This window comes from Callospermophilus lateralis, chromosome 3 (genome assembly GCF_048772815.1).
Source record: "Callospermophilus lateralis isolate mCalLat2 chromosome 3, mCalLat2.hap1, whole genome shotgun sequence".
NCBI classification, from domain to species: domain Eukaryota; kingdom Metazoa; phylum Chordata; class Mammalia; order Rodentia; family Sciuridae; genus Callospermophilus; species Callospermophilus lateralis.
The window spans coordinates 131,291,508-131,435,686 of NC_135307.1; the positions used below are offsets into that span (position 1 = coordinate 131,291,508).

The 144,179-nt window shown below is 36.9% G+C and overlaps 2 protein-coding genes across 3 annotated transcripts; one reads left to right on the forward strand and one right to left on the reverse strand.

Annotated features, from left to right (window-relative positions):
• The first annotated feature begins 14,072 nt into the window (after window positions 1–14,072).
• Window positions 14,073–83,116, forward strand: Hdgfl3 (HDGF like 3). Of its 2 annotated transcripts, XR_013090781.1 has the most exons (7): window positions 14,073–14,275; window positions 54,433–54,509; window positions 60,701–60,839; window positions 61,227–61,385; window positions 67,146–67,292; window positions 77,234–80,103; window positions 83,066–83,116. XR_013090781.1 is itself a non-coding variant. In XM_076851281.1 (6 exons), exons 1-6 carry the CDS (start codon window positions 14,192–14,194, stop codon window positions 77,237–77,239), a joined length of 612 nt encoding a protein of 203 aa, XP_076707396.1. In that variant the 5' UTR covers window positions 14,073–14,191; the 3' UTR covers window positions 77,240–82,277. The 2 variants fall into 2 exon arrangements, 1 of the variants encoding a protein (XP_076707396.1); XM_076851281.1 differs by lacking the exon at window positions 83,066–83,116 and having other exon boundaries at window positions 77,234–82,277.
• Window positions 79,190–105,579, reverse strand: Tm6sf1 (transmembrane 6 superfamily member 1). Its single transcript, XM_076851280.1, has 10 exons — window positions 105,388–105,579; window positions 101,489–101,592; window positions 99,181–99,278; window positions 95,695–95,798; window positions 94,067–94,149; window positions 93,326–93,447; window positions 90,234–90,338; window positions 88,141–88,233; window positions 87,824–87,943; window positions 79,190–80,074 (listed from the first exon to the last, which is right to left on the reverse strand). Exons 1-10 carry the CDS (start codon window positions 105,477–105,479, stop codon window positions 79,883–79,885), a joined length of 1,113 nt encoding a protein of 370 aa, XP_076707395.1. The 5' UTR covers window positions 105,480–105,579; the 3' UTR covers window positions 79,190–79,882.
• Between the last annotated feature and the right edge of the window lie 38,600 nt (window positions 105,580–144,179).

A 144,179-nucleotide genomic window follows, 5' to 3' on the forward strand; every position in this document is an offset into this window, starting at 1 on the left:
CCTTCAATAGATGAATGGATGAAAAAAAATGTGGTATATATACACAATGAAATATTACTCATCAATAAAAGAGAATAAAATCATGGCATTTGCAGGTAAATGCACAGAGTTAGAGAAGATAATGCTAAGTGAAGTTAGCCAATCCCAAAAAAACAAATTTCAAATGTTTTCTTTGATATAAGGAGGCTGATTCATATTGGGATAGGGAGAGGGAACATGGGAGGATAGACAAACTATAGATAGGGCAGAGGAGTTGGAGGAGAAGGGAGGGGACATGGGGGTATAAATTATGGTAGAATGTGATGATCATCATTATCCAAAGTAAGGTATAAAGACATGAATTGGCGTGAATATACTTTGTATACCACCAGAGATATGAAAATTGTGCTCTATATGTGTCATAAGAATTGTAATGTATCCTGCTGTCAAATATAAATAAAATAAAATAAACATTAGCTATATCAATGTTACACCATTGCCATAAAATGCATGTTATGTAAATCTTGATTTTGCTGGCATAAAGGCAAGGAAATGTTGAGGAAAATATAAAATGATTGATTAACCATGAACACCTTTATTTTATTACTCAACCAAACATCCCTGATCAATAGAACAGCCAGGCATGCACAATAACAATTAAATTCATCATCTTTGATTTCTACCATCTTTCACTCAAATGAAGACTCTGCTTATAAATTTTTTAATTTTATCATTTTGAAGGTATGTTCATCAAAGTTTTAAGCTGATTTACAACTTTTAAATATTTTTATATGATATGCAGTTAATATGCTTAACCTAATCAGGTTTCGGTGTGCCTATGAATACCCTAAAGAACAGTTTTCCATGGAACAATTTGTTTGGGAAGGGTTAATGTGTAGGCATTTGAAGTTACAGATATAGTTTCTAATTCTGTTTGCATTTCACTTTGACTTACTGCCAACATCCTTTATTATTATTTTTCCCATCAAACCTCATTTCCTCCACAGTAATTATATAAATTGATTCATTGACTTTTCTGCCATATACTAATTACTAGCTTAAAATTCATTTGTTTCTATGGTGTGTTCCTAAGCAAACAATGCTCTTCATTCAGGACTCTGCATCATCAGCCAAAATCCCAAGGTTGTAAAATCTATAAGCCCCACGTGGCTAGTGTTTATTGCATGTGCTGCCATTTCCCTTTGGTACCCAGGGACATTGCTAATTAATAACAATTTTTCCCACTTATGCTGGATTCAATTTCAGAATTCATTCTCTACATGGTGTTCTAGGAAGTTTGGATCTGGCACAACTGGTAAAAAATTATTTGCCTCCTCTCACTTAAAACAGAGTCAGGTAGAGGCTAGACATACATGTGAATGAAATTTTTGAGAAGTTCAAATGTTATTGTTAAGTACTTTTAATGACCTGGATAAGATTCTGAATGTCTTCTAAGAATTATCTGCCATTCTTGAAGTCACTTTGAAATCTATAAATCCCCTTTATCCTTTAGGAAATTGTTTAAGAAAAGAAACATTAAACATAGATGTACTTAAGATTTTTTTTTTTTTTTTTGGTACCAGAGATTTAACCCAGGGGTGCTTAACCATTGAGCCACATCCCCATCCTTTTTTAAATTTTTTTTTAAAAAAATTTAGTCAGGGTCTCTAAATTCCTTAGGTCCTTGCTAAATTGCTGAACCTGGCCTTGAACTTGCAGTCTTCCTGCCTCACCCACCAGAGTCACTGAAATTACAGGCATGTAACACTGTTCCTGGCTCCCTTGAGAATTTTTAAGTCACATCCAAAACCCAATATTTTCATTTGGAAATAAACTTTATTAAAGAGCAATTATAAAGAAGTAGAAAATCTTATGTACATCTTGTTGAATTATCATAAAATACATGTACTTGTATAACCCCCACCCCAGAAAGAACATTATTATCACCTGAAAGTACCCTGTACCCTTTCCAATTTCATCTTCCTTTCTGAAAGTAACCACTATTCTGACTTCTATACCATAGATAAGTATTGAACTTGGTGTAAACAGAATCATACAGGATTTATTCTTTAATGTGCCTGGTTTCCTTTGCTTAGCATTATATTTATAATAATAATTCATGTATTATCTCACAATTTACCCATTCTAGTGTCAATGGACACCTGGATTGTTTTCAGGTCTTGATTATTATGAATAATTCTTCTAATAAAACTGTTGTGCATGACTTTTGTTTCACGTGTTCACATTTGTTAACCTAATAAACAAATCACCTTATTTTCAACTCTAGTGAATAATGTCTTCAGTTTTAGTAAATACTGACAAATTGCTCTGGATTTGTTTTTTGTTTTTGTTTTTTTTAAGAGAGAGAGAGAGAGAGGAGAGAGAATTTTAATATTTATTTTTTAGTTTTCAGCGGACACAACATCTTTGTTTGTATGTTGTGCTGAGGATTGAACCTGGGCCACACGCATGCCAGGCGAGCGCGCTACCGCTTGAGCCACATCCCCTGCCCTCTGGATTTGATTTTGCAGTAGTCGTTTCTTATCTGTGATTTTACTTTCTGAAATTTTAGTTTCCTATGGTCAACTGTGGTCTGAAAATATGAAATTGGAGATTCCTGAAATAAATAATTCATGAGTTTTAAACAACTTTTATTAAGTATATTGTTACAAATATTCTATTATTAATTATTGTTGTTAATCCCTCACTTACCTAATTTACAAATTAAACTTTATCACTGATATGTATATATAGTAAAAAACAGTATATGTAGCATTTGGTGTTTTCTGCAATTTTAGATATTCATTGGAGGTTTTGGACTGTATGCTCTGAGGATAAGAGGTTCCTTCTGTACCAATTTATTTTTCTGCCAGCAGCATTTGAAAGTTTCAGTAGCTTCCCATCCTTACCAACTCTTTGTATTATTAGTGCTTTTAATTTTAGCCATTCTAGAAAAGTGTAGTAGTACTTTATTATGATTCTAATAATAATGATCTCAGAACCTTTCCAGTTGTTTCCTTGCCTTATGTTTAATATCTGTTGTAAAGTACCTGTTCAAATTCTTTATACATCTTTCTTTGGGGTTGATGCTTTTTTCTTAATGATCTGTAGGAATTCTTTGTATAGTCTGCATATAAACCCTTGTTGTTTATATATCTTAAGATATTTTCTCATACTTTGTGGTGTGTCTTTTTACTTTCTATCTAAATTTTTAAATTTTAATGTACTTTATCCTCCTTTCCTTTATGGTTAGTGGGTTTTTATTTCAATGGGGAGGGAAATATCCTATTTTTAAAAGTTTGCCTTCCTTAAGCTCATTTATTTGTTCTGCTTTTCACATTTAAAATCATAATCTAGGAGCTGGAGTTGTAGCTCAGCGATGGAGCTCTTGCCTTGCACATGTGAGGCCCTAGGTTCAATCCTCAACACCACATAAAAATAAACAATTAAAAATAAAGATATTGGGGCTGGGGATGTGGCTCAAGCAGTAGCGCTCTCGCCTGGCATGTGTGCGGCCTGGGTTCGATCCTCAGCACCACATACAAACAAAGATGTTATGTCCGCCGAAAACTAAAAAATAAATATCAAAAATTCTCTCTCTCTCTCTCTCTCTCTCTCTCTCTCTCTCTCTCTCTCTCTCATAAATAAATAAATAAAATAAAGATATTATGTCCATCTATACCTAAAAAAATACTTAAAAAATAAAACACAATCTAACTGAAATTGACTTTTGTATATATGATGATATAAAATTCAAGATTTGACACTGGACGTGGAGACACAGGCCTGTAATCCCAATGATTTAGGAAGCTGAGGCAGGAGGATCATGAATTCAAAGCCAGCCTCAGCAACTTAGTGAGATATAGTCTCTAACTAAAAAATTTAAAAGGTCTAGGGATGTGGTTCAGTGGTTAAGCACTCCTGGGTTCAATCAAAGGTAACACACACACACCAAAAAAAAAAAAAAAAAATCAAGATTTGACAGGGAACATATGGATACCTTATTGACCCAAAGACATTTATTTTTAAAATGGTACTTTTCCCAAAGTGCCTACTTTGTCAGAAGTCAAATATTCATATATGTGTGATTGCTCTTCAAAATTGCTTTTGCAATTTTTTCTCATTGCTTATTCATTTATCTTCATGTTAAAACATACTGTCTTAATCATTGTACCATCTATAAATATTGATACCTGATAAAGATAATTCTCCACTTTTGTTTTTCTATAATATTATCTTTTTTAACTTATTTTTTAGTTGTAGTTGGACACAATACATTTATTTTATTCATTTATTTTTATGTGGTGCTGAGGATGGAACCCACGATCATGCATGTGCAAAGTGAGCGCTCTACCCCTGAGCCACAATCCTAGTCCTATAATATTATCTTATCTGTTCTTGGTCCTTTACATTTCATGTAAGTTTTAGAATCAGCTTATTAATTTCTACACCCCCAAAAAAAGACACTGGAATTTTAATGTGGTCTAATTGGAGTCCATAGATCAGTTTTGGGAAGGATAACACATTTACAATATTGAATCTTCCAAGCTATGTAAATGGTACAGCTCTCCCTATATTTAGGTCATCTTTAATTTCTCTAAATAATACCTTATATTTTCCTGTGTAAAGTCCTTACAATCTTCCATTAGACTTATTCTTGGATATTATTAATAATATTGCAAAATGTTAACAATGCTAAAAGTTCATTTACTAATTGTTTGTTGCTGTTATACAGGAATAGAATTGATTTTTCTTATATTGACATTTTTACTTATAACCTTATAGAATTAACTTGTTAATTCTAATAGTTTATCTATAGATTTTAAGAATTTGCTGCATACATAATCATGTTATCAGCAAATAACAATGTATTTATTATTTTCCAATTCTATACTTTTTTCTTAATTTATTTCATTTCATAGGCTAAGAATGCTAGTACAGTCTTGAATAGAATTAATAATAGACATCCCTGTCTTATTTACAATTCTAGGGAAATTTCTCAATATTTCACCATTAAGTATGATGTTTTAGGTGGAGCACGGTGGTCCATGCCTATAATCCCAGAAACTCAGGAAACTGAGACAGAAGGATGTAAGTTTGAAGCCAGTCTTAGCTACTTAGTGAGGCTCTGCCTCAAAATAAAAAATAAAAAAGGGCTGGGGATGTGGTTTCTTGGTTAAGCATCCCTGAGTTCAAATCCCAGTACCAAAAAAAAAAAAAAAAAAAAGTATGATGTTTTATAAGGGTTTTTTTTCTGGGGTTTTTTAGATGTATGCTAAATTTAATCAAACAGTTTCCCTCCATTTTTTGAGAAGATCATGTGATTTTCCCCTTTCATCTATTGATGTAATGATATGTTGCCTTTCAAATGTTAACCTGCATTCTTGATTATATTCAAATTTGTTGTGGTATACTATTATATATACCATATATATACCACTGATATTTTGGTTGAGATTTTCTTCATCTATGTTATGAGAGAAACTGGTATAGCTTTCTTTTCTTGTGTAGTATGTTTCAGGTCTTTGGCATTAATATTTATTGTGCTCCCTTAGAAAACAAGTGGGAGAACTGTTCCCTCTTTTTCTCTTCTCTGAATTTATGATATCGGCACTATTTCTTCTTAAAGATGTTTGGTACTACTCACCAGTGAAGCCATCTGGGATAGAATTTTCTTTAGTGAAAGATTTTTAATTATAGGTAAAATGTATTTCTCTACTGACATAGGGTTATGTTATATTTATATTATATAACATATATTATATTATATTATATATGTTATATTTCCCTTCCTTCTTGTGTCAATTTTAGTAAGATGTGTTTTTCTGGAATATTTTCCATTTCATCTAGATTTTCAGATGTATTGGCATAAAGTTGTCCACAATGTTCATTCCATTATTTTAAATATCTGTAGCATTTGAAAAGATGTTCACTTTTTCATCCCTTGTATTTTTATTTGTGCTTTCTATATTTCTTTTGATCAGATTTGAAAAAGGCTTATCCATTTTTATTAGTCTTTTTTAAAACAACTTTGGCTTTGTTAATCCTATGGTATATTTGTATAATTTATTAATTTCTGTTTTTTATTTATGTCCTTCCTTCTCTTTTAGGGATTTGATTTTCCATTCTTTTTCTAACTCTTAAGATAGATGCATAGATCACTGCTTTTTATGCTCTTTCCTTATAATATATGCATTTAAGACTATGTGAACAACTTTAACTTCAACTCACAAGTCTAGTATATCATGTTTCCAATGTTATTCAGTTCAAAATGTAGTTTAATTTCCATTGTTATTTCTTCCTTCAAAATTAGAAATAAAAATATTAATTTCCAAATATTTGGAAATTTTTATTTTCTTTTTTAAAATATTTTTTAGTTGTAGATGGACACAATACCTTTATTTATTTATTTATTTTTATGTGGTGCTAAAGATCAGACCCTACCTCATACATGCGAGGCAAGCACTCTGCTACTGAGCCACAATCCCAGCCCTTTAGTTTTCTTTTTGGTATTGATTTCTAGCTTGATTTCTCTGTAGTCAGAGTATAGAGCAAGTTAAATTTTAATCCTTTGGAAGCTCTTGAAACTTGGCTTACAGCAGAATTCTCTTGTTAATTCTAATATTTTATCTATAGATTTTTAAAAACTTATTACATACATAATTATGTTATCAGCAAATAACAGTGTAGTTATTATTTTCCAATCCTATTATTTTTTTTAAACCTTATTTCACCTCATTTCACAGGTCAAGATGCCTGATTAGAAGTGATAGCAGATATCCTTACTGGTCAATTTTGTTAAATGTTCCATATTTGAAAATAATGTATACTCTATAAATGTTTGGTATAGTTCTAAATAGATCAGTAAGATAATTTGTGTTATTTGAGTCATCTGTATTCTTACTGATTTCTTTATTCACTTATTCTATCACTTCCTAAGGGAATTATAGTGAAATCTTCCACTATAATTGTGAATTTATCTAGTCTATTTTGTTTATTTTCAGATTTGTCAATATTTTTGCTTTATATATTTTGAGGTTATGTTATTAGTATATAAAAATTAAGCTTTTTATTTATTTCCTGTGAATGGATGCTTTATTTTTATATATCTATAGCAGCATTTTTCATCAGTGTACTATTGACATTTTGGGCTGGATAATTTTTTGTTGAGTGGGAGGTACTGTCCTGTGCATTGTAGAATATTTTACAGCATCCTTGTCCTCTACCCACTAGATGGAGTGGTATCTTCACCTTCAGTTGTGACAAAAATACCCCTAGACCTTATCAAATGTCCACTGGGTAAGGGGCAAAATCACTTCCAGCTTAAAGTCACTGATTTATAATAATGCTTCGAGCTTTTTGTCTGTATCAGCAGAGCCACTTCCTATTTGTACTTGCAAATTTCTCTTTTTTCTATCATTTTACTTTTAACTTTATATATATATGTATATATATATATATATATTCATATTTTACATATAAACATATATACTGGCTTATATGTATTATACACAATATCTCTTTTTTTCACAATATCTCTTGTAAGCAGTATAAAGTTGTCTTTTTGATTCAGTCAACAATCTTTTAATTGTAATTGGAGTACTTGTTCCTTTTATTTTAATGTGGTCTTATTATATGTTCTTTATCTTTTCTTGCCATTTTAGATTGTGTATTATTTTACTATTTTGTTATCACCCATTAATTTAACCTAAATTGACATCCTAGAATTCACAACTAATGTCCTTAACTTATTAAAATGTACTATTAGCACTTTTGTCACTTCTGTATTATCCTAAGAATTTAGACTTCTTTACTTTATTTACCCCAAATCTTTTTGTGATTTTTTAAAATTGGTACATAAAAATTGCACATATTATACCATATGATATTTCAATACATTTATACAGTGTGTGCCTTTTGCAAATTTCTAAATCACCATATATAACCCAATTAAGTGGTCACTACCTCATTTTACACTGTCAATTTTTACTTTTATTTAGATTTACTCAAATATTTATTTTTTCAGGTCTGGGGCTGGGGCTCAGTGATAGAGCACTCACCTAGCACGTATGAGGCACTGGGTTTGACCCTCAGCACCCCATAAAACTAAATAAATAAAAGATATTGTGTCTAACTACAACTAAAAAAGTTTTTTTAATATTCTTTCAATTGTTCTTCTTTTCTTCCTGCATCTTTTTCTTTCCATTTGGATCATTTTATTTTTGCCTGACAAGCTCTATTCAGCATTTCATTTAGTGAAAGTTAGCTGTTCATAAGTTTGTCTACAATTTGACTTTATTTCTATTTTTTGCTTACATATTTTTATTTGTCTAAAATTTGACTCTATTTCTCCTTTATTTGAAAGATAGTTTATTTGATTTAGAATTTTAGGTTGATGGTATTTTTCTTCCTGTTGATAAATCAGCTCTCCTTTTTGTTTGTTTGAAAATGATGTGTTTTGAGTCATCTATATTCTTACTGATTTTTTACTTCTTTTCATGTTTCCTTTGTTTATGGTTTCACTAATTTTACCATAATGTTCTTAAGTGTGATTTTCTTTGTATTTATCATGTGTGGTATTCAAAATACTTTTTAATCTAGGGTTTGATATCTGTCTGTTAATTCTGGCTGCTGTAACAAAAAATACCATAGACTAAGAGGTTTAAATATTTATTTTCACAATTCTGGAGGCTGAAAAGTTCAAAACCTATGCACCAGCAAATCCAGAGTCTGGTGAGTGTCCTCTTCCTGGTTTGCAGATGCCATCTTTTCATTGTATCTCTCATATGATGGAAAAAAAGAGGAAGTAAGTTCTCTTGCATTTCTCCCATCATGAGGATAGTCTTCCAGAGTTCCCATCTCCAAATCCCCATCAAACTTAAGATTAAGGTTTCAACATATGCATTTGGGGAGGGAGGACATAAACATTTAATCCATAATAATATCTTCCATCTGTTTGGGAAATTCTTGGCCATCATTGTTTCAAATACTGCTTCTACCCTATTCTCTTTTTTTCCTCATCATTTGGGACTCCATATTTTATGGTTTGGATATGCAGTATCCCCCAAAAGCTCCAATGTTAATACAGGAAGTGAAATGATTAGATTGTGAGAGCCATAATCCAAACAATGAATTGGTCCCTTTAATGGCTTAATAATTTGAAAGGATTACTGTATTGGCTAATAACTGTAGAAAGATAGGGGGTGGCTAGAAAGTTGGTTACTGACATGCCTCTGGGATTTATATTTGTCCCAGAACCTTGCTTTTTCTCTCTGCTTCCTGGTTGCCAAGAGTAGAATAGCTTTCCTTCTCCACGCTCTTCCACCATGATGATCTCCCTAATCCTGGGCCCACAGCAATGGAGTGAGCTGACCATAGATCAAACCTCTGAAACCACAAGCCCAAAATGAAACTTTTCCTCCTCTAAATTGTTCTTGTTGGGTATTTTGTTCACAACAATGAAAAGCTGACTAATGTACCATAGTAGACTTTTTAAAAAATCATATTGCATAGGTTAAAAAAAAAACCCTTACAAATACTAAGCAAAAGAATGCTGATATATGGGGCTGTAGCTGTAGCTCAGTGGTAGAGCACTTGCCAAGCATGTGTGAGGCACTGGGTTTGATTCTCGGCACCACAGATAAATAAAATGAAAGTCCATCAACAACTTTAAAAAAAAAGAAAACTTAAAAAAGAAAAGAATGCTGATATGACTATACTATTCTCCGCACTCCTCCCACTCTTATCTGGGTCAGAATTATTTTCCTTCTGATTTTTCAGGTCACTAGCTCTCTTTAGCTGTATCTAATCTGCTATTAAATCCTGTTTTTGTTCTCTTTTGCTATATTACCATCTACCCCAAAATTTTGTGTCCTAAAATAACTGCCACTATTTCCTTGTTCAAGATTCTGTAATTTGGGTAAGGTTCAGTGGGAATAGATTGCCTCTACTCCATATGGCATTGTCTAGGGTAATTGAACTAGAATTAAAGAATCCAACATGGCTTCATTCATTTGTCTGGCATCTCAACTAAAGGGATTGAAAGAGTTGGGAACCATCTGGGCCTCTCCCTTTTCACTTTCTCTCTCCAGTATTTCTTTTTCCAGGAACTGTCTCTCTGCATGTGCCCCACTCCCTCGCCATAGCAGCAAGTGGCGAAAGTAATAGAAATGGATTCTGATGCAAAGTCTAGATAGCTCTCTTATAACATGCTGTGTGCATGTGCTTGGTCAACATCAGCTTTTCCTGACTCCCTCTCCACAATTCTTTATATCTCACCATGTTTACAACAAAGATAACAATCCTGACATTTAAAAAAATATTTATTTTTTTAGTTGTAGTTGGACACAATACCTTTATTTTATTTATTTATATGTGGTGTTGAGGATCAAACCCAGGGCCTCACATGTACTAGGCAAGCATTCTACTGCTGAACCATGACCCCAGCCCACATAATACTGACATATTTGATGAGTGCTCTTCTAAGGGCTCTATATGTATCATTACATACATAATTCCGGGCAAAGGAATAGATTTTTGGCAATTGAAACATCACAGAATGGGTGAATTTGGGGGTAGGATTTGAAGGAACTATTAAGTCATTAAGTCAAGATATGAAAAGAGAAGGTGAAAATAGGACCAGATCAGCAATATATGTGGATATGTATGAGCAAGAAGAGGATGGCAAAAAAAAAAAAAGATCAAGGAGCCAAAATCAGAGAGAAGTATTAGCTCACAAGGATCAAGTGATCAAAGGTAGTTGATATTATTTCCATTTGTAAATGGATTTTCATCTAAGTTTCAGGAATATAGTTAACTTTTTCTATTTTGATACCAGCAAATAGACCAGTTCCTGGGGCCACACTGACTAAACTAAAACATATCAGGCTCTTTTAACAATCCTAATAATATCTCTAAGGGGTTAAACATTATCTGCTAAATATTTGAATAGAGGATTGTTCTGGAATAGCCACAGCATCAGTCTTTTGCAGAAAGCACAGAAACCAGTCTGAAAGCTCTATCCACAGTGAAAGCCACAGGACAATGCTTCATCCTCAGCAGCAATGTGTTGACAAGGTGGTCTGCATCCAACCTGGCTGCAGAGATAGATGGGCTTTTAACCAGGCTCATTAGAAGATTCCTGATAATCAGCCAAAGGGTACCCATGAGGGGATCTGAAGTGATTGTGTAAAGTCTGACTTGGTTAGGGCATGGGAGTCAGGCAAATGATATGTGCTGAGCAGTCAGACAAGGCTCAACTGAAAACATGAATCCAAAGCAAAAATTGGGAGAAATTTCTGCCTTCCTAAAATAACCAAACTCTTCACAATTACCCCATTTTTAGCCTCTTTCTTCAACCACTCTACAGGCTCCTTCTCCTCATTAAAAACTCAAATTTCTCCTATCTTCAAAAACCAATCACCACAGAACAATTCCCACTTCACGCTTTCTTACTACTCTTTATGCACTGTTGGGAATGAGCTGTCTATACTTCTTGCCTCCACATTTTTGCCTCTCACATCTCAAGTCACCAAGTCTCTGGTTTCTTTCCACTACTGTTTAGTTAAACAGTTCCTGGTAAGGTCACCAATGACTTCTCAATCACTATATTCAATGGATTCATCTTTGTAGCGTGTTACTTGACCTCCCTGTGGTATCTACCTAGATATTTCCTTCCTTCTAGAAATTCTTTAACTCCTAGGCTCTGATAACATTCCCTTCTCCTGTCTAACACTAAAATGTTGGAGTTACTTTTGGACTTATTCTACAGTCTCCTGAGCATCCTCTGTCAAGGTTTCAATCACCACTTGTATACTGACATCACTCAAATCTCTACCTTCTGCCTTGACCCCTTTCTCTAAGCTACATATTCAGCAACTCACTAAATATCTTCCTTAGTGTCCCATGGAAATCTCAACACATCCAAAATACAGTCATGTTCTCCAAACATATCCATTCTTCATGGATTTCCTTGCCTTGGTGAATATCAAAACTAATAATCCTGTTGCTTAAGCCAGAAATCAGGGAGTTATAATTGATTCGGTATTCTTCCTATCCACCTACCACCCAATGAGTCAGCAAACAGTCTCAATCCTTGACTTCTCTCTTCTGATGAAGGCCCTCAATTGGGATCCTGCCTCCAGTCTCTCACCCTCAAATCCACCTCCACACTGTCCACCAGAGTGATTTGTCTAAACCTGAACTATGATCATGCCACTCCCGGGTTCCAACCACCACAGCTTCCAAACTAACCATATTTTCCCTTTCAGTTCCTTGATCTGACCACTTAGATTGGACAGCTAGGACTTTGGCAGCTGGTCAGAGGGGTTTGGCTTTGATATAAAATATAGGAACCACCCTACCAGTTCATATGGAGATTGTGACACAACAGCTACACAAGGCAGGTTCTAGAAGTGAAAGACACATTAGCAGACCATCATAGGAGGCAAAAGGACCAAGAACAATCTTCCACAGTGAGAAGAAAGGAAAAAGTGAAGCTGTGGGACAGGCAGAGAAGGGTAACTGCCTAAAAAGGGCAAATCTTAAAGAGAAAATAGTAAGGACATGCATTAAAGTACTGCCCAACCACAGTTAACAAAATAAACAATCCACAGGTTGTCTAAAACATTACAGCTCATTATTGGAAGCCCAGCACCAAGAGCAAGGGTAAAACACAATTCTACAGGGCAAGGGAGGGAGATGAATGCTGGGGGAAAATTTATCTTCTGTAAGAGACAGCACCGGCAAGAAAGTCTAGAAGAGGGTAGTTTACAAACCAGAATTGTCCTTGTGACAAAGTGAAGGTCACAAAAAGTCAGCTGCACTCAGGAGCAGTACCAGGCGACCTCTTAAAGAAAGTGGGCTTTGGGATGATGAAAGAAGCAGAATTCATTCACTGAGCAGACTCAAAAAATTTCCTTGAATTATTTTATTTACTTCTTACAAAGAGAAGTGTTAATGAAGAGTCTTGCTCCCAAAATGACTTTGAAGGCAGTTATGGTGTTCACAGTAAAATAACGGTAAGGCACATGCTGTTCTAGACCTAATTAACTGCATACAGAAATTACCAGAACCAGATGCCAGTTAAAAAAAGAAGAAGAAAGAAAACCAAAATAAAACATTGTCCAAAATGTTGCCAGTGTTGAAAACTAGTGATCTCTCTTAAGTCCTTTTCACAGAAACTGCTGGCCTATGAAACCCACACAGGGAAGCATAACCATATGGACTTTGACTCCTGAAGGTCCACGTTCGAAACCCGACTATGCCCATTTGGTGAAGGAGAAAACCTCCCAAGGCTTGGGAAACAGCTTGCCCTGAGTGGCCCATACTGCATTGTTAAGAGCAGACCCGCAGCAAGAACCTTACAAGGTCGCCAACTCGCAACCGGTGCTCCCTTTCCTACAGCTTGAAGCCCAGACTGGGTGCTCAAACCTCCTGGAGCGCCTTTGTCCCCATCTTCAGCGAGCCCCGCGGAGGTGGCCAGTCGGGCTGAGCAGCCGAAGGCGGGCGGGGGCGGAGGCGGGGCGCTGGCGCCCCGAGCCGCGGAACAACGGGGAGGGGGCGGCGGGTGGCGATTGGCTGGGCTGCTGCAGGCCGCTCAGGGCCGAGAACAAAAGAGAGCTGGCGGCGGGCGTCCGTGGAGTAGTGCTCCCGCCCGCCAGCACGGCTTCGTGCTGGGAGGACGCGCCCACCGCCCGCGCGCCCGCCGAGCACCGGGCCGGCGCGCTCGGTTTCTCCGCAGAAGCCGGCCGTGCACCTAGGAATTAACCGGTGGCGCGGGCGGGAGGGAGCGGAGCGGGCGGGGGGGATGCTGAGCGCGCGCGAGAACAATAATAAGATCGTGTTTGCGGTCGCTGCCCGAGGAAGAATTCGGAGGCGGCGCGAGGCCCGGCGCTCGCGCGGCGCCCGGGAACCGGGAGGCAGGCCGGCGGCGGCATGAGGCTAGCGGCGCGGCGCCTGTGAGCAGCGCGCGGCGGCGGCGGGCGAGCACCAAGCGGCCGGGGCTCCCCTCCCCCGCTGCCGGGCGGTGATTTGCGGGCCCGCTGAGCCCCCCGCCCACTCGCCTCGGCCGCCGCCTCGCGCTTCCCCTCGTCGGCGCGGCCGCCCGCCCGGCTCGAGGCCCGCGGGAGCGCGGCGCAGCCCTCGGCCCGCGGGGGCGGCCTCCTGGCATCTTCGCGGCTACCAAGGACGACCCGGGAGGGGAGCCTCCGGGATGGCGCGTCCGCGGCCTCGCGAGTACAAAGCAGGCGACCTAGTCTTTGCCAAGATGAAGGGCTACCCGCACTGGCCGGCGCGGGTAAGTACTGTGACCGCGGCCCGCCGCCCACCATTTTCCCTTCATGATGGCGCGCCCGCCCCTTCCATCTCTCAGCCTGAGCTGCTGGTCAGGGCCGGCCGCGGCGGCAGCAAAGGCAGGCGGCGCTGCTCGAGGAAGACGAGACCGAGGCGAGGACTCCCGGCCGCGCCCGCCTGCCGCCATCCCTCCGCCCGCTTCGAAGGCGGGTCCGGTCCCCAGGCCCGGCGCGGCAGCCCTCCCGGAAAGCCGCGGGACTGGGGAGAGGGCCCGGAGAGGCGGCGGCCTCCGCAAGTGCTATTGGCAACGCCGGGGTCCGGGCGGACGTCGGGCGGGCAGGGAAACGTAGAGCAAGTGGCCGTCCACCAGCCAGCAAGCGCGGCAGCGAATCCTGGAAAGGGGTAGTGGTCATCCAGAGGCTAGCAGGGCCTTTTGGCAGGCGTTCATGCATCTTGGTGCATCCTGCGCTTTCCAGACTTGTTGAGTTTCCCCTGAGCGCGATTGGGTGCCCGCCTGCCCTGGCATTGTCCCGGGATGCGTGCCTCCCTGGAACCTACCGTTCTCTTGAACTGACATCAAATAGAGGAGAGCTTGCAGTCTTTCATTGACTGGTGGCTCCTTGTGCCATTTCACCTCCATATTTGTTTTAGGTCGGATGCCAAACCTTATTCTTGGCCTCCGCTATAATCCATAATAGCTCTCTTCCTGTGTAACAAGGTTGCCTCTGGGCTTTCTCTAGAAAGCATCTACATGTATTACATAGAATTAAACATTTTTTAATTAGGCCCTTTGAGGAAGAAGGACAACAATTTTGTGAGAGTTGGCAACTGAATACTTGAGATAAGAAATACAGTGAGAAGGAGAAGCAAGACATTTTGGAGACTGTATTGGTATTCTTGAGGAAGAAGGAAAAAACGACCTAATTCTAGAGTGTGAGCACTAGAATGTTGTTTTGTAGTTAAGTAAAGAAAACAAGACCAAGCTGGGGAAAATACACCCATTCACAAAAGGAAGTGACATCATGGGTAGCCACACTGAAATGTAGTGAAGTTGAGGCAGTAGTTGGACATAACCACTTTTTTTAAACATTTGGTTTGGCATGATTGTAAATGGAAAAAAACACTGGGCCAGGAATTGGGGGACCTAGTATCTGGCTCAGGCTCTGTTATGTATTAATCATTTCAACTGTCTGCATATCCATTTCTGCAAGTATAAAATGATCATCTCTAGGATTCCTTCCAACAACCCTGGAAATCAGGAGGATAAAACAATCATATTCAGGTTCCATTAGACTCTGGATATAACTTATCCATGTTTGAACTGTGGGTTCTTAAATAAGGCAAAGTTTTCAATGTAGAGCTATTTGGATTTTAAAATATTGTTCAGTACTATATTGCTAGAAGGAGCAAGATTTGTGGCTTTAGGAGTACTTTAGGAAATCCCTGAATAAATCTGTCAAAGAAGAAATATACAGCTTTAAGATGTTATATGATTGTACGTATTCAAAAGTGAACTAAAGGTTGTCATCATCAGTTGGCCATTCCTTGTAGTTCAATGGTTTTCTTTAATCTTATCTTTGAAAAAATATCTTCTGAGGGTCAAAAAGAAAATAGAGCTAAAATTTTCATTAACATGCTGCTTGCACAGGTTGGCCACCTGTAGTAATTTATGAAACAGAAAAGAGCTATAGGAAGTGCTCCTAACTGTAAATCTGATAGTACATGAGATTCCCAAAAGTTATAATTCCAAATCAAGGCAAAGTGGGGAACCAAAATCCATCAGGTTTTGGAGTGTTGTAGTTCTTATTTTGAGACAGGGTCAAGTTAAGTTACTGAGGGCCTTGCTAAGTTGCTGAGGTTGGCTTCGAACTTTTGATCCTTGGAGTCACTGGGATTAGTCTTGCACCACCAGATCTGGTTCCAATTCTTAGATAAAATAAAATAGATACAAAGGGAAAAAAAATCTGTCTATTCACATTTGCCATGACCATCTCAAGAACCTAAGACTTTTAAAAAGTATTTTATAATGAGTGGCATGTTAAAATTTTCAAAGAAAGGATGCTTCATAATGTTCTCATCTTATTTTCATCTCAATACTATGAGGCATTATCCCCATTTTACACTTAGTTTTATCTTTGTAAATGAGTCTATAAAATACTAACTGGAAAGAAATCCTGTGTTTTCAAATTTCAAATACTCTCACTTGATGTGGTCAGTCGTGTTGGAATCAGATTCTCTATGGCCCCTAGGAATCAAACCTGGAAGGAAAAGCATGGGGAGACAGATTTCAGTTCATGCTGTAAGGAAGAGCTTTCTAACAGAGCTGGTCCATGCAGGAATAAAAAAGCAACTTCCTTGATGTAAGGAAGATGTTTGGTTCCGGGCAGCCCCTTGTGAGGCACATAGGTCAAGAGGATTCAGAATTTAGGCAAATTTAATTCAGTCTTTGGCTGGGCCTCACACTTTTGTGACCCTGGGCACAAATATTCTGTAATCATTTCTGAGTTTCAGTTTACTAGTCTAAAATGAGAATAATTCTCACCATACAAATAGTAAAGTAGTCCCCCCCACCCTTATCTGTGGTTTCACTTTCCACAGTGTAAGAATACAGTACTGTATCATAAAGTATTTTGAGAGATCACATTGAAATAACTTATTGCAGTGTACTGTTATAGTTGTTCTACTTTATTATTGTTGTTAACTTCTTATTGTGCCTAATTTATGAATTAGACTTTAATCATAGTTATATTTGTACAGGGAAAAAAAACAGTATAAGATTTGATACTATCCACAATTTCAGGCATCCACAGGAGGTCTTGAAACCATGTGGTTAACAGAGGACCATTATCAAAAAGCACCAAGTAATAGTGCTGGAATGTTTCTTTTTTTCCTTTTTGAATTTCTAACTTACTTTTGTATTATTACACTATTTTAAAAATATTATTATTTTCCCTACATTTTATTATGAAAATTGTAAGCATACAGAAAAGTTGAAAAATTATACAGTAAGCCCCCATGTATCTATCATTTAGATTCTGTAATTAAGGGGTTTTTTTTAAAAAAAAACAAACCATATAACTGTGAACCATTATTATTTATTTATTTATTTTGTGTGTGTGATGCTGAAGATTGAACCCATAGCCTTGGGCATACTAGGCAAGTACTCTATGACTGAGCTACATCCTCAGCTATAATTTTAACTCTCTTTGGTTTATAGCATCTATTCATATACCCATCCCTCTATTCATGCACTAGTCTATGTTTTAATACATTTTAAAGTAAGATGCATATATCTCTATAATTTACTCCTGGACACTTCAACATGCATGTCATTAACTAGAGGTTAATATTTTTTATGGGTCATTTTCTTCTGAGGTAAAATTTACGTAAAATGAAACATTCTTAAATGTACCATTCTGTGAATTTGACTGATGTACATTCTGGTGACCTTGGTATAGAGTAGTGCCAGTATTTAAGAAAGTTCCCTCATGCCTCTTTCCTGGTGAATTCTTGTTCTCCTGCCTTTTCCTCCCCCACTGTTCAAGTATGTTATTTTAACATTAAAATAAAAAGTTGACTATTTCTATGGAATATACTTTATTATGTACAGATTTTAAAATTAGATGTTTGCCTATGTCTAAGATTTTGCTAGTTTAATACTAAAATACTTAGACTAAAAATATGAATGTCTGAAATCTTGATTGTGTACCCAGTTGGTTAAAAAAAAAAAAAAGCTGAGCTTGTGTTTCTAAGATATGTAAAGTTATTTTAAAATTGTGTGTACCTGTGCTTTGTAATACTGTTACATATATTATAAAGTAGACAAAAAAAGAAACTGAAAGCAATGTATAAGTAATATTACATGTTTTAAATTTTTTTTAAATATTTTTTATTAGTTGTTCATGGATCTTTATTTTATTTACTTATTTATATGTGGTGCTGAGGATCGAACCCTGAGCCACAATCACAGCCCCATGTGTTTTAAATTTTTTATTGCCAAAAATATCACTAACAGTAATAGATTACATCCATATTCTTAAAAGTCTTAATTTTTGGAATGTTTTTTGCCTGCTTCTTGTGAGATGTGATTTAGATAGATGGTCATCACTGGGCACACACCTGTTGTCTCAGCTACTCAGGAGACTAAAACAGAGGATCACTTAAGCCCAAGAGTTCAAGGCCAGCCTGGCAACATAGTGAAACTTTGTCTCTTAAAAAACAATAAATACTTTATATGAGAACTCTCAGACATTACTACTAGGAAATTGGTATAATCACTTTAAAAATCTGGCCTAATCTACTGAAGTTAAACACATAACCTACTTTGTAACCTAATGGTTTGTTCTAGCATACACCCAAGACAAAATGAGTGTTTACATCCACCAAAAGACTTGTACAAGAATATGCATACATAGCAACTTTACCCATAATAATAGAAGACTAGAAACAATTCACATGTTCACCATCAGGAGAATGAATAAACAAATTGGTAGTATATTCATTCAATAGAATACTTCTTTGCAGCAAAAAGGAATATAATACTTATGCTTGCAAAATATAAGGTTGTGTGAAAAAAGTCAGATTCAAGAGAGTACATTTGATATGGTTCTATTTATGTGATATTCAAAAACAAGCAAAACTAACCAATGGTCATCAGTGGATAGAGAGGAGTTACTGACTGGCAGGAGGCACTAGAACTATATCTTGATCTGAATGGTGGTTGTATGGGTGTGTACATTTGTAAAACCTTATCAAGCAGCATATTTAAAAATTTGTGTACTATACTGTGTAAGTTATGCCTTAATTTTAAAAACACAAGACTAGAGGAAAGAAAGATCTAATACTGTAAGCTTCTCTGTAGGTTGGATTTCACCATTTTTATTTTCAGTGGGCTTTTTTTTTTTTTTTGCAATTTTCTCCAAATTGCATCTTCCTATCCCTTTTCACTATTTTAGAAACTTCAGTTAAGGCTGGGAATATAGCTCTACTGTTCTATACAGCTTGACGAGCTGAACTCATTGAACTTTTATTAAGCGTTTACACTAGTTGCAGTTTTTAATTTTTCCTCCAGTAGATTAAATTTGTAGTAGCTTTAAAACATGATTATAAATATTTTATACCCTTAGTTAAAATAAATATTTGTCTCTGGTTCATAGCATTTTTAGGGTTTTGTTTTTGTTCTTTGCCTTTGACAATAAGACACTAGAATATGAGACTTTATTTCTGGAGAGTAGGCCACATATTTCCAGGGAGTCACTTGGAATTTAAATTCTTTGTAATCTCACCATAAAGTAAGATGTTTAGTTTTCATTACTTTGGCCTGATTCCAAAGAAGGTCAGTCTTAAGGTAAAGTGGTATAGACTCACTCACTCAGCCCTTTCCCCAGGGACTGTGTTGATTTTTGCCAAGGAACTGCAGATTGTTTCATTTCTTTGACTTAAATTGGACCAATACACATTTTTCCAGTGCTCCCATTTTAACCAGATGAATCTATGTATATTCCCATAACATCCCCTTTGGAATGCCATAATGACTACTATTTCCCATGATTTGGAAAATATTAATTCTTCAAAATCAGGTCTCCACACAATCTCCACTATAAGACATTATTTGATTCTTTTGGAAAACTGTTTCAAATTAGTATGCTGGGCAGACTGTTACCTGTCAGTGACAAAATAGGTAAAGAAATTGAAAGTATTGAAATTTTTAAAAATCAATTTAATGAGTAACTTTGTGAATCTAATAATTAAAATTTTTGAAGCTTTTAATTTTATCTAGTAATTCACTTTTATCATATAAAAATGTCAGTCTGCAACAAAATTTTAAAAATTTTTTAAATGCCAAAATCTAGTCCTTTACTGTAAATAAAGTAGAAGTACTAACAATAAGAGGAACCTTAAAGGTCAGTAGTGGTCTTTGCACCTACACAACTGATTCATAACTGTGAATCGTTTGAAATATTTGAAAAGGGGAATGGATTGACTTTCATGTTACAAATGTTAATTATTGCACAAGTAATAATATTTGAAGAAATTACTCTCTTCACCTAGTTACAAGAAACATGAATAACCATCTGTATATGTAGGTACGTCATTTTTGTAATATGTACAATTCTACAACCTTTTCCCCATTTAAATACTATATCTTAAATGAGTTTTAATGGCAACCAATGTTTCTGTAACATCATTTGTAATAGTTATCTGGTAATTTGTGATATAGTCCTATTATAAATTATAACCCTCTTATTTTAGGATATTTAGGTTATTTCCAGTTTTTAACTATAAAATAAGACTCAGAAACATTCTTTTTGCTAACTTACAGTTAATTTCCTCAGAATAAATGTGGAAATTATATTTATGAGTCAAGGGATATATGCACATTTTATAGCCTTGGATTTATATTGCTAAATTGCCTTCCAGAAAAGTTTTGACTAGCTTATACATCTACTAATAGAATAAAAGAATACCATTTTCTCACAAACTTATTAAAGTAAATGATGCAATTTTTTTAAAAAAAATCTGTCGACTTAATAAATATAAAAACAATTTCTTTAGTTACAAGTTAGGTTGAATATATGTATCATATATGAGAATATCATATGTTGTAATATATGTCTTGATTACAAGTTAAAATAAAAATATAACACTACCATGAGGTGGATATTATCCCTAAGACATAGCTTAAGAAATTCACCCAAGGTTATACAATTAATAAGTATCTTAATCCATGACTATTAAGAATGCCACAAGAACATAACAGATGTGACATTAGATGAAAGGGCTGAGGAAGTATTTGGCAGTGTATGGAAAGACTATATGTATGTATATGTTACCTACAAGTGCTGTGAAGCTAGCAGTGTTAAGTCAGAGAACATTTCATTGTAGAAGATTGTGTTATCTTTCTCTATATCTCTCTAAAAGCCCTCTGATGCAAGGGAATGTATTTAAAAATAAGTCATTAGTTATACATTTAGAGAAAGTAGAGAACCACTACAATCAATTCTAAATTAATAGCATGGTATTGACTTAGGTATAGGTTCCAAAACCTTTATGTATCACAGAACACATACATATACTTTGAACATCAGATAGGGTAGTTAGGAGAGTTTCTGATGCAGTAGATCCTAGAAACTAAATCATAAGAATGACGATATCCTGTGTAGATTTTGTCAACTTACCACATTTCTGATCATGATAACATTTTTCAGTGTTTCATTGCCATTTGTGTAGGTAATTTTTCACTCCAACTACCACAGTTAATCTGGTAAAATACCATCTGTATGATACCACAGAAAGCCACACAGAAGTTTAAAAAAAAAAAAAAAAAAAAACTAATGATTGGTGAGCTCAAACTTTCAGAATGACATCCTGGAGATTTTTGAGGAAGCCCTGTAATGTGTAACAAGAGAACTGACCAGGGTCTAAAAAACATGTCCTCATTCCACCACTAGTTTGAATTTTTTAGGTTGGGCATCTTTTTTACAACCTTTGTAAAATAGAGAAAATGATAATTATTCTCCTTCCCTTCTTTTTAATCTAGAGATCCAATATTAAAATCCACATGAAAGAACTATTGGCTGATTAAGTACCTAATAATTCCCTCATAGGAATACCAAACTCCTAATTTACACAATTCATGGAATCTAGTAAAGTCTCCATAAATGCTTTTTGTGGCTTGGTGAGTTTGTTTTTCAGCAATTTCCTTGTGGTTTTATAATATTGAGGTTGACCCTGAGTTCTGGGAATTGTGGGGACTTACCATTATAAGATTCCCAAGTCTGGTGGGGGCTTCTCTAGAGGTTCCACATAGTTTCAGGACTTGGGAGCAAAATAAATTGGATCTCATTTGGCATACAAATGGATTTATGAATAAACCACTCTTCTTATTTAATTGCTGAGACTCAAGCTCCCTGCTGATTCTGATTATAGTCTCTAAGGCTGCCCAGAAGTGGAGGTGTCCAGTTTTCATAGGGCAGAAGAGTTAGTGTTAGCAGGAAAGTTCTCAGTAGCATGGTAACTTCTCAGTTTCTATTGCACATATAAAAATGAATTTCACAAAAGGTTAAAAAATTTTTACATAAGCAGGAATGTCAGATAATTAGCTCAGCTTTAGCTCTCTTTTTTGGACACTGAAGTAGAATCTTTGTACTAATAACATTTTTAATTTTGGAGGAAATGCACTTTTAGAGAGAGAAATATTATAAATTCTTTAAGTTTTTGAGGTTGCATATGTTGGATGAACTGAAATGAATTTTCTCTAGAACTTTCACTTTTTAAATAAAATCAACTGTTTTAAAATAATTTTTTTCTTCACTATACTGCTACATGAAGATTAAGTCAATAATTTAAAAAAATACTTGGACCTTGGAAATTAGTCATTTTTGATTTATTCTAATGCAGTCTAGTTGCTTTCAGACTATTTTGCCCATAAGTGAGGAATAAATATTCCTATCTCAGCAAACATACACCAGAAAAAAAGTTCACCAAATCATACTTACTGTGTGTGATGCATTCTGGTATTTTGTATTTCACTTTATAAAAAATCAGGTTACAACCTTCTAAGTCAATTTTTACTACATACAGTTTAAAAAGCATGATTTGGTCTAGTAGGCCAAAGGAATTTGTCTATGCATTTATATAGAACAGTTGTTGGAATTTTTCAGATGATGATGATGATTTCAACAGTCCTGGGCTTTTTATTCTATTGTAGCCACAATCATATGAGAGTTGCATGAATATAAGAAATGAAAGTGATATTGTATTAGATCATTTAGCCATCCAGGTTAGAATTTCCCTTGATCTCAAAAGTCTAAATGTACAGGTCAAACATTTTTCAATCTCATATTTCTTGTAGTCTTTAAGCTGCAAATATACACTTAACTATCTTGAAGCTATTAAAGTTTCATATATATGCCTTCTTAAGGGTAATAAGCTCCATGCATTTGCTACCTATCTAGTTATACATAATCTGACTACATAATGTTCCCTAGCAGGTATTATTGAGGTTTTTGGGGATTTCTTAAGTTTGTGGAACTAAACTGGCAGACCATCCGTAACTAAGGATAAGGAGCTTTTATGTTCAGAAAACTTAATAGTTCTATAAGGCAGGTTTATGGTACACTCTGAAGTGAATATTAAGTCTTTGGGACTATACATTTCTAATAATGTCTGTATTTCTTTTTAAATCACTTTGTGCCCAACCAAAAACATTTCCTTAGTACTATGAGATAACAGCAGTCTCAGTAGAACCTAGTATTGATAGGAAGGCATTCTTCAACTTCTGGAAAATATAGTGAATTCAATTTTGTTTCTTCTAGCTAGCCGATTGACTCACACAAAATAAATGCATTACAATTACAAAATAACTTCTCTATACTAAATGGAAATATCTTAGAACAAAATGAATAAGATTAGGTTAGTTTTTGTGTGATGCCAGGAATTCAAGAATTCTGCTTGTTCTCTAGCTCAGCCTTTTGTGATTATTGCTGTTGTTTACTGGCCCTACCTCATGCTATAGGGGTGATGAGGAGAAGACAAAACCTTTGATAAGAATTATAAAATATGGCTGGGTGCAGTGGCACACATCTATAATCCCAATGGCTCAGGAGGCTGAGCCAGGAGGATTGCGAACAAAGTCAACCTCAGCAAAAGTGAGGCACTAAGCAACTCAGTGAGACCCTGTCTCTAAATAAAATATAAAATAGGGCTGGGGATGTGACTCAGTGGCCAACTTCCCCTGAGTTCAATCCCCAGTACCAAAAAGAAAAAAAAAAGAGAATTATGAAATATGATGGTCTTCTTTCTTCATTTTTAATAAGTTTCTTATCTGGGTCAAAGATTTATTTAACTACAAAGGATCAGGTAACTCAGAACAAATGTGTTGCTTGTTTTTATAGTGTTGTAAAAACAGGTTACAAAAGTAGAGCAACTTAAGAAGAGCTCTTGGTTGGAGAGGTTTGTTGACATGAAACAGAGATGATAGTGATTGAAGACTCCTTTGCTCCACTAAAGTTGCCTCTTATTTAATATTGTAACCTACAAGTGAGCCCTTGACCTCTCCATTTTCTTTTGGTATACCAGCTCCCTCTGGCTTCACTCCTTCATATCCAGATTAAACCCCACTTGATAACTCAAATAGTTGTCACCCAGTCTCTTTTTTTTGTTTTGAAGTATTCATCATACTAACCCCTTCTTGGGTCATACTTTTGCTCCAGCACAGACATATAGACTGTGGGCTGCTTCAGAATTTAAATTCATTAGTCTTTTTGCTGGTCTGGGGTCAGTTCCTTGTACAACTTCCTCAAGTATTAATAAATATCATTATCACTCTCTTCCAGCTCATTTGCCCTCATTTTTAGCAAGTTATTTTACCTTCATACTTCATAAAAAAAAATCTATGCCAACAGATTTGAACTACAACTTCCTGTCTGCTTAGAAATTAAAGTCCTCCCATCCCTCTTTCCTCCTTCCCCCTCTTCCCCCCTATTTCTCTTTTTCTTTCTTTTGGCTATAGAGGAGCATAGTTGTGTCTCTTTTCCCTGGAGGCAGTAAGGTACAATAGAAGAGCAAACCTCTGTGGGCAGATGAAGCCATTTCTGCATATTGCCTTTACTCCTCAGTAGATCAATGACCTTGGACAGATTACCTGATCTCTTAGCCTCTGTGGACTCACAAGTAAAATACAGACAATAATGTCTTCCTTTCAGGATCATTTCAAGAATTATGAACACAAAAAGGCTGGAGTTCAACGTATGATCAAAATATGTTTCCTCCTTCCTCCTTTCTTATCCTCCATACTTAGACCCTCCTCCTATTTTATATTACTCTTTTTCTTCTTCCATTTAATTTTAAACAAATATTTTTGAATGTTTGCTATGTTCCAGGCACTCTATAAGTGCTGTGGGTAGAAAAGTGACATCAACAAATCTTTGTTCTCCTAATTTAAGTCATCAGCCTCTTCCCTTTTATTGGCTCTTTCTCTTCAGACTGGAAATATTTCATCTGTCATCTTTCACATACTGCTCTCTATGCTTCCTTTAGTAGGCAGCCTTCATTAAGAACTGGCCTTACTGATTTTTTTTTTTTCACCCTATCCTAGAGGTCACCGTGACCTGCCAATTCAAAGAACATATTTCAAGAAAGCCTTACTTTTGCCTCTGTGGAATTTTAATACTGCATCTTAAAAATTCTCTTTCCTTGGCTTCCCTCATGTTTCTTGTCGTGGAAGGTTCTTCTACTTCACCTTTGGTAACTTTGCAGATTTTTATTTAACTTTAGCCACAATTCTTTTTTTTTTTTTTTTTTTTAAGAGAGAGAGAGAATTTTAATATTTATTTATTTTTTTTTAGTTTTCGGCGGACACAGCATCTTTGTTTGTATGTGGTGCTGAGGATCGAACCCGGGCCGCACGCATGCCAGGCAAGCACGCGACCGCTTGAGCCACATCCCCAGCCCTAACCACAATTCTTCAGGATAATATCTTCTAAGCCTCTTATTTCATGCCCAGACTCACTAGCGTGAATTTTAAATCCATAAATTCATTTACATACTGGACAGCCAATTGAATGCCCTCTCAGTTACCACAAATTCATTGTCAAATCTAATCTAGTTATCTTTCTCCACCCAAGTATTCCTGTTCTAGTAAAAAATTCATCCAGTAACTCCCAAAACCAAAGACATTGAATCATCTTAGATGTTCCTTTTTCTCTATCACCCAATCTTATTGGTCACCTTATGATAAGGAAGAGCTGTACAAATGAAGGCCTGGTGGTAGTTCTTTTGGAGAAAAGTGGTATGAGCTTTGATTAATCATATATTTCAGCAGTAAGGATACTAACTCAAAAGAACCTGATATATATTCATTAATGTAAACAAGATTTTAGCAGAAATGTATACCATCAATTTGAATTTCAATGGTGTTATTATTTAATATATAGAATATATATTGGTTTTATAGTGGATCGTTATAGTGATACTATAGCATAAGGAGCTTATACCTATTGTTATATTTGGAATATTTAAAAACATTAATTATAAAATTTATGACAGATGGAGCTTCACAGGATTTTATTCCCTTTTAAAAATGACTAATCAAGGTGTAACAATTTAAGAGACCTCAGCAAACTAAAATGAATTCTTGACAGTGAGGGATATCCAGAGATTTGATTGTTCAGTCAGAAAAGAAGAGGTGTAAGGGATGTGATAGTGATCTTCAAATAGTTGAAGGACTCCTATGTGAAAAAAAGAAATACTACGTGGGGTAGCAAAAAGAGCACATGCTTTGGTATCAGAGAGGCATGGATCAAATTAAACTCTGCCACTCATTAATTACAACCCTGGGCAAAGTTTCTTTCTCTCTATTAGCCTCAGTTACCCCTTCTCTAATATAGAGATAGTATTACCTACCCTAGGTTGTTTGGAAAACTTAGTTAAACCCAAAAGAATTAACCTAGTTAAAGTTACTAAATGTATAATTGAAGTTAAACAAATAGTTTGGTCCTTTTCTTCTGTGGTAGATGTTAGATGGGTAGAACTCTATAGAGTTAAAGGATAGAAATTCATAGGAACCCATTTAAGTTGGCTTATCTTACCAAAGAGCAATTAAGAAAGTTTTAGCATTATTGAGAATTTTTGTATCAAAAATCAGCACAATAATCCTATGCTATAGATATTTTACTCTTTTTAGAAGGAAAAAACCCTGAAGTTTTAAGAGATTTTATTTATCTTCCCCAAGCTTGTCCAATTATAGTAATTGATCAACTGGAAACTATCTCCAAAGCCTATAAACTCTTAAAGTATATTGTGTGTTTTATCTCTGGTAATGAAGGTTTAAGCATCGCTAATTCAACAGCTATTTGTTGTGTACACATACACACAGATATATACATGCCTTCAGGTGATATAAATTGTTAAGGAGGAAAATATTTGGGGAATAAGGAATGCTAGCAGGAGTAGGGAATATAGAGAGGATGTTTCTATCTTATAGAATATTCAGGGAAAGCTTCTCTAATAAGATGGCATTTGAATAGAGACAGTTAGAACACTAAATCCTGAGTGAAGCTTCTTTTTTTTTTGAGAATTTTTTTTTAATATTTATTTTTTAGTTCTCGGTGGACGCAGCATCTTTGTTTGTATGTGGTGCTGAGGATCCAACCCAGGCCGCACGCATGCCAGGCGAGCGCGCTACCGCTTGAGCCACATCCCCAGCCCCATGAAGCTTCTTTTATATTTTGTTCTATTGCTTCTTTTCTACCTACAATTTTGAAGTCTTTTAATGAAAAGTTAAATGCTAGCACCTTCTGAGACATAAGATTTAAAATAACTTCCAGTGTTGTTATTTTGGAGAGGATAAGAAAATTAAAATGTGTTAATCTAGGGCTGGGGTTGTAGCTCAGCGGTACAGTGCTTGCCTAGCATATGTGAGATGCTGGGTTCAGTTTTCAACACCACATAAAAATAAATAAATTAAATAAAGGTAATGTGTCCAACTACAAATAAAAAAATAAAAATTAAAAAATACTTTAAAAATCTTTAAAAAAAGATTTTTTGTTAATCTTTTTGACCACCTAACTTGCTCAGAGTTAAGAGTGAATTAGTGGAAAGAGCCGCATTGAAATTCATTACTCTCTGTATTTACCTCCAGGAAGTGAGGAAATAAGGAACTTACACTAACCATTTTGACAATTAGATAGAAATTCTAAAATAATTTGGAAAATTAAAAAGTTCATACAAGAAAAGCCAGACTTGGAACAAATTTTTTATTCATTGTAAATTTTTTCTTAAAATTTTTAAAATTGTGGTAAAAAATATATAACATAAAATTTACCACCTTCTAAAATATTTATTCTTTAGTTGTACACAATACCTTTATTTTATTTATTTATTTTTTTTATGTGCTGAGGATTGAACCCAGGGCCTTGCACATGCTAGGCGAGCGCTCTAACCACTGAGCCACAATCCCAGCCCCAAAATTTACCATCTTAATAACAATTCCTAAGTGTACAATTAGTAATATATAACATGTAAATGTATATTTGCATTGTTTGATAACCATTACAACCATCCATCTCTGAACTGTTTTCATCTTGGGAAACTGAAACTTTGTGCCTATTAAACTCTCCATTCTCCACCTTCTAGTTCCCAGCAACTACCTTCTGTCTCTTAATGAATGTGACAACTCTAGGTACCTCATATAAGTGGAATTATGTAATATATATACTTTTGTGACTGGCTTATTTCACTTAGCGTAATGCCCTCAGGATTTCTTTGTAGTGTCTGTCAGAATTTCCTTTCGTTTTTTTTAAGACCAAATAATATTCCATGATATATATAATGGAACATTGTGATATTACCAATATTTCATAACTGTCCAAATTCATGGAATAGGACAAAAGAGAAAGTGATGAAAAGATGCTATAAAGGCTGAAGTCAGTGTTCACAACTGTGCCCAGGCATGGCCTTAAATGAGGCAATTGAGTAGGATTGAGAACAAAAGAAAATAAGAAAGGGTTCAGAAATGCCTGAGAGTGATTAAATGATTGAGTAATCAATTGTAAAATGATCAAGAAGGATTAGCTGAACCTACTACCTTTATGTGACAAAAATAGGCATGCTTATAATTTTCTTTTTTGTCTAAAATTATTCAAATTTTGGAGGGGTGAATTTCATCCCTGAGACAAACCAAAAGTGCTGTCTTGTCTCGACATTTTTGTTCCAAGAACCAAGTCTTACCCTCCATTTGAAGGGTAAGTTGTGGAAATATTACAGTTAGTTCATTGTGCTGCTGCTTATTTAATTGACAATTATATTGAACCATTAATTAACAGCTTCCTAATCAAAGTACTCAGTATTGTTCACGCCTCTATCTGTGGCATGTATTTGTATTACCTTGCTACTCTTTACTTTCCATTATTGTTTGTTTTTCAAGCTTATCAGGAATGTATGTCCATCAAAGTGTTTTTATTTTGATTTATGTTAATTTTTGGATTAAAACTTTGAAAGGCAATAGAACTATCCTTAATTTGTATCCCTAAAAAGAGAAACATTACAAGGGGATGCATTTAACAGGGTTCTAAATCCTTAGAATGTCATTAAGACAGCTGTAGATTGAATTTTTGAGGTGTTTGATGGCATTATCATACTTGTGCTTTAATTCAGTAAGTTTTGCCTTTTGTCTAATATCAATCTAGGGCATGTGTCCCTCTTTTTGGATTGTTACACCAATCCTAAATTTGAACCTATTCAGAGTATTTCTTCCTTTTAGTCTTCTGCTGTTTCTTTCCTCTTCCAAGGTCTCCAATCTTTTTGGATTGTTACACCAATCCTAAATTTGAACCTATACAGAGTATTTCTTCCTTTTAGTATTCTGCTGTTTCTTTCCTCTTCCAAGGTCTCTTTAGCCTTTTGTATTATGCCTTATGCTTGACCAAAGCCCTTGTTTATGGTATTTTCCTCACATTTGTGCTCCTCAAAATGAAGAAAAATAGATGAGAACAATGACTCTGTTAAATAAGAAAGGTCAGAGTAACAAGTATATAAACATCCCAAATAACAAGCAGAATCAGTGTTACAGAAAATAAGTTGGGGAAATAAAAGCTAGATTTTGAGGAACATAGCTAGAAAACAAAAGAAGAGGTGAGAGTCAAAAAGAAGGAGAGAAATGATAATAAAACCCCAAGTATATTTCAGAGTCAGCTTGCCAAAAACATGAACTAAAAAGACAGGGCAGTTAGTTCACAATTATCAGAAGTATAATAAAAGAAAAATTTCCAGACCTTCAAAGAGAGACTAAGGTTGGAAAAGATATTACTTAACAAATTTTATATTCTAAGTAATACTTTTGTTAAAATCTTAAACTTAAGAATTTTGTATGTTTCCAATTAAGAATTGAGGCAAACACTGTTAACTTTTTTGAGATTCACAGTGAACTCTTGGGATTTTTTGATTGGATTTGAATTATATGCATGGATTATTTAAGAATTATTGCTGTCTTATAACCTTAAGGATTTTAATCCATGAATATGGTCTGCTTCTCCATATATTTAGGCCTTCCTACATGTTATAAAATTGTTTTAAAATTTTCTATACATCTATTTTTATATGTATTCTTTAGGTACATTATACTTTTGTTGGTGTTATGAATGTTTTATGTTTTTTGTTGCTATTATTTAAAATACATATAAAAGAGCAGATGAACTAGACATAGCATTTTTGAACAAAAAGAATAAGATGATAGAATTTGTCCTTCAAGATATCAAAACATAGAATTGTTCAAGTAGTAGTAATTAGTGGTAAATTAAAATAGCATTTAGTTCAAAAAGAGATATATTAACTAGTAGAACAGAAAGTGAAGTCATAATCTAATGCCCAGGTATGTAGAATCCATGATAGGTACCCAAGGGTAACATTACAGGGGTGCTATTTTTAAATAATATTGGCATGATTTCCACATGGGTTTAATATCCATGAATTAATTACTCATAGTATTTATATAAAATTAGGTCCCTATTTCAAAATGTATACAAAAATTATATCTAAGGGCTGGGGTTGTGGCTCAGTAGTAGAGCACTTCCTAGCACATGTGAGGCACTGGATTCAATCCTAAGCACCACATAAAAATAAATAAATAAAGGTATTTTGTCCATCTACATCTAAAAAATTATTTTTAAAAATCATTTCTACATGTATATGAAAGTTCTTAGAACATGTAAGGTACATCATTATGTTCTGAGAGTAGGGAAGAATTTCATGACAATAACACAGAAAAGATTGGCCATGAAAGGAAAGATTGATAAATTTACATACTTTAAAATCAGTGCTTCTGTTCAGTTAAAAAAATTCTATAATGAAAATATAAGCTATAGACTCAGAAAGGATGCCTGCTACACATGGAATCGATAAAGCTTTGTTATACACAATGAAACAATTAGAAAGAGACATGAATAGCCATTTCATAGAATAAATACATAATGCCTATAAATATATAAAAAGGTGCCCAACTTTATTAAAAATCAGGGAAATGCAAGTTAAGATCACTATGAGTTTGTCAAAAATCAAAATGCTTTGTTTTACAGTGTATGTTGAAGAGGATATATATTAGGAGGCAGTCTTTTACACCACTGAAAGAATATATATTGTTCCATCCACTTTGGAAAACAGTTTAAATTTATGTTGTGAACTTGAATTTTGTGTGCTTTCTAACTTAACATCTCTATTTCTAGTTGTACATCCTAGAAAAACTTAACACATGTACTAGAAGATGCATACAGAAGTGTTTAGACCAGCATGAGTCATAATGTCAAAATAACATGGAAACAACCCAAGTCCTGGGATGGAGGATGAAAAATTACATTGGAGTACGTTGACATAAAAGAATATTATACAGCATAAAAAATGAATGATCTATGGCTATGTATTAGTTGCCTTTAATGTACTTAAGCTAACATTACAATGTTCATTGTCAAATGATAAGACAACATTTACTTGTTCTTTAAAAAAAATATTTAGTACTCTTTACTAGACACTGTTCTGAGAGCTAGGGATTGAAGACAATGGAAAATTTTTTTGTCCTTAAGAAACTTACATGTTAGTTTAGGGGAACTGTTTAAATAAGCAAGCAAACAAAGTTATGTGTATTTAGTGCAGCCATGAGAGCAGTGGGAAAAGATGAGACAAGGTAATAGGGTAATATATTGATCAAGGAAGGCCTTTCTAAAAACTTGACATTTCAGCAGAGTTCAGTGGTCTATGGGAGGAAGTCAACCACAACAATATGAGGGAAATGTGGGAATGAGCTTGATGTGTTCAAGGGAAAACAAGAAGACGACTGGGCTGGGGCTGGGGCTCAGCGGGAGAGCGCTCGCCTAGCACATGTGAGGCCCTGGGTTCGATCCTCAGCACCACATAAAAATAAATAAAATAAAGGTATTGTGTCCAGCTACAATTAAAAAAATAAATATTAAAAAAAAGACGAGTGATGCTAATATGGAGTCATTAGGGGAAATGGGGCACAAGATAAGTTCAGGAAGGCAGACAAAAGCCATATATAGGTAGGGTCTTATTGTTTTAGTAATGAGTTTAGTTAGTTTGTTTTAGTTGTAGGTGGACACAATACCTTTATTTCATTTATTTATATGTAATGCTGAGGCTCGAACCCAGGGCCTCACACATGCTAGGTGAGCGCTCTACCACTGAGCCACAACCCCAGCCCAAGTTTAGTGTTTTTAATGTATGCTATAGAAAGCCTTTAAAAAATTAGGCATAGGTGAATGACATGATTAGATTTATGTTTAGGGACTGAAGAATTGATTATTGGGAGTAAAGTTGGGGACGGGGCAAGGGTTGATGCAAAGGGCTCAGGAGACTTTTGTAGAAGTTTAGGCATTAGCTGATAGAGTAGAAGAGGACAGAGTTGCAGGAGAGGGAGCCAGCAGTAGATAAGGAGAGAAATTAGTTGAGTGATATATTTGGGGATAATAATTTAAAAGACTAAGTGATGGATGAGATATGTCAGTGAGGAAAAATCAGTACTGACTTCCATGTTTTTCCAGATAGGAACAACTAAATATATAGTGATGCCATTACTCACGTAGTAATTCCAAAAGATAAATAGATTAGGCCACAGGATTTTGTTTGTTTTAGAACTCTTAAATTTGAGATGCTTTTGAGATACCCCTATCTATGTGCATCTGAAGCTCAGAAGGGTCTGAAGTTTGGGGATAAAAATATGGGACTTGTTAACATACAGATGGCATTTAAAACCATGGACTTATATGAGATCACCAAGGGAGTAAGTATAGAGGAGAGGAGCTATGAAAGGAGGCTCCTAAGAGGTAGATCGTGAGATGGGGGAGGAAAATGTGTGTGTGTGTGTGTGTGTGTGTGTGTGTGTGTGTGTGTATGTGTATGTGTGTCTGTCTGTCTGTCTGTCTTGTGTGTCTGTGTGTCTGTCTAGAAACTCTTTAAGAAAATGTTTCAGTGGACATACAATACAATGGGGAAATATATGTGCAATGGAAATTAGAGATATCAGGTTAATATATTGCAGATGAATAGTAAAAAGGCAACCCTGTAGAGAAATTTTTAAATGATACGAACAGGCAATTCACTGAAGGGCATATCCAAATGGCCAATAAACCTATGAAAAGATGCTTAACCTGGCTATTAATCAGGGAAATGCAAATTTAAAAGAGCAGTCACACCTAATGCTTCCAACATTGGAATCGAGGTCATTCATACCTTGGTAGAAATGTGAATTATTACAGCCTTTTTTGAAAGCAGCCTGGTAGTATCTATTAAAATGAAAAATACCCCTAATCTGTGATTCAGTGGTCTTACTCCTAGCAATCTATCTTATGGAAATTAAAGCACCAGTGCATAAAAATATAAGTGTGTTTACTGCAACCTTTTTTTAAGGGCAAAAACACCATAAACAAGGTAAATGCCAAGCCCTCAGGGAAAGATTAAATTATATTTTATCCAATCATTGGATTATTATGCAGCCATTAAAAACAAATTAATTAGATCTATGCCAGTTGCTTTCAAGGACTTTTCATGATGCAGAGAATTTTATAAAATATAAAATGTGTATTTATGTGTGAGAGAGATAGTGGACTCTGGTCCCCCCACCCCCCAAAAATAAAACTGTGTATAAAACATTTGGTTGTGATTATGTTTGGAGAAAAAAGCATACTTGATTATGAATAGTGATTACCTGAGGTGAGCAATTCTTGGGGGAAGATAAGGAAGTGAGCCTCCACTTCTCAATTACCAAACATGTCTTTAAAAAGAAAACGGATCTCCATGGTAAAACAGCTGTAATATATCCCATTTATGTAAAAGTCTATGCATTTGTGTATGCAATGTGAAAAGATTGTCACTAAAATGATAATGTTAAAGTATAATTAATTTTCAAAAATAAAATGCTAATTTGGGATGCACTTGTTACCATTTTTTTTCTCCTTTCAATGCTGGTTCAGTTGGAGAATCTTGATGGAAGAAATTTATTTCACAGATAGAACAAAATAATTTAAAAATAAACGTACAGGATTATCATCTTATGCTCCTCATTCACTTGTATTTCCATGTTCCCTTTGCTGGCTTAGCTTTCAACCTTTAACTGACAGTTTGGGGTATAAATTAAACAATATGAGACTAAAAATAAAAAACTGTTAACAGCTTTATGGTCAAATCCACAAGCAACTAGCAGTGCTCAGTTGAGTGATAAATCCATAACAATATTTGAATAATGAATACATCTACGTGATATCTACTATTGCCACACATATTTTGCTCAGTACACATAAAGAGATTCACAAACTATTAAATTTTAGAGAGAACATGTTTAACTTATTGTATTTATTGATTTTTTAAAATTGAAATGAAAATGAACATGATAACTGTCATTAATAATGCAAACTTCTCAGAGCATCTTGGGGACATGTGGGCTTGCTAACTACCATTTACAAAATGTTAGGTCTAGCCTAGCTGATTTTCTGTTAAGTCTTTTGTTTCTTAAGTCTTTCTCCCTATAATTTAGAGAGAAAAAGCTGTGACTTCTTTCTTTCCTCATTTTACTCCTTTGTAGCTTTGTTTTGTCTCTTCTCTGTTCAAACCCATTATGTGACATTAGCTTTCTCCTGTCTCCTTGGAGACACTCTACCACTGAGCTACATCCCCAGCCCCAGGAAAGTCCTTACTTGACTAATCACTCTATGAGCTGATGTTGATTCTGTTTGGACTTAGCAACTGTTTAGAGCCGGTTCTTTTGCTCATTAATTCTTTTTGTAGTTTCTTCAAAACTACTCCAGGTTAATTATAGTATTATCTTTGTAATATTACTTGTTATAGTATTATTTTAATACATATTTAGTATATTTAGAATAACAAATTACTTCAAAACTTAGTGGCTTAAAATAACACACAGTTATTAAATTGACTGTGGTTCTGGAATCATGCAACCTGGATCCTTTGCCTCTGAATCTGTATAGGAGCACAACCATTTTAAGGCTTGATAAGAGGATGGGTCCACCTTCAAGCTTACTTAAGTAGTTGTTGGAAGGATTCAGTTCTTCATTGATTGTTGATTTCATTTCTTCATGAGCTGTTAGCCAGAGCCTGTCCTAGGTTCCTTACCTCATGGAGCAAAGAGCAACTCAAAATATGGCAGCTCACCTCCTTAGAGTAAACAAGCAAGAGTCAGCAAATAGAAGTCATGGTCTTTTGAAACCTAACCTTAGAAATGACATCCAGAGCCAGGTGTGGTGGTGTACATCTGTGATCCCAGTGGCTCGAGAGGCTGTGGCAAGAGCATCAAGAGTTAAAAACCAGCCTAAGTAACTTAGTGAAACCATCACTAAGTCTCAAAATAAAATATAAAAAAGGCTGTGGTTGGGACTCAGTGGTTAAGCACTTCTGGTTTCAATCCCTAGTACCAAAAAAGAAAAGTGACATCCAATCAACTTTTCCTTTGTTTCATTTATTAAGAGTCAGTAACTAGGTCCAACCCACACTACTAGGGAACTTTACACAAAGCTATGAATGCTAGAAATGGAGAATCATTTTAGAAATAGCTTCCCACACCCCCACAAACAACATTCTTGGGATTATCTCACCTTCACTTTTCTTGATACAGGCAAATGCATCTCTCTTCTTAGTGGTCACTTATTAACCCCCCCTCTTCCCTGGACATCTCATGGTACATTTTCAGCTCTTTTCTGCTGCAGTTGCCAGAGCTCTAGATGGCCCTCTTGGACTTAAGACAACCCCACAGTCTCTAGTTAATGCTCCATGAAGGCTCAGATTCTTTACAAGAAACTGGAAGTGCAAGCCATACTCAGGGCAGTCAACATCCATTTCACTCTGCTATCAGAGCACCTAACCAGAAAATCCTATACTCTTTCTCAACATTTCTCAGGGTTGAGTAAAACACTAGTCTTCTGTGACTTTGAAGTTCTAGAAGACATATCTTAAACTCTCCAAAGTGAAGTTTCTTTCAGTAAGTTGAGGACCTTAGGGAATGGAGGTTGAGACCCATAGCATATCAAAAATTCTCTTGATAATTCCCAACTCTTTTGTCCTCTCAAACCTGTTTGTTATGCTAAAGCTAGTTTAATAGGGTTTTAACTGAAGTATTTTCAGGTTGGCCTGGGCTTACTTCTTTGGGGAGCATATTATCTATAATTTGGGTCTTCAGCTAAAATTGACACTGGAGTAGTTCTGTATTAACATCCTGTCTCATCTGCTGCTTGCTTTCTTCCTATTCTTCATTTGAGGGCATTTGCCCTGGGCACTTTCCTAAAGTCACTGTAAGAAGAAAAGTGATTACTAACTAATTTTTTAAACCAAACAGTGCAACCTAACAAAGTAAAGATTAATAAAGAATGGAAAGCCTCTTACCTGTAATACCAGTGGCTGAGGAGGATGAGGCAGGAGGATTGAGAGTTCAAAAACCAGCCTCAACAACAGTGAGGTTAAGCAACTTAGTGAGACCCTGTCTTTAAATAAAATACTAAATAGGAATGAAGATGTGGCTCAGTGGTTGAGTGCCCCTGAGTTTAATCCCTGGTACTCTCACGCCAAAAAAAAAAAAAAAAAAAAGAATGGAAAAGGGAAGAGCAGAACAAAGGATCATATTTATTTTATTATTTTATTTATTTATTTATTTTTACATTTTAAGATCTTTATTGTTGTTGTTGTTTCTCTCAATCCATTCTGCAAAACAGAATCTACGTTCTCTTTTTTTTTTTTTTTTTGGATGGGGGGGGGTGCGGGGTCATTACCAGGGATTGAACTCAGGGGCACTCGACCACTGAGCCACATCCCCAGCCCTATTTTGTACTTTATTTAGAGACAGGGTCTCACTGAGTTGCTTAGTGCCTAGGTTTTGCTGAGGCTGGCTTTGAACTTGGGATCCTCCTGCCTCAGCCTCCTGAGCAGCTGGGATTACAGACCCACTTTCTCTTTTGAAGCACATGAGACCTCTCATTTCCAGGGTTTTGCTGCCTTCCGCTCGGTACCTGGACCCATCTTGGAATCTGAAAGTTCCCTATGCACATTGCTTGCTCTCAGCAGCCATTGCTTGCTCCCCTCAGAGAGGCAGTGTGAGACTTCTCTTCTTTCCTCATTCAGGCCTTGGCCTCCTCCTCCTCTTCCAGAAGGGTAGGTTGCAGCCCTCTCTCTTCCCCTGACCCTTTTTGGCTTCTTTAACTCTAATTCTTCATCATGTTTTGTTTGTTCCTCATCCATGAAGCTCTCTCTCCATACTTCTGAAGCTCCATCACATGCTATCTTTGGCCAAAGTACAGGAAGAAAGCTCAGAGCTCAGCGCACCCCGGTTCCCTCTCTTCCCTGAGTGCTGCGGTCCTTGCACTTGACTGTAAAGGATCATATTTAAATATCTTGATCTTCATATTGTGTAAATATTGTTTTTTAATATTTTTATTTTTATGTTTTTTTTTTTTTTTTATTTTTTAGTCTCGGCGTACACAACATCTTTGTTTGTATGTGGTGCTGAGGTCGAACCCGGGCCGCACGCATGCCAGGCGAGCCCGCTACCGCTTGAGCCACATCCCCAGCCCCATTATTTTTATGTTTTTAATATTTTATTAATATTAATATTTATTGATATTATTATTATTATTAATATTATTTTATTTAATATTTTTATTATGTTTTTTAATATTTTTATTTTATGGACACAATACAATGTCTTTATTTTTTTATGTGGTGCTGAGGATCGAAGCCGGGTCCCGCCCGTGCTAGGCGAGCACTCTACCGCTGAGCCACCATCCCAGCCCCGTAAATATTGTTTTAATAGTGTTTTTGAAATACTTAAAGTGCTTCTAGAATTTTAGATGAAACATTTGAATTATAATTTGTGGCAAAACTGTACACATGAAGAGAGAAAACAGGCAGTAAAAAGCCAGATATTTTAAATGGTTTTCATTTGAATAAACTTCAACATAATGTTTATAAGACACTGACATCGAAGAGAAAGCAAAAAATAACCTCTGATTGAAAAGATCTGTTCATCAGATTTGAATAATACAAAAACTGAGGTGGCAGTCTTTATGTAAATGGGTTGTATTTTTTTTTGTCTTTTTTTTTTTTATTTTAGTTGTAGATGGTCACAATGCCTTTATTTTATTTTTATGTGGTGCTGAGGATCGAACTCAGGGACTCGTGTGCTAGGCGAGCGCTCTACCACTGAGCCACAACCCCAGCCCATCGTGTTGTATTTTTAATGTAAAAAATAAATAGATGTGCATAAGTGTTATGAACTTGATTCACAAGTGTCAGAAATTAGCTTTACATAATCCTTTTGCTTTAAATTTTTTGGTGGGGGAGGAGGCAGGGGTTGCAAGATCTGAATAAAGCAGTAAATTCTCTCATTAAAATGTACTATGTAAATCTTGCATGTAATTAGGCAGATTTCACTGGAGGAGGGCCAGCTAGGAATCCCTACTGGGGAGATGGGAAAGTAATGGTTAAAGTTCTGTAAACAAAAGTTTCCTAGAAATTCAAACCAGATTTAGAATTGGATACTTCCAGCAAACTCTCTTTGTAAAAGGTGGGGGGAAGTGCTCTTTCTTCCCCCCAACCCACTTTTTTTTTTTTTTACATACATGACAATAGTGGAATGCATTACACTCATTATTACCCATTTGCAGCACAATTTTTCGTATCTCTGTATATAAAGTATGTTCATGCCAAATTATGCCATTACACATGTACTCTCTTTTTTTTGCATTACAATTCTTAATACACATATACCACAATTTATCATATCTCTGTTTGTATATTTAAAAATTGCTCTTTGAATCCAGTGAGACCAGATCTCATTGATTTGGTCTTTAGAGGACATGACTATTTAAAAGAAAAGTCCTCAGCAAACATAGGCAACAGGGTATAATAAAATTAGTCATTCTTTAATATGAATCCCTTTCTGCAAGTTCTTGTTTTCTGGGTTATGCCCTATTTATCTGTTTTTTTATTAGTTTACCTTTTTAAAAAATTACATTTTTAATTTCAGAAGAAAAATGTGATTTTTAACACCACCACTCCTATGCCACAGAGATAACTGGTGTTCAGTGAATCCCATTCCTTTTATTTTTTTTATGCTTATATGAACCCATACCATTTTATGGAATTACCATTTTTCAGTTTTAAGTTTGTCCTTTTCACTTGTCCTTGCTCTATCATTAACTTTCCAAGTCAGTAGAGCTTGACTATGTGGTATGCAATAGTATACAACATAATTTAGTTAACCATTCCTACACTGATGGCCCTTTAGTTATTTCTTCTTATCTTGTTTTGTTTACTTCACATACTCTTTTTTTTAATATTTTTTTAGATGTTGGTGGACCCTTATTTATTTATATGTGGTGCTAACAATCGAACCCAGGGGCTCACACATGCTAGGCAAGCGCTCTACCACTGAGCCACAACCCCAGCCCTCTTATTTTCACAAAATATTTTGTTTCCTAGAAGTGGAATTGTTAGGCCATGTGGTATGTTTTAAATTTTATAACATAAACAGTCATATCAACTTTTTAAGTATTTGTAGCAACTTATATTACCAGTAATTGTCTATATAAGCATCCATTTTCTATACCTAGTATTAGGCACATTTCTAGTTTAAGAAAATAATTCACCAAAACCACAAAATTAATACTAGGGGGAAGATATGGGAGAATTTTTTGGTAATTGTCATAACACACGACTAAACCAGTCAGGGTCACTCCAGGTGACCTGGGCTGGTACAAAATAATCACACAGAGACAAAGAAATACCTTTTTCTTTAGGTTCTGTGATGGCTCCTCTGACCCAGCTCCCACAGAGGAGGCAAAGCAGGCAAGAAAGAGAGCATGCCTTGAACCCAGGTTTTATTGGGGGAGGCTGTTCTGTGGAATATTCTATCCCAAAAAGGGCAAAGGGATAGGATTACAAAGGAACAGGGGAGTGTAACTCAACCCCACTGGGTGACACCTATTTCTGGACCAGCCTACTCCTGGAGTCACACCTTGTTATCTGAGCTTGGGTAACACCCAAGTTACTGGGACCTTGCACTACCATGCCAGACTAAATGCAATAATTATTCAGAACCAGTGTATCAGGACTTAAAGATGTCTGCATCCAGGGCAACTCCCAACAGGTAATCTTGAAATAGAAAGGGCCTTTTAAACAAGGAACAAACCCATAAGCCACAAAGGAAAAATATTAGTAGCTTTTACTACTTAAAAATAATTTCTGCTAACTAAAATAAATATAATAGGGCTGGAGCTGGGACTCAGCGGTAGAGTGCTTGCAAAGCACATGCGGAGCCCTGGGTTTGAACCTCAGCAACATGTAAAAACAAATAAATAAAATAAAGGTATTCTGTCCAACTACAACTAAAAAACATTTAAAATAAATATAACAAGACAAATGATAAATTTTGAAAAACATTTGTAACATAATAGAAGAAGGGCTAGTGTATATTTTATGTAAATATATATACATAGAGAGCACTCAACATAGGCTATATGATGTTTTAGTCAATAACTGGCCACATACACGATGATGGTCCCATATGATTATAAGGGAGCTGAAAAAGTCCTGTCCCCTAGTGATACTATGGTATAATGCATTATGTATTTGTGGTGATGCTGATATTAAAAAAAAAAAAAAACTATGGAGCTGCCAGTTGTATAAAAGTATAGCACATAGTATTAGGTATAGTACATAATATTTGATAACAGTGTTACTGGTTTAGGTATTATAATTTTATCATTAGAGTCTATTCTTATAAAAAGAAGTATACTGTTAAGAGTATGCTGTGTTACACCAACAGCAGCCTCCTACATTTCATGTTTAGCCTATTTCTTGATTGTATCATTTTTCTCTCATGCTTGATTTAATCTATTGTTTTATTTATAATGACCCTAGAAGCATTAGGTTGTACCATACACACACACACATACACCTTACAGGGTAGGGATGTAATAGACTGTACCATCTAGATTTAAGTATCTTCCAGGATACTGGAATAAAGATGAACTTACCTAAAGATGCTTTTTTCAGAACATATCTCTCATCATTACGAAATGCATAGGTAGGTGTGTGTGTGTGTGTGTGTGTGTGTATGTGTACACATACATGCATATGTACATATATAATCATCCCTTTGTGTCCATGGGTTCTGCAAAAATATTAAGCAAAAATATTCAGAAAAATAATTGCATCTATGCTGAATATGTAGACTTTTTTCCTTATTCTCCAAACAATACAGTATAAGAGCTATTGTATTAGGTATCATAAGTAACCTAGGGATGATTTAAAGTATGTAGAAAGGATGTGTTTGGGTTATATGCAAATGCTAAATCATTTTTGTAAAGGACATGAACATCCACAAATTTTTTTATATCAAAAGTGAGATCCTAGAACCAACCCCCCCATGAGTACCAAGGGACAACTGTATATATAAATAAGTAAAATGACCTTTTACAGATCAGTAACAAAATGTCAACAGAAATACCCAGAAAACTGGGCACCGGATATAAAAATGTAGCCGTGTAACATACTAATGGAAAACTGTAAATCATCTGGCCTATTTCCTACATAAAGTCTACAAGGAGTTAAAAGCACTGAGTTCTGAGTATATCAAGACCTCTCAAAATTATAGTCTTTTAAAGATAAAGATGTCAGTGTTTTTCAAGATCTTAGCAAATGAAAAAATGTCTTTATGAATTTTCTCTCAATTAATAGATGGTAGTTTTTGTATACTGAAGATAACTAGGAACTGATAGTCCAAACATTTTTGCAAAATGCCATGTTGGAAGGTGTTTCCATAGCATCATATTTGCAATTCTTTCAACAGTGTTCTTTTCAAATATTAAATTGATATTTAAACTAAACATACTTTAAAAAATATTCTTTCCCCTTTCTTTTGCACACATTTCATTTTTTCCATTGTATGCTTTTCCCTAACCCAGAATAGCTAAAGCAATCCTTAGCAAGAAGAGTGAAGCAGGGGGCATCACTATACCAGACCTTAAACTATACTCCAGAGCAATAGTAACAAAAACAGCATGATATTGGCACCAAACTAGGCTTGTAGACCAATGGTACAGAATAGAGGACACAGAGACTAGATATTGGCACCAAACTAGGCTTGTAGACCAACGGTACAGAATAGAGGACACAGAGACTAACCCATATAATTACAGTTATATTAGACAAAGGTGCCAAAAACATACATCGAAGAAAAGATAGCCTCTTCAACAAATGGTGCTGGGGAAACTGGAAGTCTATATGCAACAAAATGAAAATAAACCCCTATCTCTCTATAGTATGCTTTTTCTCCTTCTGCTCTTACACTGTTTGTTGACATATGTGCAGACTTGTTTTTATCTGAGTTCATTTTTATAATAAGATTACAAGTTTGCTGCCCTCCCTCACCCATTTGCCACACCTCATAAACTTTTTTTTTTTAATTAATTTTTATTGTAGGTTGTTCAAAACATTAGATAGTTCTTGATATATCATATTTCACACTTTGATTCAAGTGGGATATGAGCTCCCCTTTTATAGCCAAACTGTTTATTAATTATTTTAACACAGAAAATCAAATTCTAATTTTATACTAATATTTGACATTAATGGATTCAAAACTTTTCCTTTTATTTCTTATGAAAAAATCCTTTAAAACTTAGCCAGCTCTGGCAAATTTTAATATTTCATTGCATTATGCAGCTTTTATAGTCCAAACCAAATAAATTTGTCTTTCTACAAACCTATAACTTTCAGTGTTCATCTGAGTTTTGTCCTTCATTATCCTCTTTTACATTTTGGAAAAACCCGGATACTTTAAAGACAAAACTAATCTTTTCTCACTAATAAAACACCTGTCATATGGAGTACTTTATGCCACTATTATTTTTAATTTTATCTTAATCTCCATATTAATTATTGCTTTACCAAAATAACTTCCATTTCACAAAGACTTTAATAGTTGAGAAATTTTTGTCATGAAATAATAATGTCTTTTCTATACCTTCTTAAAGTGGCAAAGTAGCCAGAATTTCAGTATTCTCTCTTACTTCAAAATTATTGGAATATGAAAAGATTATTATTGATTAACTAAATTTAACATCAGAACAGGAGCTTAAAGTTAAATAGCAATATTGGAAATTATGTTTAATATACCACAGAATATAATTACTGTTGATACCAAAAAAAGCTGTCAGAATTGCAATTAATCATAAGCATTATATGAAAGTACTATTGACAGTATAAGATGTTTAAGAAGTTCAAATATAATTAGTGTCATTACAAAAAAAAATCTTATTTTAAAGCTAAAACATTTTCTTATATTGCACTGCACAATGATCAAATCTGAAGACAAGCTGTTTTTAGATCAAAATTATCAGAAGTCTGATTTGTTCAATAATTGACTTTTATTACTTGACTTTTCTTATATAAAACGTTTATGAACTATCAGTTTTCTATTAAAAGGGTTTTCTTAGTACTGGGAATTGAACCCAGGGCCTTGTTCATTATAGGCAAGTATTCTACCACTGAGCTACATCCCTAGCCCTGAGGGTATTTTTCCTAAAAGGCTTTTATATTTAGAATAATACAGTATTTCTTTAATTAAAAAAGAAAAAGAAAATTTGATATTTTTTACATTTTCTTAAAGTGTTAGGAAAACAAGCTTGTACTGATGCATTTCAGTCTCAGTACAAAAATCCTGCAGAATTAAAGGAGTCTCGTGTTAATCACAAGAAATAGAGGCAATCTATCCAAAGGAACCACAGCCAAAGGTTGAAATGTCTTGAATATTTCCTTAAAAATCACTTTAAGTTTTCTTAAAACATGGACTTTGGGGTCTAACCTCCACAGTGTCTGAGCTAATATATCTTGAGCTAGACTGAGAATTGACATTTCTAATGAATCCCAGTAACACGACAGAGAAAATCCAGGGTTGAAACTGAGAATAAGTTTTCTAAGGAAAATGAGGCTGCCTCCCTCCAGGCCTCAGTCCTTAGATTGGAGATTTGTGAACTCTAAGGGGCATAGTCTTAAGCATCTCTACAATGAGCAAAGAAATCCAACCAACAACAGCAAAAAGCTCACCACATTTAAAGTATTCAAAATTCAGTTTTTAATGTCCTGAGGATTATATTCCTTTATATCAGATTTTTGTAAATCCTGTTGGTGTCTATAAACCAATAAAAACAGAGACCCTTTATTTGTTAATATCCTTTCTAGAAGTAGGAAAATGTTTCAGACTGACGAGGAGGGGTGAAGACCTTCTCAAATACAGTCACAGAATAATTTCAGGTCTACAACAGGATGTACATATCAATCTAGATTTCAAAGAGCTTTTATTTTTTCAGGAGAAGCAAGACATATTCCTTTATAAACCATAAGACTAACAGATTCTGTCATGTCACACCCAACAAGGAATAAGCCACCATTGTGGGAATAATTTATTAACAGTGCAGAACCAGAATAAGAACACAACCAAATATAGCTGTGAACCCAAACAGAAATAAAAATACTGTATCAGGAAAATAGAAATAATAGAAAAACAAAAGCTCAATGAAGGTAATTATCTATTGCCACTGGGTATTCACTTTTGGAGCAGTGCATCCTCTAATTGGCTTAGGAAAAAGTTTCTACTTGAACATATTGGTGTACTACCAAAATTGCCAAATATTTTCAAGTAAGTTAAAAACCAGACTTATATAAAAATATAAAGTGAATGCATGTTCAAGCATTTTTAAATTTATTTTGTAAATGGACACAATACCTTTATTTATTTTCTTATTTATGTAGTGCTGAGAATGAACCCAGTGCTTCACACATGCTAGAATAGTGCTGTACCACTGAGCTACAACTCCAGCCCCAGTATCCAAACATTACTTAATTTATGAGGCACCCAGCATAATGCTAAGACCAGTTTTTTTAAATTAATATTTATTGCAAGAGGTACAAACTCAAATATTCAAAGAGGCCAGGCAAGCAGTGGAAGTAAGAAAAGAAGGCATTTACAACATTACAGAGAGTGGTAGGAAGTGTAACAAACTTGAGAACAGGTACTGTGTCTGAAGTGGGTCTACTACAGGACACTGTTGTAGAGCTCATTGTTACTGAGTCAGAAGGCCAACTTTACGTTGCTGGGTTTTCTCATGCTTTTTTCACAGAATCTATTAATCTGCATTTTAATATGAATCATCTAGTTTTTAAGTATTTGTAACTAAATTTTTTTAAAAAAAACAATGTATGAGCTAAACCCCAGTTTGCAAACTCTGCTGTCAATACTAGTTATACAACATTAAAGCAAAGAGAGAAATTAACCAGAAATTCTGTTTTTCCTTACAAGTTTTAAAAGAATTTTTATTGTTTTTAAAAAAGCTTTCACTTTTAATTTTCCCACAGGAACAAAAAAGTATATGATATGGTGGTGTTTTAGCCACTGTTAATTCAGTCAGTGCCTACCATGTAAAGAACTATATGCATTCCCATTTTAAGTTCTGTTTTTGTCCATTTAAAATATATTCCTGGATATCTGTTTTACAATAATTAAAAATATACTGAACTGTACATTTAAAAATAGTTATGGTGGTAAATTTTATGTTTTTTACAACATATATTTTATATTAATTGTACTCATTTCAAGTTGTTTTTGTGGCATGGTGTTTAATGTTACAATACCAGGTTTTTACAGAAGTTCTATAGTAAGTAACAGTAAATCTAGGAAACAAAATGTTTCAAGGTTACTCTAATGTTCTCATCAAAAGATCATGAGAACTTGATTTAGAGAAGTAAATTAAGTAATAGGAATGGTGATCACGTGGACAGACATTTCAGAAGCTAAATTGACAGGTTTCAGTGGACAACTGAATGTGGGGCTTGAGGAATTAAAAGGTTAAGCTTTCTTGGTAGTAGAGTGTGCCGATAATTAAAGCAGGAAACAAAAACAGATTAAGAGGAAATCAGTTCAGTTTTAGCCAACCCATGGAATTTCAGAACTTGAAGGAAATCTAGAGGTTACCTAGTCCAACATCTCATTTTATAGGTGTGAAAATCAAGGCCCCAAGGGGTTATGTGATACCTCTAGTATCAAAATTTAAATCAAAAGCAGGACTTATTTACAAGTTTCTAGGCCCATCTTTTCTCAGTATGCCAGAGCATCTTGCTCTGTGACACATAGTTCATTCAGTTCAAAGGTGAGTTTGTGATGACACAGTACTCCATAGGCTGTTGCTATGTGTTAGTTAAGAGGACCTGCAGATGACTTCAAAAGAAAAATACCAGACCCTTTTTCTTTCTGTGTCTCTTTTCCTATGGACCCTTCCTGAGGGTTTAAGCTGCTTACAGAACCTCCAAGTGGACATGGTTAAGTAGACATTTGAAATTTCATGCCTGGAGTTCAAAGGAAAAGTTAGGGTTGCAGATAGCAAATTGGGGAGATCATCAAAATAATGGCAAAATTGAAATTCTTTAAATAGAGGAGATTTCTTGGAAAGAAGAATGAGAGGGGATAAAACTCTTGGAATAAAACCTAAAGAAACAGAGCGGGGGCTGCAGCTCAGTGGTAAAGCACTTGCCTTGCAAGTATGTGGCACTGGATTCGATCCTCAGCTCCACATAAAAATAAAGGTACTGCGTGTCCATCTACAACTAAAAAAAAATATTTTTAAAAAACCTTAGAGGAAACATACAAAATTACTAGGAGAATAGGATAAAAATAAAAGAAACAGAATGGTGAAAGTAGTTAGAAGAGAAGTAGTCAAGAGTACTACTGTAGAGGCAAAAGAAGGAGATGATTGAGGAGGTTATTGAGAATAATAAGGGCCTATCTTAGGCTGATTGTGCTGCTATAGCAAAATACTTGAGTCTGGGTAATTTATAAAGATCATAAATTATTGTCTCATAGTTTAGGAGGCTGGGAAGTCCAATATCAAGGCACCAGCATCTATTGAGAGCCTTTCTCCTGCATCCTCTCATGGCAGGAATAATAGGGCAAAAGAGAACCAACTCTCTTCATCAAACTCCTTTATGAGGACACCTAGCCCCTTACACTCAGAAGGAGTTCTTAAGGCGTAATCACCTCTTCAAGGCCCTATATCTTAATATTATCACTATATTAACACCTAAATTTTGGCCACATCCAAAACATAGTAGGGCTGTTGAGGGAAAGAAGGTAGGGACTGGGAAGGAGAATATTATTGTGAGAATTACTTTAGTATAATGGTGGTGGTAATAGAGTTAGATTGTCATGGATGAGAAGAAAATGGGTAGTAAAGTAGAAACCATCATATCTGTACACTTATTTGCTTAAGAAATTTGGATAATGAAAAGAGAATAGTTTGATACGAAGACAAAGTCAAGGGAAGATTTTGAGGATAAGACATGAACATTTTACTTTTACATTTATTCAACCATCCTCTTAACAAATACTTGAAAGCAACCAGACCTCCTTTCAGTAATGCTTTTAAACTTTATTTATTTAACTCACATTAATTTTGATATGTATAGAAAATGTACATATTTAGTGCCTGTGGTACAACTGGTTGCTTTTTAAATTCTTCATATAATACTTTGTATTTATTATAATTGGTTATAACCTCTGTTAATTGTAAATTGGTGAGATTTTGCTCTAACTTAATGAATCTTTAAAATAGCTTATTAGAGAAAGGGTTACATAATCTTTGGGTATTGTTTTATGTAGGACTTGAACATTTTTTTCTTTACACATTTTTATTGGTGCATGATAGTTGTACATAATGATGGAATTTGTTATTACATTTTTATGCATGCAGGCAATGTAACAGTATAATTTGGCCAGTATCACTCCCAAGCAGACTTTAACAGTTTTAAGAATGATTTGCTTAGCCATCCTGAACCAAATATTTATGTTGAGTTTTAATACCAGTATCTTCAATATATCTCACACATATTGCTATAACTCTTTTATTATTTTCTAGTGATTGCTTAAGAGTTAATAATATGTATCTTAAATATGTCATTATCTATTTAGAGACACTATTTTGCCATTTTATACTTTAAACCTAATTACGTATACTTCCCTTTTGCTTCCTACTGCTCATTTCCAGGTTCACCATTGACTATGATCTGAATGTGTGTCATCACCCCAAAATTCAGAGTTGAACCCTGATCCCCATTGTGATGTCATTAAGCAATGGGGCTTTTAGGAGGTAACTAAGTCATGAAAATGGATCTTCACATATGGGATTAGAAAAGAGGTGAAAGAGGTTGTTTGCCTCTTCTACCAAGTGAGGACACAACAAAAGTTGGCAGTCTGCAACTCAGAAGAGGACCTTCACCAGAACCCAACATGCTGGCTTCCTAATCTTGGACTTCCTGGCCTCCAGAATTATGATTTTTTTAAAATAAATATTATTATAAATTACCCCATTCATGTTATTTTGTTCTAGAAGCCCAAATGGAATAAGGCAACCATGAACCCTACAATACTATAATTTCATTTGTTCACCCTCTCATCCTCTGTACTATATATCCTTTTATCTTATTATTATTTTTACTTTCAACAGTCATTTGTCTTTTCAGGAAATAACGTGAAGACCAAGCCTAATAGTTGATATTTATCTACTTAGTATTACTGATTCTCTCTTTACGTCCTGTAGATCAAAATTTCCATATAGTATCTTTTCCCCTTAACCCGAAGAGTGTTAGGAGGTCTGCTTCTAACAAATTCTTTCAACCTTTGTTTACCTGAAAATGCCGTTACCTCATATTCATTTTTTAAATGTAGGTAATTGATTCAGAGTTCGGGGTTGAGATAATTTTTTTTCTTTCAACAATTTATTTTTTTTTACAATATCTTTATTTTATTTATTTATTTTTATGTGGTGCTGAGGATCAAACCCAGGGCCTTGCACATGGTAGGCAAGTTCTCTACCACTGAGCCACAATCCCAGCCCTTCTTTCAACAATTTAAATGGTCATTTCCTTTTAGTCTCCTCTATTTCTGATAAAGAATCTGGAAATTTTTTCAACATTGCTTTTTTTTTTTCTTGATTTCTTTTTTTGCCCTAGCCACTTTCACAATTCTATTTTTTCTGGTTTTCAGTAGGTTGATTATGATGCACCTCGTTATGGTTTTCTTGGCAGTTATTCTGCTTGAAATTTGCTGGATTTTCTTTGGTGTGTAAGTCAATGTTTTTCATCAAAATTGGAGGATTTCTAGCAGGTGTTGTGGAACATGCCTGTAATCACAGTAGCTAGGGAGACTGAGGCAGGAGGATTGTGAGTTCAAAGCCAGCTCAGCAATTTAGCAAGGCACTTAGCAATTCAGAGAGACCCTGTCTCTGAATAAAATATTTAAAGGACCGGGAATGTGGCTCAGTGGTTAAGCACCCCTGGGTTCAATCCTCAGTATCCTGCCCCCACCAAAAAAAATTGGAGGATTTCTGGCCATTATTTATTCAGATGTTTTGTGCCTCATTGTATTCCCTTTCTGGAACTCCTATAATATGTACATTAGATTATTTGATAATGTCCAACAAGTTCTTGAGGCTTTCTTTAAATTTTATTTGTGTTTTTACTCTGTGGTCTTCAGATTGGAAAATTTCTGTTATCTTCAGATTCACTGACTCATTCTTCCGCGTCAAGCCCACTCTGCATTTTTTATTTCAGTTATTATACTTTCAGTTCTATACTTTTCATGTGGTTCTTTTTATTTTTGTTTTTTCTTCTCAGGTTCCCTGTTTGTCCACTCATTAAGTTCACATAGATCTGTTTTCAAGTCTTCATCTCCTAAAACATCTGTAACATCTTGGGAATCAGTTTCTATAGACTTCTTATTCTCTTAATTATAGGTTGTATTTTCCTCTTTTCTTCAGTCTAGTAATTTCTTCAGTGTAGCAATTTGCAAACAATTATTTGGATAATTTGGTGGCCATGACCTGAGCAGCCAAACCTTAGACTGGTGAGGGGCAATAGGAGATTAAGAAAGACAAACACTTAGGGCTGAGGTTATAGCTCATCAGTAGAGCACTTGCCTAGCACGTGCAAGGTCCTAGGTTCAATCCTCAGTACCACATAAAAATAAATAAAATAAGGGTATTGGGTCCAACTAAAAATAAAAAAGACAAACACTTAGAGAAAGTTGGGACCAGGTGGGACATCATATTCTGATGAAGGAATAATGACCCAGAGCTAGCTCCTCGTGTTTATTATATAGGTCATTATCATCAAAAGTGGTTTCTGTGGAAAAATTTCTTTTAGAGCAGGCAGGCTTGGAGGTCAAAGCACTTGCAAACAATTATAATTATCTAGTTACACTCATAATTCTCTATCCCTGGCAGCTGGAGTCTGAACTCAGGGCCAAGACTGATAGTTCCGTGCTTTGCACAGAACTTCCTCAGGCAGGGCATCACCATAGCAACTGGGAAATCTTGTGCTGCACCTGTGCACAGAAAGTTCCCAGATCAAAACAGTCACAACCCATAGGCAGTCAAAGACCATGATTCAGGTTACCTCTCTCATATTGGTTTTATACTTCTTTAGAGGAATATGTGGAAAGCCCAAGGTATTTCCCAAGCTCAGATAACTTGTTGGAACTCAGCCTCTCTCATCAAGGCCTCATATTAAACTGTTAAGACAGCTGTGGAGTAGGTCTCCATATATACCTTACTCTTAAGGCAAACTTAACTTGTGTCTCAGCTAGATGCCTGAGGTCTTAAAGAGGTGATTAAAAGATTTCTTTTTTTTTTTAATTTTATTTTTTTTATTGGTTATTCAAAACATTACAAAGATTGCAGAATCACATTGGTTACACATCCACATTTTTACATAATACCATAATAGTAACTGTTGTATTCTGCTACCTTTCCTATCCTCTACTATCCCCCCTCCCCTCCCCTCCCATCTTCTCTCTCTACCCCATCTACTATAATTCATTTCTCTCCTTATTTTTTCCCATTCCCCTCACAAACTCTTATATGTAATTTTGTATAACAATGAGGGTCTCCTTCCATTTCCAAGCAATTTCCCTTTTCTCTCCCTTTCCCTCCCACTTCATGACTCTGCTTAATGTTAATCTTTTCCTCCTGCTCTTCCTCCCTGCTCTGTTCTTGGTTGCTCTCATTATATCAAAGAAGACATTTGGCATTTGTTTTTTAGGGATTGGCTAGCTTCACTTAGCATAATCTGCTCTAGTGCCATCCATTTCCCTGCAAATTCCATGATTTTGTCATTTCTTAGTGCTGCGTAGTACTCCATTGTGTTGATTAAAAGATTTCTACACTATAACTGGACTTTCAAAGTCCTCTGAACTAATTGATTTATAATACCTCTATTCTAATTTCCATGACAAATATTCTTTGGTATGTGTCTTCATAAATCTACCCAGTCTCTGCTCAAAAACTCACAAGGACTCTCCACATAGACTTCTGGGATGCCTAGTTGCACAACTTCATCCTTTCCAGAGCCTATTCTGTATAGTCTAGTCAGTTCAGCTACACCAATCTCTGATTTTGCTTCCTCATCTCTTATCAGTTCTGCTTAGAATCTAGTTCCCTGGTGGCCAGGGTTGTGGCTCAGTGGTAGAGCGCTTGCCCAGTATGTTTGAGGCACTGGGTTTGATTCTCAGCAACACATAAAAATAAATTTTAAAAAGCTATTGTGGGGAAAAAGAATCTAGCTCACTATGCCACATTATAGAGATAATTATGAGTCTTCCCTTTGGAGTTTATCTTTTCCTGGGAATTATAGTCTTGTGCCACTTGTCCAAAGCCCAAAAACAGGATATTTTGACTAGTTCTGAGATTGCTAGTTTGTTACTGGTTTCAACATAGTCAGAAGCAGATATTCTGCTCACAATTTAAATTATCAGAGATATTTTGAATCAAAAAATCTTAATTACTGAAATGATCTATCTTTATCTTTAAAGTGTATTATTAATTAACAATAGGAAAGAAATACCAGAAATTTTGCATTGACAGAATGGTCATTGTAACCTTCTGATATAAAGAATTTGTTTTCCTGCAAAATTATAACTATGGCAACAAAAAAGAAATTTAAGAGAGAAAAATGTTCTACCTTAATAACCCTGACCTCACACTTGTGTTTATATTTTTCATATTCCAGTCCAGTCTCTACCTGTAAAAATATGTATATAAAATTATTAAATGTTCATTATTTTAACATTGTGTCATAAAACTTTTTCCATACTATCACTTTTTTAAATAAGTGAAATTTTTAAAGCAATGTTATGTGTCAGAAATTATGCTTGATTGTAGGTATATGAGTCAGTTTTCTAAGACTAATGAAATACCTGAGGCTAATTTGTAAAGGAAGAAGGTTTATTTAACTCATAGTTTTCGAGACCAGACAACATGGTTCCAGTTCTCACAAGGGCTGCTCTGGCTACGTCTCATCATAGCAGATGGTATCATAATGGTGGGAATGTATAAAAAGAGATTACATGGTAGACATGGAACCAGAGAGGAATTCAGGCTCTGGCTTTTATGTAACTATTTGATCTCTCAAGAACTAATGAGCCCCATGAGAACTACCTTAGTTCCTTCCAAGGGCATGCCTCTGATGGATGACCTAACACTAGCCGCCCCCCCACCCTTAAAGATCCTGCTACCTCTTCAGACCAAGCTTCCAGTGAATAAGTTTTGAGGAACACATTTAAACCATATCTAAACTATAGAAGTAGAGAGTTAGCTTTTTTGTGTTGTATTTTGGGTACTGGAGGTTGAATCAAGAGGCACTATATCACTGAGCCCTTTTATTTTTTTGAGATAGGGTCCAAGTTGTTTAGGGCCTCACTAATTTGCCTCAAACTTGTAATCCTCCTGCCTCAGCCTCCTGAGTCACTAGGATTAGGGATAGAAATTTTTTTTTAAAGAGAGAGAGAATTTTTTAATATTTATTTTTCAGTTTTCGGTGGACACAACATCTTTATTATTTTTTTTTTTAATGTGGTGCTGAGGATTGAACCCAGCGCCCCACGCATGCCATGCGAGCACATTACCCCTTGAGTCACATTCTCAGCCCAGGGATAGAATTTTTAATAAGACATGGCTCCTACATTCAAAATTTCATGGTCAGGACCTCTGTGAATGGTGGTAGTTGTAGTATTTAAGGTGGAAAGGGGAAGTCATATTAAAACTGAAAAACATTCCTGGGGCCTCACCTTTTTAAAGAGGTCTAAAAAGAAACATGCTGGCTATTTCTTGTAACTTATTTTCTTTTTGTAAATAAATACTCATTTTTATAATTGAACAGTATGTGTGTCTGAAAGATGAGAAGGTCAACTATCTGAGAAGGCTATGAAAGAAATTGTGTATTTACAAACAGTTCTGTGTATTTGCATATTGCTGAATCATGACATGGAGAAAGAGCCATATGAGTTTAGACTGATCAAAGACTATTTTTTGAAACATTTTAAGTGATAATGTATGTGTAACTATATGATATTCTAAGGAGTTTAGACTTTATCCTATGCAAGGTTCTCAGCCTCAACTGGTAGGTCTAGGGAAAGGCCAACATACTTTTTATTTTTAAAATCTCCAGAAGCAATTCAGATGTACAATTAGGAATGCTATAAGCAATAAAAAGTAATAGAAAGACTTGAAGCAAGGAAGTAACATCATATGTGCATTTTAAATGCTAATTCTAACTTAAAGGGGTGGGAAGAGAGGCTTATAGTAATCTAGGCAAGAGATGTTGTCTTCTAATGATTACATAATATTTCATCAGTTTAATTTTCTACAATTCTCCTGTCTTGCAACATGTAAGTTTATATATACACATATATATACGCACATAACATAGCATGTATATGTAATATATATACATATTCACTATGACTCCAAATATGTACATCTTTTTTTTTCTTTGTTGTTACTTTTGATTATTTCATTAGAACAGAGTCCCAGGAGTAATTTTATTGGATCAAAGGAATTTAGTAGTTTTGGCTCCTGCCTATGAATTATCATAATGACTATAATCAATTTACTGTTTTAACTTCCATGACCTTTAGAATCATTTTGTAAAGCTTAAGAAAAAAACTTGAGATTTTGATAAATTATATTCCAAAATTAGCAATAAATTATCAAAGAAATGTTTATATTGTGTTTATGATAACTATTTAATAACTAAATTTATCTTTAATAGATTGATGAACTCCCAGAGGGAGCTGTGAAGCCTCCAGCAAACAAATATCCTATCTTCTTTTTTGGCACTCATGAAACGTAAGTCAACAAAATAACTTAAAGTTTCAGTAGCTCTAATTTAGGTCTGCTAGATTACCTTATTTATAAGTGACCTATAACATTTTATATTTTATTAAAGTCATTATAATCATTTATTTAAGTTACCAGGCTTAGTAATGTACATTTCTTAAGTGAAGATTTAATTTTTTCTTTATGATAACCTATCTCCACATAATGGTTGTATTTCTGGGACAGGTAGGATTTAAAAAAAAAAAATTATCACATTACTATTGTATATACCCAAAGCAATCATTTTTAAACATTGTGTGTTTACTTTTATTCCATTAGTAAATATTTATTTTCAAGGGGCACTGGAAATAAAAATTGTCCCTGCTGAACTTGCCAACTGGGATGTGATTGGTGAATGTAACAGACTTATTCTAGGGAACAGTGTAAAGGATCGTATAGCACTCTGTTTTGTAGTATTCTAATGTAAGTCAGTGGCATCATTCTAAGACTGACTTCAGTAAAAGCAGTTCTACCAAGGATCAGTATAATATAATTCACACGTGATGGTTTTTTCGGGTTTGATCATCCAGAAGTAGATTTTAAAATATCTGAAGGAGAATGAATTGCCAAAAACTTGCCATAACATTGTTTCTGTTGAACTGTTTCTAAGAATTGGGTATCCCTGAGCCTGAGGTTATACTTGCCTTAGTAGGTACTAATATTCACCCTCTCTATAAAGGCAGAGATCATGTCAGTTTGCTTACCCTACATGACAGTGCTCACTCAGCACATTGTGTGGCCTGTGGTAGGTATTCTACAAAATAGCTATTGAATGAATTAACATTAATTAAATGAAATCAATGAGGAGGGGGAAGTATGTGAAGTAGGAGGAATTTAACAAAAGTCTGTATTCAGTTCAGCCAAGGGTTCCCCCAGGTCAGGCCAGAATTTTCCCCAAAACATGGCTTTGAATCTGGTCTAATGCCCAGCAGGTAGGTGATTGGAAATCCAAATTCTCCTCCATGTAACATAACCCTAGTAGTTTCAGTCTAGATGATTTTCAAGGTCCTAGCCAAGAAAAAAACCTCAACCTTAAAGCTCATGGCTTTCAACAATTTTGTTTTCTGCCCTGCCCTGTAAGCTTCATAAAACATACATATAACAAAGTTTACCAACTGATAGGTGAGTTGATTTGTGAAATTACCTATAATCCAGGAAAAAACAGAGTCGTGTATCAAAAATAAGAACTTGTTTTAAAATAGTTCATTTAGTGTTCCTCTTTCTGGCAACAAGTAACATGGCCAGTTGTCAAAGTCATTCCTGGGGAATATTAGTATAATAACTTATTTATTCATAAGAGAAAGCTTTCTGTTCTCTAAACAGAAAGACATGCAGCTCATAAAAACAAAGGTAGAATTAAGGAAAAAATGTAAAAATAAGAAGGCCAGAAATTAACACATCAAAAAATAATAGAGATTAGCCTTGACTCTTGTGGCATTGTTAAAGGACAGACAAGCTCTGGCTAGCACCTATAGCTGGTATGAACATTAGACAACTTAATCCACAGTTATTCCCCATATATAGTCAATGATTAGAAAAGGTCAAAAGTCAGAGTAATAATGCATGACAAATTTCTCTGAAAGTGAAGTGGTCATATTCAGTGTCCACTTCTTTCTAGTATTCACGTTTAGTTTGTCAAGTATGACTTTGACATGTTTTTAGTTAAAATACCCAATATAAACTATCTCTGAGTTCAATGATACAGAATCATGCTGACTGAGGAATTAAAGGTGAACAATCAGGAAAAGATTCAGCACTTCTTAAGAGCACTATGCCCTAGGGTCAGAAAGCTTTCATCTTCTCAACTTTCTAATCAGATGACAATGTGAAAGATCATTTCTAAGACCCAGTCAGAAAATTAAATTTACAAAACTCAACAATGAACTGTTAACGTATTGTCTGAAAGCTTTCAATGTCATTTCTTTTCTGATAATTTCTAAATTACTATCCCCAGCTCAGAATTTTCCCCTGAACTCCAGAATCATACAAATATCTATTTAACATCACATCTTTTCATGGATGTCTAACCAGGATACCAAACTCAACATTCACAACTGAGCTTTTCATCCCCAAATCTTATCCTTCAAAGAAATATTTACATTTTAATAAATGTTGACCCCATTCTTTTCATTTCGTTGTTTCAAAAACTTTGGCAATATCCTCAAGTCTGTCCTTTCTCTCACATGCCATATCCAGCTCATTAACAAATTATCTGGATCTTTCTTGATAATAGATTCAGGATCTGGCAACTTCTTACCAACTATACTATTTACATTTTGGTCCTAGTCATCATACTTATTTTAGTAGCCTTTTAATTAGTGTCCCTACTTCCACCCTAGTACCTAACCTTTCCATCTGCTTCCAGCGCAGCAGAAAAAGTGATGGCATTAAAATGTAAATTGGCCAGATGCAGTGGCACACATATAATCCAGCTACTTGGGAGGCTCAGGCAGGAGGATCACAAATTCAAGGCCACCTCAACAATCAATAAAAAAATTAAAAGGCTCAGTGATAAAGCTTTTGGGGGTTCCATCCTCGGGACTGCAAAAGAAAAAAGGGAAGGGAAAAGTCACTTCTTTTATTGAAACCTTTCATGGCTTAGCTTCCCATCTCACTGAATGTATTTATAAGGACCTCCAAGGCCCTACATATTCTGTGTCCCTACTTCTCTGAGCTCGTCGCATTGGTCTTTAGTCACTCATTTCACTTTAGTTTCTTTTCACTGTAGTCTCTTGTGTTTCTCAGCTACACTAAACTTTCTTCCACTTTTGAGCCTTTGTACTTGCTCTTGCTTCAACTTGCTTTCTCTGTTCTTTCCCAGGTAACTGCATTGATTTTCCTTCGTCTCTTATAGTTCCTTACTTAGATATTCCTTTTTGGTAAGGCTTTCTCTGATCTTTATATCTAAATTTGTGAAAATTACCCCCAGGCCTTCTTTTCCATCTTCTCTGCCTTTTTTTAAGCATATAGACTATATTTTATTTATTTTTTCTTTTATTATTCTGCCACTTGAACATATGCTTCGTGAGGCCAGAAATGTTTTCTCTTGTTCCCTGTATAATCCCTAGCACCTCTGGAATACTGCCTTACACATTATAGATATTTAATTAATATTTATTGAATGAATAAATAAATCTTAGTTTGAGGTACATCAACTGATGCATCACCCCAGATGCATCAACCAAAATGTGGGTCTCCACAGTCTCATTTATCAGGTGAGGTCATAGATACTGATGCTAAAGACTCTGTTTTTATTGTTGTTGTTGTTGTTGTTGTTGTTGTTGTTGTTGTTGTTCTTCTTCTTCTTCTTCTTCTTCTTCTTCTTCTTCTTCTTCTTCTTCTTCTTCTAATTAGTTATACATAACAACAGAATGCATTTTGATTCATTGTATACAAATGGAGCACAAATTTTTATTTCTCTGGTTATACACAATGTAGAGTCACACCGTTGGTGCAATCATACATGCACCTGGGGTAATGATACCCATCTCATTCCACCATCTTTTTTACCAGCCGCCCCCTTCTCTCCCCTCACTCCTTTCTTCTCAATCAAAAGTTCCTCTATTCTTTTCAAGCCCCACTCCCACCATTATGGATCAGCATCCACTTCTCAGAGGAAACATGCGGCCTTTGGTTTTGGGGGATTGGCTTACTTCACTTAGCATGATATTTATTCCCCAACTCCATCCCTTTACCTGCAAATGCCATAATTTTATTCTCTTTTATTGTTGAGTAATATTCCATTGTGTATATCTACCACAGTTTCTGTATCCAGTCATCTATTGAAGGGCATCTAGGTTGGTTCCAGAGTTTAGCTATTGTGAATTGAGCTGCTATAAACATTGATGTGGCTGCACCACTGTAGTATGATAATTTTAAGTTCTTTGAGTATAGACTGGGGAATGGGATAGCTGGGTCAAATGGTGGTTCCATCCAAGTTTTCTAAGGAATCTCCATACTGCTTTCCAGAGTGGTTACACCAATTTGCAGTGCCACTAGCATTGTATGAGTGTACCTTTTTCCCCAAATCCTCACTAACACATATTGTTGCTTGTACTCTTGATAATTGCCATTCTGAATGGAGTGAGATGAAATCTTAGGGTAGTTTTGATTTATATTTCTCTAATTACTAGAAATGTTGAACATTTTTCATATATTTGTTGATTGATTATATATCTTTTGTGGGAAGTGTCTGTTCAGTTCCTTAGCCCATTTATTGATTGGGTTATTTATTTTTTTGGTATTATGGTTTCTGAGTTCTTTATATATCCTGGAGATTAGTACTCTATCTGATGTGCATGTGGTAAAGGTTTTCTCCCACTCTGTAGGCTCTCTCTTCACGTTATTGTTTCCTTTTGCTAAGAAGAAGCTTTTTAGTTTGAATCCATCCCATTTAATGATTCTTGATTTTATTTCTTATGTTTTAAGAGTGTGGTTAAGGAAGTCAGGACCTAATCTGACATGATGAAGATATGAGCCTACTTTTCTTCTATTAGGCACAGAGTCTCTGGTCTAATTTATAGGTCCTTGATCCACTTTGAGTTGAGTTTTGTGCAGGGTAAAGGATAGGGGTTTAATTTCATTTTGCTGCATATGGTTTCCAGTTTTCCCAGCACCATTTGTTGAAGAGGCTATCTTTTCTCCAATGTATGTTTTTTGGTGCCTTTGTCTAATATGAAATAACTGTATTTATGTGGGTTTGTCTCTGTGTCTTCTAGTCTGTACCACATGTCTGTTTTGGTGCCAATAGCCTGCCATTCTTGTTACTCTAGCTCTATAGTATAGTTTATTGTGATACCTCCTACTTCATTCTTCTTGCTAAGGATTGCTTTGGCTATTCTGAATCTCTTATTTTTACAAATTAATTTCATGATTGCTTTTCCTATTTCTATGAAGAATGTTGTTGGGATTTTAATTGGAATTGCATTATATTTATATAAGTATAATACTTTGGGTAGTATGACTATCTATTTTATTTTTTTTTAATATTTATTTTTTAGTTTTCGGCGGACACAACATCTTTGTTTGTATGTGGTGCTGAGGACCGAACCCGGGCCGCATGCATGCCAGGCCAGCGCGCTACAGCTTGAGCCACATCCCCAGCCCCTTATTTTATCTTTTTAGTTGTTGATGGACCTTTATTTTATTCATTTATGTATATGTGGTGTTGAAAATTGAACCCAGTGCCTCACACATGCAAGGCAAGCGCTCTACCACTGAGCCACAACCCCAGCCCAGTATGACCATTTTGACAATATTAATTCTTCCTATCCAAGAACATGGGAGATCTTGCCATACTTCTACTTCTTCAGTTTCTTTTTTTAGTGTTCTATAGTTTTCCTTATAGAGGTCCTTTACCTCTTTTGTTAGATTGATTCCCAAGGGTTGTTTTTTTGTTTTTGTTTTTGTTTTTAAACTCTGTTTTGAATGTTTACATCTGTTAGCTAGCCCCAGAATTTATTCTAACTCGAATTTTTTGTTCTTTTTTTTTAGATTTTTAAAAAATATTTTTAGTTGTAGATGGACACAGTACCTTTATTTTTTTTATGTGCTGCTAATGATGTAACACAGGGCCTTACACATGCTAGACAAGCACTCTACCACTGAGCCACAACCCCAGCCCCTCTAACTCATTTTTTAATGGTTATCGTTAATTGTGGATACGGTTAAACTGAATAAGATTATTTATTTTTCTACTCCAGATTTTTTCCTTGCTTAGTGCCTCATTAAACAAATATGATTTTTTTAATTTAAAGAAATATTAGTAAATAAATTTACTAATATGGATCTGTTTTTTAATTACACTATTTATGTTTTTATTGTAAATTTCACAAAACCCATATCTTTGATAAGATTCACATAAATAAATCTTAGTTTGAGATGATGTGTACCTGAAAATCAATGTTAAAACAAAGAAGACACTAGTAATTTAAAATTAAAATCAAAGTAGCACAATCCAGGGTTGTTGAATTGTATGGTCAGAGATCCATTTTTTGTACTTTGAACTATGTGTCTAAGACATCTTGTAATATGTGCCTGACTGAAAGTTCCTATAGACTGTTAATTTGTTTACTATTATATGCTCTGACACCTGAGTTTATGTTGATAATTAATATATTATATGTGAAGGTCAGCATGTTGATTCTAATATGTATCTGTAGTGCTTTTCTAGGTCCCAAAGACCTTTTTCCATATAAGGAATACAAAGACAAGTTTGGGAAGTCAAACAAACGGAAAGGATTTAATGAAGGATTGTGGGAAATAGAAAATAACCCAGGAGTCAAGTTTACTGGATACCAGGTAATGGTTATTTAATTGTCACTTGCTTTACCTCATTTCTTTGGTTTTAATACTTTTCAAATCTTTTTAATTTACCCTCCATTTGAAGTCAGAATTCTTTTTGGCTCTAGTAGTATTTTGGATTAAATACAATTCATCCAGAGGACTACTGAAAAATTGAGTTTGACAGCCATTTATTGGTTATTTGATGGAGGCAGGGTCTCACTTTGTTGCCCAGTCTGGCCTCCAACTACTGGGTTCAAGAGATTCTCCTGGCTCTTATAGCCTTTTCTTTTGAAAATCTTATGAATAAACTGAACCCTTTCAGATTAAAATAGAGTGATTTTTGTCACAGTCTGTCTTCCTTTCTATTTTTTAAAAATGTAATTAGCTAATATTTTTCCTTAGGCAATTCAGCAACAGAGCTCTTCAGAAACTGAGGGAGAAGGAGGAAACACTGCAGATGCAAGTAGTGAGGAAGAAGGTGATAGAGTAGAAGAAGATGGAAAAGGCAAAAGAAAAAATGAAAAAGGAGGCTCAAAACGGAAAAAGTCATACACATCAAAGGTACTGACAAACTCCCCATTGTTATTGTTACATATATATTCATTAAAAAGTTTTTAGATTATTTTATATTCATTTCTTGGGCACATAGATATATATTCTAGATTCTGTAGAACCTCTCCCTTTAGAGACAATATACGTAGAGCAGAGGGACTATGACAGGTAATTTTAGAGGTTAGGCAATCTGGCTATTGACTCTTTAGGGCTCACTTGGCCCTGAAAATACCACCTTAGTTGGAGGAGAACTGTTCCTTAGTTAAGGATATAATGTATAAATAGCTATGCCTCCTACAATGACTTTGAAACAAGGTCTGAGCAATTTAAGAATATAAGACACACATTACGTTTCAATACTATATACGTAAATATAAAGATATATTCTTACTTGTCTTTCTGTTTCAGAGAATGTGCTTTGACTTTTTTATTTATTCAGTTCTTATATTTCCTGATCACCTAGTCTGTTCCAGACACTGAACTAAGTGGACAGTGGTGAGCAAATCCAACTCCATCCCTGCCCTCATGTAACTTATAATAGTAAATATAAAGTGTGAAAGGTTATGAAAGAAATGAATGGTTGCAAGGAGTGATAGAGTAGGGAAATCTACTTTAGGTCCTTCTATAAAGGTAAAGTTTATGCTGAGACCTAAAAGAAGGGTATGGGAGGAAGAAAGGAGCCATATGTGGCAGAGGGAAAGGAACAGAGCAGCAAAACTTTGAGGAAGGGAAGAATTCAGTATTCCTAAACTGAAAGAAGGCAAGTGCTATTGGAGAATCATAACTATGTAGGAAAGTGCCCACTTGTAAGCCATATTATGGAGTTTGGATTTTATTCCAATTATAATAATAATTGAAGATTTTAAACAACGGTAGCATAATAATGTATTTACAAATTCAAAGTCTAGGTTTTTTCACAGTAATTCAGAAATGCAGTTGAAAAAACCAAGACTGTGAAAACTACACATTTCAGAAACTGAAAGCAAGATAAATGGATCCTTGAAGATCCAAGATTGGTTCAGGTTTCAGTCACACAGCTAAATACTTGGAAAAATTACTTCCATTTAGATTCTTGTACTTAGGAAACTCCTTAAAACAAATGTCAAGAGGGCTGGGGTTGTGGCTCAGTGGCAGAGCACTTGCCTCACACATGTGAGGCACAGGGTTCAATCTTCAGCACCACATAAAAATAAGTAAACAAAATAAAGACGTTATGTTTATGTATAACTATAAAAATATTAAAAGAAAAAACAAGTACCAAGAGTTAATCAGACTCTTAACATTTTATTTTGACAGTCCCTAAAATCTACCCTATTGACATACAGGTAAAATTTTGTGAATTCAGCATTACTTACCGTGAACCTAGTGAAAAACATGCAGTTGCTTTGAGTGAGGGTAATGTTTTTAACTGACAACAAAATAATTAGCATTTTCCCTGTTCCTGTCAGACTATATCTTCCATTGCAGTTATTTTTAAACTGAATTTCTTTCAGCATTTTGGACTTTTTTTTTCTTATTACATTTATACAGCACAATTTTTCATATCTGGTTATATATAAAGTATGGTCACACCAATTTGTGTCTTCATACCTATACTTTGGATAATGATGTCCATCACATTACACTTTCTTTGCTAACCCCCTGCCCCCTCCATTCCCCTCCCACTCCTCTGCCCTATCTAGAGTTCGTCTATTCCTCCCATTCTCCCCGTCCCTACCCCACTATGAATCAGCCTCCTTATATCAGAGAAAACATTCAGCATTTGTTTTTTGGGGATTGGCTAACTTCATGTAACATTATCTTTTCCAACACCATTCATTTACCTGCAAATGCCATGATTTTATCCTCTTTTATTGCTGAGTAATATTTCATTTTGTATATATGCCACATTTTTTTATCCTTCCATCTACTGAAGGGCATCAGGTTAATTCCACAGTTTAGCTCTTATGAATTGTGCTGCTATAAACATTGATATGGCTGTGTCCCTGTATATGCTGTTTTTAATTCCTTTGGGCATAGAACAGGGAGAGGGATAGCTGGGTCAAATGGTGGTTCCATTCCCAGTTTTCCAAGGAATCTCCATACCGCTTTCCATATTGGCTGCACCAGTTTGTAGTCCCACCAGCAATGTATAAGTGTACCTTTTCCCCCACACTTGCCAACACTTATTATTTGTTTGTCTTCATAGTAGCTGCCATTCTGACTGGAGTAAGATGATATCTTAGAGTAGTTTTGATTTACATTTCTCCAATTGCTAGAGATGATGAACTTTTTTCATATATTTGTTGATTGATTGTATATCCTCTTCTGAGAAGTGTCTGTTCAGGTCTTTGGTCCATTTATTGATTGGCTTATTTGGTTTTTTGCTGATTAGCTTTTTGAGTTCTTTATATACTCTAGAGATTAGTGCTGTATCTGATGTGTGAATGTTAAAAATTTGCTCCCAAGATGTAGGCTCTCTATTAAACTCATAGATTGTTTTTGTTGTTGTTGTTTTGCTGAGAAGAAACTTTTTTAGTTTGAATCCATCCCATTTATTGATTCTTGGTTTTAATTCTTACACTATTAGGAGTCTTATTAATGAAGTTGAGGCCTAAATCCCACATGATGAAGATTAGGGCCTACTTTTTCTTCTATTAGACGCAGTTTCTCTGGTTTAATTTCTAGGTCCTTGATCCAGTTTGAGTTGAGTTTTGTGCATGGTGAGAGATAGGAGTTTAATTTCATTTTGTTGCTTATGGATTTCCAGTTTTCCCAGTACCACTTGTTGAAGAAGCTATTTTTTCTCCAATGCATGTTTTTGGCACCTTTGTGTAATATCAGATAATTGTAATTTTGTGGGTTAGTCTCTGTGCCCTCTATTCTGAACCATTGGTCTAGCAGTCTTTTTTGGTGCCAATACCATGCCGGTTTTGTTACTATTGCTCTGTAGTATAGTTTAAGTTCTGGTATAGGGATACCACCTGCTTTACTCTTCCTGCTAACGATTGCTTTAGCTATTCTGGGTCTCTTATTTTTCCAGATGAATTTCTTGATTGCTTTTTCTATTTCTATAAGGAGTGCCATTGGTATTCTGATAGGAATTTCATTAAATCTGTATAGTATTTAATTTCATTAAATCTGTATCTGGTAGTATGGTCATTTTGATAGAATCAGAGCAAGATAGATCTTTCCATCTTCTAAGGTCTTCTTTGACTTCTTTCTTTAGGGTTCTATAGTTTTCATTGTATAGATCTTTCACCTCTTTTATTAAGTTGATTCACAAGTTTTGTTTTTTTGTTTGTTTATTTGTTTTTTTGAGGCTGGCTCCCAAAACCCAAAGCCCAAAGTTCTAGCCCACATTGGGCTCATGAGCGCCTAAGCAGAATAACCTATCAGCACCTCTGCAGCATTTTGGACTTAAAACACCTACTTGAATTGATTTTATTTAATTTATGATTGACTGCTGAGCCTCTTTGTAATGTATTGTGACAACTCTTAGTTACCTAAGTTTGTCTAGACTTTTAACATTATGGATATGTGGCTTTTAAATTCCACTGCATAATTGCTTGTTGCAAAGACCAGAAGTAATATAAGGGCTCATCCTTGGAACACATTGACAGTTTAAAACTAGGGGTAAATACATACTTTACTTACTAAGACTAACCTGTTTTAAAGGAGCATTTAATTTGCTTTGCCTCAAGAACATGATTTCCATGATCACTTAAGAACCATGACTTTTTTTTTCCTTGTGATGCTGGGGATCTAACCCAAGGCTTCCACATGTTAAGAAGGTGGTCTACCACTAAACTACATCTCCATCCCAGAACTATTACTTTTTGGTTTGATTCTCAAATTTTCACATACATCAGAATCACGTGGAAGACTTTTAAAAATGATATTATTAGATCTTACACATCCCAGATTTCTATTACAGAAATCTAGGATAGGGACTGGAAATCAAATTTCCAGGTGAGGCTCATGCTGCTAATCTAGGAGCCATACTTAAAGAACTATTTATCTAGTATAATCCCATTTTTCTCTTTGGCTTCCCAAAGGTTTTCTTTTTGCTTAATATGGTGGGGGTTTTCCCCCCCACATTTATCTCTTAATGTTATATAGTGTTCCTTTTTAAAAACTAGTAGTTCAAAACTTTTTTTATTACATCCCAGTTAGGTATAGGAAAAGGTCCCACATCTCTGCCTCACCTAATTTCATTTGGGTTTGAGGGGAAGCTCAGTAATCATAATGAAAAGTAATAGATTTGAGGGTTTTACATATATATATCAGTAAGAATATGGATGCTTCATATTTGGGCCATAACAAAATTATAGGTCAAAAACGTTTTGCATATAAATGATTTACTGAATACATTAGGGCTTATCAACTGCAACTAAACTAATGAAGACTAAAGCACCACTAATTTTAGTTAACAAGTAAAGATAGCAGCAGTTGGACAAAAGATCAGTTCGAGACCACATTGATAAAACACATGATAAACACTGATTTAAAAAACAAATTTTCAGGAATTCTGGGGATCCAAAGAGCTTTGCTGGTTTGGCAGCCAGATTTCTTAGAACAGATTTCTGAATATTATGACTCCGTAGTAAAAGTCTAATAGACTCACTTATAAGGTTACTCATAAATATCCTCTACAAGTATTGCAGATTTCAAGGAGTTGTACATTTTTATCTGTAAGTACTGCAGGTTATTATTTGAGAATTACTGTATGAAGCAGTTACCATATTTCAACAATACTATATTTATTAAAGCAAAAAGTGTTTTATGTTTACTGTTTTTATACTTAATCCTTAAATCTAGAAGTCCACATTTGTATTATTAAATCTCCTTCCCTTAATAAAAAAATAAAAATGACCACATTTTAACTGACATTTGGATTTGGTTGGTAGTTCCAATTTAGAAAAATAGAAGCAATTTGATTATATATTTTGTCACATAACTAGAAAGCATTTTCTCTTTAGAAATTGCTTTTAAAAAAATTGATTGTGTGAGGATGCTCCAGTTTGCCAGTTCACTTCTGGAAGACCAAAAGTGATTTGGCTAAATCAGTTTTGCTAAGCTCTAATTTCAATGGGCTTGACAATTCTTAAAATCTTTTGAAGAAGAAGTGTCAGAAAAATGCTACATTTTACTGTCTTTAATAAGGCACACAATTGAAGCCAGCTTTTTATCATTTTATCCTACTAAGAAACTTGCTATAAACTGTATTTATATTTTTATTTTTGTCTACAGTTATCCTGACTTTAAATGCAAGATGACATATAAAAAGGACTGGTTCACCATTACAGCCTTGGGTTCCTAAATAACTAACCATGGTTTAAAAAATTAAAGTTTGTTTCTATCACTCATTGGTACAAATATTCTAACATGAATGTCCATATATTATTTTGAAAAGTTCACTCACTTCTCTGGACCTCATTTTCACTACTGTAAAGTGATGAGCAGAACTAGATTGCCTTTAGGGTTCCTTTAGGTTCTGTAGCCTTCCTAAAGTAGTGTCCACTCAGCAATATTTATTCATTGACTGTTGTGTGTACACAAATCCGCTTTTAATATCACACTTGTGTAAAGAACTAAGATCTTCTAGCTCACCTCTACTTCCCTTTCCAACTAGTTAATTGAGGTAAAATGACTTGTCCAGTATTATTAAGCCTGGGCACCCTACATATTGTAGCTCATACAACGCTGCTATCTTTGTGTCTTTTATGTACACTTGTGCATTTGGATTTCTGCTTTTGACTATATTTTTTAACTTGTCTAAACATTTAGAAATCCTCTAAACAATCCCGGAAATCTCCAGGAGATGAAGATGATAAAGACTGCAAAGAAGAAGAAAACAAAAGCAGCTCTGAGGGTGGAGATGCCGGCAATGACACAAGAAACACAACTTCAGACTTGCAGAAAACCAGTGAAGGGGTAAGGATGGATACACACATAATTTCTTCTTTTAACATAGAAGACATTTTGCTTCAGAATTAGTATCTCAGCATTAGTAGACATTGTGTTAGGAAATGGAGAGCTATTTTCAGCTTGCTACATACATCCTTTCACAAATCCTGAATAAATGATGGGATGCTTAGAGTCTGCGAATGAGAGTCGAGTGTGAATTACACCTGCCTGTCAGTTTGGAATTCCTTACAGATTTATTCTTTTTCAAACTAACATAGAAAATTCAGAGTCTTTTTTTTTCTCCCCCAGAGTCTTTTTAAAGTACTTAACTGAAGTTATGAAATTTGACAGTTGTATTTTTTTTTTTTACTAAATCAGTGACATGTTCAGAATAGTATATTACATATTATTGCTGCTTTGCTAGAAGCAGTAAGTAATTGAATGTACCAGTAGGGACTCTAAATATTTAAATATTCAAGCAGTATTTGAATGTTGATATTTAACTTCATCATCACAAGCAAATGCACATTTGTAAAATTGGTAATAAAAGCAGAGTTTGCACCTACATATTTTCCATGAGCATTTCTCTATGCAGACTAGTTGGACAGTATCAAATTATTTTAAAATAGTAACCCACTGAAAATATTACTCCTCTGGTTTCAGCTGAGTTCTTGCCTATTCATGTCAATCCTGTTCACCTCTCAACTTTCCTTCTTCATTCCAGTTTTCTATAGTTATTCTCAAAAGTATTGTGGTTCTAATTGTTCTCTTATTCCTTTCACCCAGCTCAGCCTTCCTCTGTTTTCTATCTGCCTTCCTTCCTTCTCTTGAAGTCTCTCTAATAAATAGTCCTATCATTACCTTTGCCTGCATCCTTTCCAGATGCATGCACCTGCCAACAATCACTGAGAATTTGAATATCTGGCTCACTTGATTTTCTTTTTATCCTACCTGCTCTTTTCATCCCAGGTAGCTTCAATATGCATGTAGCAAAAACACACAGTTTCTCTCCCGCTTTGCTTCCAAACTTATTTCTGAGTTTGATGAACTTAATGGACTTATTGTGAAAGGGGAAAGGTTCTTCTATTCCCTTACTATTCAGAGTATGGTCTCTGAACAATTAGCGTCAACATCACCTGGGAACTTATTAGAAATGTAGATTCTCCCAAACTCTGAATTAAAATCTGCATTTAAACTAAAGCTTTTCCAAGTAATTCATATACACATTAAAGTTTGAGAAACATTAATCCACACCTTTCCAGGGTCCAGAATATCATTTCTTCCTTCCTCCAAGATACTAAATTGTCCCCTTTCTCTCCTATATACTTTCATCTTCATTTCTGTTGGCTCCTTCCCCTCTGCATATAAGCAGTCTCAGGTCTCCCTTAATCTTGAAGATAGCTCCTACCAACCAAATATTGTACTTTTTTCATCTCTAAACTTCTTAAAAACAGTTCTTTTTTTCTCCCAGTCTCCATTTCATGACCTCCTACTCATGAAAACCTATTGCACTCTTGTTTCTTCTTTTTTTTTTTTTTTTCTCTCTACCAATACTAAGATTGAACACGGGTACTTTACCACAGAGCTTCATACCCAGTCCTTATTATTTTTTATTTTTAAGAGGGTTTCACTAAATTGCTGAGACTGTCATCAAACTTGGGTTGCTGACATTACAGATGTGCGCCACCACGCCTGGCTCTTGTTTCTTCTTTAACTAGTTTGTTGAAGCTGCTGTTGGAAAGGTCTCTCGTGGTTCTCTCTTTGCCAAATCTAGTATGCCCTTTAAATTAATCTTCATTTTTACTTCAGCAGCATTTAATATCATTAAGTACTTTCTACTCCTAACATTTCCTCCAGTTAACCAATCTCTTCTGCTTTCTCTCCCTCTTCCTTCTCAGTGTCTTTCTAGAGCTCCTTGCTTCAGTCTGTCTTAGCATACTTGTATACTGAAGATCTCCCATATTCATCTTACCCACTGACATGATTTCAGTTGTTGTGTTATTGATAACTTTCTGCTCTGTACCTCCTGCATTGTAGATATATTTTTCTAACTGCTGTTTCTGCTTGAATATCTTGAAAGCACCTCAGAAAATACTAGTTGCTACTTGACAGCAATAGCAGCCTATGTGCTACATGCTGTGCCAACTGCCATACTTGTATTATTTTATTTATTCCTCATACAAACCCCAGGAGGTAGGTGTGTAAGCATTGTCTTGAATTTTTTAGCTGGAGAAACTAAAGCTGAAAGAATCAGCCAAGGGTCTCATAGCTAGTAAGAACCAAAGAACATTTTATTTTTAACTCATTTTTAATAATATAGCTGTTATATAAAAGAATATGTGTGTTTGTGTCTATGTGTATATATGTATATATTACATATGTTACAAAGCATAATATTTTTATAATAAATATCAGTGACCATATCACTCAACCCAAAAACTAGAACATTAGAGTTAATTTGTATATATTTAAGTGTTCTTTCCAGTCCCATCTTCTTGTCCAGAAAGAACACTACTGTATTGATTTTTTTATTTTTAATTTTAGTCCATACCTACCATATACATACATATTTAAACAATATATTCTTTTAAAAATCAATTAATTTTGCTTGGTTTTGAATTTTTAAAAAATAAAGATACTTACCACTGTGCTTTTAAGATTCCTTCATGTTATTATATGTGGCAGGAGGTGATTCAGTTTTCATTGTTGTATAAGATTTAGTTTTGTGGTGGCTGGGGTGTGGCTCAGCAGTAAAGCGCTTGCCTCCCACATATGAGGCACTGGGTTCGATCCTCAGCACCACATTAAAAAAAGTAAATAAACAAAATAAAGACCCTGCGTCCGTGTACAACTAAAAAATATTTTTAAAAAAAGATTTAGTTTTGCGAGCACACCACAGTTTATTTATGCACTCTGGTGTTGATGGGCATTTGGGTTGTTTCCAGGTTTTTGCAGATAAGAACTATGTTGCTATAAGCATTTTTATTTTGTCTCCTAGTGAACATGTATAAGAGTTTCCTTACAGTGGGTAACTGGAACTGAAAGTACTAACTTTATGGTTTTTTAACTTTACTAGATAATACCAAATTACCTTCCCTGGGCCAATTTGTACTCCCATCAGCAGTGTATAAGAATTCACCATAATTAACTTGGCATTGTCAGTCTTTGGTTTTTGCCAATACTGTGGGTATAAAATGGTCATTATAGTGTTAATTTGTAGTTTTCTGATTAGTAATAAGATTGTGCTTATTTTCATGTTTATTGATTCACAATGTTTCCTCTATGCAGTGTTCATTTTTTTATTTTTTCCCATTTTCCCATTAGATTTTTTTCTTATTGATTTGTAGGGCTTTGCATATTCTAGATTCTAACATGAATTGTCATATACCTCGAAGATATCTTCTCCAAGTTTGTGTCTTGTCTATTCAACTTCTTTATGATCTTTTACAAAACATACTTTCTTAATTTTATTGTAGTCAACTGTATCAAACTTTCTTTAATGGGTACTATTTTTCTGTCTTGTTTAAACATGGTTAGCCATTTAAGCAAGCATCATTTATTGATGGTCCTTTTTTTTTTCCCCTCTGTGATCTATACATTGTCATCTGTCATATAGCCATGGGACTCTCTCTCTCCTCTATTCTGTTCTTTTGGTCAATACCTACTCTCTTCATTATAGTAAGAGGCCCTAATATAGTAATATTAGGGCTATTAGCCTAATATTAAATATTTTTTGAATACTTAATAGTCATGGTCTGGGATGTCAAGAGGGACTTTTTTCTAATGTAGAATTTACAGCACCTGTGCCAGAAGAATGATCAAAGTGAGGAATTACCACAAAATGTTAATGTAAGAAATAATTGTTGATGCAGTGTCCTCTATTTAGAAGGCAAAAAGACATAAGATCTAGTGCACATAGGGAGGGGTTGCCATAGGTCATCTATTGAATCAAGAGGAAAAGGCAGAGAATTTGAGCACAGATACAGGTAAGTAGATATTCAGGGTGAGAGGTCATTCAAGTTCTGATGTGATTGCTTCTATATTCTGAAGAAGCAAGGTCAGCACTTGAGAGTGAGAACAAGGAAAAGTGTTGAAAGATTCAAGAGAAAGGAAAAGGTGTAAAATAGTCACTTAGAAGAATAGGAGAGTGAATGGACTTGAGAAATGAAGTTCTGACAGACAGAAGTTAGGGCCCGCTGGAGGCTAGTGATCATGAATTTAAAGTGAGAGCAGTGATTATAATTGTGTGTTTTTCTCCAGGTGTATTCAGTTATGCACAGAACAGAGAATTGAATTTAACTAGAATTGGAATTTGCCAACAGATTAAAGTACAGGAGGTTAGAGGCCAGGGAGTTGAGGGTGTGTACAAGGGAGATTGATTATAATCATTGGATTCAAAGTATGTTGAGTGGGGAATATGGACATAAAGAAGAGATAAGATCAACAATTTTTTTTTGTATCAAAGTATTAGAGTTAGAATACCAGATAGAGGGAGTGAGCTGGAAATATAGGTGATAATAGAAGAATAAAATGTTTGAGTCAAATTATAGAAGGGTTGCAATAGTTTCTGGTGACAGTGTGGGTGCTGTTGATATTTTATGAGTGGGACAATCTATCATGTGAGCACTAACCACACCATAGAGCCCCTATAGTCTTGACTCCTATCCATTGATTGCTAGTAGGAACCCCTAAGTTCAACATGAAATGTCCCTCTATAACCTTGTTCACGAAACAGTGCTTTAATAGAATATTTATAAAAACTCCCAGTGGCTGCAAATCACTTTCTAAGAAATAACCATGGAAGTCACTGAGGTAGGGTGGAAGATGAAATCTTTGAAGGGAGGACACCAAGAAATCAAGAGACCAGAATGTTGAAGAATTATCTACATGGCCATTGAAATTATAGGAGTTATGACATTGAATGACACTGGGCCGAAGCTAAAACTTCAAGGTGAAGGATGAATAAATAATCCAGGGACTCTGTAGTAATGTATCAAAGAATTACTTATAGTCATTCAGTGGGAATGAAAGCTGGGAGGATTTTTTTTTCAGGGGAAGGCAGAACAGAAAAGAGGAAGAATGGCTTATAAACAAGAACGACACTGTCCCCATCTCCAGGGATAGTAGTAAATAACAAAGGTATGGGAAAGGAAAGAATTGCCATTTGAGAGGCTTGCAGGGAAAGAAATAGCACTGCCTTTAGGGGAAACAAGGTCTCTGAATAAGTTTGTGAGTGGAATATTTTGGAAAATTATGTTAAATACAGATTTTATAGTGGTTTACTGATTTCCAGGGGATGCCATGGAAGAAACTGAGGAATTTTGGGGTGGGAGAGAACCTCTAAGAGATGAAGACATAAAAGGATACATACATAGCTGACTAGGAATAAGAGCCCAGAAAGTGATGGATGCTCTGGAGCCCATCTGTGGGAACTGAAGTAAGTGAGGATGAAAGAGGCATATAAGGATGAAAATCCTGATGGCCTCAAGACAGGTGGTTGTTGGTGGTTATGAATTTTGGTATGGGTAAGAGAAAAGAATTTCTTACAAGGGATACCTCTTTACCCCAAAAGGTTCTCTTGACTGCCTTCTCCCTCCTGTCGGCGGAAGCATGAGTCAGAAAGGGGCAGACTCCCTTATCCAGAACACTTTAGTGCTTCCCTTCTTAACTTACTTGGATAGAAAGTAGAGGTTTCTGATCTCTGGCCAGGAGAACACCAAGCACTGATTGGTTGGCTTAGACCTGCTGTAATAGTTATCTATTGCCACCTAACAAATTACCCCCAAACCTAATGGCTTAAAGCAGCATTTATTATCTTGTCTCTTCTGTGGACTAGGAATCCAGGGAGGTGCAACTTGCTGAATCCTCTATTTGGGTATCTCTCAGAGTTTCAGTCAGGTATTAAGGGTCCAGTCATCCTAAGGTTTAACTGGGAATGGATCCTCTTTTAAATTCAAATAGTTGCTGGCAAGATTCAGTTCCTTACATTTGTTGGACTGAGGTCCCCAGTTTCTCACAAGCTGTTGACCAGAAGCCTCCCTTGATTCCTTTGCACATGGATCTCTCCATGAGGCATCTTGCAGCATGGCAACTGGCTTCCTCAGAGTAAGAATCTCTTGCTAGCAAGTGAATACTACCAAAACAAAAGTGAGAGTTTTTTAAATTCAGTCTTGGAAGTGACATCTCATCAATTTTTTTGCTCCATTCTATTCATTAGAAGCAAGTCATTAGGTTCAGCCCATATGCAAGGGTATTACACAATGGACATGAATACCAGGTGGCAGGGACAATTGAAGACCATGTCAGAAGGCTTCCCATCTCTGACCCAACTATAGATATAAGAGGATTAGTACTAGCTTAGATTGGTCAGGTTCTTTCCACCCCTGGAGAGTTTGAACCAAGTCCTGAAATCTCAAGGCTGCCATATAATTGAGGGGAGGTGCAGAGGATGGAGTAAATGTTAGGTGGACAGCCACACTATTCACCAGTGTACTTGCTTTCATTCTTCTGCCCCTGAAGCTGTGTTATTTCTACAACATTGATCAAGTATAAATTCCTTATTCTAGCATATATTGCCCTTCACAATCTGATCCCAAGTTATCCTTCCAGTCTGATCTCTCACCATTTACTCTAATTTATTCTTGGTCTCAGGACCTCTTTAATACTCTTAGAAGTTACTGAGGGCCCAAAATAGTTTTATTTATATGGGTTATATCTATTAATATTTACTTAATTAGAAATATCAGAAAATTTTTAAATACTTATTAATTCATTTTTAAATAATACCCATTATTTCCCATATAACATTTTTATTAAAAATAACAATTACTTGCTGGATGCAGTGGTGTATAGTGGTGTATACCTATAATCCCAGTGACTCAGGAGAGTGAGGCAGGAGGATCACAAATTCAAGACCAGCCTCAGCAATTTAGCAAGGCCAAAAGCAACTTTGTAAGACCCTGTCTCAAAATAGAAAATAAAATGGGCTGGGGATATAGCTCACTGGTAAAGTGCCTCTAGGTTTAATCCCCTGTACCAAAAAACAAAACAAAAAAAAAACCTCTATTATTCAAAAAATGTTTTATGATGAAGGATATCATTTTACATTTTAAAAAATCTCTTTAATGTCAGTTTTAATAAAAAAACAGCTAGATTTTCCTATATGGTTCTATATTCTGTCTTTTGTGATACATAGTTTGGGTGAAGTATATCTGAAGAAAATCAGGCTTCACATAGATATGGAATTGAAAAGTGAAAATACAAGTATTTTAATAATCTTGTCAGATAATTGTGGGTATTCTTGTTTGGCATTATAGCAATTGTATAAGTGATAATTTCTTAAAAGGTAGTTGTAATGTGGAATCTAAACTTTTCATATTCAGTTGAAATTAAGTCCATTGGACTCTCTGGCACTTTTAATAGCTTTTACCTGCTTGGAAAATACTGATTGAGTTATTTGGGCCTTCCAAATATTGACCCATTTCATAATGTTTTTAATCACATTTCACTGCCTCTTCAAAAAAGCCTTTAAATGTAGGGAAGCTGTCAATCCTGGAGGATTCAAAAGTCTTATTTTCACCTAAATGCTCACATTTTATTATTGGCAACAAATACTTTCAGTCGTTTCCTCTAAGTAAGTAATTTTTACAAAGTGCCAAATACCCATAGCCATATTGAATTATCAGTTTGTTTTTTTTTAAGAGAGAGAATTTTTTAATATTTATTTTTCAGTTTTCGGCAGACACACGTCTTTTTTTTTATTGTTATGTGGTGCTAAGGATGGAACCCAGCGCCCCATGCATGCCAGGCAAGTGCGCTACCGCTTGAGCCACATCCCCAGCCCTAATTAATAGTTTTTTCATGTAAAAAAACATGGTGCTTTGGGCTGGGGATGTGGCTCAAGCGGTATCGCGCTCGCCTGGCATGCGTGCGGCCCAGGTTCGATCCTCAGCACCACATACAAACAAAGATGTTATGTCTGCCGAAAAAACTAAAAAATCTCTCTCTCTCTCTCTCTCTCTCTCTCTCTCTCTCTCTCTCTCTCTCTCTCGCTCTTAAAAAAATGGTGCTTTGTGGAAAAAAAAGGAATCCTTATGACTTACAGTGCCTTCTAGCTTCTGTTTATTATGCTCTGAGTATCCTTTTACCTTTGCTGCCAACCTACCACCTCTCTCGGTGTACATCCCATTGAGATACCTCAAAAAAAGACTCTGATTGGATTCTCCAGCCATTACCCAAGGTCCATGGCACAAAGAGGTTCATGGCACAGAGATGGCAGCCCATGAATAAGCAATTATTTCGAGCGACTATATCAGAGACTGTAGGTCTGGCAAACACAGAGAGCACCATGTCTTAAAATATATACCATTATGAATTAGCAAGATATATTTTTCAAGGCATAGATATGAATAGAATGATCATGGTATGGAAAGTTAAGTTAAAACATCTCAGATTTCAGAATTTACTTTTACAAGCACTTCCTTGTCAGAGCCTTTTTTATAAACAAAAAAGCTGTCCTTAAAGTGTAGTCACATGCTGGTACCACCTTTATTTTGGGGTCTCAATTAAAAAAAAAAATGGGCTGCTATAGGATCTGTCCCAAAATACTCTTCAATATGAGCTGAGCAATTGCTAACTATGAATTTTCTACCAATGTAAACAAAGAATTTATCGCCTTTTACATTGACATTAATACAAAAAATTGTTAAAGGTTTCTGTGGTTGATCAACATTTTTCATTGTTCTAATGGGTGTCTTCCTCCTTCACAAGGGAGGAGAATCCTCCAGAGTATCTGTATTATTTTATATCTAGTGTTTTTATGTAATAAATTAACTCACTTGGCACTGTATTTTCCAAATCCACAGATTTTAAGTGTAGGTTTGGTAACTTGTCCTCCTTTGAGAGTCCTGTAATTACTGACATGCAATATAGGTTTTGGCTATTTTAACTGAGAACATGCCCATCTGTGCTTACAAATAAGTTCATTTCCTTAGTGAAATGAAGAACTAAAGTAGGCTGTTTTTAGAAAAAAATATGTGGGACCTGATTTCCCCTTTACATCCATCCCATGAAAATATTACTTGGGGTGGGAGATACTATATTTGGGTTAATGGTGAGGAAAACAAAAACAACATCTCTTGGAAGAAATATAACCTAACACAATTTAAAATGGAAACAAATTGAAACATGATTCTTTCACAACATAGGAAGATTTTAATCTTATCTCTGTCATACATATGACATCTAAATTTTTAAAAGAAATCTAGGCCAGCATAGGTGGCACATACCTGTAATCCCAGCGACTCAGGAAGCTAAGGTAGGAGGATCACAAGTTAAAGGCCAGCCTGAACAATCTACCAAGACCCTATCTCAAAGTGAAAAAGAACTGAAGATTTGGCTTGGTGGTAAAGTGCCCCTGGGTTCAATCCCCAGTATCAAAAAAAAAATCATCCTTTATATTTTTTTTTCCAAATGCAGGAAGTCAGAGACTATACATTTAGATTTTGTTAACTCTTGTACTTATGTGTCACAAATAATTAATTTGTGTTTTAAAGACTAATTTGTGTATACTCCAAGTGATTTTTAAATTTTAGGCAACTTATCTTTATTTCTGACACCACAATCCTTACTAAGACAAATTAACATGAGTTTCTCCATTGACTTTATATATTCCAACAATAATCATTTTTTCAAGTGGTACAAAGTACCCTTTACTACACTTCCTGCCTGGGTAGACAGTAGGAAAAGTTTATCATTTTTGCTTTTTTTAAATGAAACACTAAAATATTATATCCTTCAGCTTTGTGATAGGTATAAAACAAAACCTCAGAAGCCATTCTTGCTGAGTATTAGTGCCACAATGCAGAGTAAAGTCTCAGAAAAACCAATTATATACTCTATGGGTGTGGATGGCTTTCAATATTAGTATCCTAAATCATCTAAAGGCTTGTTTTCTTTCTTTTTTACAGACCTAACTACCGTAATGAATGCTGCATATTAAGAGAAACCACAAGAAGGTTAAATGTTTGGTTGTCTAATATTCTTGGATTTGATATGAACCAACACATAGTCCTTGTTGTCATTGACAGAACCCCAGTTTGTATGTACATTATTCACATTCCTCTCTGTTTTGTTGGGAAAAGAGACATTTTAACCTTTTTTAAAAGGTTATTGATTTAATTTCATGTTATTTGGTTGCATGAAGTTGCCCTTAACCACTAAGAATTATCAAGATTTTTGCACAGACTTATACATGTCTAGGATACTTCTACCAAGGCAGTTATGTTCATCATTTTCCTGCCTTTACCCCCCCACCACCAAACATTTGCTTACATATTAATTAGCATTATTTTAGATGACCATTCCATAATGCTTAAGGATGGAATTTCCTCTTTTTGACAGAACCCAGGAAGTACATTCCTAGATACATAATGTTGGTATATCAAAGATGAAATTAAAATTGTCCTTCAGTTTTGAGGCCCTGTGTAAAGTTTTAACCACATTGTACAATATCTATTCTGTATTAGAAATAGCTAGTTGACAGCTTATACTTCTCAAAACTCATGTTGTTATGTACACAAATTGAGTTTCTATATATGTGAAGTTAGTGAGTCTTTTTGTGTTACTCCAAAATAAAGGCAATGATTTATTTTTTCCCAATGCCAGTACAATTTGAGCTAATCACTCAAAGTGGATACTTTTACATTTTAAGGCTGGAATCACCAGCAGCCCTGTGGAAAACCAGACAAAGCATTGACTTTTAAACAGAGACTTTTAAAATGAACTGTTTTCTTTTGGAACTAGAATTAGAATAGTTAATATTCACCCATAAACCATTATTATGTGTACATTATTGTTGCTATTGTGATAATAGAAAATTTTATTTATTTTTATGCCAGCTTATATTGTGAAAACACATTTAGTCAATTTGAGTTTTATCAATCCTGTTATGCTTGTCCTTGGAACATCTTTGCGTATTCGAGGTTTGTAGTTGAAGAGTTTACTGTAAAAAAAGAAAAAAATCAAAAACAAAAAAAAAATGTATTGTTTTTACAGAATAAATTTATTGGAATGTGTACTGGGAGTAAGCTTTGAGGTTGTAAACAACTAAGGTAGTGTAATTTGGCTTCATATATGTAATGTGAGGTAGTAATGTATTCATATATTAAAGCAAAAATTGTTAATAGCAGGTTAACAGTAGAATCAAGAGTGCAGGCAAGGGTTTTCTTTTTTTTAAAAACACTCTCTGGGTCTTAGGTTATTTGAAAACACTGGGAGGTAGGGGGAGTGACAACATGATTTGTACACCTAAGAAAATATTTACCAGCTCAGTGAACTCTAAATTCACACATTTGACATTATCCATGCGTTGATCTGTATCCCATTTGCTTTCAGCTTTCTCATTTTGGTGAAGAGCTAATGAACATGAAGAGAAAAGAAAGTATAAGGAAACCTAAAAGCCCAGGGCCATTAATAAATAATAGGGGTCATGAGGTAGCTGAGGCCATAATGAAAGCACCAATTCACTTTGAATCCCAAGGCACACTGAGGAGGCAGCTATGTTTTGGGTTTATTTCTGTTTAAGAATATATCAATTGTTTCTATTGTACTCACAATTCCAAATATGAAAAGTTCATAAAAAGTAGGGATGCCAATCTGGTTCTTTTTCCTTAGGAGCTATCTTTTAATTTTGAACATTTTATTTTAAAATTAATGAAATTTAAGTAATTCACCAAAAGATCTCTTGAATGCTTGCACTAAAACACAGATAGATGACATTTTCAATTGGAACATATAAATGATATTCTAAAATAAAAAGCCAAAACTTGTCATGAAAATATATGTGTATGTATAAAATGGCTCAAATTTAACAAGATTTATCTTCATAAAACACCAAAAATAACTTTATTAAAAATACACACAGAAATACAATAGAAATATTTCCAGACACCAATAAAACAAGCGTTCATTAAGGGTAAAAATAAAGTTAATCAGTCTCACTTTAGCTATTCAGATTCACACAAAAAGTTTTAGTAAAAGCAATTTTAAAATAGCAGTAAGTAATATACTTTCCCTGAAAAACATTTTTCAAACATTTAAAAATATTCAGATAATCTGCATCTTATATTGAGGTTGATAATAAAGCATATACATCTTAAATGCAGAAGTTATTTCTCCAACCTGTGATTGCTGTTTTGAATTTTTTTATATGCATAGACCACATTCATCTCTGAAGTTACATTTTTATGCTCACTATTATAGGCACTGAATTGTAATTTTTCACACTTATTTTAGTATGTGCAAACAAAATATTGAGCTAGATGGTCAGGTTTATTCACAGATAATTTTTGTTTAAACAGATAATTTGTTTAAACAAGCTGTATCTCAACAACTTCAGTTTTCCTTCAAAAAATTTACTCACACAATATCATATAATTATAGCTCATACATACAATACAGAGCAAGAATTTGTGATAGTACCATATTACAGCTCACATGTAAACTACAGAGCAAGAATTTGTTTTCTTACATATTATGTATGAGAAAGTAATGGAACAAAATATCAGTACCAATATAGCAGTCACTAATCTAGAGAAGAAAAACATCAAGTGATATTTTTATTCCACTTTTTCATCTGCCTTTGTTTTTATGAAGAACTCTGGTTTGTAGATACAGCGATAAGCCAAGAGCTGAGGAAGAACTCCATATGCTATGTTCAATGCTAAAAAAAGGATTTTTGCTTCTTCAGGGACTCTGTAGACATAAGCGGTTCTGGCATGAAGAGAAGCACCAATGTGAGAAAACTGAGCCTGTTATATTAAAAAAAAAAAAAAAGTGGGTAAGCATGAAATTTGTGTTCAATTGGATGAATGATGAGTTCTGGATGGCTCACTTAGACCATGTTTCTCTGCCCTTGAAACCAGTCTTATTCACAGACAAAATACCTTCAAACAAACCACAGTCTTGTAATATGAGTTTTCATTAAGTTTAGGGTCATTCTTGATACTGTTCAAATAAAATATACTTTTTTTAGTGTGGTTTTTATCATGCCAATTGTGTTTTTTAACTGATTCAGTGCCCCATAATAAACATTGATTAGTGGCTCAATTCAATGAAAAAATCTGAATAAAACCTCCATCCTCCATTTCTTTCTGATTTGCATTCTGGAAATCCTACAAAGATTCAGCTATGCTTACAAATTATATTCCAATAAAAATTATATATAGATATATTTAGCATAAACTATTGAAAGAGAAGCACTGAGGACCTCAGCTTCATTTATCAGTCATCCACTTTTTGGAGCAAGAGCTCAAAGCCTTTTCATTATGTATATATAAAGTTTGTTTTTTATGCAACTTTAAAAATACGAAGGGTTGTGTTTTAAGATAAGGTTGTTAACAGCTTGGATAGGGATACGGGTATGATTGTGCTTTATAAAATGGCAAATATATGTGCAGGCAACCTTTTAAAATCAAATTGTAAGTTACTTAGAAGTGTGACTTATCAGCATAATTTGAGTTCACAAAACAGAAAGGCAAGGGCCTCCTTCTATACCTACATACTTCTTCAGAACACACATCCAGTTGGTCATTTTTAATACTTTTCATAAGCACAGAGGGAAACTATTAGAAAGGGAAATGCAGGCTGCAGCTAAATTAAAAGATCCTGAGAGAGGATTCCCTCAGGAAGTTGGTGTCATTTTAGAATACAACCCTCAAGTCTGTTATTTTCATGAACAAGGGATTGGGAATCTAAGTGTAACAAGTAGTAAATTATTAGATCAACAGGGTCAAAGTGAAATCTAAAGAAGACAAATAATTTTAAAATGACAAACTATTCAAATAATTTGCTTCAAGTACATTTAGGTTATTCATTTCCATCCATGTGAAACCAACATTCAGATAAGTGGTTAATAGATAAAAATGTTAACACCCAATTTTATCATGACAAGAAAAGGGCAAGCTTTTATAAGCAACATGTTTATGAATTTGTATCATCAGCAGATACTTTAATGGGCTATAATTTTACAAATTATTGATATATTCTGGATACCTCTGGAACATATTTGCTACTCTCTGGAAATAGTAATTTTTTTAAATTACTCTGGTATGTTGCCAAGGGCCAAGTAGATTATCGGCATTGTGACCCATGAGGCACCCAAGGGCTCTGCCCCTCAGATACATTTCCCGGGCAGATTCCCAAATCCAGCAAGTGTATTAATCCCTGGGCTACAAAGACAAAAGATCTTGAGAGTAAAGAGCCCTTTGGGTGCTGCCCTGAGGAGCTGCTGTTGTGGATATTTCTAGGAGCTCTGAACAGTGGTTCCTGTCACTAGTTTTTGCTAGCGCTTATTTTGAATAAGTGCTTTTTTTTTTTAATATATAACTTAACTTTTTCTTCTGGACTGGAGGCCAGTTTTGAACCCTGGTTTTCTCATAAATGTGGGTTTGGTAGCTCTATCTTTATAGACACTTTTACACACCACTAAGTCACCAGATTTGGAAAAAGCCAACCATACTTTGAGAGATTAAGTAATATGAGCAGTTGTGCTTACTTGCATAGGGAAGCCTGCATAAAAAGTCAGTGTTTCTGTGGGCCCTTTTCCTGCACTAATCAGTGCAGTTAATACCTCATTTTCATGATCAGCAAACCCATGGCAACATTAAAAAAATGATTCATGTCCTTAGATTAGATTGTAAGCCCTCTGGGCAGGTACCATGTCTAATGTTTTGTGTGGCACTATCGCTTTATTAGAGTTCAATAAACATTCAACAACAATGGTCTGTGACTCAAAATACAAAAAGGATCTGTAAAGCATTTCTTTAAGCCATTTGATTCAGAATTATTAAATAAGGGTGGAAGATTTTAACTTTCCTAATCAAAAGAGATGTCTGTATATGTGAAGAGAACTCTAATGCCAGCTCCTGGTTCTGCACATAATTCTAATGGGTGCATTTATGGCAACCATACCTCCAGCTGAGTGGGCATCCAACTATAGCTTCCTCTCAAGCATACTAGTGTTAAGTATCTAGAGTCAAGTTTCAGAGGAACCTCAGTCTCACCTGAGGGTTCCCCTCCTAAGCACACAGGACTCCATAGGATGGCTTGAAGAGTTCAGCCTGAGCACCTTGCAAGGGTCAGGTGAATGAATTAATTCATTGCTGCTGAGTTGACCTGGGGCCCAGGATTATGGGTATAAGATCTGGATCAAAGTGCAGTGGTGTGAGATTAAGTCCCTAATCATTTTTCTATTTCATTCTGGATTGTTTTCTAACTTACAAAGATCATTGAGATACAGTTTGTTTGTTTGTTTTTTGTATTGAGAATTGAACCTGGGGCACTTAACCACTGAGCCACATCCCCAGACCTTTTTATTTATTTATTTATTTTTATTTTGAGACAGGGTCTCTCTAAGTTGCTTAGGGCCTTGCTAACTTGTTAAAACTGATCTTGAACTTGTGTTCCTCCTGCCTCAACTTCCTAAGTCATTGTAATTACAGGCAAGTACCACCGTGCCCAGCTTACTTTGATTTTTTTTTAAGATTGGATGATTGGAATGGAAAACGAGGCAATGAAAGTAAACAAAAGGCTAAATTTTAATAGCTTTTTTTTCTTATATTCATAGATACAACCTGGAAAAGACAACTAAAAATCAGTCCTGGCTCCAGAAGGAAGAACTGAGTTTTATGTGCTCACACGAATGTTCTAGGCAAAAACTATGTGACCATTGGGACAATAGCCTGGTTATTTGGCCAATACAATATAAATAGCTAATCCGGAACCATGTTATCTTTTCTTAGGGTTTTCTGAGCAGCATAGTATAGTGATTCAGAACACTTACTCTGGAACCAGATGGCCAGAGTCAAATTCCAGCTCCACCACAAACCAGCAAGATGGCCTTGGGTGAGGTATGTAACCCTGTGGCTTCCTCATCTGTAAAAATGGGTAATAATAGAACCTACCTCATAGAGGTTCAGTGCAATGATATCTGGGACATGCTTAGGATGGTGCCAAGCACATGAGGCTGTTCTGTAGACAGATTCAAAACTCAAAATACTTTTTCATAATCTGGTGCTGTACTTTGTTGAAAATCTGGGCTCTTGTTGACCTTTTGGCTGTCATTGTCTCCATCAAAGGATAATATAAATATGTTAAACCCAAAGTCTCAATTTAATACTAAATAAAGACGTCTGGTAATGAATCATACCAAAAGCAAATGAGTAAAGTGCGATTTGCATTAATATTACAATTATCCATGGTTTTCCTAAACCTTTATTTTCATATACTTCTTAAAGGTTTCCACAAAAAACTAAATTCACTTCAGTAGAGTCAGCTCTTTATAACCAGATTGTCCACAGATAAGCCTCCAGACCCCTTTGTGAGAAAGTCCATGGCACCTGCACAGTCAGGAGTGGGAGAGGCGGAGGGCAACCAGTGGGAGGAGATTTCACCTTGTAAGAGTGAAATGAGCCTGCTTCTAAGGTTGTAGGGCAGCAGAAAGCCTGTTGTGAATCTGTCCCGTAGCTTTCACCCAGTTTCTTTGAGTTTTAGGTAATTATATGCAATACACATAGCTTGCTTAAACTGGCTACAGATTAATTAGTGTCTCAATAAAATAAGGCATTTCTCCAAACTCTTACTGGGAATTATACCAATAATAATAATAGCAACCAAGAGTTTACATAGCTTTTGTGTGGCATGAACTATTCTTAGCCCTTCAAATATATTGCCTCATTTAATCCTCACAGCAACACTATGAGAAAGGTACTGTTAATATCCTCACTTTACAGAAGAGGAAATGTGATCAGAGAGGTGATCAAGGTCATTGAGCTAATCAGTGACAGGTTGCATCTAAATCAGTCTTCTTCCAGAGCTCCTGCTCTTAACCATTAACTATTAGCTCTGAGGGGTTTTTTTCTTTTAATTTTTTCATTTTTAGTGATATTTTAATAATATAAAAATATTGTTATTTTAACAATATTTTTTAACAATATGATATTTTAACAATTATAAAGTAATCCATTTATGCTAAGGGAAATTGGTTCCAGGAAATCCGTGGATAATCAAGTCCCTTATATAAAATGATATATTTGCAGGTATAATACACACATCCTCCCATATACTTTAAACCATAGGTTTAAAATCTAGGTTACTTAATAATACCTAATAGAATATACATTTTATGTAAATAGTTATTAGGGAATAATGACAAAGAAAGTCTATATGTTTAATAGGCCTAACTTTTTGATGGTTGAATCTGCACATACAGAGCTATGTAAGTTGATAGAAAATGATGCTAGTAAACAGATTGAATCAGCCTGTAATACTTTTTAAGTTAGGCTTGCAACTTTAGTCCTATAGTAAGCATTTTGTATGAAGAAATAATTGGCTATGAATAAGTTCCAGTGGAATTATTTGGCCTAAAAGGTGTCCTTGTTTTACTTTATTCTACTTATCTCGTGAACTTTTGATTTCTGAAGTCAACAGATTTGCCAAACTCCTACATTGTCAGAAATCAAGGACTGTCTTCCATTGACCTAACAGATATAGAACTTTGCAAAGATTTTTTTTCTTATTAAATTCCATAGAGTTGGGAGTTCACTAGATCTTTTAGTAAGAGCATGTTTTGGTAATGTCAGTAGGATCATGAATGTATAAGGCTTCTAAATTAGACATGGCAATTTTAGCCAACAACAGGTACTGGTCAAGGTTACAAAGTAATTTTTATGTTGAATATATCTGATACCCTCCTAAGATGAGAGGCTATTTCATAAACAGGTATTTTCTAGGTGTAAAACAAATAACAACTAATTCAACATCCTTATCATATGCATTGTTTTGCTGCAGCATGATTTCTAACTTTTCCTTAGGCTGAACACTATGTATAATAGATACCCAAGCCCAGATAATAGCTCTAGAGTGAAACACACAATTCTTGAATTATGCCAGTCTTTGCCTGCTTAGTCAAGAGAAATGTCCTTCTGACATTTATAGGACCTGAGCCTCAGATTCTGGGTCTGGGTGCTTATCAGCAAGAGAGAAACTTCAGGCTAACTTGTCACATTGGGTAGTGATGAATAAGCCCAAGGATTCCTGGAAGTCCTAAAGTTTGGCTGAAGCTGCCACTGCTGCTTCCCTTCCTAGGATGATCATAGTAGAATCACAAGTACCCATTTGAAAGATGAGCTTCATCAACAGGTAGTGTTTTGGGTTGGTTTCACTGCTCTGGGCTCTGATATTCAGTTGCTCCCAAAGCCATGACCTTCCTAAGCCTCCTGACTCCTGGCTCGTTCCACATGACTGGGCCTTTGCTTAGGTTTTTCTGCGTAATTCTCTAGTTTCCTGAGATTTTACAGGTCCCACATCAGGCCTCCTCTGCCATCCTCCTAGCTGAGGACACTTCTAGCTGAGTGCTGCCTCAAGCTGGTGGCACAGGGAAGACCAAGGCACATGGAGTGCAGAGGAGGCCCACTAGTGAATCAAAGCACACAGGTAATGAGTAGCTGTTGGACTCTGAATAATCTAATCCTGGAAAAGTTGGACACTGTAGCACATGCCTGTAATTCCAGCAATTTGGAAGGCTAAGGCAGGAGGATCTCAAGTTCCAGGCCAGCCTCAGCAACTTAGCCAGAGCCTGTCTCAAAAAAATTAAAAGGGCTAGGGATGTAGCTCAGTGGTAAAATGCCCCTGGATTCAATTCCCAGTACAAAAAAGAGAGAGAAAAGAAAAGGCTGGCAAGAGTATGGTGAGTATGTATATGTATCCTGGATGATACAGGAAAATAATGGAGAAGAACCAGGCCACGAAAAAAGCCGAGGTTTACTCTGCCCACTGACCTGCTGCACACTCTGACATCTAAATGCTTCTTTGTTCCCTGGAGACACTCAACCTAATAAAGTCCTGCTTGGCCCTCAGAACCCCTTTAGATGTCACTGCCTCCCACACTCATGCTCACCCACAAAGGTTCTCCAACTCCTCCATGCTGCACACAGTCTTTCTTGCATAGAAGAACCCTGTGCCATAGCTGTTTGCAGAGGCAGGGGAAGATAGTGAAAAAGAAGATGGGCTTTGGAGTCAGGATTTCATATCCCTTTTATGCCAGTTAGTAACTCTAGTGACCTTGGCCAAGTGACTCAAGCTGTCCCTAGCTTCAGTTTCATCATCTTTAAATGGAAATTTAATTTAAAAACAAAAATCTTTGCAAAGATAATGTCATGCATACGTTACTCTTTCTTCTGAGGCACATAGGAAGACCACATTTACCAGACTCCCCTGCAGCTGAGTTGATACCAGAACTGGCCCTTGAATATATTCCATATGATCTATGCACAGCAAGAAATGAAATTTTACTGTTTAACCACTGAGTATTTGTTACTGCAACAGAGCACAGAGCTATTCTTACACAAATAGGTAAGTACAATATTTAGCATAATTTGCCCATGTCCTATTTTAGTCTCTAAATCTGACAAGGGAATGATACAACCAGGGGAAATGATCAAGTCTGGAATTATAAATATAAGAGTCTTGGAGCAAATTGGGATGAAGCAATTGGAAGTCATTACTTATAGTTGAAGGCCTGAAGAGTTGGGCCTATAAAGGAGGAGCCACCAACAAAGTGGGATAAATGGAGCTCTCCTCCAGGATAGGAATCATTTCTTTTGGATGCTGAATTGACTTTTCTATTATGAATATTCCAATTTTATAATTAAATACCTCAGGCTTGAAGGATTTAACCCAATAACCCCCAAAATACTGTAATTGTTCTTTAATTCTGAATTCTAGTGTCTTTGCCATATGGTTACTACACCATACATACTTAACTGTATATGCCTAGAGTTTCTGGATGAACTTCATTCTTAAGCCTTCTTGAAAAGAACAAGACAAAGTTTTTTAAAAAACTTGAGTTCATTTTTTTTAATTTCCAGTAAGAAACTATAAAATTACTTAACTTTTTTCCTTGTTCAGAAGATTGCTTTGTTTCACTACTTGTTATGCTTGTAAAAAATGTTTTGTATGATAACTGCATAAATAATTTCCAGTTTGATATAGTAAACTTTTACTGAACACCCACTGTCAGAGAATTAGCTTGGTGCCAGAAGGAGGAATTCAACAACAGGCCCAGCTTTCTAGGAGCCTAACTTTTCTTAAGATCAGTTTCCCTGGTTCTATATAGCACAGTTTAGCAGAATTCTGAAATATTAAATTTAGATAGACATCTTGAAAATAACAGCTCTCAATTCCTTTTCAATGGCCATAATATTCAGAGATTGGGAAACAGTCCTATAAAAACAATAGCGCTACTTGCTGGGTATGTGAACTTGGGAAAATCATGTAATGTCACTTAATCTCAGGTTCCTCATCTGTAAAACTAGACAAATCTACCAGATAGTTATTGTTTAAGTAAAATGTATATACAGAAATGTCTTCCAAAGAATTGTAAAACAAAAGACAACATATCTCATAGCTATTTCTTACTCTAAACACTGAACAGAGATAGTTTTTATATATATTCAATAATGATAGCTATATCACCACTCAGAAGAAAATATTCTTAGTACCTGAGCTAGGCCTCCAGCATGAATCAGTGTTATGTCAGGCATCCAGGAACACCCAGGAACCACTAAGCCATAAAGTGCAATCACAAAATAAGGGACAGAATAAAACATATATGCCAGCATCTGTATTGAATGGAGAAATAAATAACATCAGCAAATTAATAGCTTAGCCTAAACAAAAAGTACAAAAACAAATAACATTTTTCAGGATAAAATCCTAAATTCAGTTTTCTCTTTAGGGCCACATTTTCCCATTTAAAAAAAAAAAAGAATTTAACTTTAAAACTTTTAAAAATTCTTAGGCTTCATAACTACTTGACCTGAATTTTAGGATAAGCAGCAGGATCCTTTAGGTAGGGCTCTTGAAATTGTGCATAGGATCGGCAGAGTTCAGCTGGGCAATCCAAAGCAATCTAAGAACAAAAAATGAATTTATCATAAAAATACAATCATTTCTGGTTTGTAGGTTTGCTGATAAGGCTAATGTGCCAGGTTTAGTCACAAGCTGCCATTTAACAAAAACTGCATTGTAGAGGTTCATCAATGAAAGAGAAAGAGGAAATATTCTGCAGATTTATCTAAGAAAATTAAACAGAGGTTAATAGTGGAGTAGGAAATGGAAACAAATGCTCTATTCTTGGGTATCTTTCAAATATTTATAGTTTAAGTATGTAGGTTTGGCTAGCCAAAGCACAGCTTGCTTTAGATTTAATTTCACTTCTCCTGGGAATAACTAGCCAACTAGTCCCTACAGGAAGAAAAGTAGATTTCTATACCAAATTCATCTTACTATGCTCTCCAAGATTCAAAAATAGCATCCTCCTCTCTCCAGTGCCTCACAGAGTATATATGGCCTTTGAGTACAGTAAAGGATAATGATTTAAAAGCAGGATCTCTTGTCTGAAGCCACCTCCTGTATCTACTTTGAAAGAGATCAGAAAAGATTTAGTCTCAGCAGAGTAAACTGTAGGCCACAGAACAGACAAAGGTCTCTTTGGCATACTACTGAGTCTGCTGAGTCACCTTCCCTCTCAGGTACCATTCCTCATATCCTTGGCCATAAATGAAATGTCCCAACATGTAGAACACAGGCCAATGTCAGAACTGGTCAAAATGGGTCCCAATCCAAAAGCCATCTGCAAAACCCCCACTTACCACACATACACATCTATGCATTTTTCTAACATGCAGAGGGAAGTGGATATGGTTTTGCAAGAATACAACTGGGTCATGTTATTTCTTTTTGTCTCTACTTTGAGAAATATACAGCAAACTAACCAAAGAAAAGTTTCAGTGGTCTGAAAAGTTTTCAGTGGCCTATGACCTTGCCTTTGTTTCCCTTCCCTGTGTCTCTCCTCTTCTTAACCAAATCCTCCAGGAAGATTCTGACAATCCATAAACAGAGACAACTCAAAATAGCTTCTTACTGTGAACCCTCAGTGGCCATACAGGCCCTTTTTAGCCCAAGGACTGCAAAAAAATGGAAAAGCTGCATCAGTTTACACTTGCCGCTCTGTTCCCTGACTGTTCTAAGCTGAATATAGTTAATTCTGAGCTGCTTAAATTTTTTTCTGCTAAGAATAAATTATGAAACAGAGCATTGTGAAGGATCACTGATCAATTAAAACAGAGAAGCATCATTTATTGATGCTTACTTTTTATACATAGTAACTCTACCAAGAGTTTAATGTGCATTATCTTACTTAATATTCAAAACAATACTGTAAGGTAGGTAGTTTCATTTTAGAGGAAGAAATTGAGGTCAAAGAAAATTTTTCTAAGGCCATAGAGCTATAGTAAATGGCCAAGATTCCAAACTCCAAAGCTTATAGGTCTTTTTCTTATCCTTCATATTATAAAAATTATAAAGGGAAAGTAGAAAAAAATGAAATGTCCACATGCCCTTAATGTTTATCATGCACATCAATACCCAGACTCTGAACCTGGACCTGGTTTGCTCAACACTATTCTTACCAGTGAGAAATTCACATGACCCTACATAGATTTGAATTGTTTATTTTGAATTTGAATTCTTACTCAGTCCCATTGCCCCTTCTCTTGAGATGCTCTGTGTGACAGCTAGATGAGTCTTAGGATATCATCCTTGCCAAATATATTTACATTTAAATCAGAAACATCAAAGGAACTAAGAAAATTGAATTCTAATGGCTAAAATAAGGTAAGGAAGATACTTTTGGATGAAGCTTGACCTAGGGACCTAAAGGAGGTGGTATGAAACAACCCAAGATGAGTCACCCCTTGGGATCAGAGGCTTGAGGGTGAGAGACCAGCAAGAAGTAGGTCCAGAATTCCAGGCTCTAACAGGAAAAAATTGTTTGTTTGCTAAGAAGTCTGATTAAAGTTTTGGAAGCATTAATAGGATAATAATGTTGTTTTGATCTCTTATGCTTACCAAGCCTCTGAACAAGCAAAATACAGTTGCCAGGAGGAGATACATGACCAACATTAAATCCAGTGGTCTTCTCAGCAGGTCCTTTCCTTGGGCTTCTTGTACAACCTAAAATAGAGTTTTATCTAAACAGCAAGCCCAAAGTGCCAAAGAAGAATCTCAGATCTCCTTAAACACTGAATGCCATGATGGTGGATGACAGAATTTTGAAGATTCACAATTCATATCATATACCACTTGCCATGGAACTTTAGGAGAGTCATCCCCACTCCTTCTGTGAAATGAAGAGATGAGACCAGGTGATCTTGAAGGGCCTTTCCAGCTCTGTTAGTCCAGATTTTTTTCTTTTTTTTAATTTTTTTTTATAGTTGTAGATGGACCGCATGCCTTTATTTTATTTCTTTTTTAATATTTATTTTTTAGTTGTAGTTGGACACAATCTCGTTATTTCACTTATTTATTTTTATGTGGTGTTAAGGATTTAACCCAGTGCCTCACACATGCTAGGCAAGTGCTCTGCCACTGAGCTACAGCCTCAGCCCCCCCCCGATTTTTTTTTTTTTTTTTTTAGTTTTTAGATGGACACAATATCTTTATTTTATTTTTATGTGGTGCTGAGGATCAAACCCAGTGCCTCGCGCATGCCAGGCCAGTGCACTACCACTTGAGCCACATCTCCAGCCCCCAGATTTTTTCTTGAAATGACATTTTCATGATTTTAAAAGATACACTCATTTGAAAACTAAGAAAATATTAATAAATAAACCATGAACTAGTCATATCACTTTTTTAGTCACATATTTACATTTGTATTCATTTGTATATATACATATTCATATAAAACCTATTTTGGGGCAGGGGAGATGGGATTTAACCCAGGGTCATTTTACCACTGAGATCAATCCCCAGCACTTTTTCTTCTTAATATATTTTTTAGTTGTAGGTGGACATAATAGCTTTATTTTATAATTTTTATGTGGTGCTGAGGATCAACCCCAGTGCCTCACATATGCCAGGAAACCACTCTACCACTGAGCTACAACCCCAGCACCCCAGCACTTTTTTTTAATTTTGAGATAGGGTTTCACTAAGTTGCTGAAGCTAGCCTCAAACTTTTGATCCTCCTATCTCAGCCTCTCGAGTTACTGGGATTACAGACATGGACAGCTAAAATCTGTATTTTCACAAAATTAGAACATAATATATAAACAATTTTGCAGTCTCTTTTCACTCAACAACTACCTATATAATAAGCATTTTCCTGCATTATTAAAAGTTCCAAAACTTAATACCATATGGGAACACACTTTAGCTATTCTCCCACTGTTGGACATTTACATATTTTTCACTGTCAAATTTAATGTGATGGTGAACAATTTTGTACATAAATCTTTGTCATCTTTTTTGCTTGCAGCACTAGGGATTGAACGGGTGTTCCACTACTGAGCTATAAAACCCAGCTTTTTTATTTTTTATTTTGAGGCAGGGTCTTACTACATTGCCCAGGCTGGTCTTGAACTTGAACTCCTCCTGCCTTAGCCCCCTATGCAGCAGGAATTATAGGTGTGCACCAGCACATAAAAATCTTTGACAGTGTTTCTTTAATGAATTTCTTAGGATAGGTCACTGACTATTCAATTTTTAGGTTGAAGGATTGTTAAGTTTATAAACTTAGGTTCTTATTAGCACTGTATGATGGTTGCATTTGGTCCATCACTGTGTTTTAGCATCAAAAATAATAATTAAAGGTTCTGTGGGTCTTATGATATGATTATTCTGATGGCATACTGACATGGTGCCTCTAAGAGCAGGGAGGTCGGGGCTAAAGCCAGGATTGCTATTTACTTTTTCTTTTTACAACTACCTCATTCCTCAAAGGGATGTAAAAGCACCAGTGAGTCAGCCTGAGTTTAACACAGCAGGTATCTAAATGTTTACAAATGAAGTGTGTGTAGGTTTAAATGTATTTTAACACTGTGGGTTTAGCTCAATGGTAGAGTAGATACTTAGCATACGGGAGACTATAGGTTCAATCCCCAGCATCAAGGAAAAAATAATAATAATTTTATTGAGTTATATTATAAATGTTTTTGTAGGCCGGATGTGTTGGTACAATCCAATAATCCCAGTGGCATAGGTGGCTGAGGCAGGAGGATCAGAAGTTCAAAGCCAGCCTCAGCAACTTAGCAAGGCCCTGTCTCAAAATAAAAAACAAAAAGGGTTTGGGATATGACTCAGCAGGTAAGCACCCCTGGGTTCAACCTCCAGTACCATCCCTAAAAAAGGGGGGGGTGTAAAATAAATAACCATTATTCTGATAATTATATTATCATATGATTTATATTTGCATTTATATGCTTTATTTAAAGGATCTTGTCTAAAGATCTAATACCTGGGGCTGGGGTTGTGGCTCAGTGGCAGAGTGCTTGCCTAGCATACGTGAGGCACTGGGTTCGATTCTCAGCACCACATATAAATAAGTAAAATAAGGGTCCATTGCCAACTAAAAAATATTTTCTTAAAAAAAAGATCTAATACCTATAAATGGAAAAGAAACTTAGAAAGATGTCACTAGGTTAGATATTAAGACTTTTAACAGAGTACCTGCCAGGTCAGTATTATTTCACCTTGCCCACTTTGGCTGTGAATAGAAGGGAGGTATCTCAGAAGAGGTCCTATAGCCAATCTCCATGTGCCTGGAGTTCTTGGGAATCAGACCCTATGGCTATGTGGACTACCTTGAATAGCAGTAGCTCTCCAACCTCCTTGTGGGCCAGTAAATGCACAGTTTCCAGGTACTCAAACCCAAGCCATTAATAACTTCAGACAAAGTACACATGTGAACCTCTCTTAACACATTAATGCAGAATCTGATAAAGTTCCAAAAGTATGGCCTGTCTAATAGAAATTGGTGTATTCAGACAGAAGCCAACCAGCCTGGTCACATCAACGGAAATGTAAACAAATGCCTCACAATCAACAGAGTCACACTGATTGATGCCTCGCCTCAGATGCTCCAGTCCTTAGAGGTATAATTCAATTCAGTGACCAGTGGACATTTGAAAACAGGTTACGTTTAAACTTAATAAAATCACCTTTGAGGGATAATTATAATTTTCCGATGGCTGATTATAGATTCTGAAACCAGCCCAGACAGGAAGACAAGCGTATGGTATGCTTAAGAAAAATGCAGGGCAAATCCTTGTTCCATACTTCCCTATTTAAAAGAGAAGAAAGAGAAATTCAAATGTTTACCCAAAGCATATCTAACCACAAGTAATATTTAGGATACCTCCCCATCTCAAATCATCTAAAATTTTTCTATGGATCAGACATTATATTTAAAGATATGAAGAAGAAAAGGTGAATTTAAAATGTAGGTGATAATGGGCATATCCTGTCGACAGTATTAAAAAATATATGTAATATACCATCCTGGTTTCCGGCATGCATAATAATTTTTTACCAATTTCCAAATACATTTGTTGAGTTTTCATTGTGTGTCAAGAGTTATATATGTAGCAAAGAGTTGTTAACAAGTATTTGCACACTGAATGTTGCCACAAATGCTGGAGTCAGCCTCTCTATCCTTCAAAAAGTTAGGAATCTGTGATACTTAACTGTCATAATTGTTCAATGCACTCTTCTGAAATCTGCTTAAAGGCATTTCTTAAAAGTCAAGATTACAGAAAGGAACAGGAATAATTTTACAGAACAGGTTTTTTATAATCTTGAAATCTCTTAGTTCTCTAATAACCAAAATAATCTACATATTGTTTTTAAAAATCCCCATTATTGCAGAAAAGGAAAGTGAATTTTAAGATAAAGTTTCTTACCTACAATGTTTCCAGGCACAAAAACAACAATACTCATTATAATGGATCCTACCCAATATAGGCCAATGGTTCTATAACTTTCCCTGTAACAAATAAAAAAAAAATCTTGACTTAGCACACTTGTCTTAGAGTATTATTAGAAAAGACTATCCTCAATATTATGTTTTATTCTAACTAGTACATGAATTAAGAATAATAAATCAAACAAAAGGAATCCTAGCAATCAAACATCATCTCCATATGTAATACACTACAGAACCTTCTTTGTATCCCTTTGAATAAGAAATTATTCTTAACTACCTCAATCTGCTGTTAAATTACAATGTATTCATCACTGTCACAGAACTCCCTGTTAGATGTAAAAGAGCATGAAAAGGAAGAGAAAGTTAAAAGAAGAAAAGAAACTGGATCCATATTTTAAATCATTGTAAGTATGAGTAACAATACAAAACGCACTTTCCCTTGGCAACAGAGTTTTGTCCAAAGCCCCAAAAGTAGAGATAGTACATGACACATATTCCATGTTTTAAAGGAGCTGCTAGACATATACCCACAATCTTCAATGTTGGATTATTGGTTGAAATGTTCCTTCAACTGATAACCCGATAACTCAACTTCATACAATAAAGGAGGCTATGGAAAGCTCAAAAGAAGATTCTCTGAAGGGTACAGAAGTGGAGAACACTATGTGCTTTCTGCCCTATCCCAGTCCCAAGCCAAATGCAGCCAACCCCATGAGTACCTTTCACAATGACGTGTATTGTCCATAAAGGAACAAACAAGAATTAGCTGGAGCTATCCTTGAGTGTATGATGAGAAAGGGGGAACAGCCAATCAAGCATCACTTCAACCTTAGATGGGGCAGAAATGCATGACTTTCTCTAACCTGGAGCCAAAGGAAAGCCTGGGAAGGTAGCTGGAGCCATCTTGAAAGAAGCCTCCCCAAAGAGTGTGCCTTGTGGGATATGGAAAGAAGTTATGGGTAAACTGTCATGGACAGGAGAGTCAAATTCAGCCAGACAGCATTGCTTACTTCAGGAACTAGAACAATGCAGAGGTTCTTGCCATAGTGGTCTCCAAAGAGCCCATATAGGTGTCCCACAAAACACAGCATTTCATGGTACAAAACACTAGTACCCAGAAAACAGCAACTGTCACATAAGACTCCCCCTCTTTCTTTAATCCTACGGACATACACTCCCAGAGTAGGCAGCCACAGAGAGTTGAAAAGGACTGTGACTAAACTCTCCCAAGGCTGGGTGAAGGTCCCCAAATCTCAGAACTACACCTGGCAGTGGGGAAAAGCTTTAAAATGAGATTGAAGTTTTGAATCAGAATGTGCTGAGCTTGAATTCCTGAAAATGAGACTTGTTCTTATTAGAAAACATGATCAGAAAGCTAAAAGTCAGACTGCCTGAGCTTCACTAGGGTGGGGAAGCAATCCCAGGACACATTAAAAAAGGCAGTGGTGCAAGGAAAATAAAGCCACATTGGACATGTACCTGCAGAACTTATATTCAGGTCCAAATGTACCTGACTGTATTTGCCTCTCTAAATACATGTTCCTTACATACCTATTTATCTTTGCTAAGAGAGCAAAGGCACACACAGCAGGCAAACAGACTTACTCCCAAGCTATGGCTGCCACCATCACTAGGTACATCAGATAATGAGCAGATCCATCCCAGTAGCAGATCATGTGCCCATAGGCAGTATTCAGATATGGTTCACCCTAAAGAAAACATTAAAAAGTCCATTTTAAATACTCAGTTAAATGCTGAACCCCAGATCTATTCTGCAAGTAAAATAAAACAGCAGAACTACTTGGTATTAGTCTTCTAGAATGAAACTATTCCTACTCAATTGGTAGGAACTTGAAAATATAACTTTATCCTGTAGCTGCCAAAACTAGTGACTGCCACAAGAGTTTAAAAAAAAAAAAAAAAAAAAAAAACTATGACAGATGAACATACATCAATACAAAGGCAGATGGCAGTGTGAGCCATCCTGGCTGCATGGCCAACTCACTGAAGCCAGAGGTACTTGATTATGGCCAGAGGGGTAGCCAAGACCCTGCTTACTGGCTGGCATTTTCATACTGATCCCATGACTAGCTGGGATGATCATAGAGAGAGAAACTCATGCCCCTCTTACTTCCAGCGAGACAACACTGAACTCATAGCTTCCCACCAACCTTTCATTCAACCCTCCCATCAGCCCTATGGTATGGACACAACTAATTCCATTTCACAGTGGGGAAACAGGCTTTAAGAGGTTACAAGACTTGCCTATAGTCATGAAATGAGTATATAGCAGAAACTGTACTCCCAAGAAGACTCATACTTCTGAGAAATTTTTAATTTTAGGAATTTTACAAAGATGAGATTATATAATAAACCACATTTCCCTTGTCCAGGTGGCTACTACAATATCACTGTCAAATATGCCTGGTTTTTACTGTCTTTCTGCCTCCACTTTCTTTTTTTTCTTTCTTCTCCCATGTGCATGTTCTCATGGCTTGTTTCATGTTTCCCTAATATGCCTTAAGTCTTTAATAATTTTATTTATTTATTTATTTATTTTATTTTGCGGTGCTGGGAATTGAACCCAGGATCTCACACAAGCCAGACAAGTGCTCTGCCACTGAACCTTAAGTCCTTTCTACAATAAGAAGAGTGCAGATCAATCAGCTAACCAAGCCAGGCATTCTCTCAAGCTTCACACTTCCCTGGGACAAAGGAATGCTCTATCACCTTTCCCCACAAATCAAAATCGTATCAGAGGAGGAAACATCACCAAAATTATACTTCCGCACCACTGCCTGGCCCACATCATTTCTCTCTATATCATGCCCTGACTAGATCATTAATACCATTTCATTTCATGGTTTCAATCATTCACACCTACACACCTGGCTCCCAGAGACAGTGCAGGCCTATCCTGGTGGCTGGATGGACATCTTTAGCAGAATGGTTCATGAGCCCTTCAAATTCATTGGAACTCCTCCAATTCATCAGTTTCTCCCCTCAACCAGCACCCCACCTCACCTCTATGTTAACAGCAATGCCACTCAACTTCCCAGGTCAAAACAACAGGATCTCGATATTCATTCATTCATTCATTCATTCTCTCTCTCCCCTTCCCTTCTTCCCCCCTCCCCCTGCCCCAGGTCTTTTCTTTTCCTAATTCCTTGCTCTCCTACAGTCTTTTGGCAAATCCTGTCAGTTTTCTCTCTCTGGTGTCATCCCACACAATCCTTTCTCTTCATTTCAGCCCTGTCAAGCCTCAGTGTCCCTTCCTGAACCACTGCTACATTTCCAAATGATCTCCCTGTCTCTCCCCTCCTTCTCAGCCAACACTGCTGTTGGATGAAGAGTCATGTAGCCTGACTCTTGGCATGTCACTCTGCTCTAAAACTGTTCAAAGCATGTTGCTGCTTACAGGAAAAGCCCCATCCCCTCTATACAGCTTCCATGTCTCCAGAGTCTGGCATATGACCTTACTACTATTCCATCCAAATTCCTCTTCTCATGCCCCATCTGCCCCAATGCTTACCACCCTCATCAGCTTGACCTCTAACCTTTTGGTCAGCCACCTCCCTCCTGAAGCCTTCCTCTTCTGGACCTAGTGGCCTGGCTCTCTGGGTTTCTCTTATGTGTCTTTCTACCTGTCACAATTCACTTCAGAGGCTCCTCCTCTCCTGGCCCCAGTTTCCAAAGTTCTGACAGCTGCCTTCTCTCCACATCTCCCAGATAAGTTCCTCTCCTTTCAGATCTGCTGGTACCAACTATATTCAGATAGCCCCCAAATCTGCCAGGACCATTCCTTGGAGCTCAAAATTTACAAAGTTCTATTAACTGGAACATCTGCCAAGATGTCCCTCAAGCACCTGAAACTCCACATGTCCTCAATGAATTCAGCACCATCCCTGCAAACCTGTACCCAGGAGAAGACACATGGTATTTCTCTCTAAGCCTTTACCCAAGTAGTCCTTTCTCCTTGGAATGCCTTCCCATCTCTCTGGGCCATCCAAAAGTTTCTCATCCTCTCCCATGGACATTTAAAAAATAGGTATAATAATGTCACCAACTTGATAAGGCCTTCCCTGGCTATTTCCATGGTTAGGTCCTCTGTGCCTCAGATGAGCCTCTATCACTGCACCTAGGACAATCCCCACCACGCAATGAGCCCCTGGACAATAGGAAGCAGATCTTGTGACCCAAGTCTACTTCAACAGATGCCTCTGATTTACTAACACCAGCATTCTTCCAAATTCTAAAGCAGGAACCAGGAAGTCATCTTGGGCCTTACCCCTACTTCACCCCCAACTTGTCACCAAGTCCTATTCATTCCAGCCAAATGCTCTGAAGCTCACCCCCTCCCTATTTCCCAGGTGCTGCCTTTGTTTGACCACCTTCACGTCTTGCTGCCTCAGAAGAAACCTTACTGGTGTTCCATCATGACATTGACCCTTCCCCCCATAATCCCATCCTTCCCAAAGCTGACTGCCTTCCCTAATTTAAAATTTCACCTCATGAACAGGATAACACCCAAACCCCCTTAGGTGGCATACAAAGCCCCCCATTATTTGAAACAGATGAAGATATGCTTTTGGCCCTGCTTATTTCCTGTGTGACCTTGAGTTAGTCACTTACATCTAGTCCACCATAAAATAAAATAGGACTAGCTCCCTCAAGTGCCATGATTTGGTTGGAGGTGGGGTAAATCATCATAATCAAATCACTTAAGTACCTCAGTGTTTGGTACCTTGCAAATTTGAGACCAGTTTGCACTTTCTGAGATTAATACATTAACAGACACACAAAAACTAAATTCATCTACAGTTCCTCTTTTAAAGGGAAAAGATAAGTCATGTGGTGGGTCAGGAATGAGGGAAGAGTTATGAGAGCAGAACATTTGAAGAAATTGCTTCCCAATTCCCATGATCTCAACTTATCCTTCAGCTTCACTTATCGTGTGAGCAAAGCCTAAATTTATGATAGGAAATGATGCAATGTATCAGACCTGTTTACAGTAAATGAGAGGACTGAATGATGTGGCCCAGGTTGCTGACCATTTGGTTTAAGCCTCACAATCACTAAGCAATTCCGTACCTCTCGCAGGTAATGTGTCATGAACCCGTCAATGATGCCATCTTGTTCCAGTCCTATGATGAGGTTCACCACGCTGGTAAATCCAAAAACTGCATACACTAGGTCAAACAAAGCAGCAGTTTAAAAAGCAGTAGTGCAGAAAATAATTACTAAGAGCTTGGCATTTGCTAAGAATAAATGGAATGTTTCTGATGTTTTCCAGAAAATGCTGGGGACAGTTGTCAACACAGACCAGCAGACCACACCTGTCTATTTTCAGGATCTCCCCATGCCCGCCCAAGAACTCTCACTGACGGAGCACGAGTCATCGGGATGAAGAATGACAAAGCTACCACTGACTCATCCCACCTATGCAGCAGGAACAAAGGCAATAACGGAGTGGCTAAAGAAGCAAACCAGTGACCGCCAGATTTAAGATAATAACAGAAGAGGTGAATCATCTCAATGATTACCACACAGGCTAACTCACAGTGTGTCCCAGGTGTTTGCCTATTTCATAATGGCGATGCCAAGGAGATAAGTGGCTTATGTGCAAATAACTATATCTTTAAGAAAATAGGCCAGTGATTTCAAAAAATGAATACTTATGAGACAGTATAATTGAACATGAAAGAAGGAGAGCTGTCATATCTTAGAGAATCTTATTAATAATGAGTTGTATGAAACTCCCAAATGGGCTTAAAACTACAAGCAACAAATAAGCCAAGGAATAGTACTTCTTAAACAGTAGGAGACAAATGCAGCATGTTTTAGTCTGTCAAAAAAGCTGCCTCCCTCAATACTGGGAATGGAATCCAGGGGTGCTCTACCACCTAACATCATTTGCATTTTCAGACAGGGTCCCACTAAGTTGCACAGGCTGGCCTCCAACTTGCAAGCTGTAAAGAGCCAAGACTAGAGGGTAGAGAGTACAGGAGAATGGGGGAGATATCAGTAAGTTAAGTGTGGGCTCCATGGGGTGTGAATGGAGAGGAGACAGCAGCAGGAGTCTAGTCTGGGAAGGGAGGCTCTGGGAACAGATCAGAGCAAGTGGAGCAGTGCAAGGGAAAGGCCATGGACTTTGATATCAGACTGGCCTAGCTCATCTACCAACCAGCCATAAAACCTTAGGCAACTAACATAATTTCTCTAAGCTTCAGAGTTTTTTATATATGAATTGGGGAAAACAAGTCACTCACAATTCTTCTGACCCACCTTTGCCAAGGCCTGCTGTGGACAGAGAATGCTCCCTATGCCTATGATGATGAGCTCAGCCATATGGCCTGCTTTGGCCAGCAGAATATGGATGGAAGTGACAGTAGTCACCTCCAAGCCAAGGCCTTAAGGGACATCACTTTATTTCTACTAGCCCCTCTCAGCCTCCATATCTGCCATGAAGCTGGCACGGCCTGGGGAGCTACTGATCCAAGAACAAGGGGACACATGGAAAAACCCTGAATTTAACCCACAGCCTGAAGCATAGTGGCCCCAGCCAACTCACAGACATGTAAGCAAGGAAAAAAAAAAAAAAAAAGGTTTGTTGTTGTATGACACTGATATTTGGGGAGTGTTTGATATCAGCATTACTGAAGCAGAAACTAAACAAATAAGATGCGAAGCACAGGAAGCACTCAGAGGCCACTAACAGCTTTGCTTGAGGCAGCATCCACAATGAAAGAGCCTGGGCTTTGGGGTCAGTGCAGTTCTCACTAGCCTATGTGACCCTGACCATATTTCTAAACATCTCTGAGCTAGCATCTTCATTTGCAAGTGGAAGGATGTTTGTTGTAAGGATTAAATAAAATAACACTGCTACTGTGCTCTGAGCCTTCCCAGGTATGCTGTGGGTGCCAATCAATAGCATTTTTGTTTATTTAACATGTGTATGTTTGTCAGGCATTGATCTAAGCACGTTACAAATATTACGTTATTTAATGTTTTACATACCCCCATGGTAGGTATTATTATTTTCTTTTTCATACAAATGTGCAGACTGAGGCACTGAATAGCTAAGTTCCACGCCAGGCAAAGGGGACTACAAGAACCAGGTTGAAGATAGGACGGTCCAGCAAGGCGAGAGGTAGGAGCATGTTGAGGGATCAGAGGGTAAAGAACAGAGGCAAGTCTGGCCCTGGCAGTATCTTTCTACCAGGGAGGCCATAGCTTATGGGAGAGGCCATAGCTTAAAGGCAAGGCGACACTGTCTGTCCTAAAACACCCTTGCACTTTAAGCCACTGTTACCAGTAGGCCCAGAGTTTTCACAACCAATGAAGAAAATGTAACTTGAGAGCGAAGTATTATTATCAAGTGGACATAATGGAGACATACCATAGAACAGCGGGTCCCGGGGCGGTTTTCTTTTGACGAGAACACGAGACAACAGGGCTACCAGGAGCAGGATAAGGGCAGCAACCCCTACAATTGTCCAGGAACTGCAACAACCAGAACAGGGAGGTGGTCACTTATCAAAATAAACACAATTGTGCCTGGAATTTCCTGCCCATTGAATGCATTGCTTCCAGCACTACATAATTCATACATAATTCTGCCTCTGCCTACAGCTCAGGCCCTATGGAGTTTATTTGCCTCTGGGCCAAAGACTTATGACTTCCAGGGAACACAGCCCATAGAAGAAATTCTCCTTTCTTCCCACCTGTCTCACTTTCACAAGATGAATCTGGAGCTGCCTCTGCCCTACTCTACCCTGTCCCTGAGATGGCTATTGCCCTGATTCCTATTCTTCCCACCCTTTCCCCTGGCATCTGACAGGCCTAACCACTAAATCAGCCACCTCCCTCAGGGCCAGCCAGAAATCCTCAGAATGAGCTCCAGGGAACATACAGGCATTACGACTACACACACCTTTCAGGGGGACAAGGCATATTGTGCACTCCTTTGTGGCAGGTACTCCTGCAGTCCTGGGGGTACTGGATAAACAGAAAAGAAGCCCTAATCTATGTGCAGGGACCCATCTCAATAGAATCTGAGTCATGACCAACAAGGTCACCTCTAGTTCTAAGGAGACACTCTCCCTCCTGCGTCCCTAGCACTGACAGTGCTTCCAGTTATAGATAAAGAACCACCTAGCCACTCCAATAGCCTGCTACACCAGAACCCTCTTACAATCCCTTAGAGCTGCTACAAGCTCCACTCCTCAGCTGACACCCCTCCACACCACCACAGCCCAACATTAGAACCTTCGGATAACGTTCACCATATGCCCCTGGGAAAGAGGAAGAAGATTATGAAGAGAGGGAAGGAAAATGGATGGATAGACTGAAGGATGAATAGATAACCAGTTTTATGAAAAGAAAATGATGACTGTGCCAGTATGCATGTGAAAAACAAAACAGGAGGTTTCTGATGGTGCACATCAGTGGATACTCCAAGTTCCTCCAAAAGGTATGAGTTGAAGGAGGAGGAAGCTGATGAGGGTCAAGAACATGATGCTGGATAGTGAAGAGGGAAAAGGCTGGTGTGCTATATAAGCTGCAAAGTGATTTAACAATGAGCAGCCTGAGGCAGGTGATTAGCAGACAACCCTTTTCCCTGATCTGACCAACGGCCCAAACTCAATGCCTGCATAATCACATGGCTGGTGCTTTTCTGGAGAATGAGAAGCAGTGTAACTGGTTCACAGCATCCTCTCATACTCTCCACCTCTAGAGGAGGAGGAAAGAATAAAGGAAACTGGGGCAGCAGATCATCTCTGCCTAGCAGCACTGTCCCCAAAGACCCTCTTCTGACAGCTAAGAGCAGTATCTGCTCAAAACAGGCAGAAACAGGTCCAAAAGGAACTCTGGGGAATGGATAAGAGCTGCAACTAACTCAAAGGTGAAAGGGTTGTTAGTCTTGAGGGTAGGATGATCAATGACACCAATCTATGAATAGATGTCTACAGAGAGGGGGCATGTATGGATGAGAATGAGCAAAGTATGTGTGTGAGTGAAAGAGAGAGACCCCAATTCTTTCCTGAACCTTCACTATTTCCTTTTTCTATTTCTCAGACTTTCATTCCCACCAGAAATGAAGGAAGCTCAAGTTAACGAAGTCAAGCATCACTGTAAAGCTCCTGTGCACAAGATGCTGAGCTGGGCAGGACAACACTAAGGTGAACTGTACCCTGGGAAGTTAAACTCTGACCACAAGAAAGAAACACTTATGGGAAAGGTGCAGTTAAGGGACCAGGTGGGCAAAAAGCAGAGAAAAATCTTTCACTTGGAAGAAGGGTCTACTACAAAAGGAAGCAGAATCTTACTCTGGCCACAGAGCCCAGGTGTGCTTCAACATTCAACAATAGAGAGGAAAGAGAGGGTACAGCATGAGAAGGGGCAAGTTATAAGGGTGTTCAAGGGGCAAAGACAGTCTGGTGAGGCTGAAGCACTAGCTAGGTGAGCTGGAGGTGAAGGCTGAGCCTCAGAGATATACAGAGGGCTGGGGGGAGGGGAGGATACCTTTGCCACAGTCCAGTAATAGACGGCCAGCCCCAAGGAGAACTGAAAGGAGGGAATGGACACTAGACTAGCCCTGAACTTGTGGGGAAGGAGATAGAAGAAAGGGATTGGAGAAAGAAGAGCCAGGGGTCAAAGGCCATGGGATTTTAACCTGCAATAGGAAAAGAAGGATAGTTGGAACTTATTATTGATAACACTGTAGGACTTAACAATGTGATCAATAATGCACAGTGGTATATAATTCAGTCTGTATTCAGTTAGTGCCGTTTCCATTTTCCCTGTGGCTGAGGCCCAAACCTCAGGGTCGTCCTCAAATCCTCTCTTTACTTCTATGCAATCCTTCTGCAGCAGGCAGCTCTCCCTCTGAATTTCCACCACACCCATCCACTTCCTTTCCCAACTTTGCTCTTTGTTCCCCTGCCTGCAAGGATTTATCCCCACATCTTGCTGTAGCTAAAGTGTCACCTTCTCCAAGAAGCCTTCCCTAACCACCAGCCCCCTTCTTAACCATCCTAGCTTATTGTCATGATAGCATGTTACTGTTTATGTATTTGTTGATGTCTCTTTCAATACATGCCACCCAACTTTTTCTTGCCTATTCATAGCTATGTCCCCAGCACAAAGCACATAGGTATTCACTGCACTGGAACTGTCCATAGGCTATTTCAGAAGCACAGGGTCCCTGTGTACTATATGGAGAGGCACATAACCCAGAGCTGCTTCTTCCAGAAAATGCCTTGGGTCAGATCAAGGGCAGACACCACCAGTACCCAATGAGTGAGTGCTCCATTCAGGTGCTGTCTGGATAAGGTGACCACAGAAGCGAGAGAGAAGTCACTACCCTATGTGCAGACACTTGTCTGCTACCTGGAAGTCTGGAGGGGGTTCGCAGGGTACAGACTGATGCAATTTCCTTAGCACCAACTGCTGTGAGAAACAGAGCAGGTTACTTCCTCCTCCCCCCTCCCCACAGCAACCAAAATCATCAGGCACGAAGGCTGGCTCCTTTCCATTGCCCTCCCAGGCCTTCAGCTGCCCATGGGGGAAGGTGTTGGTTAGTCAGTAATCCCTTCAGAGAAGTGGGAGGCAGAGCTTTGATCCAAAGCTTGTGCTGCCTCCTTCAGTCCCACCCATATCCTTAGCATTGATCTGACCTGCCTCTACTCCCCGCCCCCATCTTATCTTCCATTCATAATGCCCTTTCACAGTTCTCACCGGATCTCAACAGGATGCAAATTTAGTCCATTTGACAGACCAGAGCACTGAGGCCAGGCTACCCCATTAGTGGCAAGGCCAGTCCTAGCACTAGGGCTATTCTGCTAGTCATTTACAACAGCTTCTAAAATTAAGAAATGGTAAGTATGTGAAAGTCCTTACATGGAAACATTTTTGTGAAATGGGAACGGAATAAGACACACGCAAGATACCATGGCCAAGCTCGTAGTTTCCGTGTTTGTTCTGCAGACCACTGGCCCTGAGCTCCTTAAGGGCAGGAGAATTGCCCAACTGACCTCTATAACCCCGGCACGGTGTGACACGGAGCGGGCGCCCAGCACTTGGTCCCTAATTGCACAGGTCTGGGCAAGGGCCCCGCCAGTGCGATCCTCGGGGGTTTCTCCCGCTCTACCCCGGAGGGCAGAACCCCTGGGGCGGGCGCAACTCTGCCCAGCAGCCTGTGGTCCAAGACCCATCCGAAAAGTTGCCGAGTCTCCCGCGTGAGGACCTGACTCTCGCCGACCCCCGACGCGCCCCCAGCCGCGTCCGCTCACTTACTCCTGGTGGGCCGCCAGGTGGTTGAAGATGTAGGTGACCGGGATGGCTGAGAGGGACAGCACGAACACCCCGGTGGCCGCAGAGGCACTCATCGCCGCCGCCGAGCCGCTCGCCCTTCACCGCATCCCTCCAGGCGCCCCGCCCCGGCTTCCGGCGGCGCCCGCGCCCCTCGGCGTCGGCCCTTGCAGACGCCCGCCCCGCGCCAGGCGCCGCGCCCTGCCGCACCGCACCCTCAGCGGTCCCCTCCGCGGACCTGCAGTGTACCCGGGACCCAGAAGCGCCGGCCGGGATGTGCTTGGCTGCGGCGCAGTCTGGGAAGGCGTCTTCGCTATGCTCCTGCCAGGATTCAGCGGCTAGTGGGACCGCGTTGAGGGCGGCGACACCCGCCGCCGGGGACAGGTGACCCTGGTGGGGCCACTCACTCTGCGAGAAGGCAGCGGACCGGGCTAGAGGCGCTTTCCCCAGCCCTGGGCACAGCGGGAGCTGGTCATCTACGAGTTGGAGAGACGCTGGACTGAGCTGGGGGCCAGCGGTGGGTGGAGCCAGGCCCCAGGGTGCCAGAGAGGGCAGGGCCCGAGAGATAGTCCACGGGGAAGCCCACGGCCCTGAGACCGGGAGGTGCAAATACTCTGGAATCGTGGAACTACTCTGCCCAACAGCTTTCAGCCGGCCACAAGCACAGCTCCTGTGCAGAGTGGAATCCCTGCTTTAAATCCTGGCTGCCCACTCATCAGCTGTTGACCTTTATCAAGTTACTTAACCTCTCTGTGTCTTTTTCCTATCTGTGAAATGTCGATAACCTGCTCCATGGTGTGATTTTTGGAATAACGGAGTTAAATGTGTAAAGTGCTTACCCTGCACTGCTCAGCGTGCTCCCTTCTCCTGCAATCCCCTGTCCCCGCCCACCACCACCTTTTTTTCTTTTTTAATTAAAATTGACCCTGTAAAAAATGTCAAGACTTAAAGAGACTAGAGCAGCATATATCTAGTAAGTGTCCCTGGAAGCCAGGTTAGGACCAGCTAGCCTTCACTAGGCCCAGCATGGTATAAAGACTGGAAGACAACGTCTCTCCTCAGAATATTGTCATATGCTTACTGATTAAGGAGAATAATGAATACTTTTGTTCTGACTGACTGCTTTTTGCAGATGGTGGTAAGTCAGAAAGCCTCCAGGGGCTAACCCTGGATTGACCCGAGGCTGGGGAAGGGTTAAGAACCAAGTTTTAGAGGGAGAACATCTCAGCCTTGGAAGGATATAATGGCAGGTCTTATGTCCTTAAAATTGATAGAGAACTCAAGAGGCCATTTGGCTCTTTTTAGACATGAGGAAAATGAGTCACAAAGAGGTTATGACCTACTCCAGGGCTATTCAACTTTTCAAAAGCCAGCTCTCCTCATCCTCTGACTTAGCTCCTTTTAAAGTCTTCTCCAACTCTGAGCACATAATGATAAAATCTTGGCCCAAACTGTGACATATCCACATTTTCTTCAAGAGATATCCTTACCTGTAACCTGGACATCACCCTCAATGAATGATCTTTTTAGATCATTGTCTAATGAAAATATACGCCATTACTGTGAACCCCATGTATACTTTAAATTCTCTAATAGCCACATTAAAAAGATAAAAAGAACCAGATGGAATTCCATTTTAGTAATATATTTTATTTTGCTCAATGTATCCAAAAAGATCATTTCAACAAGTCATCAATATGAAATATATTGAGATTAATGAGACTTTTTTCATTCTATGTCTTTGAACTCCTTGGTGTATTTGACACAGCACATCTCAGTTCAGACTAGCCACATTTCAAGTACTCAATCAAGTGGCTAGTGGCTTTTTTATTAGACACTGCAGTTCTAGATGTCCTCCTAACATATTGACCTGACTTTAATCATGCTCTCTGCTACTATAAGGATAAGTGTGAGGGATGGGGTTGTGGCTCAGTGATAGAGCATTTGCCTCACATGTGTAAGGCACTGGGTTCAATATTCGGCACCACATATAAATAAATGAATAAAATAAAGGTCCATCAATAACTTTTAAAAGTTTTTTTAAAAAAAATGAATGCAAGCTGGGCAAGGTGGTACTCACCTGTAATCCCAGCAACTCAGGAAGCTGAGGCAAGATGATCATAAGTTCACAGACAGTCTCAGCAACTTAGTGAAGCCCTAAGCAACTTAGACTCTGTCTCAAAACAAAAAAGGGCCTGGGATGTGGCTCAGTGGTTAGGGGCCCCTATGTTCAATCCCCAGTACAAAAAAAGTGGGAGTGATAAAAATCACTAATCAATTTATTTGTTCAACAGACATCTTCTGAGAGTCTATCCTGTTTCCACTGTTCTAAGAGGACACACAAAGATGAGTTACAAATTGCCTAAGAAAATAACAGTCTAGTATGAGAGAAAGACATGTGAATATTCGCCATACAATAAAGTAAAAGACAGGTACAGATTACTAAAGGAATTAACCAATTCTGTCTGGATGAGCCCAGAAAAGCTTCAAAGAAGAGGTGAGACTTTTTTAAACCAGATTTAAAGAATAAGCAGAAGCTGGCCAAGTAGATGAGGAAGAGATGGGTTTTCCAGACAATGGAGACAGCACATGTTAAAGGCAGAAAAAATGTGCATGAGCACAAATCACATCGTGAACTGTAAGTAGTTTGGTCTGGTTGGAAATACTGACATATAGGGTGGGAAGGGATAGGAGGTGAGGATGGAGAGGCAATTAGGAGCTCCATCTCAGAGAACCTTAAGTTTAGGAAACCATTTAGATTTTCTAAGAGGGACGGGAGGCTGATTTTATCAAAGTAGCATCTTTCAAGTTCTGCCTTTAGAGCAGCTGGTATGAACCATGGCCTACAAGGAAGAAAGACAAGAAGCAGGAAAAAAAATTAGGAAGCCACTACAGTTGTTCTTGGAAGATATGATAGGACCTAAACCAAAGCAATGGCAATGAGTAAGAAGAGAGGAGACAGATGTGAAATATCTGAAAGGAACTGGAGAAAATTGGGAAGAAGACTTTAGAGATGAGTTTGGTTTTGAACGTAGAATTTTCAGTATCCATGGAGCTTCCAAGGAGGAGCTGTCCCATAGGCAATTGGGAGTGTTAGTTTGTGGTGCCAAGAGAGGCATAGGCTGTAGATATAGGTTTTGGGATCAACATCTACCCATTTCTTTGATTTAAAGAAATAGATCAAATAGAATGAACAGGAGTCATTTGAGAGGGGTTGGTGAGCATTGCCACCAGTAAAGTAGCCCCTTGGTATCTGATAGAAACATCCAACATCCAAGCACTTGGGGTTGCTCCCTAAGAGCCTATTAGAGACCCAAATTTTTCATATATTGTGATATACATATTGAAATTATGAGACTTTTGTTTTGGATGGCTTCTCTTAGTGCTAAAAATATGAGTGGCCAGAATCCTTGTAGTTATTGGGAAAAGTGTTTCATAGGAATGTTCCTTGGGTTTGTGGATAGGTCATAAATCCAGTGAATATAAACTCCTTCTACAACAGTATAGTCCACTATAGATTAAAAAGCAATTCCATTGACATTATCTCCTGTAATTCTCACAACACCTGAGGAATACTGACCCCTTAATGAATGAAGAAATTGGTGCTCAAAGAAGTTGACTGAGGGGCTGGGGCTGTGGCTCAGTGGTAGAGCGCTCGCCTAGCATGTGTGAGGCCCTGGGTTCGAGCCTCAGCACCACATTAAAATAAATAAATAAAATAAAGGTATCACATCCTACAACTAAAAAAATAAAAAATAGTTTTTTAAAAAAGAAGTTGACTGACTTGCAGAAGGTCAAAGAGCTAAGAAAAAAAAAAAAAAAAGGAATACTTGAATCCAAGTCTCCTGACTTGGAATCACTTGTACTCATGGTACCACTGTGACCAGCAACTGCTGTGCTTGGCACCTTAGGAAATGGCAGGTGGGGGCTGGGGATGTGACTTTGTTGTGTAGTGCTTGCCTTGCACGCAGAAGACCATGGGTTCATGTCTTAGATTTGCCTAGTTGACTCATTGCTCAGGAGGTCTGGAGGTCTGCTTATATATGGTTTTTTATAAAGACATTTAGACAATGAAGATGTTTGGTTTTTTATTTTTTGTGTGTGCACAGCAATCTCACATGCCATTAAGTCTAATATTATAACATAAACAATCATCAAATTTAACTCCAAGCAAAATCAGAAACATAGGAAACTGTATACTGCCCACCACCATTTCTGTAGCATCAATTCAAAATAATTAATTAGTGAGGAATTAAATTATAAAGAACCCCCTCACACTGTGCCTGTTTCTGCCATGGAGGGAAAGTGAAAGCAGAACTTTGAAGAACTTGGTTACATGAGAAATAGGAACTAACAAAGTATGTTGCTGGGTATGGACAAAGTAGCTCAGATGCGTGGTCTTCTGGAAAATAAAAGTCAGCCCACTTTTTCCTCTTTAATACCCTCAGCCCTAGAGCCTTCTCTCTCTTCCTCTCTTCACATGATTCATTTCTACTTTTTATCCTTCTGATAGAAGTTCTGTGTTCATATGAAAGCCCACATGTTATGAATGAATGTTCTAGAGGCAATTAGACTGTTCTAAGGGGGTATATAGGGACAAAACAAATGACCTGAGAGTGACCAAGCCAAGGATGACTGATGGTATGTAACTAGTATCATGTCTGGAGAAGGGAGCAGGGAAGGGCCAGCCCACTCCACCAAAAATAATAATAATAATGCTACTGGAAGAATCTCTCCATGCATGGGTCTTCCTGACTCTTTTTACTAACCATGAATGGGCTGCAATTATTTTTTTTTAACATTTTTTAGTTGTCAATGGACCTTTATTTTATTTATTGATACACAATGCTGAGAATCAAACCCAGTGCCTCACACATGCTAGGCAAGCTGTCTTCCACTGAGCCACAACCCCAGCCTGTGCTGCAATTATAAACATAGATTTTATGCTGGGGGCGGGGGGGGGTAGGGGGGTAAATGTACTATGTGTGCAGCTCCAACACAATGCAGGCATAGAAGATATGTGCAATTAATATTAACTGCAGGGGGAAAAACAAGAGAGGAGGAAACAAAGTAGAAGGAGAAAGGAGGGAAAGAAAAATAAGGAGGGGGAAGAAAGGAGTGCTATAGGAAAAAAGAGTAATAAGAGAATAAAACAAAAAAAAAAGTAATGTTAATACGTAAAATGTTTTTCAAAGGTCCTGTGCAGTTGCCAGAGGAGGTCTGCAATTTTGTCCTGAGTTACCTAGCAACCAAAGCTAGAAGGAAAACATAATCAGTTATAGCATTTATAGTGTCCATAAGATTAAAAACAGAGCAGTTGCTCGGGAAAACTCTCTTCTGGCTCCTCTTAAAGGGAACACCGTGTCATAAAGTCTTTCCTCAGCAACATTCCTACATAAATATAGAATTAAATTCTGAACAGTTGTCTTCCAGTACATCTTCAATGCAGGTGACTGGCATATTGCCAAATGCCACTCAGTACACTCACTTCCTCAAAATAGTTTCATGGAGAAAAGAACTCCCTGAAGATTTGGCTTTGTTCAGTGATTTTATACGATCTGGACAGGAATGGAAGATACCTTCTGGGCACTCATACCATCACTTCCAGTCCAAGCCCAGGGCAGCATCACCAAGTGATTCTGGCTTTCTCCTGTTGAGGCATCATCTCCTAGTCCTTCCTGACAGGGAACACTAAAAATTTTCTTTTCACATGCCAACTTAAACCTATCTGCCCACTCTGATAAAAGGGAATTGATGAATATCTTTCAAGCAATGCTCTATGAATATTATTTCATGTTAGAAAGTTTCAATACAAATGAGATAATAGAGAATTTGAGGTTATGACAGATGACAAGAAAGAAGAAATGTTCTATGTTTTAAAGTAAGGACAGACATTATAATGTGAGAAGTAGACATATGGGAGAATAATTTCACATTCTGTATGAAAAGTGTGAGCTGGGACAAGGATTAAATCAAAATCTAAGGTTGCCATAATGTTCAAATTGCCTCTGAGGCATACAAAAAAGAGAATTTCATATATTCAGATGAATTAGACAGAAAAATTAGAGGAAGGGCTTCCTTCACACACACACACACACACACACACACACACACACACACACACACTTTCTCTCTACCCACCCCTTCTCTTCAAGAAGAAACAATATGATAATTGAAAAAGAAAAGGGTACTCTTAGTTGACCAAAAAGTTTGAAGGATATCCAGAATATTGTGATAACTGTTTTACTTTGGTAAACCCAAAGGAGCCATGCCTCCCCAATCACTTGACTTTAGACTTGGCATATAACTTGTTTTTTACCAATGAGATATTACCAAATTTAAACAGAAACGTATAAGTGTTTGTGTATTTGGGTTTGTTCTCTTGGAATGCTCCTGCTGTGAGGAAGCTCAAACAGCCATGTAGAGAAACCAATATGGAGAACAGCCTCACTGACAGCCTCAGTGAACTTCCCAGCTATTCACCAGCATCAATAATCAACCATAAGGGGAGGTTATTTTGAACCTCCCAGAAATCCCAACACTTAACACCACATGAAGCAAAAAAACTTCCTGGTGTCACACCCTTGTAATTCTAGAGACTAGGGAAGCTGGGATCATAAGCTTGAAGTCAGCTTGGTCAATTTAGCAAGATCATATCTCAAAAAAAAAAAAAAAGAAAGAAAGAAAGAAAGAAAGGGGTTGGGGATATAGCTCAGTCAGTGAAGTGCCCCTAGGTTCAATCCCCAGTACCAATAAATAAATAAATAAACAGACAAATAAAATGAAAAAATAAACAGGTAGAAAACATGAAAGAGTGGGGTGGTGGGGAGACTCAGAAATATGGCATCTGTCTCATTAGGAAAAACAGAGAAAATACCCAAGAAAATAACAGAATTTTTTTTTTGTACTGGCGATTGAACACAGGGGTACTCAATCACTTAGCCACATCCCCAGCCCTTTTTTGTATTTTATTTAGAGACAGGGTCTCATTGAGTTGCTTAGGGCCTCACTAAATTGCTGAGACTAGCTTTGAACTCATGATCCTCCTGCCTTAGCCTCCCAAGCCACTAGGATTATAGGCATGCGCCACCACACCCAGCAACAGAACATTTTTGTAAACTTGAAGAAATTTGAATCTTCAAGACTGAAAAGGTCCAATGAACATAATTAAAGAAAAAATACAAAATTTGACAACCAGCATTTCTAGTTCCCCTTGCCTTAGTCTACTAATTTCTTTATTTCATAGCATTTTTCTCCTGCTAGCATACTAATAATTTTCTTATGTATTATGCATATTAATTATAACCTGTCATCTCTGCTATGCTATAAGCTCCATGAGGGCAGGAATCTTTGTCTGATTTGTTCACTCATGAAGCCCAATACTTTTTTTTTTTGGTTTTGGGTACTGGTGATTGAACCTAGGGGCAGTTTACCATTAAGCGACATCCCCATCCCTTTTTATTTTTTATTTTGAGACAGGGTATCACTAAGTCGCTTAAAGCCTTGCTAAACTGCTAAGGCTGGCCTCGAACTTGTGATCCTCCTATCTCAGCCCCCGAAGTCGCTGGGATTATAAGTGTTCACCTCTGTGCCCAGCTGAAACCCAGTACTTTGAACAGTGCCTGATACCCAGTAATCATCAGTAAAGATTTTCCAAATTGTATTTAAAATCTAGACACATCCTGGCAAAATTTCAAAATTCCAATCATAAACAGGAAATCCTCAAGTCTTTCCTATTTCCTATTAAAGAAAACAAGATACAGAATAGTCACACCCAACATTAGCAATATTGGATCCTGGAAACTAAGAGAAACATCTTCATAGTTAACAAAGAAACAAATCTTGGAACTAGAATTCTAAATCTTGCCAAACTACCAGTTATTTATGAATGTAATAATAGGGCATTTTCAGATATACTAGAACTCAGGATGTTAATTATTCATGCTCTATAGCAGAAAATAAAAGTAGTCACATTTATTTTCCAGCAAAATTTTTAAAAAGATCCAAGAAAGAAGACAACATGGGATACAAGACACTGCAATCCCTCCCCTAAAGTGAAAGAATCCAACAAGAAATTCAGAGGATTCATTATATTAGGATGCTGGAAGGATCTTTTTGGACCAAAAACTTAAATGGCATAACAATTTACATTTGTTAATATTTTCTGTCTCCAATCACTCTAATTCCAGAGTCCATACCTACCCATTGAGTCAATGACTTCTTTTCTTTATTGTCAGTCTTTCCTACATTGTTGAATGGCAGAATTTCATAAAGTTGACTTATTTACAAAAAAAATTTTGATTGTCAAACCAAATTACAAATAAAGAGAAAAGTGACAAGGACATAGACATGATAAGTTCTTCAAAGAGGATGATTTGATATCAACAGATCAATGGGGACTGAGGCTGTGGCTCAGTGGTAGTTCACTTGCCTGGCATGTGTGGGGCACTGGGTTCAATTCTCAACACCATATATAAATAAATAAAATAAAGATCTATCAACAAATAAATATAAATATATATATAAACATTGTAAATAAATATATATTAGTTATATATATAAAATATATACATATATATTAGTTATATATAAAAAGATCAATGGGCCAGGATGGACTTTGGACCTGATCCATGGGGACTAATGTCATCATTGACCAGTTTATTAGCTTATATTTTGGAGGGCTGATGACTGTGGCTATTTTTTGTATCAGTTTACTTTTCTTAAACTGTGGGCTCTTGAATAATGAGTAATCAGACAATAAGAATTCTATGTATGGCAATGGAATTTTATTCAGCCATAAAGAAAAATGAAATTATGGACTTGGAGAACATTATGTGAAGTGAAATAAGTCAAACTCAGAAGGACAGGGCCATGTGTTTACTAACATATATGGAAGCTCAAAAGGAAAAAATGAAAGGAAAGGTGGGGAGAACTCATGAAAATCGAAGGGAGATCAGTAGAGCAGAGTAAAGAGACCTGGAGGATGGGAGTAGGAAGAGAAAGGGGAAATACTGGGGAGTAATGTTGGCCAAATTATACTGTTATATTGTGTGCCTATATGTACACATAACAAAGTCCACCATTATGTATAACTATAATGCACCAATAAAAATATGGACCAAAAAAAGTGTTTTGTGTATTAGAATATTGACTATCACCCACTATCACCTCCGTGCCTCTCTCGCTGGTTCACCACTTCCTTGACTCTAGTGTGGGCACAATATGGCCTAACAGCAGGAAGTAGAAAAGAGAAGTGGGAAAGGAGACATAGGATGAGGATTAAATAAGCTATATACCCTAACCAGCCTCCAAGTGCTGGAGAGCTAACTGAATCCACACCCAAATCACCAAATTTAAAAAATTCATTCATTCCACAGATATTTATTTATTGAGCAAATACAATGTGCTACCTCCTGTACTAAGAAGGATGGATATAAAATGGGAAAGCATGAATAAGTTACTGACTCATTCACAATCTACAGGAGAGGAAGTCAGACATGTAGATAAATGATCACAATCACAGTTTTACCTGAAAAGTACAAGCAAGTGTGAATAAGTTTCAATGTGTACAGGGGAGTGTGTGGGGGGGAATATCTTTCCTCACCCATTATTAGGTTCATGGCCAAAGCACCTAAAACAAAAGACAAAGTAACAAGAGAAAAGCATATGGATTTATTCAACATAAGTTTTACATAGCATGGGAGTCTTTAGAAATGAAGGCTCAAGAAAATAAGGAAACTCATGTGTTTTTATGCTAAATTTGATTTTTTAAATTGGGCAGTTGTGGGAAACTATAAATGGACAAAAGGAGTATGATCTGGTGGTAACCAGCTGGCAGGAACTTAACAGAACTTGTTTGCTCAGATTCTTCTGAGCAGTTTTGTGTCTTTAAAAACAAGGACATTCATTTCCTCTTATTACAGGGAGGGCACCTCTAGAATGAAGATTTTATGACCTGCTTCAGGGGAACAGGGTGAGGGGGAGATGAGAATGACTTTCCTGCTTCTGTTGTTTCCTCAAATGTCAAGATGCTATCTGAGGGAGATCACATGTCCTGAACCCATGGAAGGCAAACAAGTCAGAGAAGGTGACCTCTGAAGGACCAGAGTAGAGAGGGCCACGTGAAATGGCAGAAAAGTTAAAATACTGTATCACAACCTAGGAACTTCCAGCCACCCACCTGAGGAAGGGAGGCTGGTAAAAACTTTAAGCAGAGGAGGGCCATATTCATGTTGGCCATTGGCCATTTTAGTAGCTTACCCTGGCAGGTGTGCAGAGAATGAGTAAGCAGGAAAGAAATAGACAACAATGAGAAGAACAGTCATCTAAGCAAAAAATGAAGGGCTCTTGAACTAGTGCAGCTAAGTGACAGTGGAAAAGGCCAGTTAAGAAATAGAATCCAGGGCTGGGGATGTGGCTCAAGTGGTATCGCGCTCACCTGGCATGCATGCGGCCCGGGTTCGATCCTCAGCACCACATACAAACAAAGATGTTGTGTCCGCAGATAACTAAAAAATAAATATTAAAAAAAAGAAATAAATAAATAGGACCCAAGAGTTTGGTCATTAATTGAATGTGCAAGCCATGGAGCAGAGAATTTAGGAATGACAGTTGGCTGGGAGAGAGAACAGGAACCCAAACTAAAGGGACCAAGATCTGAGATATATGGAAACCTATTAGGGTTTTTCTCTGAGACCTGGAGCAGGGACCTCCTTCCTTGTGCTTGTTGTTGCCCAAATAAAAGCAGGTTTTATGAACTATGAAGGTAAGGAGAAAAAATTTTTGAGTGACAGTAGTAAGATAAAGATGATAAAATGCAGAAAATATTACAATCCATGTTTCTCTTGATCCTCAAACAACTCTACAAGGTTCTATTTCAATTGAGAACACACAGAGTTGAGTAATGGCTGCATCACCGGGAACACATGGAGTTACAAGTAGCTGAAAGTATAACTCATGCTGTTTTAAGCAAGAAGACATTTTAAAAATCTAACATAACAAAAATCCTAGAGAAGGATTCCTTTTTAACTGCAGTGAGTCAAGGATGTCATTAAGAACATGTCCTCTTTCTACTTTCCTAATCCCCATCTTGAGCATGTTGGTTTTTCACCCTTAAATTTGTTAACACAAAGTTTTTTTTTTTTTTCCTCTCTGGGCTTTTATCTTTAACTGGACTACAAAATCTTTCCCAAAAGCCAACTCCCAGACTCTTAGATTTCATTGGCCACAACTGATCACATACTCGGTTTAAAACCAATCACTAGCAGAGCAGCAGGATTGACTTAGACCAATTGAGGCTTTTCTCTGAAAGTGGGGAGAGGTCTTTCGTCCTTGTGCATGTTGCTTCCCAAATAAAATTAGGTTCTAAACACTAAGAAATGAGAAGAAATAACTGTCAGGTGATGTTTATTAGTCATATTCCCAACCTCTGTAACATCCTAGGAGAGGAGACAAAAAGAAAAAAAGGAAGACCAAGGTCAATATCCTAAATACTTCTTAATGGCATTTATGATAAGAAAAGTAACAAAAAGTCCCTTTCTATAAACAGCATTTTCTAAGTCAGTCTGTTTAAATAATTAATGTAAACATACCTGTAATGTATGCGTTTAAGGGACCTAGTCCATTGGAAAGCATTAATGTCAGCTAGTCATTACTGGAGTAATATAAAAGTGTTTCCTGATCCCTTTGTAGAAATGATGTCCTGCATGCATCACTTAAAGACCTCATATGTTGTTGGGTGCAGTGGCACAGGCCTGTAACATCAGAGACTTGGGAGGCTAAGGCAGGAGGATCACAAGTTGGAGGCCAGCCTCAGCAACTTAGCTAGGCCCTAAGCAGCTTGGAGAGACCCTGACTCAAAATAAAAAACAAAGAAGGCTGGGGTGTAGCTTGGTGATAGAGCACCCCTGGATTTAATTCCCAATACCAGACCACAACACACAAAAAAAAATTACTAGAAAGAAAATGGTCAGACATCAAGGGAACTAAACTCATAAACTAAAGGTGGAAAAACTAGCCTTGAAAAGAAAAGGGAGTTTCTGAGGCTGGCAGGAAAAGGATAAGCAGACCTACTTATAGCTGAGCTGATCTAGTTCCTGTTGGCTGGGAAATGAGTAGAGATGGACAAAGTTAAATGAAATGAGTTCACATAATCAGGCCTGGTCTATATTTACTTCCCTGTAACCAGAGAGGTTGCATATTCTAATGATGTAGTTTCTGAAACCCAATCTGATGCTTTGAATTTCGTTTCTGGCCATGACATGTTTTTCGTGGAAGGTCATATTTATATCACTGCAGCAGAATCCCAGCAACTGTGCTCAGTCTGCATGGCTTATTTAAAAGATTTAGAACATGTGGGACAGATAATTCCAGCTCCTTAATGTCCTTGGAGCCCTAATATTATTTTTACTAACACAAAAACAGCTTTGTAATATGACGTAAATTGAACTAATTTTAGTTATTTATCTTAGATTTGACTGCATCAAGATCATGCAACAGCTAACAATAAATGAACAACTGAATAATTAAAATAGATTAAAAATGGAAAAATCACAATAATGACAAAAGTTTGAACAACAGAAATTGCAGAAATATCAATTTGAAAAATGAGGCACCATATTGTATAATTAAAAGCAAAGTCAAATTGTTGAATCCACATATGGTAAAACTTAGGAATATGGTAATACAAAAATTGCCAGTTAATATTTAAGTTGGGGGCTGGGGTTGTGGCTCAGCGGTAGAGCACTCGCCTAGCACGTGTGAGGCACTGGGTTCGATCCTCAGCACCACATAACAATAAATAAAATAAAGATATTGTGTCCAACTACAACTAAAAAAATATTTTTAAAAAAATTTAAGTTGGTTTAAGACCTTAAACTATACGGTTTAGTTTTTTGAGTAACTGCTAAAATTTATTGAGCATTTATTCTACATTTCTGATATGTATTAATCTAATTTTTATTTAATCTTCTGAGATAGATCATGTTATTATTCTCATCCTCATTTTCCAAATAAGGAAACTAGGGCATGAAAAGGTTAAGTCAATTGGTCAAGGTCATGAAGCAAATTAATGTCCCAGTTGCAATTCAAAACCAGGCAGACTAACTTCAAAGCCCTTTCTCTTAACTAATTCTCTACCAGCAAGTCTCAAACTGGTCTCAATCACTCAACAAACTAGAAATAGAAAGGAACTATCCTCAACATGATAAAAAACATTTTTTAAAAAACACAGCCAACATAATGATGAAAGTAAAAAAAAATTCCCCCTTAAGTCAGGAACATAAGAAGGAGGGTGATATGGCTACAGCATCTGTGGTTCCATTATCACCCGGGTTGATTCAGGGGATCTGACTGGCTAGGCTGGTGTCCCCTTTCTCCCTCATCATTCTATGTGGGTCCCTCCCAAATCTGCAGGCTCAGCTGAAGAGGACTTCCCAGAGAGAGAGGAGGACCATTCTTCCATTAAGGTCATATGAGTCCTACACTCCCCTGCTACAGCTTCCAAACAAATCTACTTTCACCAGCACTTAGCTAGGACTCCTGACTAAGGTAATTAGAGGAAAAGAAAAGAAAGAAAAAAGACAAAGAGAAAATCAGTCATCTAAGTTGAAAAGAAGGAAGTAAAATTATCTTTATGGACAGTTATGATTCTACATATAGAAAATCCAAAGAATGAATGCAAAGAAACTATCAGAGGTAATTAATGAACTCAGCAAAATTGGAAGATAAGGTCCATGTACAGAAATGTAAGCAATCTAAAAATATTTTTTAATCCATTTGTAAGTAGCATCAAGAGAATAAAATACTTAGGAATAAAGTTAGGGAAGGAGGCATAAAATTTATACACTGAAAATTATGAATCAGAAGAGAAAGAGGAAACACGGGACTGAAATGAAGCAAATTAAATTCCATGAATGTATGATTCTGTCAAAATGAACCCCACTGTTACATATAATGCACTGATAAAAGCATTTTTACAAAACTATAAAACATTGATAAAATAAATATCTAAATAAATGGAAAGATATCCTAGGTTCATGTATGGGAAGAATTAATATTGTCCAGATGGCAATACTACTCAATATGAGCCACAGCCTCAATGCAATTCCTTCACAATCCCAATGATATGTTTTGCAGAAATTGAAAAGCTGATTGTAAAATTGATTAGAATTGGCAAGTGGCCCTGTTTAGGCAACAATCTTGAAAAAGAAAAATAACATTGGAGGATTCATGTTTCCCAAATTTGAAACTACAGAAGTTAAGAATCAAGGCAGATAAATTTGTGTGTGTGTGTGTGTGTGTGTGTGTGTGTGTGTAGAGTATGTGTGTGTGTGTATACACACATGCATATCTATATAAACTTTGAATTTGTGAAAACTTTAGCTGTTCCATTCCTTGGAAAAAGTGTCCCAGTTTACCATATTAGGATGGTATTATGCAGAAATTAATAGCCATATAGGTCTAGAAACATTAAACAATTTTTTTTCCATTTGTACGGGGATAACACATGATATTAATTATGTAAGGTCTTACCTACATGGGTTTGATTACAGAAATTAATAAAGTATTCTGTAAATTAAAAAAAATAATCAAGCCAGTGTGGTACTGGCATAAAAATAAACATATAGATCAATAGAATAGAATTAGAAGTCCAGAAATTAACCCAAACATCTGTGGTCAATTGATTTTCAACAAGGGTGCCACAACCATTCAATGGGAAAAATACACAAATGGTTCTGGACAACTAGATATCCATTTGTAAAAGAATGAAAATCTCTGCCTCATACTATATATAAAAACTACCTAAAAATGAATCATTGACGTAAATCTAAGAGCTAAAGCTATTAAACTCTTGGAAGAAAACACAAGGGTAAATCTTTTTTAATTTTTTTTTTTTAGTTGTAGATGGACACAATATCTTTATTTATTTTTATGCAGTGCTAAGGATTGAACCCAATGCTAAGGATTGCTCTACCATTGAGCTACAGTCCCAACCAAGGGTAAATCTTTATGACTTTGATTTTGGCAAGAGATTCATGAAAAGGATGTCAAAAGTTCAACTGACAAAAAGTTCCACTAGACCAATTAACATCATCAAAATTAAAAACTTTTATGTGTCAATGATACTAACAAGAAAGCAGGAAAACAACCTGTAGGATGGGAGAAAATATTTGCAAATCATATGCCTGATAAGGTTCTAGTATCCAGAATATATAAAGAACACTTACAACTCCACAATAAAAAGACAATAACCCAATTTAAAAATTAGCAAATGACTTGAATAGACATTTCTCCAAAGAAAATATTAAAATGACCAATAAGAATATGAAAAGATGATCAATAGAAGATAGCAGGATTCTTTGCTTTTGCATTCAATTCACTGCAATATCACAACTAATCTACCCTTTGGAAAACCCCACTGAAAATTCCTGAGAGAATGAGGGAAAAAAAAAGATAAATAATGTCTTTGTAATGTTTTGAATAAAAAAAAATAAAAATAAATAAAAATAAAAAAAAAAAGAAACCGACCAATACAAAAAGATGAGTCCCCGTGTCCACCTTAGACAGTTTTGCACCTCAAGAAGCCTCTGCCGTTAGATGATCACTGCCATTTAGAGTTGTTTCTTCTGAGTTTCAGTGAGTCACATTGTAAGCTTTCTCCAACAGCTTGGGGGTCCTTGGCTGTTCTCTTGAAGCTAAGACTATCCTAAGTCAATAGGCCTCTCTGTGAGCTTGGGCCCCATGTGGACACTGGGAGATTTCACGCCTCTGTGGTTTGTGAGGGCTATTTTTTGGAGGAACACTAACTTCAGCATTTTCTTCAAACTGGTCATTTTCAACAGAGGAGTGACTCCAGTCTTCTGGTTCAAGAGAATAGAAGGAGAGTGACCTTAATAATGATGCCTCCAGTATTCAGAGAGCTGGTGGAAACCTCTAGAATTTATGTGATCTGTCTTTCCAACTCAGTCCCCTTGTCCGTGGCTGTGCCTGGTAACTGAGCCCAGGTTCTTCTGGTTCAGACTCTCCACAGAGTAAACTTCAAGACTCCTATCAATCAGACTGGGAAAGGTAGAAAAGCTGCGAAACTAATCTGTGAGAGGGGATAAAATATTTTTAAAAATTTAATAACATTTGAACAATTTTTTTCTGGAATATTCACTTTATAAGTAGCAAGTTACAGTCTTTGGGACTTGGTTATTCTATCTGTTGAATGAACTAATACAACCTAACTTACTGTGCACAATTCAAGAAGTAGTTCTCTTTTCTTTGTCCTAATTTACTGTATAGATTTTTCAAAAACAAATGTTAATAAACTGTATTTGGTAAAATGACTCCTTAAAAAGGGAAGTAACCAACTGGAAAAAAGGGAGTATTTGGTACTATGATAAGTGCTTCCATGAATTATATATATTTATCTTTGTAGCAACCACATGAGATTGGTATGATCTCTATTTTACTTAACTAAACTGAGTTTGACAAGGTAAAATAATTAGCTCAAATTCACATAGTTAATAAAAGAGCAGAGCTGTAAAAAAAAAAAAAAATAATGTCTTGGAGTTATATGAACATAGTTTTGAACTCACACATTACCTGAAGGCCTCTTTGAACTGTAGAGGCCCTGAATGTATTTTAAAACTTCTGCTATATACTACATAGCAGGAACTACTCCATGAACATGTAACAAATATGGTCACACAGGGCCCACTGCTCTAAGGAGCCATATTTGGGGTTTAATGATCTGGGATTGCCCATTTTGAAATTCTTAATTTTTTTATCACTGAATGTGTGTTTTGTAAGAAAATACAATAAGACAAGAAGGCAGGAACTATCCTACCTCCTGCTGCTTCCCTACCTCCGGGAGGGGGGTAGGGCAAAGTCAAGCCACTCACTGCCTGCCTACCTCCCCCCATTCCTTGGGCCTCATTTGGCCTTTCCCATCCTCCTTGAGGTCAGCAATCAATGTCACCTTCTATTCTTGGCGTGGGCCTTGGTATAGGCATGGGAAGGATCAGAACTGGGCATGTGCATCCCGTGGTGACTGAGGGGAAGGCAAGGTGGCAGCCAACCCCACCCCATACAGGCAATGCCATGGCAGCAGTTCAGGAGATAACTCTTGGGGCAAACCTCCCATCAGATACAATCTAGGTACTTATCATGTTCTGGCATGAAGGTTACAATACCCTTGGGGTTCAACCATCATCATGGCTTGAGCAGCCTGCCTAAGGGAAGAGGAGATCCCTGACTCACCTTCCCTGCCCAGCCAGGTGCAGTGGTCAGATTGCTGAAAAGAAGGGAACCCTGCTACTGGTGGTAGTAGAAAAATGATTGTAAAAAAATAGTTTTTCCTTTACTTCCCCAAATATGCTCTTCCCCTAATATTTTTTACCTCCATTCTATCTATTGGAAAGTCCTAGAAACAATAGTGAATAAGGAAGAAATTTATTTCTCTAAAGGCCAATTTCTGGATTCTAAATACATTTCCCAATAAGGGAACTAAGCTTCTAGACAAATGGTTATTCTAAGTCTGGGATAGAAGGTGTACCTCTTGAACAAAACAAGGAAGCTCTCAAAGACTAGAAATGCTATAGTTTGGGTCTAAAGTGTCGCCCAGATGTTCATGTGCAACAGGACTGCTCCTCAGAGAGATGTTGTTGGGAGGTGATAGAGGATTTAAAAGGTGAGATTTAAAAGGTTAGATCATGGTGGGATTAACCTTGAAGGAGACTGTGGGACTGTGGCCCCTTCCTCTTCCTCTCTTTCTTTTCCTAACCGTGAGTTGAATAATTTGCTCCACCGCACACTTCCACCATGCTGCTTCATCACAGTCCCAAAGCAACAGGGCCAATTGATCATGAACTGAAACTCTAAAACTGTGAGCTAAATTAAACTTTTTCTCTTCATAAGTTGATTATCTCAGATATTTGTTATAATGACAGAATCTGACAAACAGTCATTGTATCAAAAGACTCAAAAACCAAGGGCCTAGAACAATGTCTAGCAATTAAAATGCCTAGACACTGAGTCAGCACAAGCCCATGTGGATGTGGGGAAGATGAATATGGAGCAGATGGAGCAGTGTTTGTTTCTTTTGGTATAGAAACATGATGCCAAGGAATGTCTTATTGATATTCTATCTCAATACTTGGCACATGGTTTCAACAAAATGACGATTATTTGGGTGGGTGAATAGATGATTGGATGAGAAATAGAACATAAAGCGATCAAACTGATTTACTAATAATTTAAAGGAGAGCATGGACAGTGGCAATCCCAGGAGCTTTCTTCTCAAATTCCATTAGAAGGGGCTGGGGTTGTGGCTCAGTGGTAGAGCACTTGCTTAGCAAATGTGAGGCACTGGGTTCCATCCTCAGCACCACATAAAAATAAATTAATTAAGTAAAGGTATTTTGTCCATCTACAACTAAAAATACTTTTTTAACTCTATTAGAATATCTAGAAAAACTCATTAAGTGAACTACTTTCAAAAAACAGCAACAGAGGTCTACAATTTGGTAAAATCGAGGGGGAACAAAAGGGCAAAAGAGAGCTAAAAACGTGGTCACAAAATATTCAGAAATACTGAAGAAATGTAGCTCCTTTATTTTTCCTTAAATGATCCCATCCATTAGGTGATATGGAAAAATGTATTTTAGTCTGTTCTAGTACAATAATTGTGAGGTAGGAAGTTAACTGATTCCTTTGAACAAGGCTATTTCATGGACAAAATGCCCAATCTCTCAGAGTTCACCTTTCTTCCCAAGTTTCTCTCTCAGGTGGCAGCTGGGTATGCTGGGGAGAGCCCCATGTGACCTCAGGAATGGTAGGTGATAGATGGTCCTACAAGATGGATACCTTGTCCTCATGGTATGTGCAGGCTGGTGATGGCTGAGGTGCAACTGTTCCGGTCCCTGGTGCTCTGGTGTCCACAGATGACCTCTGTAGTTGGTCTAACCTGCAGCCCAGTTTTATTTGTCTCAGTCAGAGCCTGAGGGCTTCTCTCCAGCTGGCTCATCCTCACTTTGGCTTTCACTGACCCCAGGAGCCCCAATGAATCACTGCCACATTGTCCATCTGGCTCCTAACTAGAAGGTTCAGGCAATGGGATCACCTTTCCCCATCCAATAGATCCATGGCAGGGCTGCTAGCTCTCAATTCTGCATTCCTGGGAGCTAAAAGAGGCTCAGGAGTGAGTGCCACCCTGGTCACCCTGATTTTATACCAATCACCTTGAGAAGGAGGCCAAATGTTCACTCCCTCTTGCTCTGGGAAGACAAGCCTTCTAACTTAAAGAGGAAACCTGCAAGGGAACATTAAGAAGGAAATAAAATACATTAGTTTATCATGTATAAAATTATTATCATCATTACCCAAACAAGCAAAAAATAATCTAAGGACAATGATGGTAAAAAGCAACAAAGGAAAACCTCTTGACTAAATCATTCAGGAAAAAAAAAAATGCAAGAATTTGGAGAACAAATATCCAACATTATTTTGTTGAATATGTAATATTTTAGACTTCATCCATACACACAGAAGGGTGAATGGACCCTAAATACATAGTTCAGTGAACTTTTAAAGAAGTAGATAGCTTTTAAAAGTACTCAAAGATGTTCAACACAGAGAGGCATCACCCCAGTAGCAATCCCAGGCCCAGAAACAGAGCATTAACCATGTCCAGAAGCCCACCTCTTATTATTTCCATACCTTGATTTCTAACATAGATTAATTGGCTTGTTTGTTCTGGAGCTGGGCATTGAAACCAGGGCTTTGTATAGGCTAAACGTGCACTCTACCACTGAGCTACACCCCAGTTCTGTTTTTGAACTTTAAATATGTGAAATTATATAGTACATATTCTTTTTAATTATGCTTATTTTATTCAAAATTATGCTTGTGAGATTCATCTATTCTGTTTCAAGTAGTAGTTCTTTTTTCATGGCTGAGTGGTATTCCACTGAGTGAATCTACAATGATTTCTATTTTTATTTTACTGAAGATGAATACTTGTAGAAAAAAGTTTCTACTTTTTTGTTTATTACAAATAGTATTACTATGAACATTCCCAGATTGTTTTGGTGAACACTTGTACATGTTCCTATTAGGAATATCCTCAGTAGTAGAATCTACAAGTCATGGATCATATATATATTCATCTTTTTAAAAATTTTTTTATAGTTGTAGATGGACAGCATGCCTTTATTTATTTATTTATTTATTTTTGTGGTGCTGACGATCAAACCAGTGCCTCACACATGCTAGGCAAATATTCTGCCACTGAGCTATAGCCCCCGCCCACGTATGTTCATCTTTAGACAATAATGAAAAGCAATTTTCCAAAAGGGTTACATCAATTCACATTCCCACTAAGAGAGTGTGAACATTCTTATTGTTCTGCATCCTTGCCAGCACTTGTTATTGTCAGCCATTTAATTTGTAGTCGTTGTGATTCTGGCATAGTGTTATCTAATTCTGGTCTTAATTTGCATTTTCTTGATGGCTCATTACATTGAACTTTTTGTGCACTTACTGGCCATTTGCACAATATCTTTAATGAAGTGTCTGTTCAAGGTCTCTTGTCCATTTTCTAGTGGGTTGACTTCCTTTATATCAGTTTTCAAATTCTGACTGCCAGACCTTTGTCCTAAATATGTATTGCAAGTATCTTTGGTATCTTTTCCCAATCTATGGCTTTTCTTTTCCTTTTCTTAGTTGGCATCTTTTAATAACAGGTTCTTCATTTTAATGCCACCTAATGTATCATTTTTTGTTTTATAGTTAAAGCTTATGTTTTCTTTTAAAGACAATTTTGCCTACTCCAATATATTCTAAGATTTTTTTAAAATACCTTTTACATTTAGATTTGGAATGGATTTCTTTCCTCTGAGGCTTACCACTTATAAAAAGATAAAAGGGGATGTGTATACAAGGCCTTTAAGATTTTAAAATTTTATTATAAAAATCCATAAGAAACTAATGTCATCACTAGAAGCAGTGGAAATCAAAATTGGCATGGTAGAAAATCAATCAGCAAAACAGACTGAACTCAAGAAACATGCTGAGCATGAGAAAATCTAACCAAAACTTTGTGGTAAAAAAAGAAAAATCTTGTACTTCTTACTGTAAGGCCTTGCGTTACATATAGTATATTTCATCAATTTTAACTGTATGTTTGTTCCCATTTTAACATCTCTGAGATCAAAATGCATCTTACAATTGATATGTGTGATTCAATTGAGGGGGCGGGTAGGAGCAAAACTGTAGCTATAGTAATAAGATGGAAAATAATTCTACAAAAGGGGTAGATGATGAAAATATATTTCTAGCCAGGCATAGTGGCACAGGCTTGTAATCCCAGCCATGTGGAAGGCTGAGTCAGGGGGACTCCAAATTCAAGGCCAGTCTTGACAATTTAGCAAGATCCTATCTCAATATAAAAAGTAAAAAGGCTATGTAGCTCAATGGTAGAGTGTCCCTGAGTTCAGTTGCCAGTACTGGGAAAAAAAAAAAATGCATGCACACACAAACAAACCTGAAAATATCCTTTCAGGAGGTATAAAATTAAAATCCTGGGTCACTTTTAAAAAGTTTTGTAAATTAGTTTATTTGGAAATCTGTTTTTGTCCCTGACCACTCAGGTATATAAAATATTGATACATCTTTTAATGATGTCCTAAATTTTATGATTTAACCTACACAATTATCTAAAAAGGAGAACATTACTGTCTTTGTTTGAAAAATGAGGAAACATGTTTAGAGAAATTAATAAAATCATAACCAGAATATAATTAAGCCAGAATCCAAGCCCAGGTTTCTTCACATTTACCATACTACGGGGGGAGAACAGAGATCTTACACAATATGTGCTGCCTCTGAACTCTGGATCTCAGGTTGTCCTGTTGAGAGCCACAGCCGAAGGGGCCCTAGCAAACTTCCAGCTGCCAGCTGATGATTGGCTCACAGCGGGCCCCTTTCGGCTGTGGCTTTCAACATTGTCCCAACTTTCAACAGTCCCTAACTAAAGGGATAACAAAAGTTGAGGGGAAAAATGGGTCTATAAATTGAGACTTTGCTAATTTAAAGAGAATCCTCCCCCTTTTAAATTAAGTTTAAAATTTTGCACAATAAAAAGTAAAAACAAGCCAGTAGTGGTGGCACATGCCAATAATCTCAGCTACTTGGGAGGCTGAGGCAGGAGGATCAAAAGTTCAAAACCAACCTCAGCAATTTAGGGAGGCCCTAAGCAACTTAGCAAGATCCTGTCTCAAACTAAAAAATAAAAAGGACTGAGTCAGTGGTAAAGTACCCCTGGGCTCAATCCCCCATGCCCCCAAAAAGTAAAACCAAAGACTTTAAATCAGTACTGGGCACCATGGTGCATGCCTGTAGTCTCAGTTATTTGGGAGGCTGAGGTGGGAGGACCTCTTGAGTCCAGGAATCAGAGACCAGCCTGGGCAACATAGGGAGACCCTATCTCAAAAAAAGCAAATTAAAAAAGTTAAGTCGAGATTGACACCTTGATCTTTTCAAATTGCAAACATTTTGCTGTTTCCCACCAGGAATAGCAGATTACTTTTAAGAATCCAAATCAGAATTGCCCTTACTTCTTCTCAGGACCCATTGAAGCCCAGGGGCAATGGGACAACATCTACAAGGTTTGGTGGCAGAAGAGGGATAGAGTGAGGTTGATAGCAAAGGGCTATTGTCTCAGCAAAGCTGACATCCATAGAATGAAGTCATGCCAAAACATTTTTAGGTCTGCAAAGTCAAGAAAACTTGCTTAATAAAACTTCTAATTTGACTTCAAATTATTATTATGTTGTGTGCATGAGAAAACCCTACCAAAAATATATAGTAAAACAAGAAAAATCCCTTAACTCCTATGGTAAGGATGATGCTTTACATGTAATATAGTTCATCAGTTCTAACTGTAAATTTATTCCCATTTTAACATCTCTGAGTCATATACTCTATTTTTTAAAAACACCTTGCTAAAGTTCTTACTGTGTGTCTAGTACTGTTCTAAGGGTTTTATGATATTATCATATTTCATCTTTATAACAACACTATAAAGGAGATGTCATATCTGTATTTTACAGATAAGAAAATTGAGGCTTAAGAGGAAGCCAAGCAACTTGCCAAAAGTCACACAACCAATAAGGGGTGGAACCAGGATTCAAACCTAATTAACATGGCTCCACAGCATGTGATCTTGTCCTGTGTGTTATTCTGCCTCTGCAATTTGTCAGATGAAACCAAGATGAATTAAAAATGAAATTTTTGAATGAGGAAGTTGTCAAAAATAAATGATGAGTTGATGGGAAGAAGAGGAGCAGGAGGAGGAGGAAAGAGAATGAAGGAGCAGGAAAGTGATGGATAAAGATAATAACCTCAGTACTTCAGTGACTATGCTTATTGGTATTATCCTGGCATCTGAATCATCAACTGTTCTCAGAGTGCCCTGACTCCTATTTCTAATTAATTAACAAATCTGCCTCCCCTGCACACTTCTGTTTATTTGACAAGCCCCTGGACATACTTTGGTACAGTTAAATAATCTAACATTTAGTTCAGTTCCATTGGCTCAAAAGAATGCATACTCTTATAGAATCAGAAGAAAGTTGGAGATTTGGGGGATCCTATGACAATTTTGTTGGATCTGGAGTTTGCAAGAAAAACAATGGGAGGGAAATAAAGGTAAACAATGGCCAGAGCCCTGGAGCCAGACAGTGCAACAGACACTTGGGTTAAGAAACCAAGGCTGGGGGCTGGGATTGTGGCCCAGCGGTAGAGCTCTCACTTAGCATGTGCATGGCCCTGGGTTCAATCCTCAACACCACATAAAAATAAATAAATAAATAAAATAAAGATGTTGTGTCCATCTACAACTAAAAAGTAAATATTTTAACGAAAAAAGAAAGAAAGAAACCAAGGCTGTTTGGAAGCTTTCTCCATTCATCCCTAGAAAGTGGGATCAGATGGAATTCTTGTTTTCCTGAGGGAACCTATGAGATAAGGGATTTTTTTGCTTCCCCAATCCAAAAAGGTAAAAGGCTTTTTTTATAGATAGACTATACTCCTAGTCCTGCCCACTAGCTAAAATGCATCATGGAAAAGGTTCCAGGAATCTATTTGCAGCACTTTGCTGGGTCACAGACAAAAATTATTTATCAATTGTTAAATAAATTCTCATTCAAGCCCAGAAGAGTGGCTTCTGAGTGAGCCAGAAGAGAGATTCTAACATGGAAATGAGGCTCTTTTCAGAAGAGCTAATGGGCTGAGAGAACTCCACTGGACATGGTCTACTAAGAGGTCCTCCTTTCTCCTCTTCTTGAAGAAACTTCTGGCCATCTAGTGATGGGAGTAACATGGAGAGAAGAGAATCCTTCAGAGAAGGACAAAGAAGAAGCAGTAGATTCACTGAGCATCCAGGTGTGGTCCAGGGGATAGTCCAGACAGGAGTGGCTGAGAGGTTCTCAGGAAGCACATCTGGCTGTGGCTTGAGGAGATTGGAAAACTGAAAGGAAGAGGGAAGAGGAAAATGGAGCAGTTCAGTTTTGCTTGAGCACTGAAACAGAGCGTGAGTTGGGGCAGGCCAGTGTAGTGGGGGCATGGAGTGACCCTCTTAAGTTTTTAATTCCTGGGGCCATGCCTCTTGGGAAAGGCTTCTCAGAAACTCTTGACCCTGGAGATGGAGGAATATAGATTTTCAGGACTTAGCTCAAAGTGTTACTTCTCAAAAAAAGGTGAAGGGTGAGAGAAAATGACCCTATGGGCTCAGAGATCTTAGAAATTAAAGACTCTCCTCTGTGTTATCACGGTGAAGTTTGGTAGAGGTTGGGACTGCTTTAAGATTATAAGGAAGAGCAATCTTGGGCCCTTGTCACTTTTATCTCTCTCTTCTCTGGAGCCACAACTGGGGTCACAGGAATAATTGCAGCCTTAAGAGTAGAGGGTATTATTTCACAAGCTAACACGTGAGTCTTTTTCTGCCTTTAGCTTCTTGACCTTAGCTTCTATTTATACCTACGATACTCATCCTTTCAAAGAGAGGGTAATCCAATAGCAGCTATATTTTGAGGCACTCCCTGAAATATAAAAATCATAAGGGCTTAAAAATTGCTTTTGAAATGTCTTCTCTTTTTTGGCACTGAACTATTTTCCAAAATAGATCTTCTCTTCCTCCTTTCTCCTAACTTCCTTTTCTAGAGTTTTACTATTTTTTTTTTTTTTTTTTTTTTGCCAATAGATCTTTTTCTTATAAGTCCTCACATTTGTTCTAATTATAAACTAGCACACATGGTGACATATATTACTTTCCTAGGCTGGATTCCAGGAAGCAATGACAAGCAAAGAAAGAAGAGCTCAATAAGAAAGCTGAATTTAGTCTAGGGTATAGGAAATTGCTGTATTTTTTTTTTTTTTAAAGAAATCCAGCAGATAGCAAAACAAGTTTTATTTCTAGCTGAGCAGGCCTCAACAGGCTTCCCCCTCCTGCTGAAGTATAAGCTTCTTCAGTGCAAATAACATGTTTCAGCCATCTTTGTAGTCTCACCTCTAGTACCTTGCAATGAGTGTTGAATTGAATTAAATTGCATTTAGTCAAAAGGAAAGTGATACATAACAGCATTGCAGAGAAGATCAAAGAAATAAATTGCATCCTATGACATAGACATGCCTAGTGTTCCTGCTAGAGCTTACTAGGTAGGTAATTCAAATTTTTTGTAGTCTCCTTTTATTTAAAAAAAAAAAAAATCCAACCTCTTTCTTTCCCTCAAATTAAAAAAAATAATAATATAAAGCGGGGGAAATCACTCATAATCCTAACATACTGTAATATATAATAGCAGTGGTTATATTCTTTCAGATACATATGTACAGAAAGTCACAGGCCTTTAAAACAAAATGATATGCTATACATCCTTTTTAGTAGACTGCTCTTTTCATAGTGGGTTAAGAACACTTTGTCACATAAATAAATCTTTCAATAGGTGATTATTGCTCCATCATCATCATAATATTATTATTATTAATGCATGAGATCAAACCCAGGGCCTCCTGCATGCCAGGCAAGTGTTTTACCACTGAGTCCTAGCTCTCTATCACATGAGTGATTGTAACATAATTTAATCAATGATCTGTTTATTTCCTTTTTTTTCAGGGGGGGGACTGGGCATTTAACTCAGGGCACTTTACCATTGAGCTACATTCCCAGCCCTTTTTAAAATTTTTTTTAAGAAATTATTTTGAGACAGGGTAATCAATTAGGTTGCTTTTGGCCTTGCTCAGTTGCTTTGACTTGCCATTCTCCTGTTTCAGCCTCCCAAGTTGCTGGGATTATAGGTGTGTGCTATGGCATCTGGCCCTTATTGTTTTAAACTCATACCCAGTTCTTATTTCTTCAGGACAAATTATCAGGTAGAATTGCTTAAATAAGAGATACTCAATGGCAGAGCACTTGCCGAGCGTGTGAGGCACTGGGTTCAATCCTCAGCACTCCATAAAAGTAAGTAAGTAAGTAAGTAAGTAAATAAGTAAATAAATAAGAAATACATTAGGTTTTAAACTGTGAACACACATTTCTGAATTCATTTTCAGAAATATTTCTGTGCATTCTCTTTTTGTGCCCTTTGTCCATTAAAAAGGGAGGCGGATCTGGGTGGCAACACACCTAAGACAGGGTGCTCAAGGAGACAGGCAGAAGGACAGCAAGCCTAGGCAACTTAGCCAGACCTTGTCTCAAAATAAAATAAAAAAGGGCTGGCAAAGTATTTCAGTGGTGGAGTATGTGCAAGGCCATGGGTTTAGGGGTTAATCCCTGGTACCAAATAAGTGGGGAGGCAGGAGTGATGGGATATTTTCCATATTGATTTGCAAAGGCTTTTTATATATCTAGCTACCATGCCTTTGTCATAAATCATGCAAATATTCTTAATATTCTTCCCAGATTATCTACTTTATTTTTAATTTTATTATTATTTTTTAGGGAGACAGATTTAACAGTTTTATGTAGTCAAATATTCCAGTATTTTTATTTTATATGCTAGTCTTTGGTGTGGCATTTAAAAAAGCATTTCCTACTTCAAAACCAGATCATTTTCACTTGAATTATATTTTAGTTCTCTTGTAGTTTCTTCTTATTGTCATTGTTCCTCTTCTTTGTCTTTTAAAATATGTAGCTATATTCTTTCAGACACATGGGGAGTGAAATAGAACTATAACTAACTCCAAGCTGGGAGTGGTGGCACACGCCTGTAATCCCAGAGGCTCAGGAGGCTGAGGCAGGAGGATTGCAAGTTCAAAGCTAGCCTCAGCAAAAGTGAGGCATTAAGAAACTCAGTGAGCCCCTGTCTCTAAATAAAAAATACAAAATAGAGTTGGGGATGTGGCTTAGTTGTTGAGTGCCCCTAAGTTCAATCCCTGGTATCAAAAAAAAATTTATATACACACACACACACACACACACACATATACATATATGTATATATATATATATATATATATATATATATATATATATATATACATATATATATAATATATATACACATACACATATATATGTATGCGTGTATGTGTATATATATGTGTGTGTGTATATATATGTATGTATGTATATATATATATATATATATATATGAAGAGTTTCATATTTCCCTCATTAATGTAAAGTGTTATCATCATCTGATGTCTATACCTATCTCTATCTGTCGATAATGGGATCTGTTTCTGGACTTCCCAGTCTGCTACATTTATTTGTCTATTCCTATATTAGTAATAAAATAGACATTTGCTGAGCATGAGCTGCTGTGTTGCCAGGTTGTTCTCAATGCTTTCTATGTATTACTTCAATTAATTCTTACATCAACTCTATGCAGAGGCAGATTTATGATAAAACTAATGAAGCTAAAACTCAAGGCCTTTTACTTGCCAGACTTCAAAGTCTCTGAGAGGGGCCCTAACAATGCCTTTATACAATGTTATTTTTTAAAAGATTTTTAAAAATATGTAAACAATATCTTTACTTTATTTATTTTATTTATTTTTATGTGGTGAAGAGGATCAAACCCAGTGCCTCACATGTCTGTGAGGCAAGTGCTCTACTGCTGAGCTATAACCCCAGCTCCCAATGTTATGTTTTTATAAAATTTGCAAAAGAAGATATTTTAACATCAGTTGGTCAAGACTGTAGTTTCTTTATTATTACTATTTTATTTTATTTATTTTTTAGTTGTTGATGTACCTTTGGTTTATTTATTTATATGTGGTGGTGAGAATTGAACTCAGTGCCTCACACATGCCAGGCAAGCGCTCTACCACTGAGCCACAAACCCCAGCCCAAGACTGTAGTTTCTAAGTCTTCTCTGACAATTTTTCTGTGTTGTTACTGTGGCCTCTGCTGTCAAGAAGAAGATGAGCCAGTTAGGTTTCATAAGATATCCTTATGTGGTCACTAGTCACTTGGATGATATTGTAGGAAAAGCTTTCAGGAATATTCCTGTTACCCACTATGCCAGCTTAGCTAGTATCCTGACAGGAAGATACAGAGCCAGAGTTCTTATTACAGTATAAACGGATCCTCTTGGACCCATCTCCAGAGTATGGGAGTGGTAGAGAAAAGCAAGGTTAAAGATGTATAGCACCAGAAGCTAGTCTGTGGAAAATTCTTCCAGTCTATCAAAGTGTAAACTTATAAGCAAAAAACTTGGTTCTCATTGATACTTAGTCAAAAAGAAGTCTTCTATTGTCAGGAATATATATATATATATATATATTTTAGCTGTAGATGGATACAATACCTTTTTTAAATTTTTCATTTATTTTTATGTGGTGCTGAGGATCAAACCCAGTGCCTTAACACATTCCAGGCAAGTACTCTACCACTGAGCCACAATCCCAGCCCCTGGAATATTCTTGATAATTAATTGATTATAATTATAGATATCCACATCCTTTGTGACAGAAATCACACAAAATAGAATAGTACTAGTATCAAGTTCTGAAGCTGAAGAGATTTCTCTGAATTATTATGATGTTTTCTAATTATAGATACTCTCCTAATTTTTCTAATCATTTCAAATATTCAGGAAAGTCTGAAAGAATTGTGCAGTGAAAACCATACACCCCGATTTTCTATTCTTTTGCATTCTTTTTCTTTCTTTTTCTCCTGTTTTTATGGTACTGAGGACTGAACCCAGAGCGTCACACTTGCTAAGCAAGCACTCTACCACTGAGTTACATACCCAACCCTGCCCCACATTCTTTTTCTTAATTCTCCCTACACCTCTGTGTAAGCTTCAGACCCATAAAACCTGGATCAACTTCTAACTCTATAATATAGTTATTATTGTTTTATTATTAATATTATTATTATTAAAAAAATACTAAGTTTACAGATGAGAAAAATAAATAAAGAGAGGGCAAGGCAATGTTGGTTAATACCATGTCATACAGTTAGGAAGTGCTGAATCTAAACAGTCTATACACTATAATGCCCTATTATATTTTGTATTATCTCAGCTTCACAGTTCATTTAATTTTTTATAGTACTGTTAATTTGGTTTCCTTTAATCTGCATGTTTCATTGAACAATGCAACTTGAAGAGTTTTCCATATCAATACATATAATTCTTTTAATCACTAAATAGGGTTCCATTATATGAATATACCACAATTTAACCAGTTCTCTCCTAATAGATATCCCAATATTTTATTATCACAAATGAATAAAATGAAATGCAATGATATCCACGAATTCATTTCACAAATACATAAATATATTTGATTAGACTACATGCCTAAGAGGGAAACTATTGTATCAAAGGATATATGGAGATATCTTTTTGATAACTGAGTCAAAAATGTCTATATTTGAGATGATAATTGCCAGTGACATTTCTTTTGCACTGAACCATCTTTGAATTAATTGAATAAATTTTCCTTAATTGTGGATAATTGTACTTTTTAAAGAATATTTTTATTTGTATATGGACACAGTATTATTTATTTATTTTTATGTGTTGCTGAGGTTCAAACCCAGCACCTTACATGTGCTAGTCAAGCACTCTACATCCCCAGCCCCCTAATTATACTTTTAATTAGAATTAAATTTGGCTCTCCTTATTTTGATATTTTCATATTATATCCATTTGCAAGATTAGCTGATAATTTACTTTCTTGAACTATCTTGGTCAGGTTTTGGTAGAGTTAGCATCAAAATACGAATTTGAAAGTTTATCACCTAAGCTGACAATAGTTTTTTTAAAAAACTTTATTTTATTTATTTATCTATTCATTTATATATTTTATGTGGTGCTGAGCATCAAACCCAGTAGTACCTCACACATGCTAGGCAAGTGCTCTACAACTGAGCCACAACCCCAGCCTTTGCAACAGATTTTTTAGAGACTATCTTTGAACATTTGGAAGCATTCAAATATTGCTTGTCTTGGAAGAATTTCCACAACATATTCAGTGGGAAAAAGCAAATTTCAGAAAAATGTGTGTAGTATGATACCATTTTTATTTTGGTACCAGGGATTGAACTCAGGGGCACTTAGCCACTGAGCCACATCCCCAGCCCTTTTTTGTATTTTATTTAGAATCAGGGTCTCGATGAATTGCTTAGGGCCTCCCTAAATTGCTGAGGCTGGCTTTGAACTGCCTCTGCCTCCCGAGCCTCTGGGATTACAGGGGTGTGCCACTAGGCCCAGCCCATTTTTATTTAAAAAAAATTACTCAGATGTGTGTGTGTTAAGTAGTTTTAGCCCCTACATTTAACACTATGATCCATTTTGAGTACAATTTGTATATGAGATGAGATAGAGGACCACCCTCATGCTTTTACATGTGGCTATCCAGTTGACCCAGTGCCATTTGTTGAAAAGGCTATTCTTTCCCCCATTGAATGGTTGTGGTATCTTTGTTGAAAATGAATTGACTATAGAGTTTTGCATTTATTTGTTTTAGGGCTCTCAATTCTATTGCATTATTTATCTACCTGCTATATTTTGGATATGGAATGTCCTTCAACGGCCATGTGTTAAAGGTCTGTGGTGTAAGCAGGAAGTGGTGGAATCTTTAGTAAATGGGGCTTAATGGGAGGTTTTAGGTCATTCAGGATATTTCCTCAAAGGGGTTTATGGGGCCCTAATCTTTTTCGCTTTCTCTTTCATTGCTGCCACAAGTTGAATGGATTTGCTGCACCAATTGCTCCCTTGTGTATGGTAGTAGAAAGCTGACTAACACACTGTCATTTGTCTGTACATACTGTCTTGATTACTATAGATTTGTCATCAATCTTGAAATCAGAAAATGTGAATGAATCTTCCAACTTTCTTCTTTTTCAATACTGTTTTTGGCATATGGAGTCCTTTGCATTTCCATGTGAATTTTATGAGCAGTCTATCAATTTCTGCAAAAGACTGCGATTTTAATAAGGACTGTATTGGTTTAGGTTTTGGTAGAGTAGATCAATTTGGAGAGTATTGTCATCTCAACAATATGAAGTCTTCTGACTCCAGAAATATGATGTATCTTACTATTTTTTTTAGATCTTTTAAATGTTTTTCAACAACGTTTTATCATTTTCAGTCTTATATTTCTTTTGTTACACTTATTCCCAAGTATTGAATTTTTGATGCTATTGTATTATAAATTAAATAATTTTCTTAATTTCATTTTTAATAAACTTTTTTTAGTTGTAGATGAACATAATACCTTTATTTCATTTATTTTTATGTGGTGCTGAGGATTGAACCCAGTGCCTTACACTTGCTAGGCAAGCACTCCACCACTTAACCACAACACTCTTAGTTTCATTTTTAATTATTCAATGATATCACATGGGAATATAATTGATTTTTGTATATTGATCTTGAAATCTTGCTGAACTCATGTTAACTCTAGTAGTTTTGAGGCATGTGTATGTTTGTCTCTATTAGTTCTTAGGATTTTCAACCTATAAGTTTATGTCATCTGCAAATTTAGATGGTTTTCTTTCTTTCCATTCTAGGTGACTTTTATTTATTTTTCTTGCCTAATCACACTGACTGAACTATTCAGTACAATGTTGAGTACAGGTGGTGAAAGCAGACATCTTTGCCTTATTCCTGATGTTAGGGGAAAATGTTCTGTCTTTTTCTGTTATGGATTTTTCTTATGCCCTTATCAGGGTGAGGAAGTTCTCTTCTATTCCCAATTCATTTTATAATGAAAGCATGTTGGATTTTGTCAAATGCTTTTTCTAAATAGATTGAGATGATCCTATGACTTTTGTCCTTTAATCTATTTATATGATCATTTATTCTATTCATTGGTTTAACAAACCTTGCATTTCTCGGAAAAATTCCTGATCGTGGTGTATAATACTTCTGATATGTTAACAGATAAGGGTGCTAATATTTTGCTGAGGACTTTTGCATCTATAGTCACCAGGGATATTGATCTGTAGTTTTTCTCTTTTGTAATGTTTTGTCTAGTTTGGGTCTCCTGATGTTTTATTTTGTTTTTCTTTTTCTGCAATGCTGGGGATGGCATCCAGGGCTTCATACATGCTAAGCAAGCACTTTACTGAGCCTTGATCTCATCATTTTTGAAGGGTATTTTGCTACATTCCAGGTGGCAGATTTTCCTCTTCTTTTCTTTTCTTTTTTTTAGTTGTTGATGGACTTTATTTATTTATTTATTTGTATGCAGTGCTGAGAATCAAACCCAGTGCCTCACACGTGTGAGGCAAGTGCTCTACCATGGAGCCACAACCCCAGCCCTTTTGTTTTCTTTTCACATATTTGGGCTTGGGATGCCTAGAACTCCTTGAATTTGTAATTTGATGTCTTTCATCAGTTTTAGAATATTTCTAACCAGTATTTCTTCAAATACTGTTCTGTCTCATTCCCTATTGTCCTTCTATGACTCCCTTATACATGTGTTAGTGCTTTTCATTCATGATTAACAACAGCATATGTTCTTTTCTGTATTTTTTTATCTTTTTTTTTTCTCTTTGTTTTCCAACTTGGGCATCTTATACTGACCTGTTTTCCTATAGTAATACTCCATTCTGCTGTGTCTAATTTTCTATTAAACACAAATTATTTAGTTATTAATCTATTATAGTACTTTTCAAGTCAAAAATCTTCATCTGAACCTTTTTTACAGGTTCTCGTTATTTGGTAAAATTCTTCATCTGGTAAGATTAATGGTTTCTTTTCTGTCAAAGTTAAACCTGTAATCTGAGTTTCCTAATACGGAATGAAAATGTGTTTACTAACTTCACTCTTTAACGCCAGCGCCGCCTCTGCCTCGCCCAGCTCCAGCAGAAGGAGACGTGGGGTGAGTAAGGAGGTCTTTGTATCAGGACTGGTACGAAGCTCACTCACTGCAAACCAATGGGTGGTAAAGTACCCAGGAAGCAACTGGCTACAAAAGCCGCTCGCAAGAGTGCGCCCTCTTTTGGAGGGATGAAGAACCTCATTGTTACTGGCCTGATACTGTGGCCGTGATATCAAACTCCCCTTCCAGCGACTGGTGCAAGAAATTGCTCAGGACTTCAAAACAGATCTGCTCTTCCAGAGCGCAGCTATTAGTGCTTTGCAGGAGGCAAGTGAGGCCTATCTGATTGGCCTTTTTGAAGACATCAACCTGTGTGCTATCCATGCCAAACATGTAATAATTATGCCAAAAGACATCCAACTAGCACGCTGCATACACGGACAACATACTTAAGAATTCACTATGATGATAGACGGGTTGTGGCTCAGCGGTAGAGAGCTCACCTAGCACAGGCGAGGCCCTGGGTTTGATCCTCAGCACCACATAAAAATAAATAAATAAGATCAAGGTATTGTGTCCAACCACAACTAAAAAGTAAGTATTAAAAAAAAAAAAAAAGAATTCACTATGATGGGAATCACTTCATTGTCAAAAAATTTTTTTCTCTTCCTTTCGTTATTTGTAGTTCTGAATGTTAGATTTTTTCCCCCTCAACGGGGTCAAATGGTACCTAAGTATATGATTGTGAATAGAAAAATAGGGGACAGAAATCAGGTATTGATCATTTTTCTTTTTTCATTTGTGTGTGAATTTGTAATGTAAATGCAGGGATGTAAAGCATTAATGCAAGTGAAAATGTTTCAGTGAACAAGTTTCAGCAGTTGAACTTTACAAATAAAACTGTTTAATTTTTCTGGCAATGTCAGCATTTGGATTTTTTTAAACAAGTAAATTTCTTATTGATGACAACTAAATGGTTAGTAGCATTTTTATCATATAGTAAATTCCATCCATTCACTATAATTTTCTAACTTATACATGCAAGTACATATTTTTGTTGTCCTACCTGCAAGTACATGTTTTTAATGTTGTCTGTCTTCTGTGCTCCTCCTGTAGGTTTGTGTATCCAGGGGGCAAAATTGTGAAGCATGCAGTCAAGGGGAGAAATAAAGAATGCCCACGCACTTCTGCCCCTTTCAGTGTATTATTCACTCAAATTACTCAATACAATTTCACTCTATAGGTTCTTAATCAAGAAAACGACAATCCTTAATGCTAGGCACTGCAATAGACATAATCAATTCACAGCAAACAATTCTAGATTAATTAATTCACAGCAAATAATTCTAGATTAATTCTAAGCACTGCAAAACACACTTAATAATGATAAACTAATGACAGACATTTCCTCTGCATGCTAAGTTCAAATATCTTAAGCCTTAGGCTTTATGTCCAGCAGATGCACACACACTCAGACCGTGGTGACCAGGTCCGGAACCAAGGCAGGCTTTTCCTGGTGTGGAGTGAATGACCGGTTGAGGAGAGGGTTGTAGGGAGAAGTTGAGGCTCTCACCAAGGTCCAAGCAAGGCAGTGGAATTTGAGAGCGGTGAGGATCACGCAGAGGATCAGGAAAAGGAAACGATGACAAGTGATGGGATGTCAAGTCCTCATCGGGCTCTCCAGCTCGAGTGCATCCTTGTTTGGCCTGGCTGAATCCCTGTTCATTTGCTCTAGCATTTATACTAAATTTTGGAGCTTTTTGGACGCCCCCCCCCCCCTTTCAATCCTTATCAGCTACTACCGGATTTCTCAGTGACATCATTTACCCTGGGGTCAGAAACATCTGGTCTGGTGGTCTCCACCCTGATCTTCTCACCTTTCCCTCTTATCAGGTGAGGACAGCCTGCCAGGGGCTTCACTCTCTTTATCAGGGTGAGGGGAAGTAACTTGTTTGAGGCCATCCTGGAGGGCTCTGTGGGTGTGCCTGCAGGTTTCAAACTGGAGTTTTTAAAATGGAATTGCTTAGGCTCAGGCCTAAGGCCATCCTAACAGTTTGCTTTTAAAATACATTAAACTATTAAAAATGTGTTTGCTGATTCTAAGCAGGAAGTGCGAATCAGGCGGTATAGCGATACCAGATTTCAAACTATATTACAGAGCAATAGTAACAAAGACAGCATGGTACTGGTACCAAAACAGGCGGGTGGACCAATGGTACAGAATAGAGGACACAGAGACCAATCCACAAAGTTACAACTATCTTATATTTGATAAAGGGGCTAAAAACATGCAATGGAGGAAAGATAGCATCTTCAACAAATGGTGTTGGGAAAACTGGAAATCCATATGCAACAAAATGAAACTGAACCCCCTCCTCTCACCATGCACAAAAGTTAACTCAAAATGGATCAAAGACCTTGATATCAAATCAGAGACTCTGCGTCTGATAGAAGAAAGAGTTGGCTACGATCTACATATAGTGGGGTCGGGCTCCAAATTCCTTAATAGGACACCCATAGCACAAGAGTTAATAGCAAGAATCAACAAATGGGACTTACTTAAACTAAAAAGTTTTTTCACAGCAAGAGAAACAATAAGAGAAGTAAATAGGGAGCCTACATCATGGGAACAAATATTTACTCCTCACACATCAGATAGAGCCCTAATATCCAGAATATACAAAGAACTCAAAAAATTAGACAATAAGATAACAAATAACCCAATCAACAAATGGGCCAAGGACCTGAACAGAAACTTCTCAGAGGAGGACATACAATCAATCAACAAGTACATGAAAAAATGCTCATCATCTCTAGCAGTCAGAGAAATGCAAATCAAAACCACCCTAAGATACCATCTCACTCCAGTAAGATTGGCAGCCATTATGAAATCAAACAACAACAAGTGCTGGCGAGGATGTGGGGAAAAGGGTTCTCTTGTACATTGCTGGTGGGGCTGCAAATTGGTGCGGCCAATTTGGAAAGCAGTATGGAGATTCCTGGGAAAGCTGGGAATGGAACCACCATTTGACCCAGCTATTGCCCTTCTCGGACTATTCCCTGAAGACCTTAAAAGAGCGTATTACAGGGATACTGCCACATCAATGTTCATAGCAGCACAATTTACAATAGCTAGATTGTGGAACCAACCCAGATGCCCTTCAATGGATGAATGGATTAAAAAAATGTGGCATCTATACACCATGGAGTATTACGCAGCACTAAAAAATGACAAAATCTTGGAATTTGCAGGGAAATGGATGGCACTAGAGCAGATTATGCTTAGTGAAGCTAGCCAATCCCTAAAAAACAAATACCAAATGTCATCTTTGATATAATGAGAGCAACTAAGAATAAAGCAGGGAGGAAGAGCAGGAAGAAAAGATTAACATTAAACAGAGACATGAGGTGGGAGGGAAAGGGAGAGAAAAGGGGAATTGCATGGAAACGGAGGGAGACCCTCATTGTTATACTAAATTACATATAAGAGGTTGTAAGTGGAATGGGAAAATAAACAAGGTGAGAAATGAATTACAGTAGAAGGGGTAGAGAGAGAAGATGGGAGGGGAGGGGAGGGGGGATAGTAGAGGATAGGAAAGGTAGCAGAATACAACAGTTACTATTATGGTATTATGTAAAAATGTGGATGTGTAACCCATGTGATTCTGCAATCTGTACTTGGGGTAAAAAAGGGAGTTCATAACTCACTTGAAGCTAATGTATGCTAATGTATGAAATATGATATGTCAAGAGCTTTGTAGGGTTTTGAACAACCAATAAAAAAAAAAAATGTGTTTGCTGTAATGTAAACCTTGTGGTGGAAAGGTAGCCATTTTGAGTCACCCCCACCCCCCTAGTTTCCCCAGCATATTTCCCTTTGTCCTCAGTCTTCCAACTATAGTGCCTCTAGTGTAATAGTGATCCAATCATAGCCCTTTCCCTTGCCCTTCCAATTTTATATTAGTCAATAATGTGTATTGCAACTCCTAAATCCACCTATCAGAGCAAGTGTCAGTGCTGTATGAGGGATAGAAACCTGGGCAGACTTCCTGCCCAGTATGCTTGCTTGCCAGATTTTTGGTAGCACAACCTTCTGCAAAAGTAAAATTTGCCTTGACAAGTAATTTTTGAGTACATGTCTGATTTCTTGTGGCAATCCACTATTTCTAATAATCTTCTTTCTATTTTTCTCATTATATGAACCATAGTTATTTTGGAATATTTATCTGATAAATCTAACATCTGAATCACTCATAGAATGAATTCTATTGTTCTCTTTTTCCTTTTCTCTTATTTTCAGCATTGTGGAGAGCAGTGACAGAGAATGGGAGAGCAGTATCTGACATTGGGGTCTCTGATGACCTCATGCCTATGGCATGCAGAGTGCTAGGGAATGTTCTGTGCAAGGGCACAGGATGCTTAGCTACTGTGGTAATGCCTTGCATGAGGAGGCTCTGTGCAAGAGTCTTATCAGCTTTGACCTTGATCTCAGGCACATAACTCCTGGGAATAGAGGGATTCTCTTACTAGACAACAACAATGTTTCACTAGCTCTGTTACTCCTGAGCCTGCCCACTTAACAGTAACTTTAAACAATGGACCTTCTTGAGAGCTACACAAAGCTCCTAAAATTGCACATTGCAACTGTGGATTGCAACTGTGGAAAACCTACATTGATGTTTCTAGTTTCTGTAACTTTCCTGAATACAAAGCATAATGTTCGCATATTATTTCACCTGATAATGAGATGTACTTACATAAAGTTTGCTGGTGTAACTCTTGAGATCTGCTTTTCCATCACAGAGCAGCACTCCACCTAACCCCAGTTTTACCTTCAAAATCATCTGCGAGTGTGAGTCTTTACTTTTCTTATCCCCCTTTGTCCCTTGCTGGAACTTGCAAGTTTGGCTGCACTGGTCACAGCTCAGCATGACTCATAATTTTAATTATTTCCTGACAACACAGTAGAAGAAAAAATGTAGAGTCTCTGGTCCAGCATGGTGGCAAACATCTGTAATCCCAGGCCCTTGGAAGGCTGAAACAGGAAGACTGCAAGTTTGAGGCCAGCCTCTGTGATTTAGCAAAAGCCTATCTCATAATAAAAACAAGAAAATAAAGACAGGCTGGGGATGTAGATCATTGGCAGAGTACCTCTGAATCAATCACCAGTGCTGGGTGGGGGGGGGATATAAGAGTCTCTGGATGATATATATCTCTTAAAACAGACCACCTTAAACCTGTCAATGATTAGTTTTAAGCTATTTCATTTTGTTCTTGTAACTAGTGTGTAACCCTTACTTCTAGGGCATGCCTATGGCTTTTCACTCAAAAGCCCCTTATATTTCCCAAGGCTCATCCATCTTCCTGGAATTTGAATTATGTAGTCTCTGTTTGTGCAACACATCTGAAGGCTCTATTTACCTTTTAGTCTCTTAGCTACTGTAGTTTCTCTCTGTCCATGTACAGTTTAGAGAAGCTGTCCAGTAGCATGAAGTAAATTTATATGCAGA

What these genes read in the sequence shown, in the direction of transcription:
- Hdgfl3 (XM_076851281.1), top strand. Translation starts at nt 14,192, where the DNA reads ATGGCGCGTCCGCGGCCTCGCGAGTACAAAGCAGGCGACCTAGTCTTT. An exon ending in ACCCGCACTGGCCGGCGCGG is followed by an intron (nt 14,276 to 54,432) that starts GTAAGTACTGTG and finishes TATCTTTAATAG; the next exon opens with ATTGATGAACTCCCAGAGGG. An exon ending in TCAAGTTTACTGGATACCAG is followed by an intron (nt 60,840 to 61,226) that starts GTAATGGTTATT and finishes ATTTTTCCTTAG; the next exon opens with GCAATTCAGCAACAGAGCTC.
- Tm6sf1 (XM_076851280.1), bottom strand. Translation starts at nt 105,479, where the DNA reads ATGAGTGCCTCTGCGGCCACCGGGGTGTTCGTGCTGTCCCTCTCAGCC. An exon ending in GTGGCAGCCATAGCTTGGGA is followed by an intron (nt 94,150 to 95,694) that starts GTAAGTCTGTTT and finishes TATTTGTTACAG; the next exon opens with GGAAAGTTATAGAACCATTG. An exon ending in TTTGCTTGTTCAGAGGCTTG is followed by an intron (nt 88,234 to 90,233) that starts GTAAGCATAAGA and finishes TTTTGTTCTTAG; the next exon opens with ATTGCTTTGGATTGCCCAGC.